The sequence below is a fragment of the Puma concolor genome, chromosome D1, assembly GCF_028749965.1.
Source record: "Puma concolor isolate L17-30 chromosome D1, mPumCon1.1.hap2, whole genome shotgun sequence".
NCBI classification, from domain to species: Eukaryota; Metazoa; Chordata; class Mammalia; order Carnivora; family Felidae; genus Puma; species Puma concolor.
Window position 1 is genome coordinate 26,928,518 of NC_141676.1, and position 144,179 is coordinate 27,072,696.

Consider the following 144,179-nt stretch of genomic DNA (forward strand, 5'->3'; position numbering starts at 1 on the left):
GCGCCACCCAGGCGCCCCTTTAAAAGATCTATTTTTAAGTGATGGGGTAATAAAGAATTTCACAACTGAAGGAATTTCAGAAAATGTAAATCGTTTTTGGTGTGAATAAAGGCAAATCATGACTAATTAATGATTTTGTGAATAATTTCTCAACTTTGAATAAAAGCCCGTTTCCTTTCATTGTATAGATCATGTGCAGTAGAGGTTAGGTGAGAGGTTTAAAAGTATCCGCTTTCCTAGGAAGAAAAGGCTGCTCGAACTTGTTGCAAAAAATACAGATGAGTGATAAAATGTGAAGGTAAGCTTTTCATAGATCAAAAAAATAAAAGACTGCTACTAACAGAGGCTAATCATTTTTCCAAACACATCTTTATGCCTTATAATTTCATTCAATATTACAAGTCTAGACAAACCACACCTTTCCTCCAACCCAGCACCTGTCCCCATCTGCTGCAACCAATGGAAACACTAGGAAGTAAAATTTAAAAGTCCACAAAACTATTTAACATTATTTTATTGGAAGACTGCTGCTTTTTCCATTTACAGAAAGCTTAAATGTCTTCTGAAATATATCATTTGCGGTACATGACTTAATTTTTTGGATGCCGGTGATGTGGGCCGAGGAGGACTGTGTTTTGGGCCGGGAAATTACATTACTGTTGCTGCATTATCTGACCGCACACGCCCGCACTCCGAATATCTGTAATACACCACAACATATTAACATGTACACTATTCTTCACCTCCCCCCCTTCTTTAACCTCCCCTGACCTAGTGCAGAGTCTAGTTAACTCACTCTTTCATTAAGGCAAAAGCTTCCAGATGGTTCCTGCCAACTGCTGTCCTCTCCTCATTTTGACCTGCCTTGCATATCATGGCCAGCCTAACCTTATAGCAATTCTACGCCGTTACTTCTGGTGACTGAAAAATCAACAGAAGTTTCTCATGAATAAGGCCGTATCTAAATTAACAGTTAATTGTTACCTGCAGCATATTTGGTTCTTTTACTTCTTCACGTCACCTGAGACAAAGTCCGTCATGATGCAGTTGTGTAATGAGGATACGTTTCCCTTGAACACGAAGATCTAAATGCCATTTTACTTTTTCTTCCACACTCTAACTATAATCCATTAACTCACAGCACCCCCTATCTTTCAATTAAAAGGTTAGAAAACTAGGCTTGCTTTTAACAGAATGTCTGAATGGCTGGCCTGTACGATTTAGCATGAAATTAAATCCGCAACGCAAAGAAGAAGAAAAAAAAATCTAAAAATAAAAGTTCCATTTGACATTACACATAAGATAGCTGCACTAGCACATATAAATCGCTCAGTATTGTTGCAAACAAAGGAGGTGGGCCAGCAATATATTGATGCCACAAAATAGTGAACAAACTCTGTAAGGGTCACCTGGAAATTGCAAGGGGAGAAGCAGGGCCATTTGACTTATAAACAGTCATTGATATTTCTTTTCATGCCCAAGTGATAAAAGAAATGTGTGCTGCCTTTTCCTTAGAAGTCTTCCCAACATTTTACTCATTTTCCCTGTTTAAATGAGGAAAAAGATGACCAGATATCAAATTTAATTTTTATATCCTCTCAGTGTGATACCTCTCAGTACTACAAAAACGAGTATCTATTACACACATACAATAAAATAAGATATAAATAATACATATAAAAAGAAATAAACATATATATATATATATATATATATATATATATATATATGTATCTATAAAAACTGGAGGAGGGAGCCTGCCCAAACAGCATAGAGCTCGTTCTCTAGAATAACCCAAACCGCGTTACTCAGATCAGTGCTACGGCCAAGTGTATGTATTACACTTACATAATCAGTGTAAGTATTAGAGAAAACGCTTCTACTCAGAATGAATTTGTACCAAAAGCTGTGAGGTGAGCCCATGAAAAATCAAAATGCCTCAAGCATACACGGTATTTCTGCTGTGCAGTTCCCGACTTTCCAAGGCAGGCAGTGGTGGCTACGAGCGCCCAGCTCCCTGCTGGGGAAACAGGTGCATTGCCATGTACGCATGTCCGTCTGTGGAAAACAGAGCTCCACACCAATGCTTATGGCTGTCTCAAGTTCTATTCCTCAGATATAAAAATTACGAGAAAACAAGTAATTTCAGTTAAAACTGAGAGTAACATAACTTGCAAGAGTTACTTTGAAAAGAGCATTTGGGGACAATTTTTAGTGTAACTGTTAATATGACAAAGGTTTTTAAGACTGCTTTGAAAAAAAACAGTTTGTAAAGAGTAATTGGATTAAGCATATTCTTAACAGCTGACATACTGGGGCTCCCGGTGGTTTTAGAAGCTCTTCGGTTAGAGCGTAGGCAGCGTGCTGTCATACCACGTGGTCTGCTTTCTGGGGATTCCGGGTAGCAGACACCAACACAAGACTTTCTGTGACTGGGTATTTAAATCAGCACCCAATTTCAGGCCAGTTGACGTGCCGATCGTGGTAAAGCTGTTAAAAGAGAGAAACAGCCTCTTCTAACTTTTACAATAATTAGTGAAAAGTTCATACTATTGATGGAATAAAAAGGAGAGTTCCTGCCTACTTCATAAAATTTCCCTTCTACTCTCTTTCAAAGTTTTACACTCCACATCCGTTGTTTTCCTAATGTTAGATCAAGTTTAAATTCTTCCTTTCCTCTTGCAGACTTCCTTATAAGCTGTCCCAGGCAAACTACTAACCAACTTCAAGGATTTGCTAAACTTCTGTGTCCTAACATTTAAAATACAATAGAAGCTTTTGTATTTTCTCACATTTTATTGCACAATACAAACTTGATTCAAATGCACTAAAAAACCAACATTTTTTGTTTAAGTTAACACTAATTCAAAATGTTTGGTAGGAAATAGCATACTTTATTTTAATATATTCCAACTTAATATGAAGGTGAACAGTTTATTTCAGAAAGTTTAGATATTTTCACTATAGTTTATTACTGAAACAAATGTTTTGGTCTCTCTCTCTTATTTTTGACTTTTTAATTCTTCCTCTTTATAAGTTCACAGTGTCATAGAAGTGAAAAATAAGACTGATAGAAACCACTCTAAAACCTATGGCTTTATATACATAAAAAATTCAATAATGTTGCCACAACCCCTAATACAATGTGATCCTTATTTACTTACTATTATCCAGAATACACTTCTGTACATATTAAATTGTTCAAGTATATCTAGAGCAGTGCTTATGAAAAGTGAGGTCCCACTGCTTAAATTAATGGGCTTCTCTTTGACGCTCACTTCTAATTTCAACATAATTAGTTCTCACGATTTTTCCCATTTTACAATTTATCATACATTCTCAAATAGTCTAAAATGCTCACATGAGCCAAACAATTTAATTTACATTTCACTTTAGAACAGCACCAGAGGTTAAAAATGAATCTGACGAACCAAATGTTCTCTTTCTTTTACGAGTTACGGTTTGTTATTTATTTCTGTAACATTAAACTCAAGCTGAAAATGAGGACAACTCGGAGGACAAACTCGTTCACCCTAAATAAATAAACAACTCATCCACTTCGCGCTTGTATACCTAATTGTTTTCTTACAGTGTAGGTTCTAGTACCAGCTACTCAATTAACTAAGCCAGAGACCAACTTCTCATGTTGGAGGCTAGGCCAGTCGGATGGGGTTCTCCAGGTTTGCTTTAAAACTTTCAAGAAACCTGGTAGCCAGTTCGTCGTCCACCACCCGGCTGTCACTTGACATGGTGACCGTTATGAGCTGGTGCCGCTGCAGCTGGGCATTCCCCTCTTCGTCCCGCGTGAGCTTGAGCACAGGCCGGAATCTCCCGACGGCCAGAATGCAGGCCTGAGGAGGGTTGATCACTGCAGTAAACTCGTCGATGCCAAACATGCCCAAGTTGGAAATACTAGGGGAAAACAGAACACTCTGAAGGTGGCGCATCCTCAGTCAAAGAACCCTTTCCCGGAAGCCTACGTTTTTCCTTCACTAAAAAACTGATACAGAACCTTATACCAAGTTATTCAAAGACCAAAGACAAAGACAAACATACCATTCGCAACAGTATCAAAAAACAAGTACCGACACACATATAAGTAGTGTGTCTAATATAACATTCATTCAGCGTTGAACTGGAAGACCTCGGCAGTAGAATATGACAAGAAAAAGAAACGATAAGGTACGAGAAGGACTGGGAAAAAGAAAGAAAACGGTCACGGGACGCCTGGGTGGCTCAGTCAGTTAAGCGTCTGACTCTTGGTTTCAGCTCAGGTCATGAGCTCACGGTGTGTGGGATCGAGCCCCACATTGGGCTCTGTGCTGGGAGCATAGAGACTGCTTGAGATTCTCTCTCTCCCTCTCTCTCTGCCCCTCACTCACTCACACACTCTCTCTCTTTCAAAATAAACTTAAAAAAAAAAACAGAAAAAACAAGAAAATAGTCATTATTCATAGATGAATTGACTGTGTACACAGAAAATCTAAGACTCTACAGATAAAATAGGATACGTAAGTGAATTTAGCTAAGTCACCAGATAAAAAGGCCAATGTAAAACTTCATTTTATATCTATATACAGGTTGCTGTAGTTAAAAATGAAATTTAAAAACACTACCATTTACAACAGTAGCAAAAAATAAATAAAAGAAATACATCTAATAAGACCTCTATGTAGAAGATTATAAAACAGAACTGAATGAAACCAAAGAAGTGAATAAACAATGGCGTATACCGTGTTCACTGCCTGGAAGATTCAATACTGTTACTGTAAAGATGTGAATTCTTCTCACGCTGATTAAAAGACTGAATGCAATCCCAATCAAAACCCCAGCAAGGTTTGCATCTATGTGTCTGTATATGAAAAGTGGTAAGTTGACTCTGAAATGTATTTGCAAATATAAAGAGCCAAGAAAGACAGTTTTAAAGGGTGAACAAAATTAAAGACCTCCCTTACCAGGTATCAAAGGTTACACCTTGGTGATACCGAGCAAAAGGGATGAACACATAGGCCAACTGAAGAGACAACACAGAACAGACCAAACACACACATGGTCACTTTCTCAGTGCTATGGAGAAGGAGTCAGCCTTTCAATAGGTGATGTTGGGTCAATGTAATTAATATCCATAAGGGGGGGGCAGTTACAGAATCTTGACCTTTATCTTCGTATCAGATACAATCCAATTTTAGATGGATTGTGATCTACATGTGAAAAGTTGTAAAACTTCTAGAAAATAACATAGAAAAATAACTTCATAATTCTGGGAGAGGCAAGAATTCTAAACAGAAAACAAACAGTACAAGCTGTAAAAAAAACAAACACAAACAAAAAAACCCCTAAAAAACAGAATTTCATTAAAATTCACAACTTGTGTTCATTAAAAATCCATGAAGAAAGTTCCAAAGGCAAGGGACGCAGTGGGAAAGGATACGTGAAATAATATGTATCCTATAAAGAACTGTGTGTCTGGAGCTAAGAGCCTTCCGCATACCATTTTTAAAAATGGACATAAGATATCAACAGGTACTTTATCTGGTAAGTTACCAGATACCGTAAAGGCTGAAAGATAATGAACATAGTATTCAATAGCATTAATTTGCCTGACCCCAAAGAGTACCACTACATACCTTAAGAACTGTTACAATTTAAAACCTAATGTTACTAAGCGTCGGTGAGAATATGAAGCAACGAGAATTCTCATTCATGCGCTGTTACTGGAAGTATAAAGTTGTATGACCGTTTTGGAAAACTGGCAGTATCCATTAAAGCTTTTAATTCAGGAGTTCCGCTTTCAGGTCTATACAACAGATACATTCACCGTAAGACACCGATGAGAATGTTCACGGCACCGTTATTGGGAACAGCACCAAACTGTAAACAACAACATATGCCCAAGGGTAAAAGCAGACACTGGCGTATTCATACGATATGCTACAAAATACTATATACTGCAAAAGTAAATAACTACTTCACATGGCAACATGGCAATCTCACAGACATTAATGTTGAGTGAAAGAAGTCAGACGCTAAGGGATATATATTATTTACACAAAGACCAAAGGTAGCAAAACAAATCCGTGGTGATAATTTTTGGAAAGGTAGTTACCTTTGCCAGGGGGATAATTAGGAAGGGGTAAAGGGAAGCTTCTGGGATGCTGGTAACAGTCTATAACTTGCTTTGGTCGGTTACACTGGAACCTGTGTTCTTCCATTTTTTGAAACATTCACGCTACACTCAGTACACAGTGTACTACATACACTGTATGAAGGAGACACTTAAAAACAGAGCTGATCATACCTAAAGGATCCAAATGTTAATATTTTCCCCTGAATTATCTTAAAATAAAAGAGATTGCAAGTAGAAAACAAAAGTAGAAGTTTATAAATGTATTATATTTATAATATATTTTTTAATGTTTATTTATTTTTGAGAGACAGAGAGACAGAGCATGAGCAGGGGAGGAGCAGAGAGAGAGGGAGACACAGAATCTGAAACAGGCTCCAGGCTCTGAGCTGTCAGCACAGAGCCCGACGCGGGGCTTGAACCCCCTTACTGTGTGATCATGACCTGGGCTGAAGTTGGACGCTTAACCAACTGAGCCACTCAGGTGCCCCTATAAATATACTTTTTTAAAGCTAACACTAGCAGGCTCCTACCAGCCTCGATACTTCGCTTACAGTAAAACAAAAGTGTTTCAGAACACAGATGAAAAGGACTGACTTCTAGATCCGGTCGTCTGGTTTTACTTGTTTGTTTTTAATTTTTTTAATGTTTATTTATTTTTGAGAGAGAGAGAGAGAGAGGGAGAGAGAGAGAGAGAAAGTGGGGGAGGGGCAGAGAGAGAGAGAGGCAGACACAGAATCCTAAGCAGGCTTCAGGCTCCGAGCTGTCAGCACAGAGCCCGACGCGGGGCTGGAACCCACAAACTATGAGATTGTGACCTGAGCTGAAGTCAAATGCCCAACCGACTGAGCCACCCAGGTACCCCATGGTCGTCTGTCTGACGTTACTGATAATTCAGAGTTTAAATTTTACCTAAAAGATCCGCCTTGGTATTCTTCAGGTAACAGTTTTCCATCTCTTGCTTTCTTTGATAGAGCCTGAGAAAGAAAAATACACGTTGAGCATGACAACCAGCACCATGTTATGCAGCTGATTTTGCCCCTTGTAATACTTGTCTGGGGTACACACTCATCGCTGGTGTGCCCTCACTGACTCTATAGGACATATATATATATCTACACACACATACATACATACACACACACACACACACACGTCATTTTCTCTAATACAATTCAAAAATGAACAAGTTAGAGCACAGATCATCTAAGAACCTAAAGATGTGAACTGAAACTCTACAAAAATTACTTCCCTTTAAAAATTCTTCCAGTATTAGAATTACCCCATATACCATAACTATGCAGCATGTTTTCTATAGATACAATGAAATTATTCTGCCTATAAAGATTTTTTTGTGAGACAAAGTATTAGAAGAAACCACTCTTGTCGACCCAGTAGCTTTTAAATAAATTTTGTCTAATGACAACCATCACACAACCAACATAATAGTTTTCATCTTTCAATGTTTCCTTCTTTTTCATAAAACCGAAACATACACATCATATCTATCACTTCAGACAGCTGCAAAAAAAAGCAGAATTGTATATTTCACTCTCAATATTATAAGCATCTTCTGTGCTGTTAGTCTTTATAAATGATTTTTAAATGTCTGCTTAACATTCTAAAGACTACATCTGCCACAATTCAGTCATGCCCCCAGTGTTTTAATTTGGTCCACTGGTTTCAATTACTTCATAAAAATCTTCAGAGGTGCAATTACAAAGCTCTAGGACATACACATTTTTTGGGTTCTTGATCTACAGCTGAAGCAATTCCTGAATGAGCTAGTTTTACACCTGCCACGAGGACTGTAAGAATATATTAACTTCATACCTCTCAGCAAAATTGATTTCTAAAAACTGACAGAGGAAAAGACAGATGACACTCTGAGAATGACGTTAAGAAAAGTTGTTCAGGGGCGCCCGGAGGGCTAAATCTGCTGAGCATCCAACTCTCGATTTTGGCTCAGGTCATGATCTCAAGGTGTGTGGGTTCGAGCCCCGTGTCGGGCTCTGTGTTGACAGACAAACCTGCTTGGGATTCTCTCTCTCCCCCTCTCTGCCCCTCCCTTTCTTTTTCTTTCTCTCAAAATAAACATTAAAAAAAAGGAAGTCGTTAAATATTCCTTGACTTGCGCTTGCAATGGACTACCCTCGTGTTAATTTTTTGTTTTAATGCTTTAAAGACAAAGAAATGGAGGTTGAGTCATTACGTATGAAAAATTAATAAGGAACTAATTTAGGAGGGGAAGAAAGAGAAAAATGAAGCCACTGTCACCTGGGGAGGTAAAATAAATCTGAGGCTTACTTAATTTTCTGTATTATAGAGCTAACATAGTCACCATCGATGATTTAATTTTTGAAAAATAAAACGTTCTTTAAAAGTCTAAAAATGATCTCAACATATCACTGTGACTTACTGACAACTGAGATGACTACATATTTATCGATACTAGTTGGATACGGTTATTTACAAAACTACTTGGATCCAAAATGAATACTGAAAAGGTGAACTTAGACTTGTATGGTCCTTGGACTATCAGAAATATCAGAAATAGGACAAACTACAAATGTGTTTTTTCTGCCTTAAGCGATGTAGCTGTTCACATGATTTAAACAGGCATGTATCATGAACTTTGAAAGGTATCGATTGATTGGGGCGCCTGGGTGGCGCAGTCGGTTAAGCATCCGACTTCAGCCAGGTCACGATCTCGCGGCCCGTGGGTTCGAGCCCCGCATCAGGCTCTGGGCTGATGGCTCAGAGCCTGGAGCCTGTTTCCGATTCTGTGTCTCCCTCTCTCTCTGCCCCTCCCCCGTTCATGCTCTGTCTCTCTCTGTCCCAAAAATAAATAAACGTTGAAAAAAAAAATTTAAAAAAAAAAAAAAAAAAAAAAAAGAAAGGTATCGATTGATTGATTGATTGAAAGGCAGTTCTTTAAAGGCAGATGATCACAACAATCCTGATGAATTACTAGGCTAAAACAAATAAAACACATGTTCATTTTAAAAACTGGACTGCAAGCCCACATAATACACTTAAAAAAAACATCTCTCTGTAGACTGTAAACATATCAGCAGGATACTCCTATCAATGAACGCTAAAAGCCTGGCATAAGAATAATTCTGAGGAGCATCACTGGTTTTACAAATTCCTAATTCTCACTGGGATTTCCCAGTAATGTAAACTTAAAATCAAAACACATGTTACCTGAAGCCTCGTGCCGAAAGGATGTAATACAAGATGACTAGGAAATATTTCTAAAATATGTCACATTCCTTACTAACTCATTTAAAAAACATACCGGGTACATCGAGGAAAACTTTGCCTCTGTCTTTTAAAATGTTATAACTAATGAAGCATGGGATCTAAGGCTTGTTACTATATTACTTTATTTAGGGAATAAAAACTTGAACTTAGCTAAGGCATGCCTTTAGCACCACACAATGACATCCTTAAGGTTAGTGAGGGTCAAGAAGTAAAAACTTAGTGCAGGTATTAACCTGGTCCACAGATGGAGCTCCAGAGACCCGCAAACTCCTTGAAAAGTTCATTTCAATACAAGTTTTTATTGAAAATTAAACAAATAAATTCACGGAGCACCTACTATCTCCATGCACTCTTTCTTCTAGAATTGGATATATGGCAAGAGCAAGACCGTCAACATCAGACAGGAAGGAACAGAGAAGGATCAACAAATAAAGAAATGAGGTGATCTCAGAGAATGATCAACTGCAGGAACACAATAACACAGGATAACGTCAGGAAGCTACTTCAGCAATGGAAGCCACAGGAGCCCTGAGAAAATGGCTCATGAATTGTGAAATGCCCCGATTTAAATAAAACCTCACCTCTACTGCTTTCTAGATGCATCACCGTGGGCAGATTTCTTAACGGCACTAAAACTCCATTTCCTCCATTTCAAAATGGGGGAATTAAAGTTTCAACTATGATACTGGGCTGATTAAATACCGTGCTTAGCCTGCTGTCTCACACATGCTAAGAAGAGAGAGTGGGGTGTTGGTCACAGGCGGCAGGGTGGGAGAGGGTGGGAGAGGGTGGGAGAGAGAAGCAGGGAGAATAAGAAGCATAGAGGAGCAGCCAGCGCACACTGAAACTTAAGGGTGCCAGGAATTACAGGAAAAGCTCAAGGACTGTCACAGAGGCCCTAGAACATTCCAAAGGGTCAAGGCTGCCCTTCCCACTGCGGAGAGGCTGCTCACACTGCTTCCTTACACCTCAACTTAGCTTCTTTCAGGATATAAGAAAATGGGAACGCTAACACTGCTAATTTAAGAACTATGCATTATCATAGTAAAATTAGTAAACTGGTCAAAAGCAAAGAGACTTTCCTATGATGCTTAATTTTAAAAATTTAATATATAAGAAACACATAAATATTAAAAATAAGATATAAAAATACATAAGAAAATTCTAACTTTATAGTGAAATTTAACCTCATTTGGATTTCACAAAAACACTAATAATACATGTATTCTCATTGTTGTTGAAAACTTTTGATGACTAAAAGGCACACAACTATCTTAGTAAACCAACGTATCTTACTTTGACTTCTGAATTGGTCGAACTAAGTCACCACTCAATTAAGAAAAACAGTTGCATTTTTATCTATAAAAACACATTCTGCTAATCTTTTCAAAGAGGAGCAAAGAAAGAGCTAACAATGTCCATTCCACTAAGGCCAGCATTAACTGTATCTAACTCGAAGATTCTAAGAGTATGCTTTTAAAAGCGGATTAACTTGTGTTCGTGTATTTTGGGCAAGTACATCTACGACGTGTACACTGTCAGCTCCCCAAAGAAATCTTATCTTCTACTTTTAAAAGTATACTTGCTCGTCCACTATGTATATACAACTGGTCTTTGGTAAATAAAAAAAAGAGAAGAATCATTTATCTAAATGAGTCTGCAATATTCAATTCTAATGCTGTAAGAGAGGTGACACTTCCGTCAAAAAATACCTCTGGAAATTATACAGGCTGTCAGAGCCGATCTATTGCCCGTGTTCCCATGCGGTTCAATGGGATATTCTGGGGGAAATCCCACTCCTCCATATTGGAGCTAGAAAAACTGCTTTTAAAGAAACTCAGGAAAAATCCAGTACTTTTGCTTCTGGAAAATGAAGGACTTTTAGTGGTCTCAATTCTAGAGAGGAAATGAATAAAATTAGTTTTGAAGAATAAAACACTGTGAACAGTGAGATCTACTCACCACCTTCACAGAAATACAGTTTCAGCTTTAACTTTAAAACTATCTAAAATATCATCTTTAGAGTGGAATTCTCGACTTTGGGAAATAAAGCATTCACCTGTAACTTGAATACAGTAGATCCTAATCTATCTGTATGTTATTTCTGAATTTTTGAATATTAAATTTTCTTAAAATGGTTCCTACCTAGATAAAACCTTAAAAACTTTCATACACAATTGACAATCACTTGAAAATACTAATACATAAATATCTCTATCACAATATGACTAGATCACGTCAAGACTTTACCAGAGAGTAAATACTAACATTTTGAAAGCACAGTATTTCCTAAGACATACCTTTACAGAGTCAGCAATTTCCCGTATACCCTTAGCGGCAGCATCTTTTATGATTGGCGTAATTAAACCTTTATCTGTTGCCACAGCCACTGAAATGTCAATAAAGGGCAGTTGCTTTGGGCCCTCTCCATCCCAGCTTACATTAACATCTGGCATTTGCTATGAAACAGAAATAGAAAAAACACGTCACTAAAGAAGCAGCTGTAGAGTAAGGCGGTTACAGAAAAATAACTAAAATTATTCTGCATTTTTGAAAGTGAATATAGGTGGACAGAGCAAACAAATGAAGATCTGGTTTGAAGCAATGATTTGGATCTCAGTGTTAAATGTCGTCTATGTTTGGGAAGAATAAACATACCAACTTTTTTGAAGCAAGCTTCAGGAAACACTGATGGACCTGTTTTGATCGCTGTATACTAAATCATGGCTAAAAAAAGTCTCCCTTTGTTAAATCTGATTACTAAAAAGCATTTAACATTTGCCACACTTCCTGCCTCATACAGTGACCAACATGGCCTTAAGGAGAAGAGAAGAAGGGAGGGGAGCGGGTAGCAACATTCAGCCACATAATTCCCGAGGCATGTAGACGGCGCAATTATCTAGCGCAGCCCTGGCGGGTATCATCCGGCCCCTAATAAGTGACTTCTGTATTTAAGAGAGATTTCCCAGGCTTCACCAACATATGACAGATACTGTGTATGAGCATGCATGTGTTTCATATACATACAGCTACGCGGAAGACGAAAAGAGCAGAGGAAATGGCTAAACGCCTGGAGACCGTGTGTACTGACACTGTTGTCAAGTATCGGAGAAAGCGATGGTGAAAAACCGCAAACACAGACGAACTTCTCTTCCCACTCTTCGCTTGGGTAACAGCCTACCTAAGTGTACTTCTGAGCCCTCCCCGAAGAGGCCTTTCCCACTGTGCCCCTCCCCGGCCTGTTATGTTCACTCCTGCTGCTCGTTCATTCGAAGTCATCAAAGCTCATTTGTCAAAATCAGACACGGCGAAGTCGCAAACCCCCTGAAGATTTAAAATTCTTACGGACGACGCTAAAGTAAAAGAGGGGGAAGAAAAGCCCCTCCCAAGTAAGGAATATCTGGCAAAAGAAGTGTAATTACGCAGCCATGCAACAAAAGCCCAGGGGACATGGTCTCAGTTGTAGGCAAAGGAAAATTCATACCCTTAAACTTTCTTATTCGTATTTATAATCATTATTTCACATTTTCTAATAAAATATTTTCAACCGAAGTCTAATCTAATTCTACTCTGCAGCTAAGGAAATGACGGAAGGAATACATAAACAATATAAAAGACTGAGCACACAAATATACATTAATAACAGCGAGACAGGGTCTAGAATAATGCCAGCCTTGAGGACATTACGATATTAGAAGAAACATTTAAATAACGTTAGGCTAGTTAAGCTTGGGAATCCAGAATGAAATGATTTTCTGGGAATATAGAAGTTTCCAAAAGTGATTCAAGAAAACGCTGAAAATTAAACAGCTCAATAATTATGGGGGAAAATGAGAAAGTCATCAAGTCTACCTCCTCAAAATAGAACTAGGCTGAGATATTTTTATTGGTGAATTCTATAAACTTCAAGAAATAAAAATCTTTATAATAAAGAAAAAAAGTACAGAGAAAGGAAAGAGAAAAAGGATCCAAATTCATTTTAAGAAACCACTGATTTAAAAAAAACCTGATAAAATTAGCACAAAATTTAAATTACAATCACGGTTCCTAATACAAAATTATGAAATGAAATGTAATGGCCACTGGAGATTCACTTAAGGAGGGCAAGAATGATTCATAATTAGAAAATCACTAATACAATTCAAAATATTATTTGGTCAAAACACAAAAGCATGTGAACCCTTAGATACGAATGGCTAAGAAAAGGCATGACTTTAAAATTCTCCATTACTGTATTGTCCAAGAAATAAAAACAAATTCCTTATAAGCATACTTTAAATATAGCACTTAATACGCAGTGATCCAGAAAAATAGCCTGGTTATAGAAAGAAAGGCAGGACAGAAAATGGTGCAGAGCAGGAAGGCAGGAAGCCTGGGTTTCCAATCTACGTGTCCAGCCAGACACCCCACCGCTCACCTGCCTTCCTGGCCCCTCCAATGGGACACCATTTGGCTTCTCGAACTGAGTTATGTCCAAATCCAACTCTAGAACTCCTACCTCGAACCTGCTCCTCTCTCACATTCCCAATCTCTGCACGTGGAAAGCTCCATTCCTCCCAATGCTTGGGCTAAAGCCCTTGTCCTTTCTCTCACACTCCACATCCAATCCATCAGTCAATTTTGTTGGCTCTACTTTGAAACATACCCAAAATCTCACCTTCACCCTAGCCACCCTCCTAGCTGCCACCTGAGTCCACACCACTGTCAGGGTCCACAGCCTCCCAGGAGAGCACTGCTGCCCCCTGGCCTCTCTACAGGCTGCATTCCTCAAACCACCAGAACAGTCACTCCTTTTTCTTTGTAAAGGTGAAGTAGACGGTCAGTCCTCTTTCAATCCCCTCCAAAGGCTTCCTTCCCCTTCATAATAAAATCCCTAGTCCTTTCCATGGCCACCAAGGCTTCACCTACTTCAGGGCCCTCTCCACATTCCCTCTTTTAATATCATCTGTTCAATCTCATCTCCTACCTTCTCTCTTCGAGGCACACTTTGTCCCTGGGGCCATGTCTCAAAGGCAGCACTTGCCCCTCCCAGCCGTTGCGTCTGCAGTTCCCTCTGCCTGGAGCACTCTTCTACCAGGTGTGTCTGTGGCTCACACCCTCTTTTTTGGGCCTTGGCTCAGTTATCACCTTGCCAAAGAGGCCTTCCTTGCCTAACTGTGCACAACGACACCCCTACTCCGCTTTCTCTTGCTCCTCAACACTTTCACTATCTGACAAATACCGGTCTCTTCCATCCAGAGTGTAAGCCCCAGGAGAGCGGAAAACATGTAGGCGTTCGTTCACTATTGTACCTCTAATGCCTACAAAGTACTCAGCACAACACCGGGGATCAATTCGTATTTGCTGAATGGTCTCTGTTCTGCTATAATTAGTCGTACGCCCCACTGATTCTCAGTTTCATTTGTATTACTGAGGGGGTGAGACTACATGATATATTTTTAGCAATAATGTTATAAAATTTTGGGGACTTAAAAATCAGAGTTCCATTTATCATATAAAACTCCCAAGACATGAGACTATTTAAAAATTTTTTTTAATGTTTATTAATTTTTGAGAGACAGAGAGAGAGGGCACGACTGAGGGAGAGGCAGAGAGAGAGAAAGAGACAGACAGAGACAGAGACAGAGACAGAGAGAGAGACACTTCTAATCTGAAGCAGGCTCCAGGCTCTGAGCGGTCAGCACAGAGCCCGACACGGGGCTCAAACTCAGAAGCCATGAGATCATGACCTGAGCCAAAGTCGGACGCACAACCGACTGAGCCACCCAGCCGCCCCAACATGAGACTAAAAGAAGCCAAAATTATTTGGGGTCTGCTACTTACTTTAAGGGTAACAGCTGCTGCCTTGATAATAAAATCGTTTACTGATACTTTAATGTCATCTGAAAGAAAAACAAGCATATCAAAATTAGGGTTCATAATGAAACTTTAACATTGACCATTATGATTGCAAACTTACTCATTAACAAACCATAATGAAAAATATTGTAAGTTTTTGTTTATTCGCTTAGCAAAATTTCCCTGATTAGAAAAACTTATATGAGGCCCCGGATAAATAATATTAGCCATACATGTAGACAATTACTTCTGGAACTTGTATATATAATTCTTTTATAGCTTAGATATCATATACAAGAACTTGAAGGATACATTATAACCGTAATTAGAAAGAACCAACCCCTATCTCTCTAAAAACACAAATGGTCTCTCTATATAAATTCAGATGATTCATTTTTTTCTCTCATCCTTTTCAAATGTCTTCATTCTGCATGAGCTTTATAATATATTGATTATACTAGAACAGTGGTAACACAGTCACTTTAAAGATATCTATATCTATCTATCTATCTATCTATCTATCTATCTATCTATCTATCCATCCATCCATCCATTCATCCATCTAGAAAGAAATTTCTTACTAATGGAGTGGACACCAAATAAATTTAAGACCAATGAGCTGCTTTTTAACTTAACAAAACAGGATATAGCAAAGGCCAAAGATGAAGCAATGTTGGCACACGTCCTGGTGCAACGAACAAAATGAGGTTTTCTGTCTAGTTTTATGGTGATTCCATTAAATCAATTTCCTTCCAGTATACATAATGATTTCAAGGTAAAGCTGAGGTCTCCTCCCTTCCCACAGAGCTGATCATAACTTAAGCATTTGATTTATACTTTTGCTTTTCCAGGTGGGTAGGAAAGTATTGAAAAATGTAAACTACACTTGATTCTCCATTGCAATGGCTTCTAGACAAAGCGTTTAAGATAAAGATCTCATCAATGGTATGTGGCAAGATAAACAAATCCCGTTACTATAGTATCATGGAATTTTATATGAACAATAGCTCATTCCCAAGGCATGCTGGAGATTTCAGAAAGACACTAGATGAATTACCATAAACCCAAATACTGTCAAACTGTCACGGTAAGACTCACCTGCTCATCCAAATCATTGCTCTTTTAATTCAGATTTCCAGAGACATAAATATTTTTGTTTGCTTGTTTTAAACCTCTTTATGAGTAGAAATGTGAGTGGGTTTCCAGTGCTTAGAGAATTTTAGTGATAACCAATATAAAAGACTTTGTCTACATAAATTCCAATAGGTGGACAGATATTAGGAACTCATTATGCTTACTCTTCATGGCTCCCTCAACCTCCTTCTCACTTTATCTACTATCCATAGGTATCCACAGTGAAGACTTCCCAAACCATCCACCGGCTGATGATTCCCAATCTACTGCCTGAGTCCACAGTGCTCACCTAAATTCTCTGCCCTCATTGTACTCCAACATTTAGTACTGTTGAGTTGATCACTTTCTTCACCTCAAAACACTGTCTCTTACTGGCTTCTGTGTCACTATATTCTCCATTGTTGTCTTCCACTCTTTACCACTTACTCATTTTCTATCCCTTTCTCTCAAAGGTGGAATCTTCCCAGGCAAGAACTTTCGGTTCCATGACTTTGATACCATTCATATGCTGATGATTCCTTCAAATGCTACCTCTAATCCCCATGCATCAGGAGCTTCAGGCTTATTATATGTCCAATTTCTCACATGACATTTCTCTTAGGCATTGAAAACCAAAAAAGTGCAAAGGAGATTTTTTTCAAGTTATTTTATTTTTAACTCTTTATTACGGAAATTTTCAAATATATAGAAAGGAGACTGTTGGTGACATTGACTGAGAAGAGTAAGAAATAGTTTGTGAGGGAATATCAAACATTTTCATTTGCCTATCATTACAAAACAGTGCAGACAGGCTTATAGAATACTATATTATAACTATACAAGAAAGAGGACTGGAGATAAATAATAGGGGCTCTAAGAGCCCCTCCTCCCCGAAAATTCCTAATTGCAAAGACATACCAAACTTGGGACCATGAAAAGATACTAGACTAATCCATCCCTCCACTGAAATAGTACTGTTTCCTGCCTCATGAAAGGAAGAAACAAGGAAAATTATTCCCCTAATGATCTCTATATCATGACTAAGCAAGTACACTTAATATCTATAAAGAGAGATTCCAAGGTTAACTTTTTGAATACAGAGAATTTTCTTTGAAGTAGCTTTCCATTTATTTCCTTGAACTTTTAAAAGCTGTCAGGCTGTCTTTGTATGAATTCTTCAAAGTGTGTATCTAAATTGAAATATCAGTTCTGTTGTCACTTAACATGTAGAAACCCAGAAGAGAATGTTTTTCCCACCCTAATAGAGCAGAAGAAAAGCAGAAGTTACAAAATCACAACTTTTCTTGAGTCCATTAGGGAGCCAAGGTTACAAGGCAAACAAGTGAACTGAACGTCAAGGGTGATGGCTCCCCTCTGAGGAAGGACGAGCACACAAAATGATTAACCGCTGTTGGAATATGGGAAAGTACAGGACAAACTATGGGACAATGCGCGTGAACAAAGGGGGTATCAGCAGACAGATGGAAACTATAAAACAGCATTCGAATGGACACCTCAGGGAAAAAAAACATGCTATCAAAGATAAAGATTTTTTTTGTTAAGATTCACAGACTAAACATAGCCAAGAAAAGAGTCAGTGACATTGAAGCTAGATCAACAAAAATTATCCAAATGGAAACACAAAGAGGAAAAAAAAAGGTAAAAAAAAAAAAAAAAAAAAAAAAGAATAGGGGATCTAAGAGCTTCAGACAATTCAAACAATTGAGTATTTATAATCAGAGTTCCAAAGAGAAAACACATCAAGCAGAACATAAGTGGAATACAATGGCTAGGAGTTTTCCGAAATTAATGAAAGACAACAAACCACAAATCCAAGAAGCTGTGAGGAAACCCCAGCAGGATAAAATACAGTATAAAAAAAACGCTAAAGCATATAATAATCAAACTGCTAATGGAGAAAATCTTGAAGACAACAGCACCGGAGGGGAGACATCATTATAGAGGGGAACAGAGATATTAAGAACGGCAGCAGATATTTGGCAAGTCAGAAGATAATGGAATGGCATCTTTATTTCAAGTAGTGAAACCAAAAATCTTTTTACTCAAAACTCTATACCCAGCAGAAATACCAAAAACGAAGGAGACACACCCATCAGGATGCTTGCCAACAAGTGTTGGCAAGGATATGGAGAAACTGGAACCCTTGGGCACACCTGATAGGAATGCAAAATGGTACAGTCACAATGGAACACAGCATGGCAGCTCCTCAAAATATTACAAATAGAATTACCATATGTTCCAGCAATACTGCTGGGATAGACCCAAGAGATGTGAAAGCAAGGACACAGAGAGCTACATATACCCCCATGTTCACAGCAGCATTATTGACAATAGTCAAAAGGTGGAAGCAACCCAAGTGTCCACTGACATATAAATAAACAAAACATGGTAAATACATACAATAGAATATTATTCAGTCTTAAAAAGGATGGAAATTCTGACACATACTACAACATGGATGAACCTTCAGACAATACACTAAGTGAAATAAGCCAGTCACAAAAAGACAAGCCCTATATGATTCCACTCATATGAGGTACTTAAGAATAGTCAAATCCATAGGGACAGAAAGCAGAATGCTGGCTGCGAGACAAAGGCTGGGAGGAGAGGAAAATAGGAAGCTATCATTTTAGTGGGTATAGAATTTCAGTTCTGCACAATGAAGACTTTTGTGGATAAATTGCTGTGGTTGCACAGCAATGCGAAAGGATTATTATCCCTAAGCTGTGCACTTAAACATGTTTAAGATGGTAAATTTTATGTTACACATATTTTGCCATAATTAATAATTAAACAAAGGGAAATACATGAAGGAGAAATAGACTTTTTCAGATAAAAGCTGAGAATTTATTGCCAGCCAACCTGTATTACAAGACACAATTAAAGGAAATTCTTTAGGCAGAAGTAAATACCAGACAAGCATTTTGTATCTACATAGAGAAATGAAGAAGGCCAAAAAATGGTAAAAAGAAAATGGGCAAATGCAAAAAGACTTTTTTTCCCCGCATTTTTAAAACTCTTTTAAAGTTTATGTTTTAAACATAAATGATTTGCTAAAGCAAAAACATATCAGACATATATGCTGGTGCTTATACCACATGTGGTAATAAAACATGACAACAAAGGCACAAAGGATAGAAGGGAGAAAATCGAGTATGTTGTTGTAAAGTTCTTACATTACACACGAAGGGGTGTGATACAAATTTGAAGGTAGACTGTGATGAGCTAAAGAATTATATCGTAAACCTTAAGGAAACCACCACGTAGAAAGAGAAAGGTAAAACAGAAATAAAATGGAATTAAAAAATTAAAAAGCAACCAATCCAAAAAAAAAAAAAGTAAGATAAAACAAAGGACAAAATTACTAAATGTGAATGGTCCAAACACCTTAATTAAAAGACAGAGTATGGATTAGATTAAAAAATAAGAAAATTATTTGCTGTCTGCAAGAAGTCAGTTTAAATATAAAGACAGGGACACCTCAGTGGCTCAGTCGGTTAAGCGTCTGACTTCGGCTCAGGTCCCGATCTCGCGGTTTGTGAGTTCGAGCCCCATGTGAGCCCCATGTGCTGACAGCTCAGAGCCTGGAGCCTGCTTCGGATTCTGTGTCTCCCTCTCTCTGCCCCTCCCCCTCTATTGCTCTGTCTCTCTCTCTCTCTCCCCCTCAAAAAAAAAAAAAAATAACAAATTTTTTTAAAAATTAAAAAATATAAAGACAGATATATTAGAAGTAAAAAGATATACAAACATCAATCAAAGAAATTTGGACTGACCGTATCAATATCAGATAAGGAAGGCTTCAGAGTAAGAAATATTACGCCAGGAATGAACAGAGACATTTCATGACGCATCGATTCATCAGGAACACATAAAATCCTAAATGTGTTCTGTGCCTAATAACACATCTTCAAGATGATATAATGCCAACAGTACTCAAAGGGAAAACAGACAAATCCTAATCGTAACCAGGGATCTCAACACTCTTCTTTCAAGAATGGACAGAACACGCAGGAAATCAGAAAGGATATGAAGACATGAACACTACTCCCAGCCAACTTCACCTGACATTTACAGAACACTCCTCAGAGGTAGAACACACATTCTTTTCAAATACACATGAAACATTCATCAAGATAGACCATGTTACGACTCTAAAATCTCAACAGAAGTTAAGATTTACATCATACAAAGCATGTTCTCTAAGCACAATGGAGTTAAGCAAGAAATCATAAAAGAAAGGCTGAAAAGCCCTAAATATTTGGAAATTATATTTACACTTGCAAATGATTCATGGATCAAAAGACACATCACAAGGAAAATTAGAAAACATCTTGAATAGAAAGAAAAATAAAACACATCAAATTCTGTGGAATTCATCTAAAGCACTGCTGAAAGGCACCTTAAAAGCATTATATGCTTATGTTAGCATCAAAGTTTATTATATGATATTGATCTCAGCTTTCACCTTAGGAAACTAGGAAACTAAGGAGCAAATTAAACCCAAAGCAAACAGAAAAAAAAAGGAATAAAGGCAGCAGAAACCAATGAAAAGAAAATTAGAAAAACAATGAAGAAATTATATGAAATTAGGTGACTGTTTGAAGAGATCAATAAAATTTATAAATCCCCAGCCGGATTGATCAAGAAAGTCAAAAGACACAAATTACTAATACTGAAAATGGAGACATCACTTCAGATTATATAATGTTAGAAGTACTATATAGTAAGGTAATATTATAAACAACTTTATGCCAACGACCCCTTTATCCATAGTTCTGCTTTTCACAGTTTCAGTTACCCACAGCCAACAGCAGCCCAGAGGCAGAATGATCCTCCTTCTGACATACTGTCAGAGGGTCATCAATACCCTAACACTATGTCCCAATGCCTACATCATTCACCGTGCGTCATCTCACCACGTTGGCATGTTATCACCTCACATCATAACGAGGGGCGAGTACAGCACAGTAAGATACTTAAGAGACAGAGAGACCACATTCACTTAACTTTTATTACAGTATTCTATTACAGTGTTCTATTTTATTATGATTGTTGTTAATCTCTATGTCTAATTTTTAAGTTAAGCTTTATCATAGGTATGTATGCACAGGAGAAAACACAGTATATACAGGGTTTGGTACCATCAATGGTTGCAGGCATCCACTGGGGGTCCCGGAATGTATTCCCTGTGGATGAGGGGGGACTACTGAAAATTTTATCACTTAGATGACATGAACAAATTCCTTGAAAGACACAAACTACTCAAGCTCATTCCAGAAGAAACCGATACATCTATTTTTAAAAACTGAATTTGTAGTTAAAAGTCTTCCCACAAAGAAAATCAAAGGCCTAGATAGACAGTCTCATTGGTGAATTCTACCAAATAATTAAAAAGGAAATAAAATCAATTCTACCCAAACCTTTCAGAAAATAAAGGAGAAGGAAACATTTCCTAATTTATTCTGTGAAATCTGGTAACAAACCCAAGAAAAAAACAAACAAACATCTTTAAGAAAACCACAGGGTAGTTATTATTCATGTGCACAGGTATAACAATTCTTAGCAAAATTTTAGAAAATGGGATCAAGAAATATCTAAGAAAATTAATGATTGATGAGTTTTATACAAGGAATACAAGTTTATTCAACATCTGGAAATCAACCAAAATAATTCATCAAAATAACAATGAAAAAGGAAAGATTATCTCAAAAGACACACAAAAGCATTTGACAAAATTCAACATCCGTTTATGCCTAAAACTCTCAGCAAATTAGGAATATGAATTTCCTCAACTTAAGGAATCTACAAAAAACCTACAACTAACATTAAAGACTGAATGTTTTCTCCTAAGACCAAGAACGAGGCAAAAATGTCTGCTTTTGCCATTTATACTCATCATTGCAGGTTAAGACAGAGGTCTTAGCCAATTCAAAAAAGCAAGAAAATGAAATCAAAGCCATACAGAAAGAAAGAAAGAAAGAAAGAAAGAAAGAAAGAAAGAAAGAAAAGAAAAGAAAAGAAAAGAAAAGAAAAGAAAAGAAAAGAAAAGAAAAGAAAAGAAAAGGAAAGGAAAGGAAAGGAAAGGAAAGGAAAGGAAAGAAAAGAAAAGGAAAGGAAAGGAAAGGAAAGGAAAGGAAAGGAAAGGAAAGATCAGTTCATGCTAAAAATTCCGAAGTCTCCCAGCAACCTTAGTTTTAACTAATTTGCTGGGAGGTACATTACAAATTTCATAACCTGAAAGTTCATTTTGAAAAAGATATAAAAAATTAAAACTTGTATAAAGAAGAGTGATATCTAAGATATATGTAAAATCTAAAACATTTTTCAATCGTTTTGGATTTTTTACTTTCTAAAATGTTAAGGATTGCTTTGTTCAGATATCATACCAAAAACATGATTTACTCAATACAATGGAATCGGTTTGTTTCTTATAAGAAAAGTGAACCAATTCTTTTCTTTAGTACTAAAATACACCCAGATGATGAAACCAAAATAAAAAGCTGCACAATGTGCCTTTGTAAGTAAAGGATTTCACAATAGTTAGCACATGTACTGTATTAAGTAAATTTAACTTTACTAACCTCTGACCAGACTTTGTCTAGCTTTTAAAACAGCTCCAAGGTCACAGTCAGTAGTAGCATATGCATGTGGTACAGTACTTTTAGATTCAGTTAACCTCTTGGCAATAACTCTTCGAATATTGCTAGCAGGGATTTCAGTGAATGTGCCCTGCAAAGAAATTGCAATCTGTCCATTAAACCATAAATGGAAGTGGAAAAAGCAAATTCTAATACTATAATCTAGTCTCAGTAACTTAACTCTTGGTAATTAAAGATTAACAGAGGAAAAATACTATTAAAAATTCTTAGTATAAGGAGGAATATAAGAAATCCAGAGAGCTTTAATTTTATAGTATACAACTGTAGAAAAAATTGGTAAAATCCATGTCTTAGTTATAAATGAGAATCTTATGTTACTTTGTATAAGATGATCAAAAAGAAATCTACCAGGTCATGAATAATTCTCCCATGGGTGCGTGTATGGGACAGAGACAGACAGACACACACATACCACTGTAAGCAGCTTGTTACAAATATCACTTAATAAAACTCAAAGCATCCAACACATCAACAAACCAACAACAGACAATTCCTACTTATAAAAATGGTGTGCAGTAGAAAAAGATAATGTACGGATAATCTGCCAAACTATTTCTATTTTGGTTTGTAATTTAAAAAGAAATCACATGAGTATCATATTTCCTAAAAATTCATAATAAAAAGTCTAAGTGAGATAATAAAATCTTCCTATAACTTACTATAGCTTTTCCACTCTGTTCTTTGAAACTCTAACAAAAAGCAGGATGGACATAAAACTACCTGTGATTCCTTCCTTGTCCTTCACTCCACTCTGGGACTAGATCACAGTCACTTCTAATCAAGCAGCTAAAAATATACCTGAGTCCTTAGGAAACTAAACACTTTGTTAGTAAAGTATTTGTTCAGATAGAATGAATGCTCTCTGTATACCATAAAAATTTGAAAGTAAGGTTTACCTTCCTAATTTGAATAACCTACTTCTTAAAAACATATGATTTGATTACACATAAATTTTTTGTATATGAAGTCACGAATCATGAATTTACATTAAAAATTGTTTCCCATGAAATTTGTACTGTTTGCAAATTCTTTAAAATACTATACTGGAATATATTTCTCCATCAGAAAGAGCAAGATAGGTTTGTTTATTTTTTAAGTGCCCAGTTTTTTTTTTTTTTTTTTCCCTTTCAGTTTTACATGAACCTGATTATCCTGCATTTCTTCTGATGGGAAACAAATGACATGAAAGATACTAAGAAAGGGAGGTAAAAAGAGGCAAAATGGAATATTCTGACAACAAAAAAGGGCTGTTACTGCCTCCATCTGAGAAAGAATGACTAGCTATACAGTCTCTATAGTTCTTCACAGTCAGAGTATCAATTCCCTCAGTCAAGGGGCGCCTGGGTGGCTCAGCCTGTTGAGCGTCCGACTTCGGGTCAGGTCACCATCTAATGGTCCGTGAGTTCAGGCCCCACATCAGGCTCCAGCTGACACTGTAAAGCCTGCTTTGGATCCTCTGTCCCCCCATCTCTCTGCCAATCTCCCGCTCATGCTCTTTCTCTCTCAAAAATAAAAATAAACATTAAAATAAAACAGCCACAGATGAGGGCTAGTGGTGGCTACCAACCATTAGTACCACACCAGAGAAAAGCTACGTGAAAAGCAGCATGATTAAAGAGCCTACTTATATGGCACTGGCCTTGAAAGTTAGCACCACACAAACTGGGTTTGTGCTAGGAGTCTGCACGACATGAAGTATCTGGAGAATTTTTTCTTTATCACTGTTAGCTACTACTAAAATGGATTGGTAGAATTACACGTAAAACAGACAGCTGGGGCGCCTGGGTGGTTCAGTGAGTTAAGTGTCTGACTCTTAATTTTGGCTCAAGTCATGATCTCGCAGTTTCCTGAGTATGAGCCCCAAGTTGGGCTCTGGGCTGACGGTGCAGAGCCTGCTTGGGCTTCTCTCTCTCTCTCTCTCTCTCTGCCCCTCCCCCACTCATGATGTCTCTCTCTCTCTCTCTCTCTCAAAATAAATAAACTAATTAAAAAAAAAACCAAAAAACAGACAGTAATGGTTCTTATTGGGTTCCTAGTTCTCACTTAAGTCCGAAAACATACAAATCTATTCAAATGACATTACCACTACATTCGGTTGTCCAGGAGTTGAGACCGGTGGGATCATCGGCCGTGTGTATGGTGGCGTGGCCATGGCCTGTGGGGGCAGAGGCACTGCGGGAGTAGCTAGAGGGGCTGGGGTGGGTCTGGATTCAGTAATCTTGCCCGTTTCTTTCAACTGGACCAGTTTGAGAGCATCCCTGAAGAGAGAGATAACCACGATTAGCAACAAGGAATAGAAGAGAACATTTAGAAAATGGAGATACGGAGGGAAGGTACTGAAATAGAGAGATGTCAAGGCTGTGATGCAAAATGAATTACTTGAGGTACACAAGCAAATCTTATCTGGTCTGCTGATTCATATTATTCACCCAATGGCTACAATATTTGGACATTTTCAAAAACCAAACAATTTGAATTATATCAAAGTTTTGGGCGTAGATATCTTTAAAAAGGAAATTAGTCCTTTTCTCGGGGGGGGGGTGTCATTTGGTAGACGAACAATTCTTAAACCATACTCTCATTCTTTATACTTGTCAAATAATTTTCACATGGCATTCAGAAAATGTCAAGTTTCTGATGACTTTTATTAGTATATTTACTAAATTACTGGATTTTCTAGTGTAAATAACCTTGTTATGGTCAGAAACTCATACCATTTTAAATATTGCTCAAAATGTTAACAGCATCATCTCATGAAATAAACCTACCCCACAGCATCATTCAGAATGAAAGATAACTAAACTAGTAACAGACTTACCCTGCATTAAAGGTATCTTTGTTTTTTAAAAGGATGTAAGTGGATGACTAAATACACCAAGCTTTCAATTTATGCTAAGTTATAGTGGGTATGAAATAGTACATTTTCTTAAACAAAATGCCTTCTCGAAAATTATAATACCTGACAATTTAAAAGAACTCTCTTCAAAAACAGAATTTTATAGTAAAAAAAATGTTTTAAGCTAAAAACTTTTTCAAAAAGGTTTTATGTAATCTAAAAACAACTTCAGGGTGACACTAATTTAAAGGCAATTTACATCCTTTAAATTTCTCAAACACGGTTAATTATTCGTTATTGTTTACTGAAAGAATTGCTGAGGGGAAAAACCTAGCATCTGCCGGGCATGTCTGAAATTATCCTTCCCCGAACAAAACCTTTTTACTTAATATGGCAACATGGTAGGCAGAATTCTGAGACGGATGACCCCAACATTCTTGTATACACAGAATTATTACCTGGTTACACACCCTGCATAATCCCTTGTGTAGGCCTGTGAGTATGATGGATGCCGCTCCCCTGATTAGGTTACATTATGTGACAAACGTGACGGATTTTGTACACACAATTCAGGTCCCAAATCAGCTGACATGAAGTTAATCAAAAAGCAAAAGGAAAATTACCCTGGCAGGATCAGACACATCAGATAAGCCCTTTAAAAGGAACCAGAAAGTCTTTCAAGAAGAGATTTGAATGGAGAGAGACTCTCCTGCGGGCACCGGAGAAGCAAACAGGCACTTGTGAACAGCCTGGGGAGATGACCATGTGGCAAGGACCTGAAGGAGGTCTCGAGGAGCTAAGACCAGTCAGTCCTTGGCTAAGACCCAGTGAGGGGCTAGAGTCCAACAGCCCCAAGGAACTGAATTCAGCCAACAACCATGTGAGCCTGGAAGAGGACTCCAACCTTCAGATGAAGCCCAAGCCCTGGGCCAACACCTTGATTTCAACCTTGTGACTATAAGCTGAGAACCCAGCCATGCTGGGCCCTGGCTTCTGACCTACAGAATTGTTAGATGATAAATAAACGTTTTAAGTTACTAAGCTTGTTGTAATGTTATGCAGCAACAGAAAACTGACCCAGGCAGGAATGCTCCAACCTGGGGCACATTATTAGAGGAATCCCTCAATGGGTCCTAATAGCATTTTTAGGAAGGAGGGTCCGTGCTTTATACCAGGTCCAGAAAGGGGTGCATGGAGTTAACACCAAATATAACTTACTTACTTCAAAGTTAAAGAGCTGACATTTAATATGAGAGGTCGGCTGACGAAGAAACCTTAAATGTTTTATCATCTTGGATCCCTAACTAAGCATTCAAAGTGGGAGTAAAAGGGGCACCTAGGTGGCTCAGGCCGTTAAGCATCCAACCTCAGCTCAGGTCATGATCTCGCAGTCGTGGGTTCAAGCCCCACGTCGGGCTCTGTGCTGACAGCTCGGAGGCCGGAGGCTGCTTAGGATTCTGTGTCTTCCTCTCTCTCTGCCCCTCCCCTGCTTGTGCTCTCTCTCTCTCTCTCTCTCTCTCTCTCTCTCTCTCTCTCTCTCTCAAAAATAAACATTAAAAAAAAATTTTTTTAAGTGGGAGTAAAAGTGGAAAAATTAGCCTCTTATGTATGTATTGTGTTTATGCTAATTACATAATTTCATACCAGGCCTGTGAGGGAGGTATTATCATTCCCAATTCAAAGATGAGTAAGTAGGCTCAGGGAGGTTAAATTCCAAGTCTAAGTCAGTATTTCTCAATCACCTACTCTGTTCCACGTGTCAAGGATACAGTGTTAAACAAGACACTTCCCATCAAACAGCTTTATTCTCTGTTATGTTAATCAGGCAAACAAATGACAGATAGTGATGTACTATGAAAAAAATAAAGCAGAATAACAGGATGAGTGATGGGTGAGGATGGGGGGGGCGCCTGGGTGGCTCAGTAGGGTAAGTGTCTGACTCTTGATTTCGGCTCAGGTCAGGATCTCACAGTTCGTGAGACCGAGCCCTGCATCGGGCTCCATGCTGTCAGCGTGGATTCTCTCTCTCCATCTCTCTCTGCACCCTCCCCACCACTGCTTGCGCTCTCTCTCTCTCTCTCTCTCTCTCAAAATACATAAACTTAAAAAAAATAAATAAAATAGGGCAGATGGTCAGGGAATGCCTGAGGAGGTGGTATTCACGTGGAAAGATGAAGGAGCAAGCCTCGAGAAGAGCCCGGAGAAGCATGTTTCCAGGCAGGGAGAGCAGCCAGGGAAAAGGCCTCTCTTAAGGACAGAAGGCAGGTCGGCACGAAGAGAGCAGTGAACAAGGGGAGGGGGTTAAAAGATGAAGCTGGAGAGGTGGGCAGCAAGCAGCCGCCAGGGCTGGCATCAAACCCAGGTATGGCCAACTTCAAAGCCTGTGCGCGTTCTACCACTTTTCTAACACCTCTATGCACATAGTATGCAAATATAAACCACAGCAGAGTGAGAATAATTTTTTCTCACATGAACACATCAGAATAGAATTCAGCACATCTAGGATTAACAGCAAGTCTGGGACTGAATGAAAAAATGCAATCTATGTAATCCAAAGCTAAACGTAGGCAGTGCTGGTTTTCAGGGCATGGGCAACAACACGGTTGACGGGAACAGAAAGGACCGGGAAGAGGAGGAGATATGCGGCCTAGGGAATGACCTTGTGTACCGTTAAGGCCTTGAAGAACAAGCTTACTTCTGTTTGGAAATTAATTTTTAATTTAGATTTAGAACCAAAAGCACCAGTTTCCAGTTAATTATGATAACATTTACATATGAAGTAAATGACTGGCAGCATCATTTCTGGGGATTTATGCCATGAGCCAAAACCCTAGCCAGATAAATAAAAATATGAGCATGGATATATAAGGCCTCTCTGTTGATTCAGAAAAATGCCTTCAATAGAAGATACTTAGCTTTTAAAGGCTCTTACAAATCACAGCTGAACGTTACTAGTCTCTTCCCATTATATAAAATACATCTCTCTCACAAAACCTATTACTAATCTGGGTTTTAAATCAAATTACAGTTTAGTATCAGAGTGGCATATCTAAAATACATTTTATTTTCTTTATATGGGGATCACTAGTTTACTCTCAGTTATCAGTTAAAAATAAGCAGATAAAAATAACAGGTAAAGAGACTAAAGAATCTAAAATGCCTGAATACACTGATTTAAGAGTGGTCACACTAGGGGCGCCTGGGTGGCGCAGTCGGTTAAGCGTCCGACTTCAGCCAGGTCACGATCTCGCGGTCCGTGAGTTCGAGCCCCGCGTCGGGCTCTGGGCTGATGGCTCAGAGCCTGGAGCCTGTTTCCGATTCTGTGTCTCCCTCTCTCTCTGCCCCTCCCCCGTTCGTGCTCTGTCTCTCTCTGTCCCAAAAATAAACGTTGAAAAAAAAAAAAAAAAAAAAAAAAAGACTGGTCACACTAAACTGACACATCTTTATTTTTTAATTTGTTTTTAATGTTTATTTATTTTTGAGAGAGAGCGCGTGCAAGAGCGAGCGGGGGAGGGGCAGAGAGAGAGGGAGACACGGAATCCAAAGCAGGCTCCAGGTTGAACTGTCAGCACAGAGCCGGAGGTGGGGCTCAAACCCATGAGCCGTGAGATCATGACCTGAGCCGCAGTCGGGCGCTCAACCGACTGAGCCACCAGATGCCCCTAAACTGACACTATCAGCATAGGTATTACTATTTTATCAAGAAAAAAAATAGTTTAGTTTCATTCTTGTAGTAATTAAGATTCTTGGGTAGAACAGCTCTTAGTAAAGAATAAAAGCAAGAAGTCATTAATCATAAACAAGAAAACAGAAAATCAATTCTGGCCACTGCTTCACAGTCAGCTTTTATTGCTAATTTCACACTTACATACCTCGTAAAGTATAAATGTTAACTATTGTTTAATAACAGCCAACAATTTAGTTTCTATAATGCAGAGAATGACTTTAATGATTCTGTCCATGAAATAATTAATCAGACTAGACTGAAGAATTAAGTAGGCATTAAAAGCTCTAAAAATTAGGAGAAAAACAAATACACCACACACTTCTGCAGAACGGCAGAAGGCACCTTGGTGGTTCACTCAGGGTAGAATCTTCTCTACCAGGATCCCTTAGAGAGTAATTCATTTGGGTGGGCAATGACTTAGTTTTCAAAAGAAATACTATGACAAGAATGCCAGACACTTGCCTGTCACACTGGTCAGATTTTTGATGCTGTGATATGAATACAAACATTAACTACAACTATGACTTAAGACACAGATATACCAAAGATGTTACGTTACAGGCAAAGAACTTAAATATATTCTCTCTAAAGGTGGCCCCAGCGCTCGTTTTCCTAAAATACTACATACACAGGCAAAACAAAGTCCATATGCTTTTGCGCAACATATATTCTGAGTGATATGTTTGAGCAACATTAAAATAGCAACCCTAACACTTAGGATCTACTTCATAAATACAATGCATCAGAGGCACTTCTTCAGCAGTTGGAACTGATTTTTCTATTCTACTTGCATTTTTAGTTAACAGTGGAAAAAGGAAGGATGTCCCTCCAAATTCCAAGAATGTGTGCTAAGGGATTTGGGGGGAAGCTTATGTCAAAGCCTGCAGTTTTTCAATCTTATCAGAATATGCCATTTTTGTAGATGACAGCAAGTCAAAGTTTTTCCCAAAGTCCACCTTAACGTTAAACTTAAAACACAGGCATCTTTAGTAGCATACAAAGCAAAAATCCTGAATAATGCATGCTTTCAAGGATCTTCCCACGAAATCTTTTGTAATGTGTCAAAGTTTGAAGACCAAAGGTTGACTCCCTTATGATGCAGAGTTAAAGAATAAGGACAGGAAAGAGAACTGGATATGAGGAGGAGGAAGATAGCAAAAACATTAAACATGTAACTCTATTTTAACAGTGCTGCCTTTGGGTATACAGCAAGACAATACCATTTTGTTCTCTTTAATAAATGTTACATTACTGTTAGAACTTCAACTGAGGTTTAAAAAAAAAGGTATTTGGGGACGCCTGGGTGGCTCAGTCGGTTGAGCGAACGACTTCAGCTCAGGTCATGATCTCGCGGTCCGTGAGTTCGAGCCCCATGTCGGGCTCTGTGCTGACAGCTCAGAGCCTGGAGTCTGTTTCAGATTCTGTGTCTCCCTCTCTCTGACCCTTCCCCGTTCATGCTCTGTCTCTCTCTGTCTCAAAAATAAATAAACGTTAAAAAAAATTTTTTTTTTAAATAAAAATTAAAAAAAGGTATTTGTTCATCAATTATGTATTAAGCACACATGGAAAGAGAAGGGAGAAATGAAGAAAGCACTATTTCATTCCTCTGCTGTCACACCAATGAACTGCCTTCTAAAATGTCACCTGATCACCAACTTCAAAGACTTTTCTCAGATCACACATTCTTAACTTTTTATCCAGTTCCTAGATATCCTCCAAAACAGGAATTTCAGCCTTCTAAAAGTTTACCTCCTGATTATCTCAATTATAACTACTGCTCTACTACCTACCAAACCTCCCTCTCTAGTTCCAAAGTGTTTCCTGCAAATAACATTCACCTCGCGGACCCTGATGCCTGCGCGGCTCGTCAGCACTGATAATAAGCTTCAGAGCTACCCCATCACTCACGCCACTGAGACAAATACTTTCTCAAAGCCCTTATTGTATTTATGGAGCCAAAATTTCATGACCCGGATCAGAATTCCAACTTCAGTCCTTGACTGGTTGCTATCCTGGTCTATTGTTCCACATTCAGTCCTTTACAAAGGCTTCTGGATTCTGTCCGTAGAACACTGTCTGCGTCAGAAATCTCTCTTTTACTTCTTCCACACACATTCAAGCATTTTTTATCTTTTACCTGAATTACTTTATAAGCCTATTAATTTATCTCCTTACCTCAAGTATTTTCCTACTCCAATTTATCTTATGCAAATTTGCAAAATTAATCCTTCTAAGGTACAGCTATGATTATTTTACATTTCACCAAATCTTACTCGATGATTAATGAATTAAATATAGACTCTTTGTCCCATCCCTCAGAAATATAGGTGAGTATCCCTGGTTATGAAGAAAGATGCTTTATCCCATTTTTACAGGGAGTTTACTGAAGCATAGACTGGTAGATTAATAAAATTAAGGTATGAATAGTAGATACGAAATAGGGATTAACGTGGGAGAAAAACTAGGCTTAACTGGCTATCGAGATACTTAATTTTAATTTTTTATGGCTACGTTTTTAGGTCCTGTAACTAAAAATTCACAGCCTAGGATGCTCTTTTTCAGTCAGGAGTCAGGACAGCTGATTTCCTGCTCATGTAGTATGGCAGAACTTCACAGGATGTGTTTAAGAGAACCACAGACATGTTTGATGAGCAAATCAATAAGGCTATAATACAGATAAATGAGACTATCTAAGAATTAAGGAGGTACCGCTCCCCATAAAAATAATACACAAACATAAACTAATGCTTTAATGAAGACTAAAATAACGAATGGAAAAAAAAAAAAAAAAAAAGGTCCCTTGGTCCAGCACTGCCACTTAATAGTTTCATAACCCTTGCCCCATCGCAACTTAAAAACTTTTAAGCCAGTATCAGCGATCACTTTTTATCAATATTATATGAACAGGGAATAAGCATATTGTTTTAAGACATTAACTCAATTTGAAGAATTTAATATTACTGCCATAGAAATATAACATATAACACTACTGCAATTTTACATTAGTTCATATGCCTAAAGGATTAACCTTTGTCTTCCCAATAGACCAAGTTTGAATAGAGCAGGCGCTATCTGTTCTCATACACTCCTGAAAGAAACAAAATTTAAACAAATTGGTAAAACATATCAGTGTTCTTGAACAGGAAGACTCAGGATCATCAAGATATCACTTCTTCCCCAACGTAACTTACAATGCGATACAATCCCAATAAAAACACCATCATCCCCCTGCGGAGTCCCGTCAGCAGGGCAAATGAATGGTTTAAAATTCATTTGGAAGAATAATAAAATAAGAATAAACCAAGAAAACCGGTCTATTGAAAAAGAAGAGCAAGGATAACTCTATCAAATTTTAAATCTTACTTGAGAATATTTATAATTAAGAGTGTGGTACTAAGCAAGTGAGGTACTAACTCATGGACAGTGAGATCAGTGCAACAGAAGACCTAAGAGGGCCAACTGCATATGGAAATCTCTTTGGTCATATCATTGACTAAATTCCAAACAGATAAGAATGAAAGTATTTTTAAAAGTATATATCTAGGTTTTAAAAATTTAAATGTGATCGCTAACTTATTTCAAGTAAACGTAAAACAATACAAAGGTTCACCACTCTGCACTCTAACTTTCTGCATTTATCACCATTTCTAAGGATCTGGCTTTGTTACCAAATTAGAACTGTTCTTCACTAATGCTGTAATTATTCAGAAACAACCCTTGCACAGAATATAATTTTACACTGCCAAAGCAATTAAAAATACAAAAGAACAGTATACATCCTTTTAAATCTTAACACTGAATAAGCTCTTCTTAAAATACTTTCAGAAAAGGATGATCATGATAAATAATGGAATTGGTTGTTACAAAAAGCACAAACAGGGGCACCTGGGTGGCTTGGTTGGTTAAACGTCTGATCTTGATTTCAGCTCAGGTCATGATCTCACAGTTTTGGGAGTTTGAGCCCCGTGTCGGGCTTTGCGTTGACAGTGCAGAGCCTGCTTGGGACTCTCTTTCTGTCCCCCCCCCTGCTTGCCCGCCCTCTCTGTCTCTCTCTAAATAAATAAATAAACTTAAAAAAATTTTTTTTAATTAAAACAAAAAAAGCACAAACATACTCTTTAGTGAATATCCCCCGAGGGCCAGTGGCTGTGCCCTGGCTAGCATCCAGGGAGTGTTTTTCCAGAATATTACGGGCAGCTGGACTTAAACGGAACCTAAGAAGAAAACACAAAGAGATTAAGGAAACCAATAAACACTTAAATTTGAATCAAATGTACATAAACGTCAACAATTTTGCTGAAACTTAGAAAAATAAAAACTTACAATGAAATTAAAATGATTCCCAGAGATAGTCACGGTAAAATAAATTAATCTGTACCAATCTGGTTTACTTTACTACCAAAACATTTCATACAAAGTTACTTAGTTACTATTTCAAAATACTCTTTCAATAAGAGTAAATATTCAGAGTGCCTGGGTGGCTCAATCGGTTGAGTGTCCAACTCTTAATTTCAGCTCAGGTCATGATTCCAGGGTCATGACCCTCTGTCATGAGGATTGTCAAGGATTGAGCCCTGTGTTGGGCTCCGCGCTGAGCCTGCTTAAGATTCTCATTCTCTCTCTCTCTCTCTCTCTCTGTCTCTCTGTCTGTCTGTCTCTCCCCCTCTGCCCACCTCCCCTGCTCTCACTCTCTCTTTCAAAAAAAAAAAAAAAAAGTAAATATTCAAAAGAGGAGAGCTCCTATTTCAAGTAATAATTTTTCAAATGGTTCCTAATCAAACACATCAATACGGAACTAGATAAATCATTCCTTCATTTTTTCTGTGTGTGGTAAAAATACACAAAATTTACAATTTAAAACATTTTTAGGTGTACAATTGAGTGGCATAAAGTACAATTACACCAGCCATCTCCAGAACTTTCATTCTCCCAAACTGAAACCCTGTCCCCATTAAACACTAACTCCCCACTCCCCTAGCTCCCAGCAGACAGCCTTCTACTCTCTTTACCAATTTGACTACTCTGGGTAATTCACGTAAGTGGAATCATATTACATCTGTCTTTTTGCGGTTGGCTTATTTTACTTAGCGTAATGTCTTCAAGGTTCATCCATGTCATGGTATATGTGTCAGTGTTTCCATCCTTTCCAAAGCTGAATAACATTTCATTGTATGTATATGGCACATTTTGGACACATGAGTTGTTCCCATCTTTTGGCTACTGTGAGTAACACTGCTATACATGGTTATACAAATATCTCTGAGTTCCTGCTTTCAACTTTTTTGAGTATACACCGAGAAAAGGAATTGCTTGAGTATATACCGAGAAAAGGAATTGCTTGAGTATATACCGAGAAAAGGATCATATGGTAATTCTATTTTTAATTTTTTAGGAACTGCCATGCTGTTTTCCAGTGATTGCACCATTTTACATTCCTACCAACAGCGCACAACTGTCGTAATTTCTCTGTCAACACATTATTATCATTATTTTTTTTTAACAATAGCCAATCCAATGAATGTGAAAGGGTAGCTCGCTGTGGCACTGACTGGCAATTCCCTAATGATTAGGGACACTGAGCATCTTTTCACATGTTTATTGGCCATTCATACATCTTCTTTGGACAAAATATATATTTGAGTACTTGGCCTATTTTTTAAAAAAATTTTCTAATGTTTATTTATTTTTGAGAGACAGAGACACAGAGCACCGGTCGGGGAGGGGCAGAGAGAGGGAGACCCAGAATCCGAAGCAGGCTCCAGGCTCTGAGCTGTCAGCACAGAGCCCGACGCAGGGCCCGAACCTGCAAACAGGGAGATCATGACCTGAGCCGAAGTCGGACGCTTAACCAACTGAGCCACCCAGGCACCCCTACTTTGCCTATTTTAATTGAATTGTTTGTTTTGTTGTTGTTGAATTGTATCCTTTATATATTTTTAAAAGACATTAGTATTTACATGAAAGCAGTATTTTAGATTTACTCCAAAGAGTTAAGAGGCAAAACACTTACGTTGATTATTAGACATGGAAACTGAGACATACCAAAAGGCCACACAACTACTGAGTGTCCACTCTTCGATTATGACCTTTAGGCAAAGCAGCAGATACAAATAACTATACAGTTTGATAAAGATGTGAAAATTGAAAACTGAATAAAAGGGGCTGGGTCCAGAAGTGTGTAACTAAAAAATGGAGTAGGAAGGAACGTGGTACTTGCTCCATTTTAGGGAAACAGCTCTAGGCGCTATGGACTCAGTGCTATCAAATCTTTAGATTTTTCAGAAGAAACTGAAATTTTAGATTTTTGGTAAGATTAACTATAACCAATTCAAAACTTTTATTTAAGAAAATCACCGTGTGGGCCAACACTGTGCGGTTCACAGGTCTGCTGCTTTATAACCTACACCCCCGGGTCTCAGACTCATTAAGTCTGAGTGATGGATCGTCACAGAATGACGGGGTACACACTGTGGTCTCTGCAACAGGAGAAGAGCAGTGAACACAGCCAGGAGCCTGCCTCTGATTTTCATGGTAAATGAAGGGAAGTTAAAGCAATGCAGTCAGAAGTGCTGTGTAAACAGTGACGGGAATTTACAACTCAGCACTTCAAAATCACTGTGGATTTTTTTCTGACAAAAGCTGACATTGGTAAGCTGAAGGAAAAAATTTTTAAAAAGGAAAAATTCTGCACTTTTATTTAAGTTTGAAAGTGGTTCATAAGAGGACCCTTCTCGATGAAGAGCTTTTTCTTATAAAGTAATTTTGTATAATTATAGAGAATGTTAAAATAAATAAATGAACTTGTTAGAATTTTCTGAGTCCATCCATTTAAGCTATGCAAAGCTGAAATGAAATGGTGTTTACTAAGTGTGTTATACAGGGATAAAATTGAGCTCTAATCTGTGTCAGACACTCACATGCAGAATAGTTGCAAAGAAATGCATGTTAAGATGCTAATTCCATTTTACTTAAAAAAAAATTTTTTTTAATGTTTATTTTTTGAGAGACACAGAGAGAGAGGGAGAGACAGAGAGAGAGAGAGAGAGAGAGAGAAAATGAATGAGTGGGGGAGGGGCAGATAGAGAGGGAGATTTAGAATCTGAAGCAGACTCCAGGCCCTGAGCTGTCAGCACAGACCTCGACGCGGGGCTTGAACTCAGGAACTGTGAGATCATGACCTGAGCCGAAGTCGGAGGCTTAACTGACTGAGCCACCCAGGCACTCCTGCTAATTCCATTTTACATCAGTTATACATTTAAAACTGGAATTCACATTATGGTAACTAGAATTCCATGGATGAAAACACGATCTGAAATTTGGTATATTAAATTCCATCCCAGAAGGCTAAAACCTAATTCAAGTTCAACATGGACAACACAGACTGCTTTGTTCTCCACCAGGTGAGCAGAGCTTTCCTACTACCTGGAACAGGGCAGGTATTCAAGAACTATTTGTTTGTTGAATGAACAATGACATAAAATAATCATTCCTAGGCGTCAGTTACCTAAGAGAAAAAAAGGAAGATCAGCCACTTCATATATAAGGTACAAAGATGTTTGATAAAGATTAAGATACCCTAGGAGTTGCCATCACTTTTGGTTTCGTTTTGTTTTTTTACATCAGCATCCAAATAAACATACTCACTGCAGTTTTCCCGGTATATGTTCCTTTTCGACAGCAGTAGAAATCTGTGGTTCTGGCGAGGGGCAAGGCACTGATGGTTTTGAAGCTGGTGATGGAGGACCTACATCTTTGGGGATTTCAACATGTTTCCAATCTTCTCCTTCTTCAACTAGCAAACCAATTAGTGCACCTAGCCGTATATTTTTAGATCCTTCTTCAACCTATATTTCAAAAAGAAAATAACTGCAGAGATGGAAAGGCTCATGACCTCACCAAGTAGTTTACACAATTCTGTACTGATTAGAAAGATCTTAATTTGAGCTAAAATCTGCTCCCAAGTCAGCCTGCCTCCTCCTTCCACCCACCACCGTCCTTTCCTGCCTTCCCCCATGTATGCCTTCCTTCACCATTCTCCCTCTCCCAGTTATTCATGAGACAGCCTGAAAAAAAATCCAGAATCTCGTCTCTGACAGCTTTCAAATATGTAAGAGTGATCATACCATCTTCCTTTTGATGTCAATCGTACAAATCCAAACAGGAGACTATGGTTTCATCCTTCGACTGCTTGTCTTTCCCAGACAGTTTCTACACAATGGCTTAGGAATTCCAGGAGCTCACAAGGAATTAACTCTCCTAAGTGAGTCCTACTGACTAATGTTAACATAAAATATGTTCAGTGAACAGTCTCTGGAGAAAAGGATATCCCATCGTATAAACAGAATTGGTTAACTACTCTGGTTAATGTTGGTTTCTGTCTTTCCCTATATTTAATTTTTTCCCTATGTATCTATTTACAAAACCTGAGAAATAAAATAAAACCCCATGAATTTTTACAAGTATAACAGAAACACACTGGTGACTCAGCTAATCAAACAATTTTTCATAGAAAATGTCAATTAAAAGAATAAATAAGATTGAAGTTAAAAAAAAAACTTAATGTATTTTAAACATTTCAGCAGCATTCATTTATAAAGGAAGAGTTGCTTTTTATTTAGTTAGTAAGATAAGTCCCTAGAGAACCTTCAGATGACAATGTTTTTAAGTTCAGTCAGTACTGGAAGAAAATGTCATTCCTTTAAAATTTGTATTATTCTCTTTCAATTACATTAAATAAAGTTCATTACCGATGTAATGTAGTGAATAATAGAATGCGAGGCTGAAAGATGTGCATTAATAGAGTAATTATAAGAGCTTAACTCCTAAAATGGATATGACATTTCTGACTAACATTAATTTTGATGATTATCAGTATATGCACTAGTCTAAAAATAAATAAGGCATAAGTTCTGGAAGTTAGGAAGCTTTCAAAGTTTACTAATTACTGATGGAGAAGAACAGAAATAACACTTGGATGAAGCTAAATACATATATAAGACACAGGTACATAAGATAAGGACATTTCATGAAGTGCAACCTGTGAAAAAAACACAAAACAACCCAAGAACAATTTGTTTAGCTGTCTGTCACATACTGAAGTTTTAGTTCTGTGGACTACTCATTTTTTTTTTTTTTTACTATTATGTCAAAAGGATAAATTAATATTATTTCAAATAAAATTTTTGTTTTAAAACAAAAAATACACTCAACATGGATCAAGAGTGGACAGGAGAGGAGTGCCCCATTGGTAAGGGTTGGAAAGTTGCGCTTGAAGGGCCAGCAGGAGGCTGGCAGGACTGGGGAGCGGACAGTGGACGGCAGGACAGCAACGAAAGCAAAAATAGGCAGGAAGGCCTGGGGCAAACCTATTTCTCCATAGGACCACACACAGGCTGCTGAACTCCATCCCCAGACACAGACCCCAGGGATGGGGCCTCTTTCTTTACAAGAGACATTCCCATAGGCTGAAATGAATCACGGGCAAATGTGCTCCATACTGCCCACCGGAGCTTCCTCAGTGTATCCGCTAATAGGAGATGCTGAAGTCAGCAGAATTTCCCAACAGAGAAATTATTTGAGGGGGTTCACTCCACTCAAGGTGCTGGGAAAAACTGTATTTTGATTGTGATGTTAAAAAATAATAAGTTAAGCAATTATTTAAATATTTTCTTCTGTAAAATAGGACAGTGTGAGAGCTGCTGAGCACAGAAGGAGCATGCACTGCAGTCAGTGGCGTTGAGCCGAGTCGCATGGCTGACTTGGTTTGAAAACTTAGTAACAATTTTCTATCATGGTTCAAACCATTATACAGCTTTAAACTGTATTCTTTAATATACACACTTTAACTCATGTGCACAATGAACTTTGGTCTAAAAGGAAGGCACACAGAGGCGCCCGGGTGGTTCAGTCGGTTACGCGTCCGACTTCGGCTCAGGTCATGATCTCGCAGTCAGTGAGTTTGAGCCCCGCTTCGGGCTCTGGGCCGACAGCTCGGAGCCTGGAGCCTGCTTCGGATTCTGTGTCTCCCTCTCTCTCTGCTCCTCCCCCACTCAGCTCTGTCTTTCTCTGTCTCAAAGATGCATAAATGTTAAAAAAAAATTTTTTTAAAGGAAGACACATAAGAAATACTGACACTGACAACAAATCAATGGCAAGCTAAAAATGCACAGCGGGGAGAAAAAAAACACTCATTAAGTCTTTGAGTAACAGTTTGGCATTCAATTGCCAGGCACTGTTCTAGCACTGTGTCAACTCATTTAATTCTCCTAACAACACTACAAGGTAAGTGCTATTATTATTCATGTACAGATGAGGAAACTGAAGCACAGAAAGGTTAAATAACTTGCTCAATAAGGGAGGAAAGGGACCTAACAATAAAAATTATGTTGAAAAACTACAGTCTTTAAAAAAACACCAGTGACACAGTATTAGCGTGAGATGCAGCTAAGAAATTGATTGGAGAACACAAATAAGTACCAAAAATAATGAATCTTTGTTTTTTAATTTTCGGATGATCATGTAAGCCCTGTCCAACGTGGAGCTTCAACTCACGACCCCGAGATCAAGAGTCACCTGCTCCACCGACTAAGCCAGCCAGGTGTCCCTAAAGCAAGTACGTTTTACAATTTTGCTTTAAAATCCATGGATTTCAGAAAAAAAATCTATTCTTGAAAATTGTTTTGAATAGTAATGGTCTACCAATATTATAAAATCTATCAGTGAATGTTTTGCTAGTCAATAAATTAAAATTTCAAAAAATTATAGAAGTTCAAATAATCTTCACATCCCCACCCTTTACACCCTCAAAAGTATCCTGGTTTGTAACAAATCATATAAGAAGCCAAACCAGACATCTTTAATAAATTCTCCAAATATGTCATCCTAATATGCTATTTTATTAATTTATCACTTAAAACACGTCCTGTCCAATTTGCCAGATAAATTTAAGACTAAGCTTATGAACTGGCATGTGTGTAAAAATTTTAAGGTTTTCCGCACAGCAATTTACCAGTGATTAAATAAGACTTTTTAACAACTCCCTCATTAACTGAACTAAACTGGAAATGAATCCTAAAATTATCTACACTGACAGCAATTGCTCTTTATTAACATTATTAAGAGCTTCTAAGCTTTTTTCTGGTTCTAATTAAAATGTAATAATTATTAGTTTATATCTAAAATGGAAATCAGATGCAAAAATTACGAATGAGAAGAGAATGAAATTGGGCAGGGGAGGAGAAGAATACAAAAACCTCTCAAAGACTATGCAAACAAACCTCCATGAAGAGCAAAACAGACAATAATTTCTAATTGTTTCAAAAACGTGGGCAAACTAAAAACTAGAGCTTTTTGTCATCACTTGCCTTTTGATGAGATCAATCATCCAACTCCTTGACTCTGAAAGTAAAGATCTCTTACATGTATTCTTATTAAAATCATTTTATTACTTGCTCATATGAGAATTATTCCACAGTGAAAGACAGGTGTAAGTGGCAGGAGGGTGGGAGGGCTGAGAGTGGAGTAGGGTGAAAGACTAAAAATCCCCAGTAACATCACCTTGATTTTTTTCACCAGAAAACTGTGAACATTAGGACATGAATACACTCCCATTCCTATTACCCAAAACGCATGTGGAATAATAATAAAGCCACAAGGCCCTAAAATATACATACAATCTTTTCTTTGGCAAGGAAGTAGCCACTTGTGCTGCTAAAGCCCTTATCAATCACATACTCCCACTAGGCCCCCTACCTGTTCGGAGCATTAGGGGCCAGATGAATAGGCACTACCGACCTATAACACTGTTAGCAATGTGAAATGCATTACAAAGCAGCTAAGTGGGAAAAGCTATCAATTCTGAAAGACTTTCATAGTCAAAGGACCCAGAGCTAGGACTAAGAACACAGCTTGCCAAAAGCATACACAATAAAACATAGCCGGGTTTGTTACATATTGTAATTCAAGCAATCTTTTCCTTTTTCAAACTCTGCATAAATTAGTTAGAAACTATTTTTTAAATTTTTTTAATGTTTATTTATTATTTTGAGAGAGACAGAGAGAGAGAGAGAGAGAGAGCACGAGCATGAACGGGGGAGGGGCAGAGAGAGGGAGACAGAATCTGAAGCGGGCTCCAGGCGCTGAGCTGTCAGCACAGAGCCCAACACGGAGCTCGAACCCACGGACCATGAGATCATGACCTGAGCCGAAGTCGGATGCTTTTGGTATGAATATTTATATTTTCCTTATTATGAAGGTATAGAAATTTTAGTTTTCCATTCATATTTCCTCCAAGGAAGTATTTTCAACAATGTGTTTTAACGTGGCTGTTAATATTGTAGATGACAAGTAAAGAAAGTTTGATAATCAGAATGTAAAAAGCAACATATAAATGACTAGAAAAAAGGGGAAAGGTTTCTAGTAGAAAACACGAATGGAAAACTATACATAGATCTACATCTAAATAGACTGTAACATTCCCAAGTGTAGCCTCTGGATAAAATGTACAAAGGAAGGTGTTCTATCCATGCCCAAAACAGAGGTGAGCTGGTGTCTCAGAACTGAAAACCCATCAACAATGGACTACTAATAGATGTGCGGCATCTCTGTACCAAACTACAGAGGCCCAAATGAATACTAACCATTCAGTCGCGAACAACGAATACAGATTATTAGGTAAAAAAACAGACTGACATGTGAGCTAATGGTCACCAAGAGCTGGGTGAGTAATTGCAATAATGATGAAGACAGCAATATATATTGACACTTGGTGGGCAATAGGTCTTGTAATGAGTATATATGTATTATCTCAATCTCTACTACTATCCATAATGTAGATAGTATTGTCATTATCCTCATTACGAGGAAAAAGGCACAGAGAGGTTAAAGAATTTGCCAACTATTACATAACTAATAACTAGCAGAATTTATTAGCTATATGAATCAGGCAGCAGTTTAACTCCAGAGCCTACACTCTTAGCTGTTACAACATATCATTACATGTTCTAGAAGAAACAAACACGCTCCATCAGTGAATATATCATGTAACCCTAAGTAGGCTTTAAGCATTTTATTTTAATTTTCACAGAAATGCTACTATTTCATTATAAAAACAATATAGCTATTATAGAAAATTTAGACAATAAAGAAAAATAGAAAATATGGGGTAGGAGGATCTTAGTTCCATCCCCCAAAAACAACTGACATTTTTACAACACTTTAATCTTTTCTATACATGTTTTTCTTTAAAGTCCTATAAGATTGGGGCACCTGGGTGGCTCAGTCGGTTAAGCGGCTGACTTCAACTCAGATCACGATCTCAAGGTTTGTGGGTTTGAGCTCCACAACTGGGCTCTCTACTGTCAGTGCACAGCCCATTTCGGATCCCTGTCTCCTTCTCTCTCCCAAAAATAAATGAACATTTAAAAAAATTTTTTTTAAGTCCTACAAGATTATAATCACTGCCCATATACAATTTTTAAATTTTTTAAAATGTTTTATTTTTGAGAGAGAGAGCAGGAGCAGGGGAGGGGCAGAGAGAGAGGCAGACAGAAGATCTGAAGCAGGCTCTGCGCTCACAGCAGAAAGGCCGACGGCTGGGCTCGAACTCATGAACCACAAGATCATGACCTGAGCCAAAGTCAGACGCTCAACCAACTGAGGCACTCAGGCGCCCCTGCCCATATACAATTTTAAAAGTGTTTTTTCAAAAATTTTAAAAATTTTTATTAATGTATAACATGTAAAGAAATTACATTTTTTTCTAGAAACAATTTTTAATGGCTACATGATATTCCACGTTTTCTTCTGTTAACTAACCTTTCTTTTATTGCTAGACACTTTGATTGAACGTCTGTACTAATAGCTTCCACTTCCAGTAATAGCATTACAGTATTCAAGGCATAGCTCCATACTTTAAATTAGCGATAAAGCAAAGATTGCCCAGAGAGGAATATTCAAAATTACTGCATCTATTTAAATTGGGATCTCAAAGGAAATGACTTCAGTTTTGCTAAACCCACAAGTATATATATATCATTAAAAAGCTCATGAAACAGAAAATATACTATCAATAGACAAGACTGTCAACTCAACTATATTTAAGTATGTGGAAAATACCACATATGTATCTTTTTATATAGATATTTTTAAATGATTGCAAAAATGTCCCAACTGTAAGGATGAGTCAGAGTTGGACCAGGCCACTGAGTGAGGCTATGAAACCTATAGACAAGAATCTGCACTGGACAACTTAAGATATTCTTGTCTGGAGAACAGGAGCTGAACAGATGGTCACTTTACATACTTCCAATCCTGGGAGTCCTGGGGACAGATGAAGAAAGGGTTTCCTGATTTCGTGTGATACAGTAACACGTTCCTTCTTTCTGGTTTAACTGACTACAAACTAGGAAACTGCGAGTGCTGAGTTTTAACCTATTGCTTTGTCTTCAAATTCCACCTCAAAGAGCCTTCTCTCTTCTCAGGCCAGAATGCTTCTCATTCTCTATGAAGAAACCCAAAACACTGAGTACCATTGTCATGGTTGAAATATTTCCATGTTGTCTGATCATCACTGGCTATTATCAGACCTTAAAACTCAACTATTTTAAACATCTGAATTAAAAATGTATTATGTACATACAGATAACACAACACTGTAAATACAGTGGTAAAAATAAAGGGTGACTCTAATTCAAGGAACTTCCCATTTAAGAGATCTTCATCCTGTCGAAGACATCAAAATATAAACTTACCACTATTTTGGCCAAGATGCCATCATCACTTGCATCTAAGGTAACCACAGCTTTGTCAGTCTCTATTTCACATAAGGCATCTCCAGCACTCACAGCTTCACCTACAAAACAAGACTGGGTTTGTTTTGTTTTTTTTTTAAAAAATATATGAATATTAGTATGTGGGCTGGAGTGTGCTTAAGTAAAACATAAATAATAAATACCAAAATATTCGGTAGCTACCTCTGGGCTATAGAATTACAAGTAATTCTCACTGTATATGTGTGTGTGTGTTTGCACGTGTGTATAAATGTATGGTTTGCTGTATTTTCCAAAAGCTCTATAATGGACATAAACTATATCTGTTATAATAAAAGACAATTACAAAAGATTACTGAGCAAATGTTAAAAAATGAAGTTTACATTTTAGAGACAATAGTAACGAATGCATGTTCTCCTCCAAACAAATCAATTCCAGACCCATTCCTTTCTTTTTAATATATTTTGACTATCATTCCATGAAGAGAAAAGTTTTACAATTAATAGCGCTTCTGGGTTAACACTGTAGGGTGAGTTCAGAAACCCTGTTGGCACTGCAGAGCATAAATAAAGTATATTAAACAAAATGAGACAATGTCATAGACACAACTGAGGTCAAATAAGAAACACGTCTGTGCAACAGAAAGTATGGAAACTCAAAAATGTTGAGCAGTACCTGCCTTGCTGTTTCTGGACCCAGAAGCAGGTGTGTGTGTTGTGTGGAGGGGGTGATCAGCGGGGAGAATGCAGTGGTTTTCTTTGGAGTAAAGAGAACTAAAAGTGATTTGTTGAAGTGATTTGCAAATCAGAATCTCCCCTTAAAGCCAGGGCTGGATCAGTGCCTTTACTCAAAATAGGGGGCTGATGAAGTGGGCAATGAAGACATGTTGACTAGGACTATGGCTTTACAAAGAACTGCAGTAGTCTAGGAGGTGGGGTACAAAACACTGCCTTAGTACCAGGATCTGAGCCAAGCCCCCCTCTGTCTCCATCACTGCATCCTACCAATATCTCCAATATCAGCAGCAAAATCCCTAGACTGGGAGTGGGGAAAGGGAGGGCAGGAAGACATTGAAACACAAACAAAAAGCCTTCCACTGAAAAGTAAATTACAAAATGCAATTCCAAAACATTTGAAGAAATTTAATGCTAAGAAAGAAAACCACAAAATCAATCACTGAAAAAAAATATTTCAGATGCAACTCATTTAGTGCAGCCTGCCAAAGATTTTTAAATAAGTATTTTGAGGATGCTCAGAAATACAAATGAAGGTAAAAGGCCCATCACAAGAACAAGAGATAAAAAACAGTGTACGGAAATGAAACAAAGTAATATCACGTAGGAAGGAAAGAACTAATTAGAAATCTTGGAAATGAAAAATATAGTCATTGAAATAGAAACAATCAATGGGATGTACTCTAGACTGGACACAGTGAAGTGAATTAGTGAATTAAAGGTAGCATTAAGGAACTACTTGGAACTTAATACAGGCAGAGAAAAAGATTAAAAATAGAAGAGAGCACTTAAGAGACACAACACAGATTGAGGCTGCAATGTCCGTCTAATGGATTTTCCAACGGAAGAGTATAGAAGCAATACATGAAAAGATAATTGCTGAGAATTTCCTACAACAGAAAGGAAATATGTATCCTCAACACGAAAGAGCTCTGAACGAATATAGAGTAATTTTAGCCTATGGTGTATGGACTAGGAGGGGGCACCGGGAGCCTTGTAGCTTGCTAGAAATATTATGAATCTTGACTAGGCAGCGGTAACCTGGTATATATGTGTATGTAAAAATTAACTGAGCTTATACTTTATGCAATTTATGCCTCACTAAAAAAAAAATTCAAACAGAAAAAGAGCATTAGACTGTATAAACATGAATCCACATGAGATACACTGTCATGAAATTCTACACAAAAACAATCTTTTTTTTTTTTTTTTTTTAGTTTATTTTGAGAGTGAGAGAAAGAGAGAGAAAGGGTGGGAGGGGCAGAGAGAGAGGGAGAGAGAATTCCAAACAGGCTCCATGCTGCCAGCATAGAGCCCCACGCAGGGCTTGATCTCACGAATCATGAGATCATAACCTGAGTCAAAATCAAGAGTCAGACACTCAACCAACAGAGCCACCCAGGTACCCCAAAAACAATCTTAAAAGCTATCAGAGAAAAAAGACAAAAAAACCAAAAACGGATTACTTCAATGGAATGACAGCCCACTTCTCAGAAGCTGTAATAAAGGTCAGAAGACAAAAAAGTAGTATCTTCAAAAAGCTGGGGAAAAAGAACTGTAGAATTTTATATGCAGCCAAACCATCATTCACGAATAAAAGAAAAGGATTCTTTAGACATATAAAGGCTAAGAAAATTTACCACCTATTGAGGAGCTATTAGAAAATGCAGTTCATCAAGAAGAAAAATAGACACAGAGGGGACCCATGGGCTACACAAAGCAAATTACTAGAGATTGACAGAATGGTAACTATTAATCATTTAAAAGCTAATTTCTGAGGGTTTAAAAAATGTAAAACTCAACTTCTAAAAAACAATAAGCTGGATAAGGGAATGTTTCATTGATAGTTAAAACATGCTAAGAACTTGGACATAAATAGGCCAAAAAAAAAAAAAAAAAGGCTAACTAACTCTAGACTTTATTGGCAAAATTTAATTAAATATGTACCCAAAATACCTAATAGTGTACACCAAAAAAATATACAGAAATATAATCTACAGCATTTAAAAAAGCAGAGGAAAAATTAAGTAAAAACTTCATCCAATTGAAGGCAGACACATGAAAAGAAAAAAACAACACACAAAAATTGTAGAAATAAGTCCAAATATATCAGTAATTGTAATAAATGTAAATGGATCAAAACAACCTACTAAAAGCAGCAGAAATTATCAAAATGAATAAAAGTAAAATAAAACCTGGAGAAATGTGGCTTACAAGAGACAGACCTAAAAACAAAAACACAATAAAAATACAGGTATAGAAAAGCATGTAACATACAAATACATTCCCTCACACATAAACCAAAAATAGCTGGTATAGCAGTATCAATAGGCACACTCCATAAAAGAACATGAAGGAAAATCTAAAACCCTAAGATGAATATGTTCACTGTACAGAAACTACTTCACTGTATTCCAAGATGTTCACATAGATGGTTATATTATCTTCAGTTAAAACAGTTCAGAACCATCAATACAACTTTTTTAATGAAATAAACATATCTGTTAGATGGTATTTATGAAACACCTGAAAGGTGATTGGCCTAACCCTAAGGAGATTTTTCTACTCAACAAATATTTATTGCAAATGCATGAGGGCATTGAGGATACAGCAGTGGGGGGAAAAACAGTTAAGATTTCTGAGCTCAGGAAGCTTGCTTACTACCTAGTGACAAATTGGAAATTATGGTGGGGATTAGGTAAAGTCAGAATGCTATAGGAACATTCAGGAGGGGTATCAAATTCAGTTTTTGCAAGTGAAAGGCTTCCTAAACCAAGGAGATATATACAGATTTACATTACTATGTATATTATTCATGTGCATTATGTATACTATATACATATTTGTAGGTGTGTGTATGTATATATATATAATCTAAGCCTGAAAAGATGAGGAGAAGACAATCAAGTAATGAGGCAGTGATCCAAGAAGGCACAACATACCCAAAGCCCAGGAGGCAAAAGAGAACAGGAAACTTTGGAGGAGCTGGCTAATAGTACCTGAGAGAAGCAATGAGAGATTAGGCTGGTGAGGTAAGCAGAAATCAGACCAAAAAGGAACCTTGTATGTCATACAGACAAAGCAGATTATATCACCTTACACGCTTCTTTATAATGACAGATGTTTCCATAGTTAAAACAGATTGTATTTCAAAAGGAAAAAAAAAAAAATCACACCCTTGTATGTTTCTGCTGTAACCATGGAAAAAACAGTTGAACTAGGCAACCTGGCCATTAAATACTTCTGGACATCTAGAAATTTTGCCCATAGGAAAATAGTAAAATGATATGTTATTACTTGTGTTCACCTATTGCAAATTCCTTTAAAAACCACAGATCAACCATCGATCAACTCAGATGTCTTTCTTCCTATTCCTGAATTCCTACAGCAGCTGTAATTAATTTGAAATGCATCACAAATTGCATCATAAAATGTTATGTTGCTACTGTTAATTTTCTTTTTCGATCGGGTTTTCCTCTATTTACCAGACTATGAGCTTCTTCACGATAGGAACAGGACACATCTTAAATGTTTTACATTCTACTTCGTTACCCTGGACTCCAGCTAGTGCTTCACACATAATGAGTTTGAGATTAAAATACTTGAGGACAAAACTCCAATAATTTCACAAGTTCTCATGTCATCATAAGGTATACATCAAACTATCATTCACATTTCATTTGGTTCTAATATTTGATTTGTAGCATGCTTCTAACATTTAACATCTCAGGTAGCCTATTTCCTTTTTACGGTGTTCTAATTTTATGTACACCTATTCACGTAACATAGACATATATATTAGCTATACGAGAATGCCAAGAGAGAGAAAATAGAAAGAAACAGAAAAAGATCGATTCGCTATGTGGCGAACTTTCCTCAGAAACCACAGCAAAGTTTAAAACATCATATTATTACATGAGGGCACATTACCCCACATTTTATGAAGCTAAGCTTTGAGTTATCAATAATCAAACATAATGTAAATGCCAGAAAAATATTTTGAGACTAATAACGAGCCATGATGATTCGAAGTATCCTCCGTTTGGGCCCTGATCAACAATTTAGTGCTACAATTGAGAAAAGCTGCGAAGCAGAGTAGTTGCAAGGAAGTTTTCCAACTCAGACACAGGTTTGATTCCAAGCTCTGACACTTAATGAGTAATCTTGACCAAACTACTTAATCTCACTGACTCTCAGAACGGTTTTGTTTTGAATATGTAGCTGCTTTAAAAAAAAGATCATGGAACTGGAAATGTTAGGTTAACGCTTCAAATACATCTTCAAATAACACTTCACAACACGTTTAGATAAAAACGTTAGGTATGTTATTGAGAACCATTAAGAACCAGGGACTCCTCCTCACTCCCTATCCTATGCTCTGTCATTCCAAACAGATCATTCAACAAACATCAGTATACAAGGCATTACACTAAGCACTGGGTAGAAACGCAACAATAAGACATGGTTCTGTCCACAAAGAGCTTGTATTCTAGAGGGGAAGGCTGAGAGGCCAGGACAGAGCATCATGGATGGCGTGAGGTGACAGACAGCTCCTCAGCAGCCAGGTCGCAGGAGATGGTGGCTCTGCAGTGTTCCTGTGTGTCCCTGCCCCATCTCCTTGTGGTGCACGTCAGCAGCCGAGGTGGAGCGGGCCCGGAGCGAGAGTGCGGGCCCCAGGAGGGGCCAGAGCAGAGGCCCGCCCGGGGGCCGCTCCCCAGCACCGAAGCCAGCATCATCGTCCGTTCCTTTGTCCAGATGGGCGGCTGCCGGAGCGGAGGACTGCAGCGAGGACTGCAGAATAGAGAGGCTCCCTTTCTCTTTTTAAATTCTGGGCATAAAGTAGAGTCTTGATCAAACACGATGGTGATGTTTATGAACTAATAAGCACATCCTCTGGCTTTAACAAAAGAATTCTGTCCTGCCACAAATTAGCAATACAAGTCTTTATTTAAAAGGGGTATATAGTGGTAGTGGTGGGGGAGAGTTAGATTTTATCTGTAAGACCAAGTAAATCACACCTATATGGACATTAAAGAAAAACCCCTCTTTTTAGTGCTAAGCTGAAACAGAATGGCAGCTCTGATTAGAAACAAAATACTTCAATTGTTTACACGACAAATACTTACGAGCTGCCCCTATGTAAATGACATACAAGACAGTATGGTAAAAAATAATAATAATAAAATGAGACAGACCTGCTTCAAGAAGTTCCTAATTTGACTGAAGAGTACAAACAAGCAGGCCTTGCCAATCCCATCCACTCAGTGTTTCCAGCAGCGTGTGAAGACAGAGGAGGGGGCCCTACTCAAGAGTTTGCCAACCCTTTCCACTTCGTTACACCCAAAAAGACATTTGTAGGACCAAAGACCCCAGGCAACTGGGCTCCTAGGCCAACAGAGGAGGTCCTGCCCTGAAGGCTAAAGGCGTGAGTAGCAGTTAGAGAAGGAAACGTCTGGGCAAAATTAACCTTCACATCCTTCTGACCTCTTACATTTTATTACACGGCCCATTTCAAGTGCTCAACACACATGTGCCTAGGGGTCACTCACTATATGGGGCAGTGCAGATACATAACATTTCCATCACCACAGAAAATTCTATTAAATAAAGCGGTAATCAGTAAGGGCACCCCCCAATTCTAAAATTCCGACATAACAGAAATATTAACAATAAATGTAAAAAAGCGTGCTGACGGAATGCTGTTCGGCAATAAAAGGAAGGAACAGCCTACAACATGAACGAACCTCAAAATCATGCTAAATGGAAGAAACCAGTCACAAAAGACAGACGACACATTACAGGATTCTACTACAGGAAATGCTCAGGAAAGGCAAAATTTTAGAGCCAGAAAGCAGATCACACTAGTGATGGAAGCAAGAAGTGGACGCAGTCAGGCACCAGGGATCTTTTGGGTGACAAAAATGTTCTGAAACTGGATTGTGGCGAGGTCACACACGTCTTTCTACTTAGTAAAAATTATGGAACTGTGCACTTGAAATAGGTGAAATCTATGGTGTGTAAATCACGCCTCAATGAAGCTGTTAACATAGTCGTATCCTGGAAAAAAATGGTGAAGCTATCTGTGAAATGCATGTTTCAAAAGTTTTTCATTTTAGCACCACAAACATGGATACAAATCCCCAAAAATGACAGACACCAGAGCTCTCATACGGAAGCCAGGGACCCGTGTAACTCTGCAATGGGCCCTAGTGATAACACTTCAAACAGTCATCAACCCCTTCAAAAACAGTTTCACTTCGGAATTTTATATTCTGCATTAGTGAGATAAAAGCTATTTGAGATAGTCATAATCCCCTGGAATGTCCACATGAAATGCCAGTCTCTGAGGGATAACATGAAGAGGGGCAGCAGGTGACATCCCTGATGAGGCACACGCTATGTTCCAGACACTGTGGCTCAGGAAGTACTTCATGTTACTACCTCAACCGAGTTTTGTTCCACAGTGTTTTGTGAGACAGTTCATACTCTGAAATATCTCAAGAAAGAAAACAATGTCTTTCACACCCTCAAATATGCTCTCACAAAAGGGGGGGGGGAATGAGAATATTTTCTTGGTTTTGTTATTCTAACAGATCTGATTTCAATTGATCAAAAAATAAGTTATATCCATGTTAATTAAACTGAAAATATCTGAAGCACATTTTTCTAAGTAACAAACCTGTAAAATAGATGGGGAATTACAGCTCAGTTCACCTTTCAAGAGATTCTGACGTTGTACGTGTTACCTGTCACTTTTGAAGTATCTTCTCTACCAATTTTATAGTGGATACTCTTTACATAATCCCAGACTAAAACTAAGTACTCTAATACTCATTATGAAACCGCTTTGCTAGCTAACAATCAACAATGGGAAAAATGTATGTGCTATTGAGTATTTCCAAGACATCCATCAACAAAACGAAATGAAATTGAATTACAGAATTCTAAAGCTAGAGATACTCCTTAGATTTCAACTACTTCAACTCGCCCCCAGATATTTTCATGCCAGAGTGGGAACCCCAAAGGACAAACTGTGATTCCCAGACCAGAGTTCTTCCCACTGCCTTAGCTTAAACACACCCCCACACACCCTTCACACACCCCCATGACATTAGTAATAATAGTTGTGAATTACAGTCTCAGAGAAACATTATAGGTTTGTAAGACCAAACTACTATCCATTAAAGGTCATCAGATCATTAGTCTTTGCTTAAAAATAAACTAGATTTATAATTAGACAAAACACTATTCTTTTCTATGAAAAAACATTCAGTCCTCTTCATGTCTGAAGGTCTAAACTCATTGTTTTAAATAACACTGATCATGCATTAAAAAGATCTCAAGATAATTTTTTTAAAACACAGCTAATAAGAAAAAATGGTATAAAGTTTTATGCATGAATATGTTTTTAATACAGAATGACTGAACCAAGTGATCATAAATGTATTGAGCACCAAACATACTTAGAAATACAGTCACATGTGTACAGTACATAAACATTAATGAAGTTTTAAGTTACGCTCAAAAGATCACAATTAAATCATAAACATGGAACTTAAAAAAAGAAGACAGCGAATTACTGAATCTTTGGACCAAAGATTAAGATTACTCTCAATTATTTATAGTCTATCAGTAAACAAACATTTCTCTTCAGTTGGTGGAACACAATTTTAAGAGCAATCTTCAGGGAAACATGCTCCAGGGGCTTAAAGCATATCCTGGCTCTTCCTATGTGAAAACGGCACATTGTAAAATCAAAAGGAAAAAAGAACAGAATGATGAGACCATATGTCTCCTGGCTCTTCATCATACTCTCCATACTCTAATGGATGTGAATAACTTACCAGATTGCCAGTGAGCTAGAAGTCTGAAAGACAAATGTGCTCCAAAGAATCCTTCTTATCTAGTTGCCTCAAAATGTGAAGAAATTTAATCTTTTTATAATAACCCTAAAAGGCTGTTCTGTGTCTGAATCATTATGTAATGACACCAACACTCTGTCATATTGAATGTGGAAATAGCCAAAGCTCTGTAATTCATCAGGAACAAGAAACCTAAAAATAGATGCCAATTGATTCCATTATTTATAAAGGTGAAGCTTTCTTAGATACTGATAATTATTTTAAAAGACAGCAGCCACGCAGAGCCAATTGCTCAGAGTGCTTCTTAATGAAGCACTGGCTCTTTCATTTAGTGATATATGTCCTTCTCAAATTCTAGAAAATTCTCTGCTACTTTTGCCTTGAAAACTACATTCTCTCTTTTCTCCTTCTAGAATTCCTGCTATTGGATTACTGGATGATTTTCATCTTATTCCTCATGTCTCAATGTCTTGTTCATATTTTCTACTGCTTTATGTCTCTGGGCTGCATGTAAGCTAATCTTCTCAGGATAGACTTCTGTTCACTAATTCTTTGCTCAGTCACACTTCAACCCAACCTTGAGTTTTTCTCTTCTAATTTTAGAGACAATATTTTTCATTCTTAGAAGTTCTGTTTGTCCTTTCCAGATCTGCCTAGACATTCTGCAGAGTGTCTCTTTTCATATTTTCAACTCCTTCTCTTACATGTTTAGTCATTTCAAACACACATCTCTATGTATCTAATAATTCCAATTAACTTAAGTCCTTGGAGATCTAGTCCTGAGACTTGTTATGCCTCATGACCCTTGCTCCGAAAAGACTGCTTCCGTGTACAATATTAAATTTGAGACTGTGAACTCTTCGTAAGTGGGACTTTATCTGGGAATCTTGTATGGCTTGGATTGGAGGCTGTGTCCTTCCAGAATAACGGCTTCTGCCAGGTAACCCAGGAAGATTATCAGCCCAGAACCACTTTACCTCTGCCTGTGAGTTCCAGAAAATGCAAGTACTATAAATGTGAACCTCAAAGCCTCATGAGGACATGCCTATGAGAGCAAATTTTCAAGGGAGTAGGCATTCTTATTCCATATCAAGTCAAACAAATGAATTTGCCTGTTATCATATGGCATTAAATTCCATCCATATGCTGATGACTTCACTCATGAACTTCAAATCGTACAACCAGTTGTCCATTCAACATCTTTGCTTGAATGTCTAATAAGCATCTCAAATTTACCATGTCGAAGCCTAAACCTAATTCTTGATTTCTCTTCCTTCCCTCCTCCCCGCTCAAAAACACCTCTTCCCACTCTCATTTACTCTTCTTCCAGCTCAGGCCAAGTGGGGCACATGGCTTCAACTCCCACCGACCACTATGGATGCTGCGGGCATTTGATGACTCCCTTTTCTTGTATTTAAGCGCTACTTACCATTAAGAAATTTGTTTTATAGTTTTTCATCCAGTAGTGAGCAGAGGCCCTACCCCATCTCTTTAGATAGTCATACTGACCGAAAGTCCTCAGGGTTGACTTTTCAAGTGTGAGCAGGCAAACAGGGCTCTTAAATCACCTATAGTTTGCTCTTGATACCAGAGCGCTGTGAGGACCCGCTCCGTTCAGTGTAATGCTACTAACAAGGCTCAAAAAAGCATACAGAAACCACTTCCTATAAAATAACCCTAAGTGTGGATACCTTGGCTTTAGGATAGGGACCCTCCCAGACTGACACACTGACGATTGGTATCGATGTTCCTTCCTATAATCTATCTGACCGCACACACGCGGCACCCTTAATGCAGCCTGAGCTACCTGCTGTTGCCAAAATATATGTCGTGATATCTCACTTCCAAGGTCTTGCCAAATCATTTACATTACCCACGTCCTTGCTCACTTTTGTGTTTATTTCTGTTTTTTAAATTTCTTTATTATTATTTTTTAATGTTTTTATTTATTTTTTTGAGACAGAGAGAGACAGAGCATGAGCAGGGGAGGGGCAGAGACAGAGGGAGACACAGAATCTGAAGCAGGCTCCAGGCTCCGAACAGACACCACAGAGCCTGACATGGGGCCCGAACCCACAAACCGTGAGATCATGACCTAGGCCGAAGTCGGACACTCAACCGACTGAGCCACCAGGGCGCCCCTATTTCTGTCTTTTTTAAATAAAACCCCAGTATTCTACAAGGACCAAGGCAAATAGTACCTCATCTGCAAAGCTCTCTTAGATCCCTGACACACCGCCTGCTTTTAGCTTACTCTTCCCTCTGCTAATACACTTACTGATCAACCACTTACCGTACTGGCAGGTGTGTTCCAATTACTCTGCTAGTCATAACGGGGGAAGGAGAAGTATCAAAATGCAGACATATTCCCCACTAAGGAACGGAATGAAGTAATGCTTCCAACCAAGCATGGTCTCTAGCGCGGCCAAGACCAGTCATGGTCATCTGGGTAGCCTCAATGTACCATACCTCCTAGCCTCCATATTGGCCCAAACCATAGTCCCAAGCTCCTGCCGTGAGGTCCATTCTGTAACCTATCTTATTGCCTTTCCTAGCATTCCTAGTCTCCCTCAAAGAAAGGGGGTTTTCTCTCAAAACTCTCAAGCCAATTTGGCTATGTTTCAGAAGTGAATACTTGTGGCCTTCTTCCCAATCCCCGTAACTGTCATCACTTACAAAAGTGACACCAGGAGTGTCCTGGAATCATAGCATAACTGTCACACTCTGAATTCCTGCCTATCACCTAAATTCTCTCAGTGCCATTTTATATAAGCACCAGACTAGACCACTCAATACCAGCATTTGCCTGGATGACATCTGTGCCCACTGAGTCACACACAGACATCCTAGAAGTCCTTGCCAGGGCCGGTCTCTGGAATCAGACATAGCATCCCAAGCCATGTCATCCATTCTGCTCCCCTCTTTCTGTTTTTAACATTTGGTTCACTATTTCTCAAGCTGAAGCATAGTAATGGCTACGGGGAACTCATCTGGTCCATTTCTCTGTCTAACAACCTCTAATAGGGACTGGAGACACATCCTCTTTCCCCCACAAAACTTTAACGTATTGCAGACCAAGTAAAGCACAGGGAAAGATGGCTGAAAGAAGCTGTCCCCCAGTCAATACCCGCGTGGGTGCAGGTTTTCTACCATCGCACATGGCAGCGGCCGGAGGGGCAAAAAAAGGAAAAGAAAGCAGCCACCAGAAAAATAAAGTCTCCTTCTCCAGATGCCTTCACAGTAATTGTCCCCATGTCCCTGCATGACAGAGGCATAATAACACACTTACTATCTAGCAGGGCTAGACTCCTTCTCCACTCTCTTCTTTTGGGAGCTTTCTTTATTATCCTTACTTATTTGTTCTTGCCAATGACATTCATAATCAACTTGCTTAGCTTCAGGAAACACACACACACACACACACACACACACACACACACACAGAATCATCATAAAGCCACAGATTAACATAAGGAGATCAACAAATTTATGATGCTGAAACTAAAAGCTAAGTATAAGGACTGAAACACAACAAAAACCCCAAAATATTTTGCCATTCTCTGCTTGTGAAAAGATACAGGCTGAATCAGAAAACCTTTGCTACATTATATTGCCATGGGAAAATTTTATCTAAAAACACTTAGGTTAATGAGCGGAGGACATGATTTAATTCATGTATTGTATAATACAACTGATTGGAAAAGAACCCCAAATGATGAAATAACACAAGGCATTAGTGGAGTACTTGCTTACCTTCCTTTTTTAGCCATTTCACAATATTTCCTTCTTCCATTGTAGGAGACAGTGATGGCATCAGTATCTTAATGGGATCAACTGGAATTTAAAAACAGAAATATTAGATGGGGTGCCTGGGTGGCTCAGTAAGTTAAGCGTTTGACTTCGGCTCAGATCATGATCTGGCTGTTCCCGAGTTCAAGCCCTGCGTCAGGCTCTGTGCTGGCAGCTCAGAGCCTGGAGCCTATTTCAGATTCTGTGTCTCCCTCTCTCTCTCTCTGCTCCTCCCCCACTCATGCTCTGCCTCTCCCTCTCTCAAAAATAAATAAACATTTTGAAAAATTAAAAAAAAAAAAGATTAGTCACAAAAAAAGAATTCACCCTCACGAGGCATCAATAAAAAGGCCAAATACTCTAAAATCAAATTCAATTTGAGAAGGAAAATATTCCAAAACTTAAGACTCCCAAGTGGTCAAATTCAGGGTCCAGTAAATGGCATGGAAACATAAAATTCTTATGTATTTTTTAAAATAACACTCTTACAGAATATTTCAACTCGTTTTTCATAGTTCCCCAGTCCTCTCTGTGTATTTTCAAACCAGATGCTTACAAGATTAAAACAAAAAAAAAGTTGATTTATGTTCCATCTCCTTCTCCTTCATGTTTGTTACCGCAACATATATATATATATGTATATACATACACATGTACATATATATGTATGTATATTTACAAGTAAAATGATCAAAGGAAAAGATAAATAACAAAAAAAAGAAAAAAAGAAAAAAAACTAGGGTTCTCATAACCTACAACAAAGTAATCAAGATTAGACTTTAAGAAACTGTCTTTTTTAGTTCCCTCTCCTATCACACTATTCAAGAATCAAAGGTTCTTACTGGTAAGCACTAAAGTCAAGATTTGCCTTGTCAAAGATGACCAGGCAAGCGAACCTCCATGGTTAAATCGACCTCAGATTGTGTTCCCCACCACAACTTAACTAGGGACCCCAAAAGGTACACCATTCAGTGAAGCACAGCTTCACAGTCTAAAAGGGACACAGTTTCACAGTCTCTACATTTGTCCAGATGTGCTTTCCCAATAGTTGTCCAGTGTCCAGGACCACACTCAAAGAGCACACAGTCAACACATTAAGTTCACATAAAGTTTATACTAATAAAACAGTTAACAGCATATTCCAGCTATCAGCAGTAGCCATGGTAAGAAATTACATTCCCTGAAACCTTCCACAGAACCTATTCTATCCTCAGATTATTCAACTCTCTGACCCAAAAAAGCAAAACACTATATAGCACATGTAATATTTCAAATCAGGAAGAGCACAGAAAAGGGCTTCTTCTTTTTTCACCCCCCCCACATTGATGTTTTAGGGTTAAAAGCAAGGGAACTGAACACTAATGTTAAAGGAGGTTAAATATATCCTTTGGGAAACTAATAATTTACTGTGAATTCAAGGGGAAAGTTCCTATAGCTTCATGGTAAAGGAGTTCCATCTCTGAACCATTTGGAGGGAAGTTTCTGTCCTCTCTCCACCAAGCCCACATACCTGCCTCAGCTTCTTCCTCATTTTATCTAAGAATTGCCTTCCTTAGGGAACTTGCATTTTTCTTTCAGCGCTTCCTGTGCTAGGCATAAATGCACATGCCTTTCGGGGCGCCTGGGTGGCGCAGTCGGTTGAGCGTCCGACTTCAGCCAGGTCACGATCTCCGGTCCGGGAGTTCGAGCCCCGCGTCGGGCTCTGGGCTGATGGCTCAGAGCCTGGAGCCTGTTTCCGATTCTGTGTCTCCCTCTCTCTCTGCCCCTCCCCCGTTCATGCTCTGTCTCTCTCTGTCCCAAAAATAAATAAACGTTGAAAAAAAAAAATAAAAAAAAAAAATAAAAAAAAAATGCACATGCCTTTCAAAGACAGAGAGCAGGCCTACCTCTGTTTCTGCCATCAGGGTCCACTGGGTATGAGGAAGCAATTCAGGTATGTGTGTTTGTGTGTTTGAACTCTCCTCAAACGAAAGCCCAAAGTCTAAATATGGGGTGATACTGGGGCGACTGGGTGGCTCAGTAGGTTAAGCTTCCGACTTCGGCGTCGGGCTCTGTGCTGACAGCTCAGAGCCTGGAGCCTGCTTCGGATTCTGTGTCTCCCTCTCTCTCTGCCCCTCCCCTGCTCACGCTCTGTCTCTCTCTGTCTCAAAAGTAAATAAAACATCAAAAAAATTTAAGAAAAAATATGGGGTGATATTGAGAAGCCTAACTGTAGAGGGCCACAGATCTAAGTCACATTCTCCAATACAACAAAACCGCCAGCATTAAAACTGTTACTTTGATCCCCATCTGACTTTTTTGCCTCTCTCTCAATGGGCACCAAACTCTAAGGACAGAAAAGTAGAATTATCACTCCTTATACCCCAACAATGATGGAGTCCAAACCAAACTCTAAGTCAATATGCCCATTTCATCAATGAGAAAACTACAAGCCATTGATTAAGGGATTCGAATTCTTCCTGCCTAAACCTCAAGGCTATCCTCTATTACATGGTACTACCTCTCATCATTAATTGATGATCCTCACAAATATAGATCATTAATTAATCACTGTCTCTTCACCCAGAAATTCAAACACAGCAAATCAGACACTGCAAGTCCATGTGAACATTTTTCATATCTTCGGTCAAATATCCCAATAAGCCCTTTCCCTACCTTAGGCTTAAAGAATTCGGGCATTGAGAAACCACTTTTCGTACCGACAATGAATATTTTGAATATAGCAGAAAACAAGTAATCATTAAGTGCATTGTATCTTGAAAATAACGGAGTAAAAATAGCCACAATGACCTTCCTAACTCCTGATAAATCCTCATTTATTATTTATTAATAATTGACTTATTAAGTCACTTATTTCTTATTAACACCTGATTTATTGTTAAAACACAGTTATCTCAGAAGAGACTGGTGAACGAACACAAGCCATCAACTCCTGTGCATTATGTCTTTCGAGAACTTTCACTGAAAAACGGTTTCATTTAACTTCCAAGCTAGGTTTAGTTGAAATGCAAACCATGAATGTAACACAGCTTACAAAAATCTTTGCATTTTTTCTGTAGTGAAATAAGTCCTCATGGACTAAAAAAGGCACATTAAGATACTGAATGGGTAGAAAAGAAAGCAAACTACTATGTACAACCCCGGTGCACTGTTGTCTATAAACATCAGAGTACTAGATTCTGAAGTAAATTAGAATTCGGGGAAGTGCATTTAGGGAAAGCACAACACACACAGGCAAACTGAACATTAGTGATGCACCTCCACACCCGAACCCTTAACAAGCCTATGCTTAATTGGAAGAATTCTTAAAAAGTGCTCAACGCTCGACAAACTAACCACATTTGGAAACAGTAAAATGAGCTTTCTAATTCCCTACATTATGTTGTGTATGCCTTTTGCATATTTTTCATGGCTTGATTTAGAAAACAAAAACATCTGTCTTCACAAAGTTAAGCAAGTCCAAGCCTCAGCATTTAACTTTTTTAAGTTCATAGTGACAAAGGGGGTTTGAAAAAAAAAAATTACCTTCTAATAGCATGACGATAAGAGGTCAGCCTCTTCTTGAAAAACACAGCTTAAAAAAAGTCCTAATACATTGCTTCCATCAAGAAGAAGGCTGGTGTTATGAGACAGAATTATTCATAATCACATATATATTAAATTTATAGCAAATAGATTCCACTTCAGAGCAGCAATATAAATGGACTTCAGTGATTCTACGTCCAGATTCTAATTTATGACAAACCCTAAATCAAGTCTTCCAAAACAAAATCTCACTTCAATATTTTTATACCTTCGTTCTAGTTACCATGCTACAATTCATATTTATTTTATGATTCTAACTCCTATCATAATCTCTCACCTACGAGACCTTCACATTTCCATTATTCCTGATGTTAAGGACTATATTACGAAACTTTTGTATTTATTAAGTATTATTTTCCAAATTACCACATCAAGAACTCAAAAATTTTCATATTTTAAAAATAAAAAGAACATAATCATTCCTCATACAGCCACCCTTCAAGGATGAATTGAAATTGCTTCTCTGAATAATGACAATAAAATATAACAATTCTATAATAGATCACTACCTTTGCTCTGAAGTGAAGGTGATAAAAGACAAAGAAAGACATTTTGGACATGTCTCATATTTGGTACTATCTCTTGATTGATTACACCAGCTTACTAAAGAAAGTAAAATGTGCAATGTATTTTCTGATTAATCTAGCCAATCTACCCTCGGATTCTCATGCCAGAAAATTACGTCAAAACATAAACATTAATTTACTAATAATGGTACGTATTTCATTCTAGTGTATCCTCTTTCGACTGGAACATTATACATACCTTTTCCATATGTATTTTTCCAGTGATGAAGCAAGTATGCAATCATATCATCTTTGACTGACAGGCTGCACATAATTAATACCTGCCCTTTATGGCTGTCATCAATTCTATTCAGATAGTATGGGCTTTTCTAGACTTCTTGGAATTTTGGCCTATACCTAATATTTTTACTTTCATTAGAAATTAAATATAGTTTCTTTTTCCATTCCAGTAAGCAGTCTGTTCTACCTTTTTCCTGTCGAACTGAGGAGGCCTCGAAATGAGAACCAATTACATTTCCTAATAACTGGGCACAACTATGAATAAGAATAAAGGAAACGTGTTTTATTCTCCACTGGTCCTACCAGTTATTTCAATTAATACTCAAAAATACACACAAATTTTAGTTAGAGTTTAACTCTCTGGTAGTCATTTTAGTGTTAGCATTTTATTCCTTTGTATCAAACTAACAAATTATAGCTAATGGCTTGTGAAGTCCTTCTGTAATTAAAAAAAGAGGATCGTGGCAATGTACATTTCCAGTTTATATTTAAAACATAATGATTTTAAAAAGTGGAGCCTCAAAAATCACTAGAACTATTTTTTTTTAATGTTTATTTATTATTGAGAGACAGAGAGGGAGCATGGGAGGGGCCAAGAGAGGGGGAGACAGAATCTAAAGCAGGCTCCAGGCTCTGAGCCGTCAGCACAGAGCCCGACGCGGGGCTCGAACCCACGAACCATGAGATCATCACCTGAGCCGAAGTCAGACGCTTAACCGACTGAGCCACCCAGGCGCCCCTCACTAGAACTATTCTAATCTTTTGTTTTCTTTAATAGAATGACACAATCAACCTTTTTTGTTTAGTATATTGCTGCCTTCCATGTCGTTATCAGGCACACAGCAATCTATCAACCACTGAATTTTACAGCAGTTTCTCTAAGTAATTCCTATATTTCTTCAAATCTGGTCTTTCAATCTTTCTGCAGAATAATTGTCTTCAACTTCAAATAAGGTACACTAATCTACTTCTACTTCTGGTTCTGGTTCCCTAAAGAACTTCTTTTATCCTAAGAACAAAACATTCATACTTCAGTAATTATACCAAAGCTTTAAATTGATGATATATACATCAACTCTAAAAGATCTCCAGATTAAAAAAAAAGTAATAATATATGCAAACTCTTAAAATATAAAAGCAGAACAGATTGCTTTGTGGTTAACATGAAGCAGATCTAAGCCCTATCACTCTGATGAAAGAAATTAAGGAAATTCAGCAGTTTACATATGAATATTGCTTGAGCATCAGGCTCTGGTCCATTTAAGGGACTATTATGCAAATACACAAAAAATCGTGAAGATAGACCAAATGAAGAAATAATAATTCAATACTTTCTTAGTGCGCCTCCCTGTTCTTAACACTAATTTGCTTCTTCTCTAATAGGAAGAGATGTTGCTCATTTAAGCGCCTCTCTTTCCAATGCAAGAGCTCATTACATATAATTAACCTTTAGAATTTCTGTTAAAAATAAAACAATTGTGCCACCTGCAGGCTGGATGAGATAACACAGAATGAAGCAACTAAAGCAAATTTTCTTAAAAATGAGTACTTGTCGTAGAAGTCTTCTTTACTCAAACAGTGATTTAGATGTAGTACCAGTGTAAGAATAAATTGAAAATGTCAATGGACAACAGAAAATGTATGCGTAATAGTTTGTGAAAATGGCATTTACAGGTCCTGCCGTGGTAAAAGATGGCCCACAAACAGTATATGCGGCATCATCCACTTCCCACCTGCTTCGCTTGTACACACACGGACTGAAGGATGTGCTCCAAAATGGCACCAGTGGTTCTCTGGCTGGTGATGGTATATACGTGCTTTTTATTTGTTTCTTATAATCTACATTTTAATAGTTTTCTCTAGTAAGTTTACCCAATTTCACTCTGTGCCCAAAACTTATCTAACACTGAGAAAACAAAACAAACAAACAAAAAAAGTACTTTTGTTTGGTTATTTTTAGATAAACCCCACAAGGACAGGGCAAAAAGGAGGAGTAACAGCGCACAAATTTGGAGGCAGAAAAGTAAAGAGATGAGTAATTATTGTCCAAAGAGATTCCGGTAAGCTGAATCCTAAGCCAGCAGTGGGGAAAGCTGAGATAATCACCCGTTCATGCAACAGAATTGCCCCAACGCCCAGGAACCAGCTGTACGAGGACCTTTGGAACTGGGGAATGCTATCTGAATGCTAACTGGATCCCCTCCTGCAGTCCAGTGCTGGGTAACAACCCATCCCCATTCAACAGAAGACTGGGACACTGGAGACTGTTTCTCTGGAGAAGGCAGAAGAGAAGACCTTTAGAATGAAGGATCAACTTACACATGTGGGGGTAGACAGGAAGTGTATAAAGAAATTAGCAGATAATCTGATGTGACTGACAATACAGCAAGCTGTGCTGAGAAGCTATTAGATACTGCGGGATGAATCAGCAATAGTTATCAGAGAAAACTAAAGAAAAAATTTTAAGGCAACAATACAGGAAAAGCCAACAGTAAGAAAGGTAACAATGATAATTTGGGACAATACAGGACAATCTCAAGATTCATTCGGTGTAAACACTGAATGCGGATTTAACCAAGAATTGCAAAGTACACTGGAGGAACAAGAGAGGGAAAACCTAGGGGATGGCACTGACCAGCACTCATCCACAGATAATATGTAAAACAGAAATAGGGAGACGAACAAACGCTGGAACAAAGTTAAGAGACAAAACCTATTGCTTATAAGAAAGAAGACTGGGAAAGCAGGGAGAGATGGGGAGATCTGCTGCATTGTCATAACCTTTGAGTACTATTTGACTGTTTAAACTATATGCATGTATTACTGTGTTAAAGTAAATATTTTATTATTTAATAAACATGTTTAGTTAATTTTATAAAAATCCTAACAAGCGGCAGCAGCATACCATAGTGATTTAGAGCACAGGCGCTGGAACCAAACCGCCTAGGTTTAGTATAGATCCACCACTTACAAGTCACCTACTCCTTCTGTGCCTCAGTTGCCTCTTCTGTAGAACAGTTTGTAAGGACTAAATAAGGTTAACACGTGCAAAGTCTTCATGGGTGGGGGTGGGGCTGTCAAACAGCCAGTCAGTCTCAAAAACGTTAGCTAATTATTACTGACAAGGTAGCACAGAAACGGTTAAGAGGGTGAACTCGCACACATCCGGAGTTGGCTATATGTATTACCATATCGTGCATTACAATTCCTTCCTCAAGTAATGGAAAAATAGATTCACTGTTCCTTTCACATCTCAACCCTAAACACGAAGGTTTCCTTTCTACTCTCTCCTTCACCTAACCTGGCCTCATTCTCACAGCTACAATACACTAGCTCTTGATCTCTATTTTAACTGTAGTGTACGTTTGAAAACCAAATTCTCATTAAAATCAATAGTAAATGTGGGGGCACCTGGGTGGCTCAGTCGGTTAAGCTCTTGATCTCTGCTCAGGTCATGATCTCATGGTTTGTGGGTTTGACCCCCGTGTCCAGCTCTGTGCTGACAGTGCAGAGCTTGCTTGGGATTGTCTCTCTCCTTTTCTCTGCCCCTCTCCCCGGCTTGTGCTCTCTCTCTCTCTCAAAATAAATAAATGACCATTTTTTAAAAATCATCAGCAAATGTTTGATCTTCAGTGGTGCTGTCGTAACATTCACTACCAAAGCTAAGGAGCAAATCAGGCTCTCAGTAAATGCCTCCTGAGCTCCCATTATGCTAGTCCTAGACCAATATAAGACCAGAATCTTGACCTCCAAAGGATTACAGTTTATTTATTTTTTTTTTAATTTTTTTTTCAACGTTTTTATTTATTTTTTTTTTGGGGGGACAGAGAGAGACAGAGCATGAACGGGGGAGGGGCAGAGAGAGAGGGAGACACAGAATCGGAAACAGGCTCCAGGCTCCGAGCCATCAGCCCAGAGCCCGACGCGGGGCTCGAACTCACGGACCGCGAGATCGTGACCTGGCTGAAGCCGGACGCTTAACCGACTGCGCCACCCAGGCGCCCCCAAAGGATTACAGTTTAAATGGGAAGTCAAGATATATACACAAGTACTAGAGGGTAGTAGATAAAAATGCTGTAAGAGTACTAAAGAGCAATGAAAGCTGAGACTTGGGCTGATCAAGAAAGGAAAAAAAAAACCTGCTATGGCTATTATCAAAAAAATCAAAAACAAAACCAACCAACCAACCAAACAAACAAACAAAAACCCCATCCTAACAAATAAAACCCCCAGAAAACAAGTGTTAGCAAGATGTGGAGAAATTAGAATCCTTGTGCACTGTTGGGGAGAAAGTAAAATAGCACAGCTGTTATGGAAACCCATAGGATTCCTCAAAAAATTAAACAGAAGTATTACCATTTTCTCCAGGCCTCCTATGTTTGGGTATACACCCAAAAGAACAGACAGCAGGGGCTGGAACAGATATTGTACACCCATATTCACAGGAGCAATATTCACAGCAGCCAAAAGGTGAAAACAACCCAAATGTACATCGACAGATGAATGGATAAACAAAATGTGCTATAGAACTACAATGAAATATGATCAACCTTAAAAAAAGAATGAAATTGGAATACAGGCAACAGGACAGATGAAACCTGAAGCCACTATGCTATTAGCTAAATACAAAAAAGACAAACGATGTAGGATTCCAGTTGCATGAGATACTCTGAACAGGCACATTCATAGTGATAGAAAGAAGGTGGTCACCTGGGGCTGGGGAAAGAAAGGAAAGGGGAGATTTTGTTTAGGGGACACAGGGTTTCAGTTTGGGAAGATGAAAAAAGTTCTAGAGATAAAGACCGTGGCGATGGTTGCACAACAATGTGGACGTATTTAATGCCATGGAACTGAACACATAAAAATAATTAACATGGTGAATTTTATGTATATTTTACTACAATTTTTTTTTTTTAATTTAAAAACTTTGTGCTAGGTAAAAAAAACAAAGTGAGAAAATGAGCAGACATTCCAGGTGAGGAGAGCATCACATCCATAGAAGGAGGTGGGAATTACAGTTCAGAGTGCCTGGAGAGTGGAATAGAATGAACATAAAAAGTGGGCATGTAAGTTAAAAACGTATGTTACAGCACTATTATAGCTTAACTTGAATAGCTCATTAATGAGTTTGACATTATTTAAATTGCAATGGAAAACTATGAAAGAATTTTTGAGCAAGACAAATACCACAACTAAAAACTGAACTTGTTTGCAGTTCCACATAAACAGCGGACCTTCACAAATCTGCAATTTACAGAAAAAAAGAACACTGCACAGTTGCTTTGACAGGGTCGCAACTATAAACCTTGCAGAAAAATTAAAATAGAGGGGCTTCAAGTACCAAAAAAGCTACCCATGAATGTGTTACCTGTTCTCCTTTACTCACTGAGACCGCTTGGCCTGAGAGACTGAAAAGGCACCTAGGACCTTCCATTAAATCTTCAAATGTCTGGCCTTCATTCTAACAGTGGTAGAGAGAAATGGGAGGCATTTCTGGAAGATCATTTCATGGCAGAGGAGTGGAGTGAAGAAAGGAGAAAGACAAGGACATCTGTTTGTTCATTCACTTGTTTATTCAACAAATATTTATTCAGAGCCTACCAAGCATTAGGTGTTCTTCTAGGGGCTGGAGATATCAAAAGTGAAAACAGACAAAAATTCCTGCTTTCATGGAGTTTTCATTCTAAAGAGGGGAGACGGAAAATAAACATGATGTGTCTGGTGGTGATAAGAAATAAGAAAAGAAAGGCAGGTAAGGGAATACAGTGACAGTGGAAGAACTATTTTATCAGTTGGTCGGAGGCCTCCTTTGATAAAATGAGCAGAGCTGAATGGAAGAAGCCATGCAAATATCTGATGGAAGAGCCTTCTAAACAGAGGAAACAGCAAGCACAAAGAATGAGCAGAGAGTATGCTTGTTGCTATGTTCCAAACACACAGAGAAAGCCAGCGCATGGGAGTGGAGTGAGAAAGTGAGGAAGTATGCGGTCCGCTGAAGTCAGGGAGCGGAGGGATCCTACCATAGGGGGCCTTGTAAACCACAGTCAGAACTTCAGATCTCAGACTGAGTTTAATAAGAAGCCTTGGAGGGTTTGCAGCAGAGAACTGGCATGATCTAATTTATAATTTAAAAGCACTGTGAAAGCTGCATGGAGAACAGTGTACTGGGCCAAGGGTAATGCTAGGGATACCTACTGGGACACTCGCAATAATCTAGAGCAGAGATCATGGTAGCTTAGACCATGCTAGTTGGTGAGGAGTGGTCAGATTACATCTCAAAGGTAGAGCCAAGAGAAATTTCTGATAGACTAGATGTGCCATACGAAAGGAGTCAGGGATGACTCTAATTGTGATACAAGTGAAATAACAAAAATCAAAATTAGATGCCACAGCTCCAAAAACAAAATCTTTCTACCTGTATAAAGCGCCCAAAGAGCCTTGTAAGCTCTATAGACTCTATTCCTATCCAGTTGTTCAAACGTATACAGAAAAATCCCATTAAACATCAGGTCAGTTACACAGACCCTGTGCTTACTCTTGTGCAAGGCACTGGCCTCAGGACACAATCCAGAGAACTTATACTTGCTCTTTTCCCCTCTCTTAGCATGAGAGCCACCATATTTATGAACAATACAGTACTTGGTATTTCAGTGCTCACCTAAAGTACAAAGTGAGAGGACTGAAGGGTGTGAGGCAGGAGGGGATGGGAGAGATCTCCCGTCTGCCCTTCTAAATCTACCCCTCGACTTTCCCCAGACCACTGTGTGTGCCTCAACAACACGCTTCCTTGTGCCTTGAACCCACAGGGGTTCAGCCACAGGGCAGTAGAAGCAGGAGATGAAGGGAGAGCGGAGACAGGGGGTGGTCAAGGTATTTACTTCCCCAGCTCCCTCCCCGTGTAGCCACCTGAGCTGGTTAGATCCTTCAACTGAAGGACACACCTCCATCACAGGATCCTCCCCACAGGCTCCCTCCTTTCCAGCTCTAGCAACTGCCCCCTTCCCATGCCTCTTCACGATGCCACTCAGCACCTTGCTCTAAATAGCCCCGCAGCACAGCACCACCTCTACGCCCGGAATTCACAAAAAGTAGTCACCTAGTAAACTCTCCTCAAATTACCCATTTTTACGGTGCCATCTATTCCCTGCAGGACCCTACAGAAGATTTAGGAGAATAGCATTTAAGTAATTAGAAAAATTTCAACCCACAGAAGAGGTCACTCTATTTGAAGAAATAGTTCGAACCAAGATTTCCAAATAACTGGCTTTATATAAATGTATTCGCTAGCCATTTACTTATAATGGGAACCCCTACACAAAAACATTCACTTCTTGTTCTCAGATATGGTAAATATCCTTGCAAAATAGCACTATTTTCTGTAGGAAATGACAGACATTTTATGGAAATAGGCTGGAGACTAACTGGTGTTTATAGATAAATTACAGGGAGATCCACAAGTTTCCTGAAACTACATAGAAAATTTTGCACGTACACATTTTTCTGAAGAAGTGGTATAACTTTTATCAGTTTTCAAACAGACTTGTGTCTCCCCTAAAACCTAGCACTAGTACAATCCCAAGGAAGTTCTCCTGAAATGTGCCAACCTTAATTCTTCCCTAAAATTTTTCATGTAATACAAGAAAGCCGTTGATTGCAGCCAAGTATTGAGAAGATCACTAGCTATAGTAAATGTACTGCTTACCGAGTACAAAAATAATAAAATAAAATAAAATAAAATAATCACCATTCCCTCCATTTTGTTTACAGAATCTGCTAATTCTTTCATATACTTAGTATCCAATGGTACATCTCTAAGGAAGCTGGCCAGAATTGTAGGTACTCGATGGCTATGGAAATACGTCCTCTGAGTGGGAGAAACTGAACACGACAGAAGAGGTTTCAGCTTGCAATACTGGTCTTCTTGCTATTAAATTATAAAATTAAAATTCTACCTAAATCCATTTATTTTGCAATCTTGGAACAGGACAAAAAGAAATCATTACTTAAGAGTCTAGCAAAAAAAATGGACACATGCCTAAGTTTGGGGATTTACACATTGGCTGTAAAAGGCAAATGAAGGTCAAGACATTAACAATTAGGCACACTCAGGAGGACAGTTGACCCGTGAACAACATGAGTTTGAAATTTACAGGTCCACTTACATGCAGATTTTTAAAAAATAAATATATTGGGAAAATTTTTGGAGATCTGCAACAATTTGAAAGAACTCACAAACCACATAGCCTAGAAGTACCAAAACGTTTAAGAAAAAGTTATGTATATAAGAATACAGTTGATGATACGTATAACACACAAAATATGCATTCATTGACTGTTTATGTTATTGGTAAGGCTTCCGGTCAACAGCAGGCTATTAGTACTTAAGTTTTGGGGCAATCAAAATTATACATGGATTGTCCACTGCGTTGTTGGGAGGGGTCAATGCTTCTAACCTCCATGTTGTTCCAGGGGCAACTGTATATCAATTAGAAACTTGCAGATAGGAGGACATTAACATATACTCTAACTCTTAAAGGGTTCTGCCACCCTTTATACAGTCAGTCTAGAATTGTAACTGTTAAACTGTTCTAAAAAATGATATCATGACTATCACTGAAATACTATTTCACAATGTAGATATTACTAAAATAGCTCTCACTTCACTTAAAAAAAAAAAAAAGTGGAGGTATTCACACAGAATATAAACATGGTGAACACAGCTTCAGCATGCTGACATTGTTCTGTTGATGGCTACGGCCAGGCCACCACCTGACACTGAAGTAGACTGTGGTTAAGGAAACAGGTTCTGGTGTCAGGCAGAGCTGGGTTGAAATTGGAGTTCTATCACCAGAGCACAGCATTAGCCACTGAGAGTATTAAGTGAATTAAGTCATGTAAAGTGCTGAGAAGGGTGCATGGTACATAGTAAGCTCTTAGTGCTACTTGTTCTTCTCAAACCCACTTCCCCGACTCCTTTCTTGCTGGAAGAGACCCAATTTTGTTCAATCGTGTACCTTTCTTGTGAACATGTGCTCCGAGTTAGTGACCTCATTGCCCAGTGTGTTAGTCCATTTGGACAGCTGTCATAAAATACCTGAGGTGGATGGCTTATAAACAACATTTATTTCTCACAGTTCTGGAGGCTGGAAGTGCAAGATCATGATGCTGGCAGATGTGGTATGGTGGCTGATGAGGGTCCACTTCCTAATTCATAGATGGCACTAAGCATGGGACACATGTCATTGCTCATAAAAATGCTGCCAACAAACACCATTTAAGGAAACCAATACTCCAAGTATGACTCCCATGGACAGAGTTGAAGATCCTGGATTAGATGTATGAAAAGAGAAATTATTCAGTAAGTGTACTTAATTCCTATGGTCTATAGGTTACCAAATAGCTGTTTAGTTTTATGAAATTACAATTTCTAACAAGCTCAGAGAAAAACAAGCCAACACCATGTAATTCATGCTTTGTAAAATAAATAGTTCAAGGACCACCACCTGTATTTACCACGACAAAAACCTGTATGTGGAAAGTTACGAGACAAATTTTAGCTCCGTATATTAGAAAATAAAAAAAACCAAGATTTCCAAATAACTTAAAGCTACCCAACAACACTGTCAGCTACTGAGGTAGGCAGAATAACAACCCTGCCTCCCACCCCCCACTCCTCCAAGATGTCCCACATCCTAACATCCAGAACCTGCGAATACATGGTTACATGGCAAGGGAGCATTAAGCTTGAAGAAGGAATTAAGGTTGTTAAACAGCTCATGTTGAGATGGGGAAAGAATCCTGGTGGCCCAATATAATCACCAGAGTCCTTATACATGAAGGAAGGAGGAGCTGGGAAACTTAGCTTCCATGAGATATAGTGATCTCCCTCTTACAGATGATGTTCAGGCCGAGTGAGCCAAGTTGTTCATGGTGTGCAGGGGAGTAGGTAAAATGTCATGATGCATCTAGGGCGCCTGGGTGGCTCGGTCGGTCAAGCGTCCGACTTCGGCTCAGGTCATGCATGATCTCGCGGTCCGTGGGTTCGAGCCCCGCGTCGGGCTCTGTGCTGACAGCTCAGAGCCTGGAGCCTGTTTCAGATTCTGTGTCTCCCTCTTTCTCTGACCCTCCCCTGTTCACGCTCTCTCTCTTTCTGTCTCAAAAATAAATAAATGTTAAAAAAAATTAAAAAAAAAATGTCATGATGCATCAGATAAGGACTGCCTAAGTGAGTTTCCAGAGGCAGAAGTCCTTAAACTGGTTCTAAAGAAAACCCCTGAAACTGCATGCACCTTTCTGTCTGTAACCACCTATGTTCCTTTTTCTGTAGAGAGAGTCTAAAGCATTCAAAGATTCTCTAAAGAATCTGTTTTCCGGGGCGCCTGGTTGGCTCAGTCGGTTAAACGTCTAATTCTTGGTTTCGGCTCAAGTCATGATCTCACAGTTTGTGAGTTCAAGCCCCGCATCAGACTCTGTGCTGACAGCACACAGCCTGCTTGGGATTCTGTCTCCCTCTCTCTTGACCCAACCTTGTTCTTTATCTCTCTCTCTCTCAAAAATAAATAAATAAACATTAAAAAACAAACAAACAAAAAAAGAATGTTTTCCAAACAAGGTTAAGAAACAGTATGGAGTTTCCTCAAAAAGTTAAAAATAGAACTACCCCACAATCCAGCAACTGCACTACTAAGTATTTACCGAAAGGATACAAAAATACAGATCTGGAGGGGCATATGCACCCTTATGTTTATCACAGCATTATCAGCAATAGCCAAATTATGGAAAGAGCCCAAATGTCCATCAACTGATGAATGGATAAAGTGTACACACACACACACACACACACACACACACACACACACACACACATTGAAACATTACTCGGCCCTCAAAAAGAATAAAATCTTGCCATTTGCAACAACATGGATAGAGCGAGAGAGTATTATGTTAAGCGAAATAAGTCAGTCAGAGAAAGGCAAATACCGTAAGATTTCATTCATGTGGAATTTAAGAATCAAAACAGATGAACACATGGGAAGAAAAAAAGGGAGAGAGGGAAGCATATCATAAAATACTCTTAACTATACAGAACAAACTGAGGATTGATGGAGGGAGGAGGGTGGGGGATGAGCAAAACGGGTGATGGGCATCAAGGAGGGCACTTGTTATGAGGAGCACTGGGTATTACATATAAGTGATAAATCATGAAATTCTATGCCTGAAACCAGTATTACACTTTATATTAAACTAGAATTTAAATAAAAATTTGAAAGAAAACAAAAGGATACCTTCCTAAATTATTTGCAACACTGAGCTTTTACTATGTCATGATTTTCTAAGGTAGTGAGTCTTAAAGTGTAGCCCAGCAACCACCACCATAAAATATCAAAACTTGAGCTCCATCCCAGACAGAATATCTGGGAGCTACAGGAAAGTTCAATATTTCACAAAATGGAGAAAGGGAAAACAGGGAATTCTATACACAGTTAAAAAAAACCACTACACCAAGAGGTATTTTATGAAATATTCAACTGAAGAAACTGAAATAAATTGTTCCCATTACCAAAGCTTAAAATCTCAGTGTACTCATCTTACCGTGTGACTCTGTGTAACTTTTTTTTTTTCTGAGTCTCAGGTAGCTCAGAATATGTAAGCAATGCCTACTACCCCTAATTTTTTATATCAAAATTCAGACTGTGACGTGCCAGATGATTGGCAGGTAATACAGCACACTCAAAAAATGTTAAGCCATATCCCCCCACCCTCATGTAAAGAAAAATAATGCCCAGCATACTATATTACCTCCTGTTAAATACTAAAAGAATTATGTTAATTCTGTTAATGTCATTACTTAATGCCTACTTTCTGTAATAACTTCTTGGTATGATTCCCCTCCTAATATTCCACTCTTTCAAGCGCATGTTTTGCTTACAACATTCTTCTCGACCTATGTCTGTGATGTCATAGGTATTTACAAATTAAGTCTCTTGCTTATCGTCGCGCGGGGCAACCCGAGAGGCTTGGAAGAAAAGATCTCCCAATAGAGAGGGGCCAAGAGAATGAATAAGAATGGCTACCAGTGGCTTTTGAATCTCAGCAAGCTTCGACACCCTGACAGCTTTAGGGGAACCTGAGACTGGGAAGTGGCTTGAAAGAAAGGCGTTTAGGACCTCTCTCCGCGCGTCACAAATAACCCAAATTCCAAGGCAAGGTCACAGAGAAGCCACACTAACCAGGGGCCCAGGAATGGAGTCAAGTTCTCCCAACTCCCAAGAAAAACCCTTCGCGGCATGCATGCACTAGGCCAAGTCAGCGGACCTCTCCCCGAGAAAAGGCCTTAGGAACCGGGAGCCGCGGGCACTTCCACACCCAGATGGGCCTTGAATCCAAAAGCCCCTGACCCAGGCCCATTACTCAGCTACACGGAGAAGCTGAGCGAGCCCCGACCACTCACCCCGCAGCCACTGCGTGCTGTGAAGCCATCTCCAACTAGCTCCGCGACCGAAAGACCATCCGGAAGCGCCCCTCACCAGCCCCAGTCTTCGGCAGCCGCCGGAGCCCAAGAGGTAGCGTAGCACCCGAGGGTCACAGCCCAGCCTCCAGGAGGCCGCCATCTTCCCGGCCTTGTCGTGGGCTGCCCGCAGCACCGCCTGATCGCCCAGTCATCAAGACCCTCCCAGGCCCCGCCTCTTGTCACGTTGGCCACACCCCCTGGCTCCAGAGGTGCGCGTGAGTCTCGGAATCAAGAGGTTCTCTTAGTCCCGCCTCCAACCTCGTTGGCCCCGCCCCTCAGCCAGGAGGCCGCGCCTCTGGATCTACGGTCCGCGAGGTCCTCCAAGACCCGCCTTCCGCCTTTTGGACCCGCCCCCGAGCTGCCCTCAGCGCCGCCCGATTGCAGCGGTGGTCACGCCACAGACTGCTCTTAGCCCAGACCCACCTCGGTCCCGAAGCCGCTCAAAGATAGGAGGCCGTGGGTTCCCCTCATCAGGGCCATGTCGGGCTGTCACGCTCCGGAGGGAGACTGCTGCTCGCAGCGCTGCGGCGCTAAGGTAGGGGCGGGGCCGCGGGTGCCCTGTTTGCCCGGACTTGAGGCACAGGTGGCGTGCGGCGGCGGGAGCGGGGCGCCGACCTGGGGGGCCTGGGACCGGTGTGGACGCCACCCCTGCTACCCGCCGCCCTGGCTCCGCAGGCCGGTTCGAGGCCACGGCAGTCGCTGTTCCCGAGGCTGGGCTCCGATGACGGGCGCTGGGCGCCAAACGCTGAAAAAGGGAAAATAACGGAGGAGAGCGCTGCGCATCTTGAGTGTGTTTTGAGACAACTTACCGGGAGTACAGGGCAAACGAGGCAACAGGAGGCACTGGAGTGGAAATGGAGCTAAGACTGCCCTCGAGCTTATTTTCTGCGCCCTGGCAATCAGCCCGACGTTTGGCAGGCAGTAGGCGCTCGGGAGACGGTGGCCAAACCGAGGCTGTGCTTCAGTAGCCCCCACTTTCCCTCTCCGCCTGCCTCAGTTTAGAGTGATTATGGGATGGTCATCCTTGAGCAGAAGTCAAAGGAAAATCCACCCTCGGGCTGCATCTGCTTTTCATTCACTGGGTATACACCCCAACAGCTTTATGGAATACCTGTGTGCCCAGGGATACAGCGAGGATTAAGACAAATGGCCTGCGATCTGGAGGAAAACTAGAGGAGTAAACAATTACAATACAGTGAGAGAACCCCTGCTTAAGAGGCAGGGATAGCCCCCTAAAATTAGCCCCCTATTCCTCCTGTTCTTTCTTAGGACTGACTGAAGGCCCCAGTTAAGAAAGTCGTAACGTGGGAGATCTTATTGCGAAATACTTGTCAGTCTTGTGGGAATACTCCCACAGCTTAGCAAAAGCTAAGCAAAGACAGCTTAGCAAAGACAACTGTGAGGATGGAATGGTGGACAGGAAAAATTGGATAGAAAGGGGGAAGATGTTGGATACAGGTCAGATGGCTAGGCAGGCGTGCGTGGAAACTGCAGAAAGCAACCTGTTAATAGAATCTCTGCTAAGATGTTTCGATAGCATGTGTGTTCATGCCACCAGTAAGTGAATCTTGGTGAAATATTATCTAAAGGAGCATCAAAGAGAGCCTTTATCAAGGGATCTGAGAATAAACAAGACCTCTCAAACCAAACGTGGCCAACAGACAGCTGGGCCAACAGCTGTGTTTGCTTCACTTACTGTTCATAAGAAATATTAGCCAACCTTTCAAAATGCAGAGCACTTTAGGCTTCTGTTAAAACTTTGGTACATCTGATGGCATGGAGCTTGTATTCCTTCATGGGATCTGGGTTGAGCTGACTAGTGAGTACCACCTAAATGTGCTTGCCAGGCTACAGAGCTCCCCTACCCACAACAGATTTGCATATGCACTTAAATAAACCACTTCCAGTAAGCTTCATTCGGTCCGTGAGCCACCAGTTCGTAAGCTCTGATACAGGACTTTTCTCGATGTAGGAGATGTGATCTTAATTCACAGTGTTTATTGGGCAAAGCACTATCTGGTAGGTATATATCAAGAGCATGTTCCCTACTTTGTAGGCAGCTAAGCTTAGCTGGGAAATAAACCAAGAACTACTTCTATTTTTTAATTTTACCTTACATATCATAGTGTCCTATATATGTCAACCCTGAATAAATACTTGTTCTTTGCTGTTATTGTAACACAAGGCCTTTCAATACCCTTCCCTTGACCTCATCAGTTCTGTACATCTTTACCCCTTTGGGGTGAAGGACTTTTCTTTTTTTACTCCGACACTTCTCTCTGCGTAGCCCCCATCATAGGATCTATCACACTGGATTACAAATAATTAATTGCCTTTACTTAAATGCCTCCCACGCAGACCCCCAAGGGATGGGGTTTGAGGGAGTGTCCCTCAACTACACACATTTGTGTCTCTACAAATATTATTGTGTCCTACTGCAGCTGGCTCCCGGACACCTCCACATTACCTGAAGTGACTATCCTCAGACCTCACCATCTCCTCTCATTCTTTCCCCCAAACCTGCTTTGAAGGTGACTTCGCCTCCAGAAACACAAAGAAAATGAAGCTGTTAGTTGTGAACATCTTAACTTCAATTTCTTCCTGTTCCCACCTACGTTACAATGTTAAGATTAAGAACAAGACATCTAGAATTTGACTGCCAGCAAAAATCTTGGTTCTGCCAGTTGCCACGTGGGCAGTTTTGGATGCATTAATCTTTTTTTTACTTTCTTTCTTTCTTTCTTTTTTTTTTTTTAGAGAGAGAGAGAGAGCAAGTGAATGGGGGAGGGACAGACAGAGAGAGGGAGACAGAATATGAAGCAGGCTCCACGGGGACTGAATCCCACAAACCTGGCATCATGACCTGAGTCAAAATCAAGAATTGGACCTCCAACCAACTGAGCCACCCAAGTGCCTCAATCTTTCTTAGCATAATATAGCTATTATAAGGATTAAGTTGTATATATAAGCTTTTAGTATACTACCTGGCATAAAATAAGTATTCAATAAATATTAACTATTTTTGTTATTAATCGTATTATTACATATCTTCCTTACTTTTCTTCTTCCTCCTAAGATAAATATTTCCCTGGTCTAATTCCAGCTGCTCTGTCTCCACAAAGATTGACCTATTCGGCTTTTGCTTTCCTGTGGTGCTAATCTCTCCCCCTTCCCTAATTTTACCTTTTAGCATGAAAGGAAAACTGGTTATTTCAGAGTTTCCTTTACATGCTAAAACTCTGTTATTAACCAGTTTTCCCTTTGGTTTCCCTATCTGGCCCTTCAGAGCCACACTATTGAAAGAGTCTTAAGAAGGGGCGCCTGGGTGGTGCAGTCGGTTGGGCGTCCGACTTCAGCCAGGTCACGATCTCGCGGTCCGTGAGTTCGAGCCCCGCGTCGGGCTCTGGGCTGATGGCTCAGAGCCTGGAGCCTGTTTCCGATTCTGTGTCTCCCTCTCTCTCTGCCCCTCCCCCGTTCATGCTCTGTCTCTCTCTGTCCCAAAAATAAATAAACGTTGAAAAAAAAAATTTAAAAAAAAAAAAAAAAAAAAAAGAAAGAGTCTTAAGAATTCTCTGCCTCTAAGTTTTATTCACTTCTTAACCCACTAAGATCTGGCTTCCACACCCAACCTATTAAAACAATTCGTACTTAAGGTTGACCTAATTTACAAAGATAGTTGGCCTAGCAAAAACCCAAAGTGAACCCATCGTTTTTGTGATCGCACCGAGCTGCATTCCTAGAGAAAATTACATAACTGCACTGAGCGGCCTCACTTCATATTCAAGATTTCAACCCCAAATTGACCCTTAACACTGCCCAACAACCATCCCATGTTTCCCCGGTACTTTACTGTCCCACTCCCTGAGAGGACTAGTTTATACCTTTTATTATCTTTTCAAGCCTCTCATACCCCGTCCCCACATCGTTCCTCAGCTGATGGCTTTGTTTATACGTAAGAAAATAGAAGATACCGGATATGAACTTACTTGCCTTCCTACCACAAAACCTAGCGACCTGCTGAAACGGGAACCCATCTTCTCATTTTTCAAGATGGCGGAAGCCCAATCTCTCCTCTTGTGCACAGGATCTGCCTCCCCTCTCACATTCAGAAGTTGTTCCTGTCCCTCTCCCTGCCTCTCTTACTGTGAATCAGCCCCCTCTCGGCCAGACTGTTCTCATCAGCATGGCTTCCAAGGCCCTGCGTGACCTGGCCCCTACAAGTTCATCTGCCTCTCTCGGCACTTTCCTTGTCAGCACTCTGCTCCGGCCACCTGGCCTTCTTTCCATCAAATGTGTTAAGCACTGTCTCACTCCAGGGCCTTTACATCTGCTGTCTTCTCTGCCTGGAGTGCTTGCCGCACCCCAGACAAACCTTGTGTGTGCAAGCACATTCATTTATTACACACTGGTTTGTTGGTTTGTTTTTCACATTCTGTGGCCTTTAGATTGTCAAGTGCTCAGAGAGGCTTTCCTTAACCACCTTATTCAAAATCAATCTCTGCTATGTTTCTCTTAAGTTCCTTGTTTCCTTCTTCCTACTTATTTAAAAAAAAATTTTTTTTAATGTTTATATATTTTTGACAGAGAGCATGAGCGGGGGAGGGGCAGAGAGAGAGGGAGACCTAGAATCTGAAGCAGGCTCCAGGCTCTGAGCTGTCAGCACAGAGCCCGACGCGGGGCTTGAACTCAGAGTGGGGATCCCGACCTGAGCCAAAGTTGGACGCTCAACAAGACTGAGCCACCCAGGCGCCCCTCCTTCTTCCTACTTAGTATAATTTATTCCTCTCTTTGCTCTTTTAAAACTACCCCCAGAATGTAAATTTCTTTAGGGCAGGGACTTTGTCAAGTGTTAGTGGCTGAATTGCCCGGGAATGCTTGGCATACTCCCACCATCCTTCATTGAGACCTGACTCACCCTTCTCTCCTCTGTGAAGCTTTGCCCGACTCCTGCTCCCTCCCACCGCTAGCTTCTTCCTCCCACCGGTAAGTGGCTTCCTTGGACTGCCCTGTATTATGTATTGCTTTGTCCTTTCATAACTTCTATACTAGATTGTAAGCTTCTTGAGGGCAAGGGTTTTATCTTCCTCCTATTCATTTCTTCAGGGCCTGCAGAAGTTTGCCAAATGAATGAATGAGAAGGCTCTACAATAAAAAAAGAAAGGACAGGTACACAGAGCAAATGCTGTGGCATGGGATTAGAGGAAGGAGCGATCGCTTCCTGCTGGGATGATGGCAGAAGGAATCACAGGGGAAGCGATAGGGGGCCTGGTGTTAACGCTGATAAGCAGGAGCCTGACAGAGTCTCAATAATTGAAAATCCACCACGAGCAATAACAGTGCAAAAAAAAAAGATGCACTTGGTTATAAAGAAAATATGTCTTAGTTAACTAGTGCTCTCCATAGCAAGTACCTCAAAACTTGGGCTTAAAACCCAAACACTGACTGTCTCGCAGAGTTTGAGGATTAGGAGTCTAGGGGAGTTTGGCTCAAGGTTCTGGCTCAGGGTCTCTCCTAAGGTGGCAGACAAACTGTCCCCTGGAGCTACTGTCATCTCGAGGCCTGATGGCATCTGGAGCTGCAGGCATGCCACAGTATCGTTGGCGGGCCTCCATTTCTCACTGATTATTGTCCATACACCTCCAATTCTTCACCACACGGCCTTCTGTGTAGGCTGAGTACCCTCTCCATGTAGCCGCTGGCTTGCTCCCCCAGAGAGCAACCAAGACCAAAGCCATAGTGTCTTATATCCTAATCTCAGAAGTGACACGCTGTCACTTCCCCTGTACTACTGTAGTCCGTTGGCCACGCAGCCCTAGTACGATGTGAGAAGGGCCTACACCGCGGGGTGTGAATACCAGGAGGCAGAGATCACAAAGAGCCATCCTGGAAGCTGACTACAACTAAGTTGAATAGAACTGAGAGATTTGTATCAAAATGGACTGAAAGAAAATGGGCAAAAAGTAAAATTGGGGCAAGAAAGCAGAAGGACTTAAATAACAGACCAAGGAGGTGCACCTGAGCAGTAAGTGATTGGAGGGATGGGGTGCAGTGATCAAAGCAGTATATTCTTTTAGTGCTCGTGGGAGAGAGGAGGGTAAGCTAGAGAAGAGGGAGAGAAAGGAGAAATTGTAGGCAAGGAGACCAAATAGGGACAGATAACCTTATTCCTCCCCAAATGAGTCCTTGAAAGAGTTTTTACTCAACTGTTGCAAAATAAGAAAATAAGGACAATCAAAAAGTGAATTTCACAAAATTAACACATTCGGTTTAAAGGACAACCTTTTATTTTGAGATGAACCTTCCTACTCTTTTCTTTATGTTAAAAATGTACTTTTTGGGCGTCGCCTGGGGGGCTCAGTTGGTTAAGTGTCCAACTCTTGCTTTCGGCTCAGGTTATGATCTCTTGGTTTCGTGAGTTCAAGCACTGCATCGGGCTCTGTGCTGGCATTGCGGAGCCTGCTTGGGATTCTCTCTCTCCCCCTCCTCCACTCACACTCTCTGTCTCTCTCAAAATAAATAAACTTAAAAAAAAATTAAATAAAATTTTAAAATGTACTTTCTTTTTTGAAAAAAGTGATAGTAGATGGTTAAATGTAATTACCTTTATAACTTAGCAACCTTATGTCAGTCCCTAAAATTTAAACTACAACAGCAACAACAAACCCTGGTTTAAAAAAAATGTTTTTTTAATGTTTATTTATTTTTGAGAGACAGAGGAAGACAGGGCGTGAGTCAGGGAGTGACAGAGAGAAAGGGAGACACAATCCAAATCGGGCTCCAGGCTCTGAGCTGTCAGCACAGAGCCTGATGTGAGGCTCAAACCCACAAACGGTGAGATCGTGACCGGAGCCGAAGTCGGACTCTCAACCGACTGAGCCACCCAGGCGCCCCTACAAACTCTGGTTTTGAAAATCAGAAGTCTGGAAATCACTGATCCAGATTATTAGCATAAGGAAACTGATACCCAGAAAGGGTCACGGACTTGCCTTAGGGCATTCAGCTAGTTGGGGGTCAAAGCTGAAGCAAGCCTCCACGCCTTCTCATTTCTTCCAGTCAGTGCCTAACTGGCGTGAAAAAGAGTTTGTAAGTGTGGTGAAAGTGGAAGGGAGAAATAGGGTCAGTGGAGGTAAAGTTGCAAAGAAAGCCAGTACGCACGGAGAGGAGAAGGAGATGTGCAGAGAGAAACAAAGCCCAGAGACTGAAAAAATGCCGACAACTTGGCCGTGTCTGAATCCAGTCCCTCCCTTGGGCCAGTGTCAAGAATTTTGAAAGACTGAAATGAGCAGAAAAGATCACTAGGTGTCACGGGCTATCTTTGAGCTATTGTGCAACTCTGTAATTGTAGAATCTGACAGTAATGCAGATGATTACTGACCCTAGAAATGCAGGCTGCATTCTGGACATTCAGTTCGCTGCTGCCTGGTGGATACTGTCCAGTTTTTCCTCATTTATAAATCCAGAATTCCTAATTACTTATATGGGTGATGTTTTGCCTTCTCTTTGGACACAGCAGTATCATGTTTCTGGTTCCCTCACTAGCCGATGGGTTAAATAATATATTTGACACGTGTTTATTTTATATTTGTTTTGAGAGTCCCCCAGGCAAACCTCTGTCCAAGCAGTACCTCTCTTATGCTTCAATTGAAAGAAAAGGTGGGGGAGGGGAGTAGAATCCTTGTTGGCTGTGAGCAAGTATTTCAGTGACAGTGAAACTGATTTCCATAAAATAACGGGACTGAAAAATCGGAAAAATTAAGTCTTGCTTCAAAAACTTTTTAGGCTTTAATGTTTTTGCTATATACAAAATACTGTTAAATGTTTCTCCCTCACACTATAGGACCTCTACTGTCAGAAGTTGATTGCAATCTATCTTCAGTTATGTGTTTCAAAATTCTTACAAACCCAGACATAATAGTAACAGATAAGTAATATTATTGACATTCAGGGGAGAAGTAAATATTAACTAAGCTTCTTGTCAATTCTTAGTGAAATATACATTCTGATACTTAACTTTCTTACCATCCTGAACAATTTAGATGATTGCATTTTTACCAAATATATCTGTTAGTTCCCACTGCTGCAATTTCCTAAAATTGAAATTTTGTGGGTATGAACAAATGAATGAAACTTTATTAACAGGAACGGCCTTATCATGGTTATCACTGTAGTATGAAGCTGGCTAGTTGCTACAATAACTCAGGACTGGAAGACAAAAGGGAAGGGGGAGACCCATAACAGACTCTTTTCTATAATGTTTGCAACTTTCTGTGCAAATGGATGGTTTTAAGGATTGGAAAACTGTAGGAGTTTTCTCCTTATCTGTTCTTTAATATATAAAATATCATTTGTATCACTAAAAAAGAAAATGGCAAATTATACAAGGCATGGATAATTCTGGCTAGATTTTGTAGGGACAGATATAAGGAAAACCAACACAGCTTTATTATTAGTTTCAATTCCAGAATTTTTAGCACTTTAAATGGGAGGGAGGTAAAACTTCCAATTATAAAATAAATAAGTCATAGGGATGAAAAGTACAGCATAGGGAATATAGTCAATAATGTAATAACACTGTATGGTGACAGATGGTAACTGCATTTACTGTGGCGAGCATTGCCTAATATGTGGAATTGTCAGAGTTTATTGTACATTGAAAAAACTAACATAACATCGAAAAAAATGGGAGGGAAACTAACATTGTCACACATTGTCCTGGATGCTTTATCTCCATTTTTTCTCATTTTTAAAAAAACTTATTCACTCTTTACCTGGGAGCCTGTAGCACTGTATCTCTTTTTACTCCTCATAATATTCTCATTTTGTAGATTAGTAAACCGAAACCCATAGTCATATAAGCAATAAATAGTGTAACGAAGGTTTGACTTTATGTCCGTTAACTCCTAAGCCTGTGTTGAGTCAGAACTTTAAAAAATTTTAACATTCCCGTGTTCTTAATTTTACATTTTGAAGTCTACTCCATTAAACTATTATTTATGATAAAATACAAAGTGTATGTAAAATATTAACAGTGAATCGGGGAAAACACTATAATTTCAGAAAGCCAGTGAAGTAGCTAAAAATTTGGTGTGCTCAAGAGTCAGCCCTCTCTGGACCCAAAGGTATTTCTCCCCTTTATCCAGTGCCAAGATTTGTACAGGCAAGCTTCCCAGCTGTGCTTTTGTGCACAGAGGGTCTATTTCTTGTTTACCCTTACCTGGGGGGTATAACCTCTTATCTGGTTTCAAGCCTATGGAGGGATTTTCTATTAGGTACCCCATTCTGAGCACACCCTAGGGTTTATTTTGTATATCTGACAGCTTGCATAGCTATCAAAATTGAAGGTCAAGCTCACCAGAGATCTGCAAATACCTTCAGGGAAATGGCTTCAGAGCTTCCCTCCGGGGTAGACTCACTCTGGTTTCTTTTTTTTTTAACAACTATTTTTTTTTTTTTAATGTTTATTTATTTTGAGAGAGAGAGTGAGCTTGCACAAGCAGGAGAGGGGCAGAGAGGGGAGAGAGAATCCCAGGCAGGCTCCCCGCTGGCAGTACACAGCCGAATGTGGGGCTCAATTTCACGAATCATGAGATCGTGACCTGAGCCGAAATCAAGAGTTGGATGCTTAACTGACTGAGCCACCCAGGAGCCCCCACCCTGGTTTCTTTTATGGCCACTGTGAAGCCTTCTTTACTTTTTTGCTAGCTCAGCAATTTAATTTGAAATTTTGTTTTAAACTTTATTCAGGAAAAAAAAAGTACTCAACATTTTCAGTTGTTTTCAAGGTAAAAGTTAGATTTCATACTGCCAGAAATGGAATTCATTGCATTTCATTATTGTTTTGGGTTTTATTAACTTTAACTTTAAAAAATGGGGAAACATCATATTTTTTTATTCCTAAAGAAGTAATCATTAGACTTAATAAAAATAAGCTCTTACTTTAACTAGATTTATTGTGCTGATCACTTACAATATATACAGATACCTACTCTTTATGTTATCCACTTGAAACTAATATAATGTTGTATGTCAATTATACTTCAATAAAAATACATGAATAAAAGCTCTATGTTCATCCCAGCATATATACATTTGTTCCTATACACACATATCTTCATACAAATGGGCCCAGAAAGTATTACTTGTGATTGCTTCTGAGTGAGTCCTTTCTATGTTTTTTTCTTGACGTTATATTCCATAGTGAATATATATTGATTTTGTAATAAGCAAAAACAATGTAATCACTATGGAGAAAAGACATTTTAGAATAAAAATAAAATCAGACCAACACAGAATATGAACAAATAGCTGTCATATATATGTATATCATGACTTAACTGAATAAGATGTTTTGTGTAATGAAATTTGCTGGACAGACCAAAACATGTTCCTTTCAGCACTAAATTCTATTTTATTTCAGCCATTGCAGTAGATGCTTTGCATTATTTACTGGGCATTTCCCCACCTTGTTCTTATAGCCTATTCCATAGTGTTGGACTATATGGCCCTATCCTGAATAATTCCAGGTTGCCAAATAACATAGATCCACTTTCTAAACATCAAAAACAAATTATGGGGGCACCTGAGTGGCTCAGTCAGTTAAGTGTCTGACTTCAGCTCACGTGATGACCTCATAACTCGTGGGTTCGAGCCCCACATCGGGCTCCGTGCTGACAGCTCAGAGCATGGAGCCTGCTTTGGATTCTGTGTCTCCCTCTCTTCTGCCCCTCCCCAGCTCACACTCTGTCTCTCTCTCTCCTTCAAAAATAAACATGAAAAAAAAAGTTTTATAAAAACTTTAAAAAACAAAGTATGTTTCATAATAGTTTTCTCCCTCATGGTACCCTCTCTATATAGTAGATTTTCTTGGCTTCTTAGCAAAGATGTCAGCTGGAAAAGTCACCCAATAATATAATGTCTGTTTGAAAAATCCTTATCTTCTTTTTAAGGACAAGGAACATCCAAGATACCTGATCCCAGAGCTTTGCAAACAGTTTTACCACTTGGGCTGGGTCACTGGGACTGGAGGAGGAATTAGCCTGAAACATGGGTAAGTTTCTGCCTGATGTCATTTCTGAGAATTCTCCACGTAAGTAGCCCATGAAGAGCCTAATATGTGTTATGTACAAAGAACCACTGGTACTCAGTTTTATGTGATAGTGAAAGTATCTAGTTTCTAAGTGGAGAAATCAGTATTTGTGTAACTGAATGACAAGTGTGTAGAAGTTGTATATACAATAAATACCTAAGGATTTAAGAATCACAATTTCTAAACAGAATAATCTGGGACTTGGTCTTTGGAGTCCCAAAGTTAAATTGCACACTGCCAGTATGTTTCTATGTCTGGAATTAGAAAGGGTCCCTTCTTGGGAATGCAAGCTGGTGCAGCCACTCTGGAAAACCGTATGGAGGTTCCTCAAAAAACTAAAACTAGAACTACCCTACGACCCAGGAATTGCACTACGAGGCATTTATCCAAGGGATACAGGTGTGGTGTTTCGAAGGGACACATGCACCCCCAAGTTTATAGCAGCACTATCAACAATAGCCAAAGTATGGAAAGAGCCCAAATGTCCATCGATGGATGAATGGATAAAGAAAATGTGGTGAATATATATATATATATTTTGTGTGTATATATATATATATATTTTGTGTGTGTATATGTGTGTGTATGTGTATATATATATATATACATATACACAAAATAGAGTATTACTCAGCAATCAAAAAGAATGAAATCTTGCCATTTGCAACTACGTGGATGGAACTGGAGGGTATTATGCTAAGTGAAATTAGTCAGTCCGAGAAAGACAAATATCATATGACTTCACTCATAGGAGGACTTTAAGAGACAAAACAGATGAACATAAGGGAAGGGAAACAAACATAATATAAAAACAGGGAGGAGGACAAAACATAAGAGACTCATAAATATGGAGAACAAACAGAGGGTTACTGGAGGGATTGTGGGAGGGGGGATGGGGTAATGGGTAAGGGGAACTAAGGAATCTACTCCTGAAATCATTGTTGCACTATATATATACTAACTAATTTGGATGTAAATTTAAAAAAATTTAAAATAAAATTAAAAAAAAAAAGGGTCCTTTCTAGGTAAGCAGGATTTGTTTCAAGGGTTCAGATACATATTTTAAAGTCACTTAAACACAGATTACGAACCATCAAAAGTACTAAAAATTACATTTTATTAAGTCAAAAGACGACATTATGCCTTTCCAAGTGCATCATGTATCATCATTCATGGATAGCACCTGCTGGTCTTTGTTGCTCAGACAATAAAACAAGAAACACTGGTTGAAACAGAAAGAATTTTACTTGTTCATTAGGTATGTTCAGTGTCTTTCCTCCAAGAAGTTAAAGAAACAAGTGACTATTAGTAATGAAAATACAAGTTGTAGAAACTCATTCTTTCAAGTGTTTCTGGAATAGGATGAATGTTTTTTTTCTCCTGAACTGTTTTAGGAATAGTACTATCTGGAGGCTGAATGTTAAACTGAGTAACTTGATTTCTTTCTTTATCCTAATTCACTTTCTTTAACAAAATTGAATTAATATAACATTTATATAATATCGAACCTATATGGTAATACCGCCAAGGGGGCTGCATTTCGTAGAAAGGAATGGAATGGAAAATTTAATCAGAATGCTTAGAACAAAAGAGATTTTTCGGTATACTACAGGATGATACCAGTGAAATTTCATCTACTTCAAATTACCGAGTAACTCATGGAATAGTAATTGAACTGTGGGCAACGTCAGTATGGACCCAGCTGTCACAGTTCCATGTATAGGGATGCACGCAGTCTGGAAAGGTCATGTGCCTCATGGTGCATCGCACATCCATCCGTGCCTCCTCTCTGACTGTCAACCCAGTGCTCCATCAATCCAATTCAGCATTTGGCAGGTTTTCAGATTATTTTGCCAAAGCTTTCAAGTTGACTGTTCAGAGCAAAGGCCTAAGATAATGACATTTGTCACTAAGATGATGACATTTGTCACTGTTGTTTCTTTAGTTGAGTTCCCAATAATTTGGTTTCTCAGCTATATTTATAATAAATCCTATTCTAAACATTGCCTTTAGTTAACTGCTTTTTATTTGCATATGCAGAAATTTATGTATGTACAAATATGTACAAAATACTTCTATCAAACTGAGTTCAAATAACCATTTTTGAAGTGGCTCTTTAAATAAATGGCAGTGATGGGGCACCTGGGTGGCTCTGTCAGTTGTATTTGACTCTTGAATTTTGGCTCAGGTCATGATCTCATGGTTCGTGAGATCCATGCTGTCAGTGTGGAGCCTGCTTGGGATTCCCTTTCCCCCTCTCCCTCTGCCCCTCCCCTGCTCGCTTGCTCTCTCTCCCTCACTCTTTGTCTCAAAACAAAGAAACATTAAAAAAAAATGGCAAAGTGAAAATGGAATGCAAATCTCAAAAGTAAATTTATTTATCATAAAGACGTAAAAGACTATGTTCTTTCTAGAAGAAGTTTACTAACCCATGCACTGAAAATGTGTGTGGTCACCCTAAAACACTCACGGGGCACCTTTTAAAATTAAATGGTTTTTACAGCACTACAATCAATTTATGGGGACATTGCGTCAAGTGAAAATGTTTGGTCCTTGGTTAGGTTCTTAATGGGTGAGGAGCTCCTCCTGGAGGTCACGGGTGGAAACAGCCCCAATTTTATGGCATTGTTTGGAATGTTATTAAACGTGTGCTTTGCAAAATAAGATGGGTAATTTGTAGTAAAATGTTGAATTTTTTTCCTAGGATTTAAATGACTTCATAAACCCACATCATTAACTTTTTGCTATGTTATTCTCATGTTATAGGTGAAAGTTAGGTTTTCTTTGATGCTTAAAGCAAATAAATTTGGAATGAAGGACAAACCCAATAGATTATGTTTGGAGATACAAAATTATTTACTGATTCCAAGGTTTGGCTGATACCATTTTAGATTATACTACTTGTGTGTGGTACCAAAAGATGTGTATAAAAGACAGCTTAAGATACATATGAGAGTTAAATCAGAAGGAGGAAATAGAAGAGCAAGAAAATGACAGTAATCGAAGCAATTCCAAGACACTCAACAGCCATTGTATTTAGGTTGGGGCACCACCATTCACATTTAGCATTTCCTGTTTTTTGTTTTTTGTTTTTTAATTTTTTTTAATGTTTTTATTAATTTATTTTTGAGACCGAGAGAGACAGAGCATGAGCAAGGGAGGGACAGAGAGAGAGGGAGACACAGAATCTGAAGCAGGCTCCAGGCTCTGAGCTGACAGCACAGAGCCCGACGCGGGGCTCGAACTCACAGAGTGTGAGATCATGACCTGAGCTGGAGTTGGACGCTCAACCGACTGAGCCACCCAGGTGCCCCGCATTTCCTGTTTTCATGGTGTGATACTGAAACGTGTCAGAGACACCAGTCCTATTCATGCTATTAAAATTAAATTTGATAAACCTGTAGTGTAGACAAGATATGTGAGGTATATTATGATTTAAATTTTTAAAAAAAAATTTTTTTGAGAGACCACAAACAGGAGGGGCAGACAGAGGGTGACAGAGGATCCCCTGAGGGATCTGAGCTACAGGCTCTGAGCTACAGCAGTGAGCCCAATGGGAGGCTTGAACTCAGGAACCACGAGATCATGACCTGAGCCAAAGTCAGACGTGCAACTGAACCGCCCAGGTGCCCCTAGATTTAAATTTTTTAAATAGCTAGGCAGTAAATAAAAATAGACACAACTGAACATAGATGTATTTTGAACTCTTGAATTTTGTTTCCCTCCTTATGGAATAGTGAAAGAGCAGGCAGTACCGAGAAATAAATTTCAAAACTTAATACTTCAGATGCAAAATGCTTTTTGTTTGTGGCTTACGGCACCAAGTAAATACTTCCCTTTTAGTCTTTGGCACATTTCCCTCCTAAAATAAAGGCTCTCGGGGCACCTGGACGGCTCATCAGTTAAGTGTCCAACTCTGGATTTTGGCTCAGGTCATGACCTCAGGGTCCTGAGATCAGGCTCTGTGCTGGGCATGGAACCTGCTTAAGGTTCTCTCTCCCTCTCCCCCTCCCCCACGCTCTCTCTCAAAAATAAAATAGAGTTTCTATCATCTTTACATTTTTATCCAGGTACCTCCTTCTTTGTAGATGTAAATATATATTTTTTCTAAAACATATTTAGCTAATCTTTTAATTACCCAAAGTTGATCAGTTTTGTTTTCACAAAGGGAGCAATAAAAACAGATTCAGATTACGAAATCCCTTGAATAAACAATACCCTGGATTTTCCCACTTTGTAGATGGAGTGTATTTACTAACAGGCTGTTTTAAACTTTATTTGGGTCTGTTCCCAGGACTGCATACATTTCTCCCCACACAAGAAGACTTACCCTACAAGTCCACTGACTATATATCACACATGAGTCTAGAATTTCTTCCATGTTACATAAGGAAAGGAGATTTGGATCCCCGGTATTTGCAAAGAACTCTTTCTAACTGTATGATCCCTCTGATTCCACTGGTTCCAGAGGAGTGCCACTCTGTTTTCTTATGTCGTGGGTTTTTTTATGCAACAAAGCTCTAAAGCGAGCTATTTCATGAAAACAACTGAATGTAGCTTACTGTGGTTTGGATTTCACTCCCATTACCAGACATTTCTTTTCCAGATCTTAGTTTACCAGTGGACCCTTAAAGGAACTTTCATTTTTGTCAGTTACAAGTCTATGGGTTTATTAATAACTGGATTGATGGCCTGACTCAATATAGGCCATCATCCTCATTTTTCACCAGGAACCAGTGTCCCTACATCCATGTCTCAGCGGCAGAAGCTGGAGCATTCAGGTGCTGGTATTTCTTTCAATCGCATGTATGTGGCAGCTCTTTACTACCTTCTGGGAGCCACTGAAACTGACAAAGGAGACAAAGGACCTTTGTTGAGGCTGGAGAGAATTTAGAGAAGATTATTAATTTCCCAATCAAATTTGAGAGTACTTTGTGACAAATGGTACATTATAGCATCTCCCCTAGCACAACATTCTGTAACAGACACATCTCCAGATGGAACCGTGCCTTTTATCCGTATTTTTAACTTTCCACAGTTGTTTCAGCTTTATTACCAAATAGTTTCACAAGAAAGATGTGCTTTTCAAATAGGAAGCATATATTCCACCCAAAAAGTAGCTTAGTGTTAATGCTGTAATTCAATAAGGTGTCCAGCAGGGGTCCCTGAACTTCATGTTTTATAAGCAGAGCATTTCAAGCACCAAAATTAAACTTGATCCCTTGCGAGACAGAGATCATCTGCTCATGAGCATATCTTCCCCTGATTGGATTTTGTAATAACTGTTCTACATTTAATGAGATAAACTGCAATCTCATGCTTAAAGATGCCAAAGACTTGTTTTATTTCCCATAACCAGATAAAAATCTGGTTACCATTGATTTTGCACTGTAAACAGAAATAAAGAAATATATATGAAAACTGCCAACATTTTACTGCATCACCAGCATTACGTTTGTAATGTAATTACAGTGCATTAGTAATTTGTTATTCTTTCTATACAGCACACATCATTAATTAATTCAAGCAGCTTTCTGTGTGATTTGATTTATAAAGAATATTGATGATTGGACTGTAAGAATACACTTGCCTTTGTTCAAAAGCAGAACAGTAGAGTTAAATACATACCAATTTCTACATTTTGTGTTACCAGCGATGAGATCTACATTGCTCCTTCAGGAGTGCAAAAGGAACGGATTCAGGTATGTTAAAGGTTCCTTCTTGACCCCAAAGCTCTTTTCTTCTCTACTTGATTATTATTGTTTTGTGAAATGGAATTAATTTTAAAAGAAGTTTTGAGGGGGGCTTATATTGATAATTTAAATGAATAATCAATAAACATTTCTTAAGTAACTATTAAATTTTTTTTTTAAGTTGAACCTCCATGCAACTAATATTTTTGAATTGTCATTCATCCTCTAGAGGGCACAAGTGAATGGCACAATCTTAAGTCCTACTACAAAGTGATTATAATTTTGCAGCATTATAACACTGTCTTTATCAGGCTGGTAGGGTGATCACGTTGATGGTCTCAATGGACCAAACTGGCTCATATTAAACAATAGCAAAGCTATTCCAATCTAAGTTATAAAACTTTATTTCAGATTTTTGAGAAGTCTCATTCCATATTAATGCTGGAGTGCTGAAAATTTAAACATAACACTTAACTCCTAAGGCATAATCCTTCATTAATAAGACATTTATATTGTAGTTTATAATAAACCCTGGCAAATGAAAGTCACAAGTCAGAAGTATGCATGCACTACTAGGAAAAATCTGTGGATCTGCTTAATTACTTCAACTTTAAGAATAATATACCTTACTGAGATTAACATGTCTGAGTACGAGTTCCCTTTCTCAGGAGATAAGAAAATTCTACTCTATATTTTTCCTCCTATGATGACATATGAAGAAAAAACTGTAACCCCCATCTTAGAATGATGATATCTTTGTAGAGTTTCTCTGAAATATAGTTGTGAAATGACAGGGGAAAGCCAAGAAGCTAAGTTGATGAAGTGTCATTACATGCATATGAAATTTTCCATATCAATTGTTTCTTCAAATTCTAAAGGAAGAATTGCAGCTCTCTTGAGAATATTTTTATCAGTAGAAAACAGTTTTTATTTCTCAAAATGGCTAAAACATTTTGGAAGAGAAACAATTATATGAATATTTAAAAGATGGGTTAAATATGCATACATACATCTTAGCACACACACACCAGAAAGGGGACACTTCTAATTGATATCGTATAAGCCTTTTTTTTCTTCTCTGCCCCCCTCTACAAACAGCCTGAAGACATGTTTGTTTGTGACATCAATGAACAGGACATAAGTGGACCTCTGCCGCATAAGAATCTTAAAAAAAGCCAGTGCACTCCTCTTTTCATGAATGCTTACACAATGAGAGGTAGGCAGAAAATGTATTCACCATAAAGAACTATTTGCTACAGAGTAGGTTTTCTAAATAATTGTAAGTATTGTTGTAGTTAACATTTCTCGAACACCTACTGTGTGCAAGAACTTTAATTATGTTAACACTTTCAGTGCTCACATCAGCCCACGTGGAAGGTCCACTGTGACTCCATTTTATATACGACAGGACAGAGGCTCTGGGAGATTTTCCTGAAATAAATAGCTAGTGAGTACTGGGGCCAGAATTCCAACCTAGTATGACTCCACTAGATTGTCAGGTTGACTGACAACACTATATTTACAATCAGATGCCTACTTCTGGGGTAGAGGTCTACCTCTGGGAACTTGTAGAAGGTAAGTAAGATTACAAGTGAGGGAAAATTGTGGCCTTTACTTTTAGTGGGAATAGTGCTGTCTCTCTCTCTCTCTCTCTCTCTCTTTTTTTTTTTTTAGTGTACCATATGATAAAAGTAGGAGTCTTATTTCAATTCCCAGAATTTGTGATAGCAAACCAGTCTGGAAAGGTTGAGCCTAGAGGACAGTGTGAAAATAGAAAATTATACCTGAAACACCAGAGCAATAAAGTCATTACAACCATGCTTTTTATAGCACCTGAATGAAATCTGTTCTGAGCATGGTCTCATGCTGTGTTCTGTTCCCGGATACTGTCAGCTGCTCCCGACAGCATAAAATCTCAGGAACAGATGCTAACAGCATGAAACATCTCTCCCAGCATAAAGTGAAATAAACTTCCAATTGCAAAAATAGCCATTACTGAATTTTATAGCATACAAATCCTTTTTTAGGTAAATCTGTTACACTGTACCTTAAAACCCTGCAACCCCGATGCCACCGAGACATGGCCCGCACTCTGAAGCCTAACTCCATGATTAAGGGTCACCATGACCGCGGTTTAAACCCAAGTGCCACCACTGCTATCTGCGAACCGCAGACAAGTGATTTAACATCTCTGAACCCCCGTTTCCTTGACCATTAAGTCGGGGAGATAGAATTGACATCTCTGTTGTTGTGGGGGACTCAAGATCAAGAGATCACACATAATGGGGATTTGCCCAGTGCCTGGCACAGAGGAACTCCTAATTAAATGGGAATATTGGACTATGATCTCCATGATTATTCTAGTTACACTTCAGACCATCTAAAAGCTATTTCTTAAGCATGTGTATTGTGCATTGCCCTGATGCTGATAAAGTTTAAATGCTTTTTGCAGCTTTGCAGCTTCTGTTAGTATTTCTCTCTTCCTACCTCCATCCCTCCCCTCCTGTCTACTGCCAACTTATTATTCCATGCCAAGAAAAACAAGGTCATCATCATATACAAATAAGTGTATGTGATATATAATATATATATGATATGTGATATATAATATATATGTTTTTGTTTTTTTTTTTAAATTTTTTTTTTTCAACGTTTATTTATTTTTGGGACAGAGAGAGACAGAGCATGAACGGGGGAGGGGCAGAGAGAGAGGGAGACACAGAATCGGAAACAGGCTCCAGGCTCTGAGCCATCAGCCCAGAGCCCGACGCGGGGCTCGAACTCACGGACCGAGAGATCGTGACCTGGCTGAAGTCGGACGCTTAACCGACTGCGCCACCCAGGCGCCCCTATAATATATATGTTATATATATACTATATGTCACATATCATATATATATTTTTAAAGGTATCATTTTGTGTTCCCTGAGTATGTGACTTTCTTCTCCCTCCTCCAGGAGCAGGTGCAGTGATTCATACCCACTCAAAAGCAGCTGTCATGGCCACCCTTCTCTTTCCAGGACGAGAGTTTAAAATTACACATCAAGAGATGATAAAAGGAATAAGGAAATGTACATCGGGAGGGTATTACAGGTATTTTTTTTCTATTTTTGCTTAAGTAATTTCAAAAGTATTTTTTCTGTCTTTTGATAAAGAGGCTACTGATCTTTTTTATGCCTTTAATGAGATGTTGTGGGATCTATGTTAAGTAATACCCCACTTAATATTAACACTTCCAGATCTGTTCTCAGTGACACAAATCAGACGCCACCCTTCCTCCTCCCCACCACCACCCCAGCCTTGGTAAATTATTAGCAACATGAATAATGAAACCGTTTGTCAGAGTTAAGTGGAAAGCCCTTGGCTGAGCTTTCCATAGAGATGGAAAGATTATGTTCCTGTATGGAAGCACCCTGAGAGCGTGGTCCCCTCACCTTCATTTTGTCTCCAGGAAGCTTCAGCCCTGACTGAAGCTTCATCTTGATTTAATTTAGTATGTCTAGGGGAGCCTGTGTCGGTTAAACATCTGACTTGAGCTCAGGTCATGATCTTGCAATTCGTGAGTTCAAGACCCGTGTCGGGCTCTGGGCTGTCAGCCCAGAGCCTGGAGCCTGCTTCAGAGTCTATGTCTCCCTCTCTCTCTGCCCCTCCCCTGCTTGCACTCTGTCTCTCTCTCAAAAATAAATAAATGTTAAAATTTATTTAACATTAAATAAATGAGTTCAAGCCCCACATCGGGCTCTGTGCCGACAGCTCAGAGCCTGGAGCCTGCTTTGGACATGTGTCTCCCTCTCTCTCTGCCTCTCCCCTGCTCATGCTCTATCTCTCTCTCGTGCTCTCAAAAATAAAAAAAATAATAAATTAAAACAAATTTTTAATTTTTTCAAATTTAGTATTTCTAGAATATTCTCATATTTACGATTATTTCAGTTAAGTAGATCTATGTATTTTTATAATTTTTCAGTATGGAAAGTGGCATAGATGGTATAGAATGGAGGCCTTCTAGATAAAATCAACCAAATCCGCCAGCCCACCAAAATGTTCGCCAATCTAGAATACAGGGATGGGAAGAAATGCGTTCTCAGTGTTCAGGTACAAGCTAAGCATTTCATTTGAATGTACTGGCATTCTTATTCCTGAGCTGCTTAATTTGCCAAAGGGCCTGATCCTACCTTACCTTGCTTAGAGGAAACGGGTGCCAGTTTTTCTAAAGTGTTCTTAACAGCAGTATCTTATTGTTAATCCACGTAGTAGAATCCAAGTACATGTTTAAACTAGTGTGCTGGGAACTTAATATGACTTGATTTTAGTTACTATTTATTGTATGCCTACAGCATTACTCAGCACTGCAGAATATCTATTTACAAAAGTGAAATGTTTAAATTATGAAAGTGTACATACTAAGGAAAGGATAGCCCCACATTGCCTTTCCATTCTGGGTCTCCAAGGAGAGGCATTGTGTGTGCTAGTAATTTCAGCAGCGTTTGGTTGCTTTGGTGAAGAAATAAAAGCAGGTGAGAAGGAGGCGTGAAAGGGCGGGTAGAGGGACAGCAGAGAGCCTTCTGGAATTCTGTGAGAAAAAGAATGGCCCGAATCAAGACATGCCACTTTTTATGCATCGTAACATACACGCTTCATAGATCACTTTAAACGTTTCTGATTTTAAAGAATACAAACCTTTTTGAAATGTCTTTTGCTATTCTATTTGATCCTGGCTGGGAAGTCAGTAACAGGGTCATTATCACAGCTCAGGAGGCAGTGATCTTTCTTCAGAATTTGGGGAGAATCCTAAGAGTCCAGTTTTCAAAAGAAGGGGCAGTGAAGGCTGGACGAAGGAACAAAGGAGGGTTTTGATGCTCTGTATTTTTTAAGTCCAGCTTGAAAAACAAAAACTTTCAAATACACACCTAATTCTCCTCAGGGGAGGTTACCGTATGTATGTAAGTGTGGTTGTCCTTCCTTCCTGCAGCAACACGGGTGGCCTGTGGCAGAGTGAAAAGCACACTGTTTAGAGGTCAGAGGACCATCTTGGCTCTGTTCCTCATTTGACTCAGAAGGAATAGTGTTCAGTCTGTAAAGTGGGTGGCTTGGGTTGAATTTCAGGTCTCATTTTGCTGTGATATTATTTGACTCAGGAAAAGATGTCTGACTTTTCAGTGTATGCTAGAGGAAAATATATGTTTGTGATTCTCTTGGCCAACATTAGGAAAGATCTGGGGGGCGTCTGGCTGGCTCAGTCCGTTAAACGTCTGACTTCGGCTCAGGTCATCAACTCGCATTTTGTGAGTTCGAGCCCCACGTCAGGGGCTCAGAACCTGGACCCTGCTTCGGATTCTGTCTCCCTCTCTCCCTGCCCCTCCCCTGCTTGCACTCTGTCTCTCTCTCTCAAAAATAAGTAAAGATTAAAAAAAAAAAGAAAAAGATTTGGGGCTAGCAATTCATTCTTCCCATATTTTAAGAATATCCTTCAATTACCTCTATTTCACTTAAGTGAAATAATAAACATCTCCATAATGCTGCTGGTAGTGGTTGGCCAGGCTGTTTATCACATGACAGCTCTTTAGCCTATACCTGCCCTAAAGTAGCAATTTTTGGTAAAACTTTACTTAGAACTTCTTTTGTTGTTGTTAAGTTTGGCCATTATAGAGGTAGCGAAAAAGGAGATGTTCCTTTAACAAGGGAAGAGAAATTTATGTAAAAGGGAAAACATGTCCGAGTTTGGATATAAATGACCTCAGAGACAGACGTAATTTTACCAGTGTCTAAGTTATTTGCGTAAATATTATTACATGAACAGAAAGGAAATGCATATTCTGGTTTTATCACATGTATTTACTGAAAACAGGTGGAAGTAAAAGAAGTTCTAAGGCCACAGACTTGAGAATGTTCTGAAAGGACTATCACACCTTTTTTTTTTTTTTTTTTTTTTTTTTAAATTTTTTTTCAACGTTTTTATTTATTTTTGGGACAGAGAGAGACAGAGCATGAACGGGGGAGGGGCAGAGAGAGAGGGAGACACAGAATCGGAAACAGGCTCCAGGCTCTGAGCCATCAGCCCTGAGCCCGACGCGGGGCTCGAACTCACGGACCGCGAGATCGTGACCTGAGCTGAAGTCGGACGCTTAACCGACTGCGCCACCCAGGCGCCCCAAGGACTATCACACCTTTAATAGTTATTTCCAGAAGGTTCTTGCTAACCCAGTACTATAAACCACACCCGTCTATATTTATTTGCCTGAGACCCTTTGAGGTCTTGCAGAGATAAAATAAAATGATTTTGTATCTTTGGAAAATCCATACTTAATATGTAGTGCAATTGTTAATCCTTTCTATGTTTCTGGTTCTCGGATCTATCATTTCTCATCTCCTACTAAAAATACTATGATTGTCTCTGCCTCAAGGAAATACTTGTATGATCTTGATAATTTCTTTGTTAGGTTTTGGTATCCTATACAAATTTCTGCCACGTAGAATAATACCTGCCAAATTCCCAAGGCGTCTTTTGATACAGCTCTCTATGCAAGATATACAGAATAACATGCAAAATCTTGTTCATAACGTGGAGTGGCTTTCAGATACAAAGAGAATGTCTAGTTGGTCCGTGAAAAAAATTGTAAATTTTACATATGAATACCTTTATTTGCTTTAGCGCGAAAAATGGCTTGTTTTGTCCCATAGGTATGATGATATGTTAGTGGTACCCATTATTGAGAATACACCTGAGGAGAAAGACCTCAAAGAACGAATGGCTCGCGCAATAAATGAATACCCAGACTCCTGCGCGGTCCTGGTCAGGCGTCATGGAGTGTACGTCTGGGGAGAAACCTGGGAGAAGGCCAAAACCATGTAAGTATCCATCAAAGGGCATTTGGGACAAGTCACTATACTCCAGATGTGAAGAGGGAATGAAGTGTGTTTCATGATTTGAAAGGAAGTACGACTTTTTTGTGTGTTATTGGTCAAAGTGGTTTAAATTTAAGTCATCTGGGGGCGCCTGGGTGGCTCAGTCGGTTAAGCGTCCAACTTCGGCTCAGGTCATGATCTCACGGTTCGTGAGTTCAAGCCCTGTGCCGGGCTCTGTGCTGACAGCTCGGAGCCTGGAGCCTGCTTTGGATTCTTTGTCTCCCTCTTGCCCTGCCCCTCTCCTGCTCATGCTCTGTCTCTCTCTCTGTCTCAAAAATGAATAAAAACAGGGGTGCCTGGGTGGCTTGGTCAGTTAAGCGTCATACTTCGGCTCAGGTCATGATCTCACGGTCCGTGAGTTCGAGCCCCGCGTCAGGCTCTGTACTGACCGCTCAGAGCCTGGAGCCTGTTTCAGATTCTGTGTCTCCCTCTCTCTCTGCCCCTCCCCTGTTCATGCTCTGTCTCTCTCTGTCTCAAAAATAAATAAACGTTAAAAAAATTTTTTTTTAAAAAATGAATAAAAACATTTTAAAAAATTTAAATTTAAGTCTGTTATTTCTAGATACTTGATTTGCATTATGTATTCATTTATTACAAAATATTTATTGGACAAGCTGTTATTTGGCGAGACACTATGCACTTGATACAAAGGAGAAGGAAACAGCTCTTTTTCTCCCAAGTGTAAGGCTAGAAGGGAGAATAAGGCACCCAAGTTAATAATGATTTGCTACATTTATTTCAAAAAGTGACACAGAGTCGGGGCGCCTGGGTGGCGCAGTCGGTTAAGCGTCCGACTTCAGCCAGGTCACGATCTCGCGGTCCGTGAGTTCGAGCCCCGCATCAGGCTCTGGGCTGATGGCTCAGAGCCTGGAGCCTGTTTCCGATTCTGTGTCTCCCTCTCTCTCTGCTCCTCCCCCGTTCATGCTCTGTCTCTCTCTGTCCCAAAAATAAATAAACGTTGAAAAAAAAAAAAAATTTAAAAAGTGACACAGAGTAAAAAATTTAAATTTATGTAAGTAGTATATTTTAAACTCCCTTTTATTTCCTGAGATGCATGTAATATGGTTGCATGATTCAAAATGATTCCTTTCCATGTTTTAATAATGCTGGGGGCAAAATGAGAAAAATCTGGCCTGGAATTGAGAAAAAAACAATGCACTAGGAGCCGGCTTAGCCTGATGGAGAGGAGAAATGTGGGAGGGCTGGAGAACTCTCTTTCACTAAGAGCTTCCGTTCTTTGCTTTCTCTTTTCTAGGTGTGAGTGTTACGACTATTTGTTTGACGTGGCCGTGTCCATGAAGAAAGTGGGCCTGGATCCTACACAGCTTCCGGTTGGAGAAAATGGAATTGTATAAGCCAAGTGAAAATGTAATTCTGTACCCTATCTTGATTATTATGCAAATGAAACTTGATTACTCTTTTTAATGAATTGAACCTTCCCATGATACTATTAAGTCACTAAACACTGAAGATGGTCACCCTGAATCTACTTCTGACGTTGGACGATATTTGCTTATATTCTTGGAATTTTAAATGGCAAGGCGGTGGAATAAAAAATTTTATAATGAAGGGTTTTTTTTATGCTTACTTTTAAATCCTTAACAGCAAAATATCCTCGCTTAAATTAATTCCTTTTTTACGTACACTCCCAGAGAAACCCTTTTATTCTCTAAAGTTGCTGAGGATACCAAATTCGTGAGAAAATTTCCATTCATTACGAAATGAGCATTTTCTTATTTTAATATTGGCATCATGAAACGTATGTGAAAAGTTAAAGCCAAATGTATCTCTCCATATTGGTGTCAAAACAATTTACAGGTTTCCCCTGTTTGCTGTAGTGCTTCCTTGTAACAAAGCATAAAGGCACTCATTTCATACCGGAATCAACTGTGAAATTCCCACTGACTCCAACTCTACTAGCCAAACCAACCCTAACCAAACCAGTGATATAATCAGAAAGCGTTTTCCTTCAGGAAGCCAAAAGCAACATCACCTTGATCATAAAGGTTTCACTTGGTTAGTGCTTTTTTCAGTTGGAGGAGAAAATCAATAAGGCCCCATCTGCACAATCTGAAGCTCATCTACCCCCCTCTCTGTTTACTGCCCTCTCCCCTTCAAGTACATTGACCCTAGTCCTCTCACTCCAGGCCCTCGACCAGACCCTTTGTCGTTATCCAGGACCCCCTTCATGCCCTTGCTTCCCTCCTTTTGAAGCCCAGATGGCGGCCCCATATCTGCAGCATTTCATTACAAACATCCCAACGCCCTGGGATGGGGATGGCCCGGTGGGGAAAAATTACACAACTCTGTTGACTGATCCCGCTTCAGATCTAGGACCACACACGTCAGGTGGACCCTCAATACTGCCAAGCAAACTTTCTATGATTCCGTAGTAAATTCATTCTCCCAACCTCAGGACTGTCTCTCCTGGCCCTTTCATCAAATTTCCAATATTCACCCCCCTCCCCAATACACACACACACACACACACACACACACACACACCAGATGACAACCTCTCATACTTACAGAGATAAAATAGATCCATTCCAAAGAGAACTAATCTTTCCAGTTAACGTTTCCACCAACCTTCCTGCCTACAGCCTTCTTTGCCACTTTTCTTGTACAAAGTTGGTTCTAAGGCCAATTCTTCCACTTAGGCCTTGGATCCAATGCCCTCTAGCCTTCTCAAGGAGTTTGCTTCCGCAAGGATCCCCACATCAGTCCCTTTTCTCTTTTGTACTGGCAATTTTTTGCTCTCTTGACTGGCTCTTTTTTGTTGGAATAAAAACATGCTGAAATATCATCTATTTTAAGTCACACACACACACACACACACACACACACACACCCACACCAGCCTTCAGTTCATCCAGCACCTTTAGAGCAAAAGTTTTTGAAAGAGTTGTCCACTTTTCTGTCAACTATTCTCACTTGTTCTGACTCCCTCCAGGCAGGCCACACCACTCCACTGAAAGAGATGTACCAAGAGCAACAAACCCCCCCACCTCCTCAGCCTCTTTGAATGCTTTCTTTCCTTCTTTGTCTTGAATTAAACCCTTTTCTCCCCCAAGACACAGTTTTCCCTGAGGCTCTCAAGTGGTGGTAATTCTCACTTCCTCGTACCCCTAGGCATGGAGTGAGTGAATTCCTTGAACACTGAATATTTTTCCCCTGCTGTCATTCCACGGTACTCAGCAAACCTTCAGCCACAGCTAATTCCGGCTCTTCTGACTCCACACCTGTACCTGTGTGCCTTAAGGTGCTTGAAGGAAAACACATCACCACCTTAAGGTCAAGTGGGCCTTTAGAGCTGTTTCCGCCCCCCCCCCCAATTTTACTGCCTTCCTCCATTCATTCCCCCACTCTCCTCAACAACTGTCTCCTCAAACTTCAAACACTTCCTCCCTGCATATTCACTCTGACGGATGATCCCCGAGCGCTCTTTCATTGAAAAAATAGAAGCCGTCCAGAGAGAGCATAGCATAATGTATAGAGTTGTCCAATCGCTGAATCACTATATTGCACAGCCGAAGCTCATGTAACATTGTATGTCAACTATACTTCAATTTTTAAAAAAAATTAATCGGATAAAAGAGTTTGTATGGGCTTGCACCTTTCTGCTTGTATTTTGCTGAGGAGCTGTCTACGCCCCCACGGAGGCTGGCCCCTTCACTGAAGCAGATCTCCGCCCCCCTCTCATGTTTAAGGACAATATCCACTCTCATGTTTAGGACAATATCCACAACAGAATCTCGAATTTCCTGAAGTCCTCCTCGACTCCATCCTGCCAACTGCTCAGGCCCATCATCTCGATGTTACGCTAGGTGGTTTCTTTCACATGCTACAGACACACACACCCAGCTGATCAGCAAATCCAATCTGCTTTAGATCCAAGGTGTATCCAGAGTCTCTCAACTTCTCACTGGGTTCACTTTGACCACCTGGCCCAGGGGACACCATTTCTCACCTAACCTATTGCAGTTGCCTCTTAACCAACTTCCCTACTTCAGCCTTTGCTTAGCACCCCACTCCCGTCCCCAAGAGTCTATTCCCAACACAGCAGCCTGCATGAGCCTGTTAACAAGGAACTCAGCCGGTGTCCCTCCTCTGCTCAAATCCCTGGCTTCCTCACAGTGAAGGCTCCCCACAGCCTCCCCCATGCCCCCATTTGCCGCCCCTCGATTACTCTCTTCCTCACTTACTCTGCTCCAGCCAGGCCAGTATCCTGGTGAGTCTTTGTACTTTCCAGGCAATTTCTTTGGCAGGTGTTCTCCCCCTTTAAGGGCTCTTCCTCCAGGGCCCTGCATAGCTCATTCATGCCCTCTGCTCATTCAGGTCTTCAAAAGTCACCTGTGTGGTTCTCCCTGCTCACCTCATTTTAATCACCACCCTGCCCTACCCACCTCATCCTGAACTCGCTTCCTCCCTGCTTTAGTTTTCTGCAAAGTGCTTATCACCAACCAGCATGCTATTGTGAAAATTAGTAAGGGGGCACCTCCCTAAAATAAAGGGAGGTTTCCACAGCGGGGAGCATTGACACCTTACCACTCAGTAGTCAATTGCAGGCCCAACAGGAAGAGACTGACTTGACGCTGCCCAAGATACTCCTCTACATGGCCTGCTGGAGGAGGACCGGCTTTCCTTAACCCCGCCCCTCCCTCAACAGCTCAGCCAATGAGAAGCCACCGCGCTTCCGAACCCCCAGTTTACTCCAGGGGACTTTTAGTCCGCAATAGCCTTGCCAAATTACCCCTTTTCTCCTTGAGCATGCCTCTCCTTTGTCCCCCGCTCCCCACTTGCCTAGGGTTTTGCTACAGCTAGTTTGTCCCAGATTGCAAATCCTCTTTTACTCCCAAATCAACTCTTTTGCAGGTAAAATAACAGGCAGGTCTTACTTTTAAGGTTAACACTGTGATTTAATTGTTCACCTTCCACCTCCCCCCGCCAGATTATGAACCCCAGGAGGACAGGGATTTTCATCTGTTTTGTTCACTCGTCCCTTGAGCAGTATCTAATACAGAGTTGGTACTAAATAAATATTTATTGAATAAAAGACCAACTTTTTGCCAAAACTAGTGATCAGTTCTCCGTATTTTACATGACTTTATCGTAGCTTTACTAGGGATTATGCCCTCCATTTTTCTCTAGGTTTCCATGACCTCAAACTCCTGAGATTTTCCACTCACCTCTTTGGCCATGTCCGTGGTTCTTTTCTCGACTATTTCTCCTCTATCACACCACAGTGTTGGAGGGCCTCAGGGCTATCTGCCCTTAACCCTATGCCCCATCTTTACTCCCCCCCCCCCCCCCCGGGAAATCTCATTCAGTGCGGCAGCTTTGAATATTATCTATATGCTGATGACTCAGTGTTCTATCTCCAGTCCCCACCTCTCCTTTACACTCCAGACTTGTCTCTCCACCTCCTACTCTTCATCCTTGGATGTCTAACAGGCATCTGAAACCCAGCATGGCCCAAAACAGTGCTATCGATTTTTCTTCCCTATAAGCCATCACCCTCCCCTCACCCCCAAACATTTTCTGGATACTTATGCTAAAGATCTCTCTGAAACAGAGATTTACTACAACCAAGAAAAGTGCCTGACACATTATAAGCACCCACTAAGTATTTATTTTCTGGGTGCTAGGTTCTAGCTTTGGTTACTTCAGCTTAATTTCCTCATTAAAAAAAATTTTTTTTTAGGGGTGCCTGGGTGGCTCAGTCCATTGAGCGTCCGACTTTGGCTCAGGTCATGATCTCACGGTTTGTGAGTTTGAGCCCCACATGGGGCCCTGTGCTGACAGCTCAGAGCTTGGAGCCTGCTTCGGATTCTGTGTCTCCCTCTCTCTCTGCCTCTCTCCCATTCCCTCTCTCTCTCTGTCTCCTGGAGAAATAAATAAACATTAAAAAAATTTTTTTTAATTTAATGTTCTTATTTATTTTTGAGAGAGAGACAGAGACAGAGAGGGAGACACAGAATCTGAAGCAGGCTCCAGGCTCTGAGCTGTCAGCACAGAGCCCAACATGGGGTTTGAACCCACCAACCGCGAGATCATGACCTAAGCTGAAGTCTGACGCTTGACCATCTGAGCCACCTAGGCTCCCCCATTTTCCTCATTTTTAAAATGAAGCAGGGGGCACCTGGGTGACTCAGTCGATTATGCGTCCAACTCTTGATTTTGGCTCAGGTCATGATCTCATGATTTGAGAGACTGAGCCTGATGTCAGGCTGTATGCTGACAGTGGGGAGCCTGCTTGGAATTCTCTCTCTCTCTCTCTCTCTCTCTCTCTCTCTCTCCCCCGCCCCCTGCCCCTCCCCCACTCAGTCTCCTTCTCTCTCTCTCTCTCTCAAAAATAAATTTAAAAAATGTTTAAAAATAAAATGAAGCTAATGAATGAGATTAAAGCATGTGAAGAAATAAACCTACCTTTAGTAGGTATTCAATAATTCAATAAATATTAATTACCCTCCTTTCTAGAAGTCCCATTTAATTCTCATGAGAGTGTTTTGAGGGAGGTATTATTGTTCCATTCTTTTTTTTTTTTTTTAGGATGAGGCAATTGCAACTCAGATAGGAATAATAAATATGTACAATTTACGAAAAAGTAGGTAAACATCTTACCGCAGTGCCTCAAACTGTCAATGCACCCAAGCATGCTGTAAAATTTCTCTCCTAAACACCTGTCACTTAGCTAGCCTCCAGGTAATTGTGATGCAGGTAAGTCCGTGAAAGCCTGTGACACTGCAGCACATCTCTCGGATTGTATGTTTCTTCCCACCGGAAGTGCAGAAAGGATTTGCAAAACCTGACTGAGCGGTGGAGAAACAGCTGGTGGGAGTTTGTGTCACCTAGTTGGTTTTTCTAAGATCCCTACGATGTGGATCGATGTGGATCGCTGCGCTAGAAGCCGAGGTTCAAAGGTGAATACAGACACAGCCCTGAGAGTATTTGTGCAGGGAGGCAACAAGCATCCTTCTAACGTCCTTGTGACCTGTTCTCTCCATGATTCCTCCTTCTTCAAATAAGGAGGGGGAAAGGTCAGTTATGAATGAAGGATTCAACTGGCAAGAGATCCAGATCAAACACGTTCATTTGTTAATTTCGTTAAGTGCGGGATATTCCATTCACTCTCCGATTGAATGAGGGATTAAAGTATTTTAGTCAAGAGGATGTCATTCTTTCTCAACTGATTTCAGAGCTGTTTTGTCCCACCCAGCTCTCTTTTGTGAGAAGTACCTCAAAATGATATAGTTCCCCAGAAAAAGTCATAGGTGAAGTCCTAACCTAAAACAGAGTTTCATCTTGTATTTCAGTTTGTTCCGATACTTCCCCTGTGATGAAGAAAATGTTTATCTCATCAGCAGTTCTGGTCAAGGGGGTCAGATGTGGGACTCACTATTGGGAGCACGTCTCGAGACGCAATTGGAATTCTCCCTCCAAGATTCTTTAAAACAGGACTCCGAGAGAAAGAGAATTTGGTTTTTAAGTCATTGATCTGTCATCAGTAATCATCGAATCAACACATTTTGGATGATAATCACAGAAAAAAAAATGTTCCTCTTGTGTGGCTATGCGTTATAAACAATGTTCATCCCTGGCTCTGTCACAGTCCTAACTGGGTAATTCTGTCGTTGGAAAGTACATTTTCTGAAAATTAAAATAAACGACTTAAAATAAAAATAGATGCAGTTTTCCTCCGTTTACTGCTGTTAAATTACAAAAATTCACCTAAGTAAATTTTAAAGATCCAACTGGCTTTATTTTTTTTAATTTTTTTTTCAACGTTTTTATTTATTTATGGGACAGAGACAGAGCATGAACGGGGGAGGGGCAGAGAGAGAGGGAGACACAGAATCGGAAACAGGCTCCAGGCTCCGAGCCATCAGCCCAGAGCCTGATGCGGGGCTCCAACTCACGGACCGTGAGATCGTGACCTGGCTGAAGTCGGACGCTTAACCGACTGCGCCACCCAGGCGCCCCCAACTGGCTTTATTAATTGATTTATGAATTGGGCAGCATTCCATCTAGCAAGTAGAGGGGAGCTGTAAGGAGTTGTTAAAAAAAAAAAAAAAGCAGATTTATATAGGGAGAAGAAAAGGCAAGAAGCTATTGATGAAAGAAAATAAAGGATTGTTACAGGCCAGATCACCTTTCCTTCAGGGGAAGGGCGGGGGGGGGGGGGGGTGTCTTATCAGGTCCAGGAATGGGGAGGCCCATGTGACAGATTGCCTCATCCGTGCTGATCAGAACATTCCTGGCTGAATAGTTCAGACTACATTTCTGGGGCCATTGAAACTGAAGTTAGGTTGGGTATTAAGCCCAGTTTGATGATTTGGCCTAAGTGACACCATTTGGGGCCTGTGGATTTCATTTTAATACTGTCTCCTTGTTTAAAACTCTACAAGTTTTTCATTATTGGACTTAAAAAAATTTTTTAATGTTTATTTTTGAGAGAGAGGGAGGCAGAGTGCAAGCGAGGGAGGGGCAGAGAGAGGGAGACACAGAATCTGAAGCAGGTTGCAGGCTCTGAGTTGTCAGCACAGAGCCTGACGCGGGGCTCGAACTCGTGAATCGTGAGATCATGACCTGAGCTGAAGTTGGACGCTTAACCGACTGAATCACTCAGGCGCCCCTCATTACTGGACTTTTAAAAGCCAGAGAATAAGCAAGGCAATTCTTATAAATATTGTATTAATCTCCTATATGATTGTTCTTGAAATTTTCCCATTTACAAGTAAAGGTTGTAAGGATAAAATGAATTTATTCATGTAATTAGAAAGGCCAGGTACAATTGTAGTAATCATAGCAGTTTGTATTTTTTAGGAGCCTAAGCAGTACATACGGTAAGGACCTTTAAATGCATTATATCCAATTTTTATAATAGCCCTTGAAAGTATTATTACCCCTCATTTTACAGATGGAGAAAATGAAATTTAGAAGTTAAATTACCCAAATAAAAAATTTACCAAGATCACTCAGTAAGCCCTCTGCGCTTTCCTCCATTAATTAACCTTATGTCATCAATGTAATACCAACTGCTCCTTGGGTATAAAGGGAGTTTGCCTCTTAAAGTATATGTGGCTTCTGAGATAGGCATTAGGGACTTAGGAGTCTAAGAATTTTCATATGTTTGCAAAGAAGCATCTTTAGCTTTACTGACTTAATACTTCCCAAAATTTCTTTGGGGATCATTTATTGATCATGCATTGAGTTTCTTACTATTCAACTGTATGATTAATTTTTATCCTTTTGAATATAAATATCATATTCTATTCCTTCTATTAGTTTACTTATACTTTTACTAAATACCTTTTACTTTCCTACTTAATATTATTTTATCGCAATAAGGGCCACATTTTTGCAAAGAAAACCAAGGAATCATTTCTCAATATATAGTAGAGCTACATCTTAGGTTTGAAAGTTAGGGGTGCCTGGGTGGCTCAGTCGGTTAAGCATCTGACTTTGGCTCAGGTCATGGTCTCACAGTTCATGGGTTTGAGCCCCACGTTGGGCTCTGTGCTGACAGTTCAGAGCCCAGAGCCTGCTTCAGATTCTGTGTGTGTGTCTCTCTCTGCCCCTCCCTCACTCTCTCTCTCTCTCTCTCTTTTTCTCTCTCTCTCAAAAACAAACATTAAAAAACTTTTAAAAAGAAAGTTAATGAATAAAGTGAAAATCTCCAGTAGTCAAAATTACCTTAAAAAATTCTTTAAGTGACGCCTGGGTGGCTCAGTCGGTTAAACGTCCGACTTCAACTCAGGTCACGATCTTGCGGTCCATGAGTTCGAGCCCCACATCGGGCTCTGGGCTGATTGATGGCTCTGAGCCTGGAGCATGCTTCCGATTCTGTATCTCCCTCTCTCTCTGCCCCTCCCCCGTTCATGCTCTGTCTCTCTCTGTCTCAAAAATAAATAAACGTTAAAAAAAAAATTAAAAAAAATTCTTTAAATCACCCATCAAGTATAGTACTATGTATGTGATTTGTGAATTTAGCCTAGTTTTTTTTTTTCATTCTTTCAATAGTAAGTATTTATATATGGCCCTCATCACACTTATTTCCCATCTTAAGGATATTGACCAAGCCTATCACCAACCATTTATCTGCTATTTGAACAATGTGTTTTAAAGTCACTCAAAAATTTTTTCCATTGGTTTCACAAATCTTCATTATTGGTGTTAGGTTTCATCACATACATCACTTTTAATATAAGAAAAAAGAGATACTGTCCTGGTATACAAGCCCTTTAAGTTAATTTGAACGTGATTCAATACCGCTGTAATTGGAACTTACTAGCTGGCTAAGATTTCTTCCCTTTCCTCAAGTATGGATGAACTAGTGAATTAATATGCTTTTCTTTCCCATGCTATAAATATAAAGCGATTGTGTGTGCATGTGTATGTGAATGCGTGTATGTGCATGTGTAATCTCCTGCTCATTTTGGCTTCTATTATTTTATAAAAACTGGGTAAAAAGCAAAATAGCCTATCCCAAGGAAATCCAGTATGTTAGTGTAATAAGTTCTCTCTGGAAGCAGGCAGTTCTGTTGGTGCTCAATGCATGGCTTTCTCACTTGAAATACTGGTGGTCATTTGTAAGCCTATCAGTTTCATATACATCAACTAAAAGACACCACAAGATTGATACAGCAGTCAAAGGAATGAAATAGATAGACATCCCCAGGGTACTGAATATTCCTGCCCAACACTGGGTGGGAAATCTTGACCCTTCAAATGATATGGCTACAAACCAAGGATGGTAAGTAGATGTCAACAGATGTTGAATGAATGGCACTTGCCCCATCTCCCCCATAAACATTAAAGCAGATGGGAATTAGGAGTAACGTGAAATGTCTGCCTCACCTCCTTCTCCCAATTCCACCGGGAGAGAAATGAGTCTAGGAAGGATGAATGCCCTATTAGCTTTTATATTATGGACAGAATTGGTCACGGTAGTTAATGGAGTAGGACTGGAAAAGTCTTAAATCCCTGGTTGAGACAGCATTGGGAGGGGGAGTTATAAACACACAAATCAGTCATATATTGCATCGCAAAAGTGGGGATTAGAAAGACTAGGATTATAAAATCTTGAGTCAATGAAGCTTATCTAATATCTCCTTATTGAAATGTCTTTAATTTTGAGTCCTCCCATTAGCAAACTATGAATCACTTTGTTCATTAACTTTATTTAATAATAATAATTGCATAAAATCTTGTAGTTTAGCAAACACTTCTACTCTCCTAGTCAGCTTCTCAACAGCTCTGTGATTGTAGCGTTACCACCATCCACCCACTCATAGAAGCTTCCAGGGAACTAGCACCCTGTCCTACTGATTTCTATAGCACTGTGCCCACACGTAGCAGGCAATCCTTGTTTTTTGAATGTAAACCTTGATATTACAGATGAAAACATGGGTTTCGAAAGATTAACTTGCCCAATGCTCATGAGTAGCAGCGGTAAGAATATGTCCTAAGCCTTTCACTCTACATTCCGTGGCATTTGTCCAACCTGGATGAACAAATTTCTCTCGGTAAATACAGATAGATGCATTTGAGTTAGACATTTTTTTTAACATTTATTTATTTTTGAGACAGAGAGAGAGCATGAACAGGGGAGGGTCAGAGAAAGAGGGAGACACAGAATCTGAAACAGGCTCCAGGCTCTGAGCTGTCAGCACAGAGTCCAACGCGGGGCTTGAACCCACGGACTGCGAGATCATGCCCTGAGCCGAAGTCGGACGCTGAACCGACTGAGCCACCCAGGCGCCCCGATTTAGACATTTTTAAATTATTCAAGACTTGGGGAGCCTGAGTGGCTCAGTGGGTTAAGCGTCCAACTCTTGATGTTGGCTCACATCATGACCTTGTGGTCCATGAGGTTGAGCCCCACCTGGGGCTCTGTGCTGACAGTGCAGAGCCTGCTTAGGATCCTCTCTCTCCCTCTCTTTGACCCTCCTCCTCCTCTCTCTCTCAAAAATAAATAAATGGGTTTTTTTAATTATATAAATTGTCCAAGACTTAAAATGCACATAGGGACCTTTTTTTAGGTCGACAGCTGTTTTTATTATATAAATTTCAGGTAGGGACATTTTTAGGTTGACAGCTAAGTTTTTATTCCTTATTTAAATTTCAGGTGTATTCTCTCTGACAGTTTAGTAAAACTGCATACATATTTTAACAATATTCATAGAAGTGATTAACATCACAGTATTAGAATATTAGGGTATTATTAAAGAAACAATTATTTTCCTTTCTCTACAATTGCTAACAATGAACTTACGCTAACCGGTAGGTCTGCACATTTCTGCCCTTTCTCCTCTGTTCCAGTAGTTTTTTGCAGATGTGGAGATCCTGATAACCTCTGTCCCGTGTAACTTAGAAACGTGTTGATTCTGTTCTAAATTCAAACTTCTAAGGGCCCTGCACCTAAGTGACCCTTTCCAATGGCACTTTCAAAGCCATTCGTTTTACAGCATGTCAAGTCGAATTCTGCCCTTTAAATGCTCTTATTTTCAACAATTATCTCAGTTAATTTAATCGCATGGCATCTCTGACCGGTGATTTCATCACACAACGGAATGAAGTAACTCATTCCAACCCATCCTCAGCAATGTCACAGCAGCAACCCTTGTGCGCTTTTTACAGAAATTCTCTGAAAAAGACTTCTTTCCTCCAGCCTCCTACATTTCAGAACCTGCTGTCATTTTCCCCTTTGCCTCTTTTTATCTGGGAAGCAAAACGGAACTCTTACATCACATTTGCTGATTTCCCTTCCCAGCCAAGAGTGACTGTTAAAAAACCTCACTCTGGGGGCGCCTGCGTGGCGCAGTCGGTTAAGCGTCCGACTTCAGCCGGGTCACGATCTCGCGGTCCGGGAGTTCGAGCCCCGCGTCAGGCTCTGGGCTGATGGCTCGGAGCCTGGAGCCTGTTTCCGATTCTGTGTCTCCCTCTCTCTCTGCTCCTCCCCCGTTCATGCTCTGTCTCTCTCTGTCCCAAAAATAAATAAACGTTGAAAAAAAAAATTTTTTTTAAAAACCTCACTCTGTTGTGAAAGCTCGCTGCTGTGAAGGATATTACTTCGGCCAGGGTGACTTCCCAAGAATTACCTCGTAGCATTTACAATGATTCTGACTCACCAAGCTTACACATGAGTGTGATTTTTTTTAACCCAGGCCTTAACTGCTTCTAGCTGTTAATCTTCAATCATTCAATGCCATTCACATATTCATCAGGCATTTTTCCTATTTACTTAAGAAACAAATCACCGCCTGTAGTCCCGATGTGAAATCAAAACTTTACCCTTAAACCAAATCCACAATACACTAAAGTACGCGTTATCACTTCTAATCTCTCGTAATGCTTTCACGTCCTGAGAATGAGGTTTTCCCACTTGGTCTCCTTCTCTTTAATGTCTTCTGCCCACCCATTGTTAATAAAGGAGATTTTGTGTGTTGCTTTATTCTATCCCCCCCTCCTTTTGGGGGGTGCTTTTTCCTGTTTCGCTTCCTTTTTACTCATTAAACATGTATTTTTATTTTTGTTTTATTCCTTTAAGCTTCTCTCTGGACTACTTTCTCTCCTGACATTTTTATCTCTCAGCAGCTAGTACTTTTAATATTTTACACTGACCTTGAGCAGAAGCACTTACGTCCACTGTTTGGCTGACATCGCCTAAGGCTCTTTTAACTAACTTCAACTATTCTTTTTACACATAGTGGGTTTTTTTAAATCTTTATTTATTTCTGGGGCACCTGGGTGGCTCAGTCGGTTAAGCGTTCGACTTCAGCTCAGGTCACCATCTCGCGGTCCGTGAGTTCGAGCCCCGCATCTGGCTCTGGGCTGATGGCTCAGAGCCTGGAGCCTGCTTCCGATTCTGTGTCCCCCTCTCTCTCTCTGCCCCTGCCCCGTTCATGCCCTCTCTCTGTCTCAAAAATAAATAAACGTTAAAAAAAAAATTAAAAAAAGAATAAATCTTTATTTCTGAGAGAGAGAAAGAGAGAGAGAGAGAGAGACAGAGTGTGAATGGGGGAGGGACAGAGAGAGAGGCAGACACAGAATCCGAAGCAGGCTCCAGGCTCCAAGCTGTCAGCACAGAGCCTGACGCGGGGCTCGAACCCACGAACTGTGAGATTATGACCTGAGCCAACCGACTGAGCCACCCAGGCGCCCCTCAACTATTCTTCTTTTCATACTCAGTACTTCCTCGGTACTCCGGTATTGGTTTGCAGGTAGTGGTAAGCTGTTGTTCGAATCTGCCCCATTCTCCTCACTTCCACCCTGCCTGCTACCCCATGATATTCTGGAACGACGGTCAGTCACAAAGTCCTGCCTGCCCTCTGGGCGCAGGCGTGAGTACATAACCCAGGCCTGGCCAGTCATGGCACACCACTCCCCTGCCCACAGGGATCGCTCCAAGTTTGAGGTTCCTGACTCAAGGAGAGCTGCTGGGTCTCATCTTTCCGGCCACACGGAGGAAATCTGTCTCTGGTTGAAGAGCGTGAAACCAACACAAAGAGCAGCATAAAAAGCAGATATGAAAATAGAGTGCTGGGGTGCCCGAGTGGATCAATCGATCAAGCGTCCGACTTTTGATTCTGGCTCAGGGCATGATCTCCTGCTTTGTGAGACTGAGCCCAGTGTGGGGCTCTGTGCTGAGAGCACACAGCCTGCTTGGGATTCTCTGTCTCCCTCTCTCTCTCTTTTTCTCAAAACAAATAAATAAACATTAAAAAAAAATGGAGTTCTAATAGAGAACTATCTACTGAAATAGTGAGTTTCAGTACCTGGATTCAGCAGTGCCTTTGGCTTTACTTTCAGCCTTTTGAGTCAGAAGGGATGAACAAGTTTGCTTTTTTTAAAACTTCAGTTATTTGGAGATGTATTCTTTCCTAACAAAATTTTAACTGATCCCGTGTCTAAGAGGAGAGGCTACGCAACCATGTGAGATAAAAGGCTAACTCACACGAACGTCGATGAGTTCCAGGCTTCTAGGCACATTCCTTCATACAGAAAGTGGCAAAAAGAGAAATGAGGCCCGTGCACCGGCGTGGCCCGGAAGGTGTGTCGGTTCACGCACAAGTTTTCTCTGCGCGTGGTTTTCAAGCAGCCAGGGGAAGCTCTCACAATGAAGGAGAACGTCTTAGAAATGCATGAAAACCTTGGGTAAAAAGCTGAAAAGCTGCAAAAGTTCATTCTTTAAAGCAGAGGGAAGAGGGGAGGGGGCGGATAAAGGGGGGGCTAATGGAATTGTTTCGCGGGCCATCGGTATTTTCACTCTGTTAAGCTATCCAGGGCAGGTGTGGATGAAGACGCAAAGAAGAAATTTCCCCTGACGTAACATAATGGATTAATGGGGAAGGTTTCAGACTGGATCAGATTTTCAATTTGATGAAAATCGAGTCTTTTAGAAGCGAATGCCTTGTAAGAACTACATCTTAAAAGAGGAAGAGCAACCCCATGGAATTCTAAGGAAATACATGATTAACGGTGTTGCTCAGTGCAAACACTGGAAAAGAGTTAACTGCTAGCCTTTTTATTAGTGATGTTATTGTTTTTATTTGTATTCTGCTGCCTGGTCTCATAAACATGCTAACATGTTTAGTGGTCTGCCTCAGCCCTGTTGACCCCATATGCCATATATATATATAATATATATAAAATATATATATACACACACATACATATATGTTGTGTATATACGTATGTGTATATACACACACATATATGTATGTGTGTGTATATACACATATATATACATCCACATATATGTATGTGTGTATATACACATATATATACATCCACATACATATAGTGTTTTATACATATATATGTATATACATGTATATATACATGTATATATGTATATATACATGTATATACATATATGTATATGTATATGGCAGGGCAGGTATATGTATATGTATATGTATATGGCAGGTATATATACATATACATATGTATATACATATGTATATGTATACATATATACTTGTATATGTATATATACACAAGTATACATATATATACTTGTATATGTATATATACACATATACATATAGTATATGGCATTTATATTTTGTTTATACATAGCTACAATCATTCTGCAAAGGATTGAAGACCATATAAAAATTGACATAAGAAGTTGATTTGTGGGGAAAGGGAAGGGAAAGGAAGAAATAGAAATGGAAATATTAATACTGAAGGGTAAAGTTAAGGCTAAAACAAAATGAATGTGGAAAGCCCAGTGTTGGTGGATATGCTGTTCGGAGTTCACGTAAAATCAAGTGGCAGTTCCATCTCAACCCCGTTTGTTGATATTACCGTTCATCTCTTGCTGGCCAGCTGGCTATGTGGGTTTAGGTTGAAAAATAAGAACATAGGTGCATGTGAATGGCTCCGTCGGTTAAGCGTCTGACTGTTGATCTCAGCTCAAGTCTTGATCTCAGGATCGATCATGAGTTTAAGCCCCGCATTGGGCTCTGCGCTAGCCATGAAGCCTACTGAAAAAAAAAAAAAAAAAAAAAAACACATAAACTTGGTGGAATCTAAATATTTTTACCCATCTGGTTAACAAAAGGTGCGGTAGACTTTTAGATCTCTAAGAACAGCGGTTTAATCAATTTCTCATTTTTGGAACTCTGGGATCCTGGGACATAGTAGGTGCTTAATAAATATTTGTCAAATCAGTATTTTTTTATTTATTTTCATTTTTCTTTAAAATTTATTTTGAGAGAGAGAGAGAGAGAGAGAGAGAGAGAGCACAAGCATGGAAGGGGCAAAGAGAGGTTAAGAGAGAAAAATCCCAAGCAGGCTCCATGCTCTCAGCACAGAGCCTGACATAGGGTTTGAGCTCACAAACTGTGAAAGCATGACCTGAGCCAAAATCAAGAGTCAGACACAACCAACTGAGCCACCCAGGAGCCCCAGAGTGGATTTTTTAAAAAGACGTTTTATATCCTTAGGTGTTGAGTTATTTCTTAACTTATTTCCACGTTTATTTATTGCCTAGACTTTCGACCTAAATTCATGTTTGCGAGGTTCGTATGCATTTAACATGATAAAAATATGCAAAATGTGCAAAGGAGCGTATCATTGGAGTATTTCTTTCTCCCACTTTGTTCTCCTGGTTGCCTGGTTGCCTCTCTTTGGAGGCAACCACTGATACAAAGGTCTTGTGCGTCCCTCCACGGATGTTTATGCAGATATATGAATGTGTTTACATAAATTTGTATTGGACACAGGCATGCAGCCCCAGACCCCTTTCCAGGGAAGGACTTGTTGCCCCACCCATAGGAGTGCTGTCCACAGGCAGCCTTTAGCTGTTAGCCCCATTCAGAGATTGTCTCCGCAATAGAGCTGCTCTCCCAAGGCCAGCCCACATCTAATGACTGAGGAAGCAGACCCGTTCAGCCTGATACTGGACATTTCTGATGGGCCAACTTAATTCAAGAATTCTTTCTCCACGGGGCCAGCTGAGGCCATCAGGCCTGCGTTACAGCTTGACTTATCCCTCCGTTCAACCCTGATTCTGTATCCTCCCTTCTACACATCGGGTTGCTAATCGTCCTGGTTTTCCAGGGACACAGGGCGTTTCTAGGAGGCTGGATTTTCAGTGCTACAATCAGAATGTCCCAGGAAAACCAGAATACGTTGGTCACCCTATCCACACGTGTTGATCCCAAGGACACCATCAAATAGCCTGTATCCTGAACTTGGTCTCAGGGTCCGCTTCCTGGGCTACTCAGCTTGTGGTAGTCGCAAGAGTAGTCTGAGAAAGCAGGTATAAAATAGAATTTGGGAGCTGAATCTCTTATCCCCAAGCTGGCATCGGGGAAGTGATAGGCAGAGTTGATAGCCCTTGGCACAAGGGGATGGCCCAACTGGGAAGACTTTCACCAATGGTAGACTGGAATAATATATTAAGGAAGGGAAAACACTAGCACACACAGTTTATCAGGCTTTTGAAAATGATGGACACAATAGTCACTACAAGGACAGTGGGTTGGATGGCCACTGTGACTGTTGCTCCGGTGACAGTGATTAATGGGCAGCTAAAAGCCAACAGTGAAAGTCAGAGGCTCCCTTGGCAACCAAGGCACCCTCACCTCCTGCAGGAGAAGAGCCAAGAAGGCTGAGGAATAGGCTCAGGTTTTAATTAGCAGAGGATCTGAGATGCAAAGAAGGTTCAACTCCCAACTCAGGCCAGTCTGCCATAACAAGGCCAAGGTTCTTGTCGGGAAAAAAACCAGACCTGGATATAGCGGATGGGAAATCAGCATAGAAATCAGCCTTGGGGCGCCTGGGTGGCGCAGTCGGTTAAGCGTCCGACTTCAGCCAGGTCACCATCTCGCGGTCCGTGAGTTCAAGCCCCGCGTCGGGCTCTGGGCTGATGGCTCGGAGCCTGGAGCCTGTTTCCGATTCTGTGCCTCCCTCTCTCTCTGCCCCTCCCCCGTTCATGCTCTGTCTCTCTCTGTCCCAAAAATAAATAAAAAAACGTTGAAAAAAAAATTAAAAAAAAAAAAATCAGCCTTGATGTCCCTGAAAATCTTTAATTCCCAGATTCCCTGAACGTAACGAGCCTGCAAAATTCGACTCTGCTTCCTATTAGGAGCAAGCCCTCCTGCCTGCCTCTCCCCCTCAAAACCATATCCCTCAAGATCAGTTCCCACCTCCCCTTCCAGCCAAGATGGTCCGAGGCACCATAAGAGAAGAAAGGGACCCTCAGGAAGCCACGACACCCAGCTACAGGTACAGGCAGGAGCCAGAGGAGTTTTGTGGGAGTGAGTTATAAAGACCGAAGGCTGAGACATAAAGCTGGTAATAAGAGTTCATTTATTTTCCTGGGCAAAGCGGGTACACCCACGCATTCAATAACTGCTAGACACGGGGTCTGAGATGACACTGATAGATGGAGACCCAAAGTGTCATCACGATCCTCTGTTAGAGTGAGGTCAGAGGGAGTCAAGTTATAAACAGACTGTTGACCAAACTCTGGCTCACAGTGGGCCCATAAGTCCATGGACCCACCTACCAGTCATTTCCAAATGTGTAAGTGGAGGAGACGTGGTTGGTGGTGGTACAATCCCCACATTGGATCCTTGGCCTGTGAGGTAACATCTGTCATAATGCAGAAGGCCAAGGAGCAGCCTTTGAAACGACCACTTGCTCCTGCCCTGCCCCCAGCCAAGATGCTAAATAAAAAACAAATTCATCTCCTTAGAGGGATAAGAGAAATTAATGCTACCCTTAAGGATCCAAAAGAGACATTGGTGGGGAGCCCCCATATTGTCTCCACTTAATTCACTGGCTTGTTCCCCTGCAAAAATCAGGCAGATCTCTTGGAAGATGATAACAGATGATCACAAACCCAACTTTACCTGCCATACCAGATACGGCATCCCTGCTAGAGAGAATTAACAAAGCCTTAGGTACGTGGTAGGGAGCCATCGATTTCTCTATCTCACAACACGATATTCATCCGCTACATTGATGACATTATATTAACTGAGCTCAAGGAGCAAGAAGTAGCTAACATCTATCTGGGGACTGGGAGATAAACTAGACTCTGGGGCTTGACCCATGAGGGGAAAACTTAGAGGTCCAATAGTTAGAGATGTGTTAGGATATCTCATCCAGAGTGAAAGACAAATGATTACATCTTGGTCGTCCTACTAAAAAGGAAGCCCAGGAGATTCCTTTGGGTTCTGGAGGCAACATATTCCGCACATGGAAATACTGTTCCAGTCTATATACTGAGGGTCTCGGAAGGCTGCCAGCTTTGAGCGGGTCCCAGAGCAGGAAAGAATTCTGCAGCAGCTCCAGATCGTGGTGCAAGCAGTGACAGTGCTTGGGCCGTATCACCCAGAAGACCCTGTTGTATTGGAGACAGTAGTGGAAAGGATGTCATGGCTAGGTTATGGCAAGTCTCACTGAGAGAGTCACTATGCAAGTCCTGGGATTCTGCAATGGAAAATTATTTGCCTTTTGAAAAATCTTAGCGTGCTCCTGGGCCTTTTTAGAGAGGTAGAACTTGTCTATGAGACACCAGTGGTGATGGTTAATTTTATACATCAACTTGGCCAGGTTATGGTGCCCAGATGTCTGGTCAAACATTAGTCTCGATGTTTCTATGAAGGCATTTTTTTTAGATGTGATTAACATTTACATCGGCACACTTGGAGTAAAGCAGATTATCCTTCATAATATGGGTGGGCCTTATCCAATCAGTTGAAGGCTTTAAAGGAAAAAAATTATGGTGCTCTGAGAAGGAAAACATTCTGCCTCCAGACTGCTTTCAGTCTCTAGATTGCATTGTTAATGTTTCCTCTTGCCTCTAGGCAGCTGGTCTGCTCTGCAGATGTTGGGCTTGCCAGGCCCACAGTCACGTGAACCAGGTTCCGTAAAATAAATCTCTTTCTCCATATGAATATGTAGATATGCGTGTGTGTGTGTGTGTGTGTGTGTGTGTGTAAGATATAAAATATATAACCAATGTTTCTCTCCTATTGCTTCTGTCCCTCTGAAGAACACTGACTAGTATACCATGTGATCATGCATCTAGAACACCCATCACCCATCGTTATGCTGGGTTTTTCAGACCCACCAAGTTGAAGCACAGGCAGGCCCAGCCACAATTCATAAGATGGCAGTGGGACACCTAAGGTCAAGCATGAGCTGGGCCAGAGGTCACAGGAAAGTTGCCACAACAGGTAACTCAGGCTTTCGTGCCACTTATTATTGTCACATGAGCACTTCTGCCTTTGCTCACACCTACGGTCATGCGGTGGATTACTTACAACCAACTGACAGAGAAGGAAAAAGCCTGGGCTTGCTCTATGCATAGGTCTACTCAGTATGTGGATAAAAGCCAAAAATGGCCAGCAGCTGCACTCTCTTCCCACCCAGGGTGGCCTTCGAAGACAGTGGCGAGGCAAACATTCTTCCAATGGGCAGAGTATCCAGTGATGAATTTGGTCACCGGCTTTGGATGGACAAAAGAAGTGGCCCAGCATTAAAATATGTCAAGAATCGTTGGCAAATGCCCTGACTGGCTGATGCGGTGCCTGGAAGGAGAAAGATAGGAAAATTGGGATCATATTGGTCTGGGATGACAGCATGAAGATACACATGAGAGCAGGCGTGACATGTACAGAGGTTTGCATCACGTGTTAATACCCACCAGAAGCACATGATACAGGAAAGGCATGAAACAAGGGGAGGGCATGGCTCAGCCAGTAGATGTCATCCAGCCTCTAAGTCTCTCTCTGATTATACCTCCCACAAATTGTTTGATTAATTATTTAAGAATGAACAAATCCTCAGTGGACCACACCCCTAGTAACTTAAGGCCAGCCACCAACTTTGGCATCCCCAGCCAAGTTTTATGGGAATATTTGAAGACTCACAACAGGAAGAGGTAACCAAGGGACAGATCTGGAGGCTCTGATAGGATCGTGACTCTTCATAGCTATGAGCTCATTATTCTTCCATGCCTAGACTTGACCTGGAATTAAGTCTCCCTGGGCATTCAATACAAGGACACATTTACCCAATGAGTGTGGTAATATTGTCACCTTCTAATGAGCGACCAGTGGCTTTCGATCCAGTGATCCTTCTTCATCCATGTCTACTTAGCAAGGACTCCGCCCAGTAGCTGCACCGACACCTTCTCAAGGAAGCTCCAACTCACATCGTTGGAAGGAACCAACCTTCTCTTCTCCCGTACAGAAAGTCTACATAGCTGCCTTCAAGGGGAAAGATGAGAGTCCAAATGGTATGGCTGCCCCAGCAAACTGTCAATCAGTCTACTAGACTCTTACCACCATTTCATAGCAATGACAGGTAGCTGGAAATATTTGTCTAGACTTTGGAAAAAGAGTATCTGAAAAATCTCAGCAGGTCAGTGACTCGCCCATTTAGGCATGCATTCATTCATTCAACAATAGTTACTGAAAATCGACTATGTATCACGCACTCTGCAAGAAGCTTGCAAAATAGGACAGATCTGGTCTTTGTGAGTCTGGCATTTACAATCTGTTGAGATCATAGAAGGGTTGACTGAAGCCATGAGTATAGGTAATCTTTCCAAAGGTGAGGAGAAAGACTAAGCTTCGGGGCACATTCTAGGGTCTAAAAGAGATCAAATAAACCAACAATAGAAACAGAAAGAGGACGTAGGTGAAAACCAGAAGAGCATGGCATTTCGTTTAAAACGTGAGAGTTTCAAAAGAAAAGAGGAGGCTTTAAAATGTCGTCTGCTATAAAAAAAAAAAAATCAAGAGTAAGACTGAGAAAAGGAAAGTATAGCATGATACTGTTAAGAATGTGGACTTAGCTTCAGAAAAATAAACTTTGAGTCCTGCCTCCTCCATTTACCGGCGATGTGACTTTGGTGGGGATTAAAACGCCTCCTTTAAGGGCTATATAAGTGAGACCATGGATGCAAAGTATCCAGTATACTGCTTAATAAATAGAAGTTTGGTTTTTTATTTTGCTTTGCTTTTGTTTGTTTGTTTGTTTATTTGTTTTGGCACCTTTGAATTTGGCAAAAGGGAGAATCAATACGTTCTAAAAAATGTGCCTGAAATCTTCAAACTTTAAAATCCAACAGGCTCTTCATAAAAACCTTCCAAGCTCTGTGTATCTCAGGCCAATAGTCTTTCACTACACACCCCTCTGATAAGACACAGGAAGGAGAGTCATACAGGGGACATTTGTGATAGTAATTTAGGTGCCCAGATGCCTCAACCTTTTAGCTTAGAGGATGTGGTCAGACGCACAGCTGGATATTTAAGCAAAGTACATAGCCACACTCTCACAACTCAGAACTTGGGGCTAAATTGGACTCTGTCTCGATACCATATGGTTTCACTCTTATGTGGATCCTGAGAAACTTAACAGAAACCCATGGGGGAGGGGAAGGGGAAAAAAAAAAGAGGTTAGAGTGGGAGAGAGCCAAAGCATAAGAGACTCTTAAAAACTGAGAACAAACTGAGGGTTGATGGGGGGTGGGAGGGAGGGGAGGGTGGGTGATGGGTATCGAGGAGGGCACCTTTTGGGATGAGCACTGGGTGTTCTATGGAAACGAATTTGACCATAAATTTCATATATTGAAAAAGAAAAAAAAGAAAAGAAAAAAAATTGCCACAAGTAAAAAAAAATAAAAATAAATAAATTGGACTCTGTCTCACACAGCCAGTGTAGCCCATGAATAAATCAAGCATGAGACTCGCTCGAAGTGAGGAGGCTACAAAATATTTTCCTCTTGCCTGTACTTGGACTCTGGAGGTAGGGACAGTGGCAGAGAACCATTAAAAGAAATGGCAGGGTGACCACGGAAAGCACTGACAAACACAGATCCAAAGGGGGAGACGGTCGAGCTTGGGGAAGACTGAAAAGTGAAAGCCTAATAATGTTGGAGGGTTAAGGAGAAGACCCCGAGGAGCACGCATAGAACACTCATTGGAAAATTCTGTCAACTTCAGCCCAAGCTTCTCCCATGTCCTTAAAGTAAGTCCTCCTTGATGAGTGGGTTTCTCAGACAAGCAGTTTGTCTCAGCCATCGCCCAGGACCCGGCTTTCTCATGTTCCATAAGCAGAGAAGATCATAATCCCTACTGAGATGTCAGTAAAGAAGACTCTCCTTTCTAGTATGCCCAGTCGGCAGATACTGATCTTGCCTAGAAGATTGCCAGGCCGTTAAGAGCAGTTAGGATGCCAGGTCACACTGTCTGTCCTTCTTCCAACTGGGGAGAGAGCATTCTTCCTATGCGTTCGCTTAGGCCAAGAAAACAATCGCTGAAAGTCCTGCTCTGTGCAGCGATGCCAGGTTTCGTGTCAGCTCCTCCTCTGGGATACAGGGAGAGCAGCATCTAGGCCATCTCTGAATCTGGCCTTCCAAATCACTGACGGGCTATGGCTGAACTCTAGGGTCAGATCATGTTCTCAACGAGGATCTGGTCAGTGATGGAGGATGAAGACTACGGTTTGGCTCAAAATTGGTAAGACCCTCCTTCTCATCCCAAATCTATTGCAGAGCCTCTTCTACTGTGGGTTCAATTGCTCCTAACCCTGACCCTAATAAACTGGGGGAGACTGGACCTTCCATTTTGGCTCCTACTTCCAACCCTTGTCCTCATTTGCTGAAGTGGCTCTAACAGTCCGTGTTCACGCAGCTGGATTTACCACTGGGCCTAACTTTTGACCTGTTGTGTGCTTGTCTGTACCAGCCAGGGCAGTGAGGGGGGGGATTTCCAGAATGTTCACCCCAATAGTTACAAAGCGTGATGAACAGGTGTTTATAGTGATGCCTGACTGATGGATTTTAAAGCCCCTATAGCTTAAGGTCCAAATTTCATTTTATTTTTGTTTTTATTTATCTACTTTTTTAAAATTTTTTATTTTTAAGTAATCTCTACACCCAATGTGGGACTCGAACTCACAACCCCGAGATCAAGAGTAGTGCGCTCTACTGACTGAGCCAGCCAGGCACCCCGAGGTCCAAATTTTAAGTTAATCTCCATATTAGCCTCATGGCCATAAAAGTCCTTGCCAGGCTTTCTTCTGAGTGCATTTATACCTGGCATAGGTCGTTGGCTGGCTTGAGACAGCCCAGCCTATCACAGTGATAAAGTGGGATGTTTCTATAGATGCCCATTGTTGGATTTAAATTAAAAAAAAAATTTTTTTTTTGACAATAGGTTCCTGGACAGTGAGGACAGGACTAAAACAAAGCATTACATTTTTGTTTTTGTTCATTCATTCGCTCAACATGTATTTGTGGAGCGCTTGCTGCTGAAAATGCAGCGTGAATTTTGCAGGTTCTTGCCCTCATGGAGCAGGAAGAAACAAGGCAAATCATCTTACAAGTAAATAGAAAAGTTCAATACTATAAGAGAGAGCTATGGGGTTCTACGAGAAGGTATGAGAAGGAAGTTTGACCCGGTTTTGGTGGGAATGATGGCTCAGCTAAGGCATATCTCAAAGTTTAATCGCCAAGAATACAGAGGCCATTAATAGCTCACAACACTTGGTAGCCTTGGGAAAGTCTTAGTTATGGCGTCCTTCCTCTATTCTCCTCAAACCGTTCCATGTTTCTTTCCGGATGGAAGGAGAAGACTAGAGAAATCACACAGGTTTAGGGGATACATTTGGATAAAGAAGTAATCCGATAATAGAGCACGATTTCTCAATTTACTAAGTTCAGGGCCAACTGTGTTCATTGCTACTTTCTAAATGAAAACCTACCAGGTAGAATCACAAGACATCGATTATAGTCAATCTTTTTGAACCATAATTGCAGCAAATTCATATGGTTTGGACTACCTGTATAGAGACTTCAGATAAAGAACTTTAAAGTGCTGATACTGGAGAACAGGACTGACCTTAAACCACACGATGAGGAACCATGCCCACACGGTATTTTTGCAATACGAGGTTCAGGGAAACTCTGCAATAATAAAAAGGTATAAAAGACCACTAGACTGGGTCAGGAGACTTTGGTTCTAACTCCAGTAAGACTAGGAACATTTCCTCTGTGACTTTGCATAAGTTGCTTTCTGTCTCAGAAGCAATAGTTCGCCATCTGTGAAATTATGGATTTGACCTACAATATATAAAGTCCCATCCCTTCAAGACTCTTTCCTACTCCTTGTGACTATAAGACTACAAGACTTACAGTAACACATCTTTATTGACCCAAGCTCAGAATACAAATGCCTCTCATTTCCTATGCCTCCCTCTACGGAAAGGTGTAGACAAGTGGCGATATGGCCCATATCGGTCTGTCCATCACATGTGCTCCATGTGGACCAAGAGAGAAATAGATTTACCTTTCTTGGTCAGATGATTTGTGAGTTAAGAGCTCAGATTTGGATCCACGTTAGCTAGCTTTAGCCATTTCTACCTATGGACCTCTGTAGCTTATTTCAGCTCTCAGAGACTCTATTTGCCGATCGGTAAAATGGGGGCAACGATCATCATGCTTCAGGGTCGTCACATGTCCGGCATATAAGGAATGGAGGTAGATAACTTTGTGGTTATGTGCTAAAATGCTGGACTCATATACCTGGCTTTGAATCCCACGTCCACCACTCATCAGCCCTGTGCCCTTGGTTAGATTACTTAGCTTGCCTGAATTTCACTTTCCAACCTATAAAATGGACCTGATAATTACAGCGGTGGGCATCAAATGCAATAATCCATGTAAGCACATACAACGGCACCTGGCTGTTGTTGGAACTCAATAAAAGTTAGCTGTTATTATTAATAGATGGTGGATAATATTTTTTATACTAGAGTGTGCGTCAGACATCAAAAATGCAAACATCGAGCAGGAAACCATTATGGAGAACATTATCCAAGGAATCAGAAAAATAATTGACCTAACCACTAGCTACATACAGCACACACAAATTAAAGCGTTTTGTTTTTCACGCCTGATGAGAATAGAGGCCGTATGACTCAGGCCTCAGAAGGAGAATCGAACAGGAGATGCTTTCTGAAGTCCAGCTGGGCCAGGGGCACACATGGTCTCCACTCTGCTAACCAGCACGACCGCATGCCAGCAGCCAAACCCTCGTATCCCTCGGCAGAGGGGCAAGTGGTAACCACACAGGACTTAGGCCTGCCGAAAGTGAGGTCATGATTCAGGGTTTTGACTCTGTCACACAGTGCTGACAAAGACGCACTGTTTTCCCTGACGGTACAGAATCGTATTACGGCACACACAAGTGTCTCACACCTGGGAAGGATGAAATTACACTGAGCTTAATCCTCCGAAACCAGCTCGACAAGAAGCCACTTAAACATTTAGGTGAGGAGTTGTCTCCTGGCAAAGAAAATACGGCGAGGCCACTGGGCAGTTTTCACTAATTAGAGGGGCCTGGCTCCGTCAGTCGAAATCATCTTTGATCCTTTATTCTCTTTATTAATTACACCTTGAGAGGCCTGAACGCGGTCTCTTTTCAGTGGACACTTGGGTCTTCTGCCCTCGTCCTTACTAAGGGAGGAAATCAGTCCTTCGGGAGTTACTTGAGCCTGTGAAAGACAGCACGTTGATAGCAGATATTTCGCTAAAAACAGATTAATTCATTCCTTTCAGCAAACCTGGGTTTGCTTTGATTAGGGCCAGTGAAGATTATTCACATGCTGGAAAGTGTTCATGAGTATAAACCCAAGGTTGTAACCAAATGTGGCTAGACAGAAGTTTCACAATCTTTATCTCTGGGTTTAAGTCACGCTAAGGTGACTTAAGGGTGTTCAAACAAAAATCTTCCGACGAGCTTTGCTGCACGCCTTTGCCCAGACACACAACCTCTCTCACTTGCCTGTGCTGCCGGGAGGCCGATGACCTGGCCTCACATAGAGAGGTGGACAGAAGGGTCTCCTCCCCAGGCCACCGTCAGCCAGCAGCTCCAGCTTATGGTGGCCAAGTTCCTCCCTCTGCTCCCTCCTACGGGAAGATAATTTAGTTTGGAGATTTATGGAAAATTAAATCCATGGAACATCTATCAGCCGATGCGATACAATGCAAGTACAAACCAATGCAATGGTGTGTGTGTCCGGGGGCAGGGGGGAATCAACCACCATTTTAAAACTTAACAGTGAAGAATTGGATAATACAAGGCAACGAATAATAATAAAAACAGGAAACACATGGCAAAAAAAAAAAAAAAATCAGAAGATACCAAACCCACACAATAGTAGATCTTCATAATCCCTCTCTCCCCAGCTGCCCCATTTCCATCCCTAGAGGCACTCAGGGTTATTAGATTCTTTTGATTCGTCCAGAAGTGTTTAATGCATATTCAAGCCTCTATGTATTCATCTCCTGAAACGTACACGCACATACAAACGGTGAACACCTAACCCAATATTCTGTACCCTCCTTGCCTTTTTCAGTCTATGTGGGAGATTCTGCCACGTCACTAGGCGTAGAACACGCTGACTCTTTTTAAAGACAGCAAAGAATTCTACGGTATGGATGCATCATAATGGACTGAACTTTGCAGGTTTTTCCCTTAATCTTTCTCTGTCACACACAATGTTGTAACGCACATGTCCTTGCAAGCACAACACCATATCCATGTGTGCATACTTGCGGAGTAAATTCCTAGGAGTGGAAATGTCAGGTTAAACAATACGTACATGCGTAGTTTTGAAAGATATTGCCCAATTGCCCTCATAGAACTCGTGCCAAGTTACCCTCCTACCAGCAACGTATTAAAGTGGCTATTTCCCTAAACCCTGGCTGGGCCAGTGTGTTACCGAACCTTTTGATCTTTGCCAGACCAACGGTGACAATTATATCTTACTCCTGTTTGCATTTGCCTTTCTCTTTTAAGTAGGCAGAGCGCTTTTACAGACGTTTAGATGCCTTTGCTCTAAACTGTCTGTTCATGTCCTTGGTCTCTCGATTTGTTGGTCTTTTTTCCCCCTCTTTTTAATTTTTTTTTAAGATGTTTTTATTTTCAAGGAATCTCTACACCCAATGTGGGGCTTGAACCTGCAACCCCAAGATCCAGAGTCACATGCTCCACCAATTGAGCCAGCCAGGCTCCCCTTTCCCTTATTATTTTTTTTTTACATTAACACATAACATTACATTGTTTGCAGGTGTACAACATAATGATCCAATATGTGTATATATTGCGAAACGGTCACCACAGTAAGTCTAGGGAACATCCATCACTACACAGAGCTCCCTTATTGATTTGTAAACACACTTAGCCCGTCGGAAAAAATGGACTGTGCTGTGCAGTGCAAATATTTTATCCTCTTGTGTTGTTTGACTTTTGACTTTGTGTCATTTCCTTCCATGCACATTAAAATTTTTTGTTTCGCATTGTTGAGCGTATCAAGCTTTTCTTTGGTGGCTTGGGAGGGGTGGAAGTGGGGGGAGGCCATCGACATTTAACTGACCAAAGTCAAAACTGACGAAAAGCCGAACTTCTCAAAAGGACGCCCGCGTTGATGTTTTCCCTGCTTCCCTTTCAAGCCTCTGTATCTCTATAAACCGTGCCCCCCTCCGGCACATTCAATTCCATCCATATAAACTATCCGCATCTCCCAAAGCCAATCATCTCATCTGCTTGTTTCTTTTATACATGAGATGATGGCATACGCTATTCTTTCTGCTTGGGATCGATTTCTTCGTACTCTGAATATATCTGTTTGATACAAAGCAATTCAAATATCATCTCCTTTGTGAGATGCCTGTTTCCTCTTACCTGTGCATAATCAGATATGTAGCATTTTCTATGATCCTCTCTGGTACTGGTCATAGGGTTCCGTTTATACCTTAAATGCCAGTAGCGTGGACTCTCGGGCCAGGCTGTCTGGGTTTAAATTATGCCTCTGCTACATATTTGCTGTGTGACTGACCTCGGGCAAATTACTTATTTGTAAAGTGGGGATAATCATAATGGGGGGGGGGGGGAATAAGATAAAAACAGAGAGAGGGAGGCAAACCGTAAGAGGCTCTTAAATACAGAGAACAAACTGAGGGTTGCTAGAGGGCAGGGGAGGGATGGGCTAAATGGGCAATGGGCATTAAGGAGGGTACTTGTTGGGATGAGCACTGGGTGTTAGATGTAAGTGATGAATAACTGGGTTCTATTCCTGAAACCAATACCACACTGTATGTTAACTAACTTGAATTTAAGTAAATAAATTTAAAAAAATCATAATACCTCATAGGATTACTTTGGGAATTAATTGGGTTAATATTTGCAAAACTGTTAAATAGCACCTGTATTAAGAACATACCTGTGTTACTTGACACACAGAAAATAATAAATAAATAAAAATATATTGAACCTAGTGCTTCTTTAAGCAACAGAGAATACCTCCAGAAGGCAGCTGTGTTATACTTTATCTGCTTTCCTGTCTATCTGCTTTTCTAAGACTGTGAACATCTTGAAGGAAAGGACCAGGTACTATGCTTTATTCGACAAAGTCCTTCCATGTGCGATTGCTATGGAAACAGTCAAGGAGACATGCGGGGTAGAACCAAGCAACGTTCTTGGGAACATTTCCCGTAAAGGTTTAAGTCAGAGAAAGAATATGGATCATAGAGACACTTCAAAAGTATCCCGAGGAGGGGGAAATGATACACACACAAGGCCACTGGAGCCTAGTAAGTCCCAGTTAGCTCTTATCAAACATTCATATATATCCACATCCATAAAAATTGGGGGGCAAAAACATTTGAAAGGCATTTGCTAATTGGGCTTTCAAAATTACTTTCTACACGTAGCTTCTTTGATTCACACCCATCGTAATTTCTCAGCAATCGCTGGGTACCCAGGAGACATTTTAAGAAAGAAAATCCAATCTGCACATTGATTTTCCATTGTAATGAGATCCTTCTGAGTATAAAATCAAATAATTGATGAAGTTGACATATGCTGTAATTTGCCGCAGTATCAGTAAACATTTTAAGATTCTGATTTCACCATTTCCATAGTTTGGAAGTATAACATTTCTTCCATTTTCTTTCTTTCTTCTTTCTTTCTTTCTTTCTTTCTTTCTTTCTTTCTTTCTTTCTTTCTTTCTTTCTCTTTCTTTCTTTTCTTTCCTTCTTTCTTTCTTTTTTCTTTCTTTCTTTCTTTTCTTTCTTTCTTTCTTTCTTTCTCTTTCCTTCTTTCTCTTTCTTTCTTTCTTTCTTTCTCTTTCTTTCTTTTCTTTCCTTCCTTCTTTCTTTCTTTCTTTCTTTCTTTCTTTCTTTCTTTTTCTTTCTTCTTTCTTTCTTTCTTTCTTTCTCTTTCTTTCTTTCTCTTTCTTTCTTTCTTTCTTTCTTTCTTTCTTTCTTTCTTTCTCCCCAGGTCTCAGGTATTTTAATTGGCTCTTGCAATGTTCTTGGGTGCTAGCCTAGACACTATGCCTATAGTGCCTGATGCCCGGCTCACTCAAAGGCCCAGAGGCAAGTGCAATCAAGCTTTATGCTGAATATGGCAAACTTACCTTCTCTGTTGAAGCTGAACATTTACGTGGAGGATTAGTTAGAAATATCCTTCCTAAGGGAACCAGATATTTTTGTGAGTAAATGCCTATTACAAAAAAAAACAAAAACCAAAAAAAACCCAAAAGAACAAAGCCTATTTCATTTGGGAGGTGGAGGTGGAGGGGAGATATCGTTTTTCTGATCTGCCAAGAACATCATGCCCTCATTTCATCTGGAAGACTATTAACACTCAACACCAGATACAAGATCCAGGATCAAAACTACTATCTTCTGTCATAAAGCCAGTTCTCATGCCTTTTCTAGAACGAATGTCCCAGCCTCTTTGGCATTACTTAGACCCTTTTCTTTTTCACTCCCAGGTCTCCCTTGTGCCAGACGTTGCACATCACAACCCTTGGTACTGGCCGAAAGGTCTTACCTTTGAATGATGATCAGGAAAGGGTAAAAGTAGACCGAGGTGAAAAACATCGCTTAACCTGAACCAGGTGGTGGGAATGCTAGAAGGGAATATCCAGCTGGATATGAGCATCATTTTTGGCAGGCAGTTACAGGAATAGCCCCACTAGAAAGGAACAAGGATTGGTATCCTGCACAACCCTAGGGTGCAAGGTTCACTTGGAATTGTGAGATCTTCTGGACCTGGGAACAATGGTCACATGCCTCTCAGATCCAGGGGAAGGAGAGCAGAATGGTCCAGGACAGGACAGAGAATATTCCACCAAGTTGCCTGTATGGCACAAGCGTTCCCAAACTGCCAGTTGACTTCATGCCCAGCTCTTGCTACACCTAAGATTTGCATAACCCAGTCCTGGGGAGGTTTAGGGGGAAAACCAAGATTCCACCCCTGAACCCAAGCCAAGCCTTCAGCGACTGGAGACTGGGAAAGTGGCATTTTTTTCCATTTTAATCTAGCTTCTCTTTCCCAATAGCATTTAAAGGACAAACATGTTCTGTTCTGCAGCCCTGGAACTCACTATTCATGGGTAAGTCGTTACCTGTGAGGACTTTATAAGGGTTATTGGAAGCTTAGCTTTACAGTAAATAGAGTGTAATTTACACAATAAAATGCCGTCCCTTGCTTAATTACTCACCTCACCTATCAGGAGTTTTAACTCATTTCTCAGGTCAAGGTTTTTACTTAGGGCCATAACTGTGGAGTTGACATGGCTCCACGAAACACTTTTGAACCCCTCAGAATAAGACTTCTTGACTACACCTAAAGAGTAACTCGCCAAAAACAATGAATGGTGTTTCACAATCCAAGTGGGTGTACTTCTTCTAACTAACGTGTAAACAAAGGAGCGGTGAGTTAACAGCTCGGATGTGGGGAGCGGCGGGGGGGGGGGGGGGGGGAGGCTTGCAAGCATGCTTAGCTGCTGGAAATTAAGGGCAACTTCACTCAAATCCTGTGACGCTGCAGGATGTAGGCACAGGAAGGTGGCTGGGTCTGGACCAAGGGGAGGACAAAAACCTCCTTTCTGTCTCTGGAGCTCACCCGTGTCCGTAAGGATGTGATGCCAGGAGGTGGGACTGCAGAGCTGATTCTGAATCCTCCCATGGAGTTTTTATTCCAGACTTCTGTTTTCTGTTGAAAACCACCAGAGATGGGGCGCCTGGGTGGCGCAGTCGGTTAAGCGTCCGACTTCAGCCAGGTCACGATCTCACGGTCCGTGAGTTCGAGCCCCGCGTCAGGCTCTGGGCGGATGGCTCGGAGCCTGGAGCCTGTTTCCGATTCTGTGTCTCCCTCTCTCTCTGCCCCTCCCCCGTTCATGCTCTGTCTCTGTCTGTCCCAAAAATAAATAAAAACGTTGAAAAGAAAAAAATTTAAAAAAAAAAAAGGAAACCACCAGAGAATTGCACGTAGTTCCAGAGAGGAAACGATCAATGTGACACTTTCATCTTGCCCTCTGGTTTACATCAGGGTGAGAACCCAATTAGGCCAGCATGACTTAAGGCAGCAGAACTGCCCAGGCCCAGCCAGACAAAGAAACACAGAAGCCTTGGAAGAAGAAAAATAATATTTGAAGGCACTAATGGAATCACGATAACAATAATGATTCAAACGTCAGTAGCTAGCACTTACTTGTCCACACTTGCTTCCACAGGGACCTCAGGGACCTAGCAAATTCTGCCCATCTTCCGAGGTTTCCCAGGAGTCCCCACGTAATGTTCCTTAGGCACTTATTTTCCACTTCCGGCCTCTGTGTTGATGTTTGGTTCCCAAGATTCCCTCCATGGTCTCCATGACAATTCTGGTGACTGGGCTAAGGCTGTCTCATGCTGCCGCCAGAGCTGTTAATCTGAAAGGGGCCAATGTAATACCATCTTTTCACCCGGGCATCAAAGCATCCCAGGTCTCATGGAGCCCGCTGTGAAAACAGCTTCTTCTGCTTCTCCTGAATCCCTTCTCTCTGGAAGAATTCAGACCGGACTCCCAAGGGGTCAGACGGGTCCATGGGTGGACTGATAGCTGGGGCAGGCAAGATTCTTGTCTTTCCTTGTCTTATCCCTTCTTCTCCCCCAGCCTTCCCTCTACTCCTTTCAATATACCAGAGGGAACCCCAATAATCTACATTTTAATGAGTCCCCACAGGGCTCAGATACGACCTTCTGGGAAGCAACACTTGTGTTCATTAAAAGTCTGGATAACATGGTGGCTAAAGGTGAGTCATACCTAGATCTGAATACAGGCTCTACCACTTACTGAGTCCTTCAGCAAGTGACTTAATCTCTTTGTGACCCAGTCTCCTCAATTATCAAATGGAGGTAATAAGAGGACTTAGCTCATAGGGTTGTGGTCAGAATTCCACAAGATCGTTCATTTATGTATTCCTTGTATAAATAGCTTATTGAGAGCCTGTAATGTTCTTTTCTTTTAAATTTTTTTTTAAGGTTTCTTTATTTTTGAGACAGAGAGAGACGGAGCATGAACAGGGGAGGGGCAGAGAGAGTGGGAGACACAGAATCCGAAACAGGCTCCAGGCTCTGTGCTGACACGGGGCTCGAACTCACGGACCGTGAGACCATGACCTGAGCCGAAGTCGGACGCTTAACCGACCAAGCCACCCTGGCGCCCCAAGAGCCTGTAATGTTCCAAGCACTGTTCTAGATACTGAGGATACAGCACAGACAAAAACCCAAAAACCTCTATCTTCATGAAGCTTCAATTCTAGTTGGGGAAGCAAACAGTAAGTAGAAAAATAATATAATGTTGGGTAGTGATGAATTCTATAAAGATAGAGCCTGATTTACGGTATGGAGAGTAACAGGGGCTATCTGAGATAGGATAGTCAGGAAAGGCCTCTCTGAGGAGGTAACATGAGCAAAGATCGAAATGTAAAATATTTATTTATTTATTTATTTATTTATTTATTTATTTATTTATTATTTTAGAGACAGAGAGCACGTGTGAGTTGGGGAGAGGGCGGAGGGAGAGAGAGAGAATTTTAAGCAGGTTCCATGCTCAGCTCAGAGCCTGATGAGGGGCTTGATCCCACATCCCTGGGATCATGACCTGAACCAACATCAAGAGTCAGACACTTGGGGCTCCTGGGTGGTTCAGTCGGTTGAGCGGCCAACTTCGGCTCAGGTCATGATCTCGCGGTCCGTGAGTTCGAGCCCCACATCAGGCTCTGTGCTGACAGATCGGAGCCTGGAGCCTGTTTCAGATTCTGTGTCTCCTTCTCTCTGACCCTCCCCCATTCATGCTCTGTCTCTCTCTGTCTCAAAAATAAATAAACGTTAAAAATGAAAAATAAAAAAAAAAAAAAGAGTCAGACACTTAACCTCCTGAGCCTCCCAGGTGTCCCCCAGAATGCAAAATCTTTAGCACAGATCAGGCATAGAGCGTTCAATACACGGGACCATTCACAATGCTACTTTCCAGGTTCTTATCCTCAAGAAGCTTATGGACCATGTGCCTGGAAGTGTGGCAGGTAATATATTTTATTTCTAAAACTACATCACTAAGCATTAAAAACTAGTCAGCTCATTTCACAAACACAAACTCTCATATTTTAATTATTCTATCTCATTAATTCTTAGTCTCCCACCCCTGGTCACCTTTCTACTAGGTGCCACAGCAAGGTCCAGAACTGGACCACTGGCCCATTACCTCACAAAAGTCTGCCAATACTTGAGAGGGGCAGCAATATACTTTCCAGAATGGAGTCACTGTTGGCGTTTGTGGAAGCTGGACTATAGATGGGAAGGAAAGGATGGGGAAGGGAGTGAACTACATTTAGTAGATTGCTCTGTATATCACTCAGGAGCATAATTCTGTTGGTAGTGGGTAAGCCAGTGTGGATGGTATCACTGTGGTATTAACTAAACTTACTTGGGTACCATTGAAACCTGCCATTGCTGTAAGATAGACTTTTCCAAAGTGTGTTTCTAGAAACATTTGTTCTATGGAGTTCCATGTTCAAAATCTCTGGAAAACACTGCAGACTAAATTTCTCTCCTGGAGAGTCACAAGGCATATTAACAGAGTAGACCAAAGGACTTGAGAATGTCTGTGGTAAAGAAATCTGATGAACCTTAACTGACCTAAATTTCTCTGGCCACAGAACCCCTTTATTTCTCATTAGCCTACACTTTTTGAGACGCTAACATAAAGTAAGGACACTAAATTTTAATCAACTACTCCCAACCAGCCTTCTAAAATCTTAGAAATAGCCAAGAGCAGGCAACCAGTAAATACGGAGTGAATGACTCCATATATAAGGATCATGATAGGTGTCATGTATCAAACACACATCCAACTTATATTCAAATTTACATATGCAAAGAGTTCTCTTGCCTCAAGTATCACAGTGACGTCTGATGTTATAGAAAGCTTTTGGAACTCCTTTTTGGGGGGACGCATTCTCAGAATTTAAACTTTGGAGGTGGGAAGTCATTTTAAAGAGCCTTTTAAGCCACCATTGCTGAACCATGTTGTCAAGACATTGTGAGGTTTGTTAAAAGTAGTTTTTTAAAACACATGATAGTATTATAGATTGTGAATGATGGTTAAAAAATGAATTTCAACAGGATCAAGGTTATCCCTACCATATTACCTCCCTTTTGCCAAGGTGCATTCCAATATTCTTTCTTGAGTGTGGGAGGAAGGGGTGGAGTTAGAGCCAGCCTGCTGGGAATTGCCTATAACCCATAGCCTCTCTTACGGGTGCTAAGGGACACACCCATGGGAGTGTATCATGTGTGTAAATCTTATCTGTCTGTTATCTGATGTCAGAAGCTGAAAAAATGCTGAACCAACATAAAACCCACATTTTACACATGAGAAGATGGAGGCCTAGAGAGGCAAAAAAAAAAAAAAAAAAAGTACCTAGATCATTCAGTCAGGAGAAAACTCTAGAGAACAAAGACCCAGCTGTCTTCTGGCCTCGGACAACTCGGTCTGTTTGGAAGAAGCTGTCCCATATCAGGCTCCTGACATGAGAGCCTGAGATAGGAATTATAGTATTAGAGATGTATTGATTTATGTTATGTGTTCTCTAACATAAATATCTTGTTCATGCAATCCACACAGGATCCTTCTGTGTCACCCAAGAAATGGCCCAGTATTGCAGTGTGGAAGATGCTACCCCCTAAACCCAAAGAGCCCTATCAAGCGCTGCACCCCTTTCTTTGTTGTATAAGGTACAAAGCACAAAAATGTGGCCTTTACCTTAGAGAGGATAATTCAGCATGCTCCAAATCACCGGATCCCTCAAACCCTCACCGATGTAGCAAGTCCCTGAATTCTTGAAGCGTGTGTATCTTGCCAAGTTATCCAGAGACTCTGTCGCTTCTCATCAGGTTTGATTAATATGGTGTCACCAATATAGCGGACAAAGGTGATGTTCTGCATAATCATCAGATGGTCCACATTCCTTTGGGTTACACTAAGACAGAGATGTGGTCTTAACGGTAAAACCGTGAATGTGTATTGCTGTTCATCACATGTGCATGCTATCTGCTTCTCATCCTCCTTTCTGATGGGCATTGAAAACCACATACTTGCCCAGGAATAGCTGAATACCATGCACATAAGGATGTGTTAATCTGCTCCAGTGAAAACAGCTGAAGTTGGAGGTGTTCCTGGGTTAAGTTTTCAGCAGTACACAGTTATACCCCATGATACAGTTTTTCAGGGGCCAGACTGATAATTTAAATGAGGATATGCTGCGGACTACCACCCCTGCGTACTTTATGGCTTCGAGAGTCTTCGAGGGAATCTGCCATTCCCTCTATGAGGGAGAGTGGATATACTAAACTCTCCAAAGGGTGTCGTTTGGGAGACTGACACAATCGCTTTTACTCGACAGGTCAAAGGACGAATATAAATATTCTGCAAATTGCTAAGAATGTCCATCCCACTTACATGTTTGGGAGCTGAGACAACGACCACCGGGTGGGTTCATGAACTCAGTTTACCAACTGTGAGACAAACCTGGGTCAGGACTCATCTTATTACCTGCCTTGCATATGCCTCTACTTTAAAAGAGGTCCGATGCCACTTTGGGTTTCTAGCATCAGGATCATCTTTGGACTTGTATCCGACAGCCCTTGAAAGAACTGGCTATTTCTCTTTCTGCAGTGTATAATTGCCTGTGTAAAGACCTGTAGGTCTGTTTGGAGAAGGACCTGGTTGAATCATTACAGTACACACTTGTTACGATGTTTCCATACCTTCTCTCACGAGAACCCAACCCCTCTTGCAGTCAGTGGACTCTGGATCTGAGAACTGACTGAGGTCTGGAGCCCGGGAAAGAAATCCTGATTTTCTTTTGGGAGCGTTGACCATTCTTGATCCCTTTTGACTTCGCGGGTTAAGTGAAGGGCATTGGCTATACCCTATCTTGGCTCTAGGGCCAACATAACCTTTCACCCACCTTCACAGATAACTTCAGGTGGACCCCCCCTGGGCGCCATTCCAATGTTGCTGCCCATTACAGGAATTACATTCACCCTTGCTTCTGATAATTCAGTGTTACCATCCGGCCTCTGCTTTTCTGGGACTCCATTATTATCGTTGATGCTAGGGAGCCTGGTTCTGGAACAGCTTCTTCTATTATCATCCCCAGCCTACAGGGAGCAGCCTCTACAGAGCTCCTCAATAGTACTGGTACCTTCCCCCAGCATTCCCTTTCACATTGGTAAATGGAGGAACAAAGTCAGTTTAGGGATTTTCAGTCTCATGTAGTTGACCTACTCGAGCATGCTCAGTTCTCAGGGACTTTTAATCTCTTCCCCACAGTCCACCAGGCAGTCTGGCCTCTCCATCTCATTTAATGCAACTTATCACTTATTCCAAGGTACTAACAACCGCCTCAACGGTACACCAGCCGTGTCTCCTGAAGCCCTTCACCCTGTTATCGACAAACGTTCCCTTATCCTCCCGCCTCCCACCGTCCTCGTGACCCACTCCTAGGCATGCCCACCCCGTTCCTGCTGGCACACCGTAATCAGTTCTTGAACCCTCTCTGGCATGTAATTCCTCTATACTCTTTGCAGGTTTGGCACCTCTCCAGTGGGGTCACACTGAGATTTGACCTTGATTATAGGTCTGGTGGCCAGGAGGGGGAAGGTGGCAGATGATCTTAAGAAGGGCAGTATTGGGGCGCCTGGGTGGCGCAGTCGGTTGGGCGTCCGACTTCAGCCAGGTCACGATCTCGCGGTCTGTGAGTTCGAGCCCCGCGTCGGGCTCTGGGCTGACGGCTCAGAGCCTGGAGCCTGTTTCCGATTCTGTGTCTCCCTCTCTCTCTGCCCCTCCCCCGTTCATGCTCTGTCTCTCTCTGTCCCAAAAATAAATAAACGTTGAAAAAAAAAAATTAAAAAAAAAAAAAAAAAAAGAAGGGCAGTATTGGGGCACCGGGGTGACTCAGCTGGTTGAGTGTCCAACTCTTGATTTCCGCTCAGGTCATGACCCTCTGGTCGTGGGATGGAGCCCCGCGTCAGTGCTGAGCATGGAGCCTGCTTGGGATTCTCTTTCTCCGTCTCTCTGTCTGTCTGTCTCCCTCCTTGTGCCCCTCCCCTGACCATGCTCTCTCTCTCTCTCTCAAATAAATTAAAAAAAAAAAAAAAAGAATAAAAAGAAGGGCCAGTATTATCTTACAAAGCAGTAGCCTTACTCGAGGCTCCCCTTACCCTTCAAAAAAAAAGAAGAGGGAATCTATCTTCTGACAAGCAGGAGTGGAGCCATTTAGGCATGCCAAGGGGGTTCAAGGTTGTCAAGTGAATGTCCCCAGATACCTGTATTCCAAGTCTTAGGATCCTATTCTTTTCCTATCAGAGTCCTATCTTTGGCACAGGATATCTGCCTAAACTCTGAATTCAGCCCGCTTCGAAGTTCTGCTATCCTTTCTGTTAGGTTCTGTGTTTCCTCTTCAGCTCTGCCTGCCCTCTGGCTGCAGAAGACGAATCTCTAAGTGCCACCAAAGAGGCTCTCTGTTTTCTTTTTTCTTTCTTTCTTTCTTTCTTTCTTTCTTTCCTTCTTTCTTTCTTTTTTCTTTTTTTTTTAACGTTTATTTATCATTGAGAGACAGAGACAGAGCATGAGCATGGAAGGGGCGGAGAGAGGGCGAGACACAGAATCTGAAGCAGGCTCCAGGCTCTGAGCTGTCGGCACAGAGCCTGACGCGGGGCCTGAACTCACAAACCGGGAGATCATGACCTGAGCCGAAGTCGGACGTTTAACCGACAGAACCACCCAGGCGCCCCTATTTATTTCTTTATTTAAAGGTTTGTTTATTTTGAGAGAGAGAGCACGTGCACGTGAGCAAGCACGGGAGAGGCAGAGAGGGTGAGGGTGAGGGAATTCTACGATCTCGGATTTACTCTTTGCTCCCTACCTTTCAAATGCCAGAGGCATTGCCCTAAAGGCTGCCCCCAGTTCACTGCAAGTGGAATTCTTAGCCGTTGTATGCTATAGCATGGGAGAGACCATCCTTAGCCCGCCCGCTGCCCGGGAGGTCTCTGGGGTCATCCAGTCGGTGAATGACTCACTTCTAGGACCCCATCTTTAGAGTCTATTTCCCGTGACCACTGTTGATGCCAGCTGTCTTATGTAGACCTCCCTGAAAGCACAGCCTAAGGTGGGGATTCCCATGAAAGTAATTTATTGAAAAATTGCTCTCAAGACAAAAGAACCGAGGGAGGCAGAGCAGGGCAAGAGGAAAAGCCACGTATGGATGTGGTCGCAGCTGAAGGCTAGCGTCGGTCTGGTACCGCAGAAAACTCTAGAGCACAAATTAAAGCACATAGTTGGGTCTACCTTGAGGCAAGGACGTCAGCCTTGTTTTTTAATCTGTGTGTCAGTCACAGGCTACTGGCTGTCTTTGGGGTATGAGGGGGTAGAAGCACATGAGCCGTTAGAGCAATGATGGCATCACATGTCATGCGCCTTCTGGAAAACTCCACCGTACACTCATGAGAGAATGAGAGTGAACCAAACAAGTAATGGTTTGGAATTATTATTAAAGGAATTCGGGGCACCCGGGTGGCTCAGTTGGTTGATCGTCCATCTTTGGCTCAGGTCACGATGTCACAGTTGTGAGTTTGAGCCCCACGTGGGGCTCTCCGCTGTCCGCGAGGAGCCTGCTTCAGATCTTCCGTCTCCCTCTGCCCCTCCCCCTCTGTCAAAAATAAATAAACATTAAAAAAATTGAATTACATTAACATTCTTTTAATGTTTATTCTTGAGAGAGAGAGAGAGAGAGAGAGCATGAGTAGGGGAGGGGCAGAGAGAGACAGAATCTGAAGCAGGCTCCAGGCTCCAGGCTGTCAGCACAGAGCCCGACGCGGGGCTCGAACTCACGGACCACGAGATCATGACCTGAGCCAAAGTTGGACACTTAACCGACTGAGCCACCCAGGCGCCCCCCAAATTACATTTAAAAATGAATGAATGAATGAATGAATGAATAAATAAATAATAGAATTCAGACATTTACACTTAAAATTACATTTAGAAAGAAAGAAAGAAAGAAGAAAGAAAAAGAAAGAAAGAAAGAAAGAAAGAAAGAAAGAAAGAAAGAAAGAATTCAGACTCTGTGGACCCTCTAAAAGTCTCAGGGACCCAAACCATTAATTGTTAGTATAAATCATTTACACATTTTTTTCTTTAATGTCTTCTGTATCTTTCCACCTCTCTGCAGTGAGCATAAATGAATTTATATGCTAAGAACTAATGGTTCTTGTAACATGGATGGAACTGGAGAGCGTGATGCTAAGTGAAATAAGTCACGCAGAGAAAGACAGATACCATATGGTTTCACTCTTATGTGGATCCCGAGAAACTTAACAGAAGACCATGGGGGAGGGGAAGGGGGGGGAAAGAAGTTAGAGAGGGAGAGAGCCAAACCACAAGAGACTCTTAAAAACTGAGAATATACTGAGGGTTGATGGGGGCTGGGTGATGGGCATTGAGGAGGGCACCTGTTGGGATGAGCACTGGGTGTTGTATGGAAACCAATTTGACAATAAATTTCATATTTAAAAAAAAAAGAACAGTGGTTCTTTGCAATTGACTTTATTTGGGATGCTTTGTGCAATCACTTAAAGAAAATGCTTTAGAAATTCTCAGGAGGAAGCCAGCTCATAAACGGTAGAGTGGCTAATGGTTAGTTTTTTTTTTTCTGACGTGCTTATGCACAGAGTAGGGCTGCGGCTCCTTATGTAACAGGTTAGCCACAGAGCAAAGACGTTCTGGACGTCTTCACACATAGTGATTGCATGGTCACGATATTGGGTCACCTTGTTTGATTTACTCCTGGGTGCTCAGGGCCAAGCACAGCATGTGATGCACAGGAGACATTCAATCTTTGCCAGACGAATCGACTGGGAGCAAGATCAGCCTACAAGCTGCCAAGGGGTGCTGTAATAAGAGCTTCCATATCAAGCGCTTTACGTGCATGGTCCCATCTCAACCTCCAGGAACTCTCTGAGGTGGTACCTTGATCATCTCTGCCTTCCAGACAAGAATACGGAAGCTCAGAGAGTGCTAGTCACCTGCTCAAAGACACCCAGCCAGGAAAGAGCTCAAATTTGAGCTCTGGTTTGTGTGACTGCAGAGCCATATTCCTAATGCTATACAGGAGCATCTTCCTAACAGGCTGCTGGGATGTCAGGGGAGCCAGAGGGGGCTCCTACTCCAGGAAATGCTGATGGAAAGACTACCTGAAATCCTGATTTTAAAACCCCACCCTTAGAAATCCTTGCCTCTGACCGAAACCTCCTGATAGGTGGCTTTCTGAATATAGGTTACGACGTGTGTGGGCACTTGGAGGAGACAGGAGGAGGGAAGAAGGAGCCTGGAGTAAGTTGAAAAGCAGAGCTGGGAGGCTGGGACCCACGATGGAGGCATGGAAAAGCCACCAAAGCCCCGCACAGCCACCCCCACACCCAGGTGTGTGTCCTGACGACTGAAATCTGGCCCAACAGGAGGAAAACGTCTCTTAACTCTCTTAACGGGCCAAGTTGACACCAGAGCTGCCTGGAAGCTGTGTGTGGGAAGGATGGAGGAAGCAGATGGGCTCAGCCTTCCTTAAGTAGATCAAAGTCCCCGCGAAGACCTCACTCACTCAAGACGGCAGCTGTCATTCACCCAACAGCTCAGCAGAACCTCACACAGCACGACACCCATTTGGCTTTCATTGAACTCAAGCAATGGAGTCCAAGGAACATGACAGAAGTGTCTCCTTTTGAGACAGTAAGGAACGTTCTCCATAAACAACTAGGGAAGGGGCAGAGGATGTAGAAGTGGGAACCAGACCAGAGCAGGTGAAAAAGGCAAGGAGAATGTGATCACCAAATTGGCCAAGTGACTAGAAAGGTTTCTTTTTTCAGGCACTATAGGAGGAGAACGCATTAATTTGGTGAAAAATGTTTGCTGAGTGTGCATTAGAATGCTACACTGGAGCCAGCACCTATAGAGTATATGCTCAGAATGTTACTTTGGCCCTACCTCCTGGCCTTTGCATATGCTGTGCCCTCTGTCCGGAAAGCCTTCTCCACTCTTACCATCTGCATTAAATTCACCCTTTAAGATCAAGTTCAGCGACTGTCCCCTCCAGCCAGCCTCCTGTGATTCTTTCTTACCCACCTCTCCAAAATACCCAGCCAGATATGGATTATGCTGCCGAGCATCCATAATATCCTACGCTGGGCAGCCATAATATTTATTCTTTTTTTAAAATTTTATTTTAAATTTTTTAAAATTTACATCCAAATCAGTTAGCATATATTGCAACAATAATTTCAGGAGTAGATTCTTTAGCGTCCCTTACCCCAGTTAGCCCATCCCCCGTCCCACAACCCCTCCAGTAACCCTCAGTTTGTTCTCCATATTTATAAGTCTCTTCCGTTTTGTCCCCCTCCCTGTCTTTATATTATTTTTGTTTCCCTTCCCTTATGTTCAGCTGTTTTGTATCTTAAAGTTCTCATATGAATGAAGTCATATGATACTTGTCTTTCTCTGACTAATTTCACTTAGCATAATACCTTCCAGTTCCATCCATGTAGTTGCAAATGGCAAGATTTCATTCTTCTTGATTGTCGAGTAATACTCCATTGTATATATATACCACATCTTCTTTATCCGTTCACCCATCGATGGACATTTTGGCTCTTTCCATACTTTGGCTATTGTTGATAGTGCTGCTATAAACATGGGGGTGCAAGTGTCCCTTCGAAACAGCACACCTGTATTCCGTGGATAAATGCCTAGTAGTGCAATTGCTGGGTCGTAGGGTAGTTCTAGTTTTAGTTTTTTTGAGGAACCTCCATACTGTTTTCCAGAGTGGCTACACCAGCTTGCATTCCCAGGCACAATATTGATTCTTAATGAACCAACTCAAAATAATTTGCATCTGTAACTATCTCCCCGGCTAACCGGATGTTTCTTGAAAGGTCGGTGTCTTATTCATCTTTGTGTCCCCAGTGCCTGGCACTTAGTAGAGGCTCTGTAAATATTTGTTCCATTAATTTGGTTAATTCTCCATTTCCCTTACCGCACACCTTTGACTAATCATATACATTTAAGTGAGAGGCAATTCTTACAGCATCAGGAGTAAAGTCTGGGAATCCAGAATTCTAATCCTGGCTCCACCACTTTCAAGGTCTGTAACCTTCCGGGAGTTACTCAACCTCTCTGAGCTTTAGTGTCTTCATTTATAAATGGGGTTCAAATCCCCTATCTCAAAGAGCTGTTGTAAGGATTTAATGAATTAATTTAAGTTCTTGACAGAGATCCTGGCACATAGTGAATATGCAGTACTATTTGTTCCTTTTAGTAATAAATTATTGGGGCGCCTGGGTGGCTCAGTCGGTTAAGTGTCCGACTTCAGCTCAGGTCATGATCTCATGGTCCGTGAGTTCGGGCCCCGCGTCGGGCTCTGTGCTGACAGCTCAGAGCCTGGAGCCTGTTTCAGATTCTGTGTCTCCCTCTCTCTCTGCCCCTCCCCTGCTCATGTTCTGTCTCTCTCTGTCTCAAAAATAAATAAAACATTAAAAAATTTTTTTTAAATAAATAAATAAATAAATTATTGTAAAAGGTCACACAAAAGTTGGCAGGGATAGGCAGCTGTCTGAGCCTTGATAGGGAACAAAGTCTCCTTGGGGGGGTGGGTTCCATAAGCAACTTGGGTCTCCACAGTGCTGTTATGTTCAACTGAATTGCAATCTTTAATGGTACCTGAAGGGGGCAGTGGAGATCCTGTCCTGGAACTTAGCTGAGAACCCACCACCCCATCCTTCTGGGGCAGGCACACACCAGGACAGGCTAGTGAGAGGGAGATTTGTCAAAAGGACCTCAAGGTGGAGAAGACACTGAGATGGCCTTGCGGGACCACAGGAGTGGCTAAGGGAGCAGCTTCCATGCTGCTGGCACATTCAAGTCTGAAAAATTCTGGCGGAGGCTGGCCCCTGGGGCCCGGTTTACCTCACTTTCCTCCCCTCTGGAGCATGGCTATCCTATGGCTTTTCCACCTCCGGCCAGGGAAGGTGACCACAACACTGAGAAGCGAATGAAAAAGAGTGGCTAAACAACAAAACTTAAAAGCCAAGGAAGGGACAAGGCAGAATGAGGGAGAATAGGAGGGTTTAAGGGGTTCAGGGCCCAAGGGAGGTATATGCTAAGAGGTTCCCCAGAAGACAGTGGTTCCCTGAGGGACCAGGAGAGAAGCCCTTCAACTTGTGGCTCAGTCAAAATCCATTCCAGATTTCAACCCAAAGGTGAACTCTGAGGGATCACAGTGGTCAGCTCAGACCAAAGGAGACAACAGTTCTAAATGTCCTTTTGTGTTAGCCATTAGCTATCCGTGAAATACTTTGGGTAATGAGCTGTGCCTTCCTGCCCTGCCAATGTTAAGAGCAAAGTCAGGACAATTGGTAAACGGCTAATTGTCCTCTTAGAAAGGTTTTTTCCTTCTCGCCTTCTTCCTAAGTAATAGACTTCCCTCCACATTTCAGCTGAACATGAAGCTACCCAGAGTAAAGACTACATTTTCCAGCCTCCCTTGCAGCTAAGTCTGACCATGAGATTAAGTTCTGGCCCAAGGAATGGATGAAGAAGTAAGCATGCCACTTCCATGACGTGCTCCATAAGGTAGAGGGTGTGCCATCCCTCCAACTGGTGATGGCTGGAGCCAGAGCAACCACACTGGGGCCATAAGGCAGGATCTTCATGTTGAAGACAACAGGGCAATAACCTCGAAGAATTCTTGGTCTTTGAGGACTGTGGAGTTGCCACACTAGCTGGCAATGCATAGCACCAAAGGGAAATAAACTTCTACTTCTTACTTGGGGTCTTTTGTCACTCACCGTCAAGTCTAATCTTAACCGAAACAAGGGATTCCACAAAGTTTCAAAAAACCAAAGTCCTCTATTTCCCTGGGGGAAAAAAAACCATGCAGGTGAGTGATACTGAGAACATCTGTTGAGTGCTTACTATGTCTCAGACACTGTCCTAAGCCCTTTACATGCATTAGTTCATTTAATCCTCACAGCAATCCCGTGAAGTAAGTGTTATATTATTCTCGGTTTATAGATGCAGAAACAGGAATGAGGCAAACTAACTATAGCTTGCTCAAGTTCACATGGTGAGCAGTAGAACTGGTATCTGAGCCCAGATAGCCAGGCTCCAAACCCAGACTCTTCACCACTGTGTTAACTAAAATTTAATCGTATCAGGAATCCAAAGCAAATCAGTTTTGTTTGTTCCCTGTCCTGCTTAAGATCCCCCTGGCCTGGGTCCTCAGAGCCTCATTTCCTTTCCCTTCGTGACATTCGTCACACTGGCGGTAACTTGTTTCATGACTGTCTTCTCTAAAGACTGACAGTCAATGAAGTCGAGTTCTGTGTCTGTCTTGTTCATTGTTGTGTACTTGATACTTAATCATCTCTGGTATTCAGTAAGTGCTCAATAGGTATTTGTTTACTGGGGAGGAAAAAGGGAAGGATAGGAGGGAGAGAAAAAGGGAGAGGAATAGGGAGAGAGGAGAGAGAAAGAGAGAGGGAAGAGAGGGGTAAAGAGGGGAAAAGGAGAGGGTGAGGAGGATGGAGGAGAGGTACGGGGGGGAGGGAGGGAGGAATGGGGAGAGGGGAGGGAAAGGCTTAATCAGAACCCTTCATCTTCCTGCACCCCGCACCCCAGCTCCCAGTGGTACACACCGGCTGAGCCCTCCCTGAACTATTTCAGTCCAGCAGGTCCCAGGGGCTGCCTTGACCCTGCTGGGCCCTCTATGGGGACTACAGAAGTAGGATATATCCATTGGTTAATCAGTAGATCCAATAGGATTTACTATGCATCAATCAACTTGCTCTGCTTGGGGGATACTAAGGTGAGTGAGAACAGACAATGTCCCTGACCTTGTGCAGCTTAGAGCACGGGCATAAACATAATCAAACG

The 144,179-nt window shown here is 40.6% G+C and overlaps 2 protein-coding genes across 3 annotated transcripts; one reads left to right on the forward strand and one right to left on the reverse strand.

The window, feature by feature from the left end:
* Window positions 1–497: 497 nt before the first annotated feature.
* On the reverse strand, window positions 498–73,800 carry PDHX (pyruvate dehydrogenase complex component X). 2 transcript variants are annotated; one of them, XM_086677698.1, is made up of 12 exons: window positions 73,582–73,800; window positions 56,704–56,784; window positions 44,336–44,436; window positions 37,230–37,429; window positions 33,701–33,799; window positions 25,106–25,280; window positions 22,945–23,092; window positions 15,215–15,273; window positions 11,692–11,850; window positions 7,037–7,101; window positions 3,706–3,912; window positions 498–2,490 (listed from the first exon to the last, which is right to left on the reverse strand). In XM_086677698.1, the coding sequence occupies exons 1-12, from the start codon at window positions 73,739–73,741 to the stop codon at window positions 2,346–2,348; spliced, it is 1,599 nt and encodes a 532-aa protein (XP_086533824.1). In that variant the 5' UTR covers window positions 73,742–73,800; the 3' UTR covers window positions 498–2,345. The 2 variants fall into 2 exon arrangements, with proteins under 2 accessions (XP_086533824.1, XP_025783854.1); XM_025928069.2 differs by lacking the exon at window positions 498–2,490 and having other exon boundaries at window positions 2,777–3,912; window positions 73,582–73,799.
* A 93-nt stretch (window positions 73,801–73,893) lies between these two features.
* On the forward strand, window positions 73,894–98,892 carry APIP (APAF1 interacting protein). The gene is made up of 7 exons (XM_025928564.2): window positions 73,894–74,176; window positions 84,588–84,688; window positions 90,381–90,429; window positions 91,519–91,636; window positions 93,378–93,513; window positions 97,099–97,266; window positions 98,579–98,892. Exons 1-7 carry the CDS (start codon window positions 74,120–74,122, stop codon window positions 98,676–98,678), a joined length of 729 nt encoding a protein of 242 aa, XP_025784349.1. The 5' UTR covers window positions 73,894–74,119; the 3' UTR covers window positions 98,679–98,892.
* Window positions 98,893–144,179: the final 45,287 nt, after the last annotated feature.

What these genes read in the sequence shown, in the direction of transcription:
- PDHX (XM_086677698.1), bottom strand. Translation starts at nt 73,741, where the DNA reads ATGGCGGCCTCCTGGAGGCTGGGCTGTGACCCTCGGGTGCTACGCTAC. An exon ending in CAGCACGCAGTGGCTGCGGG is followed by an intron (nt 56,785 to 73,581) that starts GTGAGTGGTCGG and finishes TTTAAATTCCAG; the next exon opens with TTGATCCCATTAAGATACTG. An exon ending in GCATCTTGGCCAAAATAGTG is followed by an intron (nt 37,430 to 44,335) that starts GTAAGTTTATAT and finishes TTTGAAATATAG; the next exon opens with GTTGAAGAAGGATCTAAAAA.
- APIP (XM_025928564.2), top strand. Translation starts at nt 74,120, where the DNA reads ATGTCGGGCTGTCACGCTCCGGAGGGAGACTGCTGCTCGCAGCGCTGC. An exon ending in GGAATTAGCCTGAAACATGG is followed by an intron (nt 84,689 to 90,380) that starts GTAAGTTTCTGC and finishes TTGTGTTACCAG; the next exon opens with CGATGAGATCTACATTGCTC. An exon ending in TGCAAAAGGAACGGATTCAG is followed by an intron (nt 90,430 to 91,518) that starts GTATGTTAAAGG and finishes CTCTACAAACAG; the next exon opens with CCTGAAGACATGTTTGTTTG.